The following is a 122,786-nucleotide window of genomic DNA, read 5'->3' on the forward strand; positions in this document are numbered from 1 at the left end:
ACCTGTGAATAACAGAGAAAAAAGATGTTATTACTATGAATATTTTGCCAAAGTATTTTTAAGTGTATAGGTAAACGCTTATATATGATTTAAAATTTAGATTCTGCTTAGGGCTAGGTGATATGACCTTAAATCAATATCATGATTAATTAAACCATTTTACCTTGATTATGATTAATGAATTTTTTTACTCTTAGTTTACTGACAAAGCACTGTTAATATGTAAATATGTAATATTAAATGTAAATATGTAACTATTAAAACTTGAATATTTTGTTCTAATAAAACAGTGCGTATGTTATCTGTGGTTTTAAAATGATTTAAGGAAACTGTTTGAAAAGGACTTTTTGGCAATGTACTTTGTGTCATGATTGAGAAATATAGTCTTACCTCCTTCTCCGCTTCCCTTTCCCCATTCATCCTCCAGATTCTGACTCTGTGTGCAGGTCAGTTTGCCTCAGACTTCAAAAGTTTTGTTCTTGCATGGGCACAGTTCTCACTGCTTTACATGATATTCAGGAGAAACAGCAATTTACGCATCTGAACTGCCTGGGATACAAACGTCATGCGTGTAACTAAACTCTTCAGCCAATAAGGGCAAAGGTGTGTCATCACGGAGGCGGTTCCAGTTTGTGCAGCTGGGTGAGAGGTCGCAATGCATCTAACCGTGATGCATTGCGTCAGGATCAGAATGTGTTGCTTTAAGCCAGCGCTGTAAGCAAGTCGAACGCACCCAATGACCGGACTGAAACTGAAACGCGGACTTAATACAGAGGACTAATGACAACAACCAGAAACAGCTGATCACATGGGGATCCCACACGAGGTTAACGAGGGGGCGTGGCACACGGAAGGCGCGGACGATCAGGGCAGGACGGGTAATGTTGGGATAAGATCTTTATCGTTTTGGAAGCCATTAAGAAAAAAATTCATTTTGTGTTTAAATGCTAAAAAAAAAAAAAAAAAAAAACATATTTAGGTGTAATTTTGGGGGGCCGGAACCAATTAATTGGATTTCCATTATTTCTTATGGGAAAAATTCGATCAGAACTCGAACTTTTTAGGATTCGATCCGGAGTCCGGAACGGATTAAGTTCGAGAACCAAGGTACTACTGTAAATGTCAATTAGACGGTGATCTGCCTGAGACATAAAGACAAAGATATATCAAAGATCAATTTCACCCAGACAGTCGCGATCACTATAAGCGGGGTTTCCACTGTATTCATTACAATAGTCCTAAAAACAAGCACTGGCCGAGTACAGATTAGACGTGTAGATTCAGATGATTTTGACCCCGATGGTGCCCCATAACAATGCGCTTTTAATTATTCACACCTGACAAAATATTTTCTATCGACCACTGTCGACCACTGATAAAATGCACGTAACATGCACAAGAAAAGCCCCTCAGAGAAGCTTTAACCCAGTGTTTCCCAACCTCTTAGATCAGAACTGGTGTTTCCCAACTTAGATCGACTCGCCCACCACTAGTTGAAGCAGTGTTTCCCAATTCGGCCCTTGGCGACCCACAGCCGGTCCACGTTTTTGCTCCGTCCGAGCTCCCTACTAGACGGTCCACGTTTTTGCTCCATCCCAGCTCCCGGTAAGGTTAGGACGGAGCAAAAACGTGGACTGTCTAGTAGGGAGCTCGGACGGAGCAAAAACGTGGACCGGCTGTGGGTCGCCAAGGGCCGAATTGGGAAACACTGCTTCAACTAGTGGTGGGCGAGTCGATCTAAGTATCGATAATATCGATAATAATGTTGGTATTGTTATTGATCAATACCAGTTTACTGAGATCGATACTTTGGCTTCAACTTCTCTCCTGAATGCACTGCGGCTGTCTGGGCTGCGGCAAATTATGCTACTACCTGAGGCCTATAGGACACAGCAACTTTTATTCAATTTTAACCCTTTGTTTAATTGATATGATTTTTCTTCTCTAATTTGGGTTTTTTTTCAATAGCTCCTAGGCCCTAGGAGCCTGCAAGACAAAACCTGGTGCATCTACCTCAGCCCTATAAGACACAGCAACTTTTGTTTGTATCCTTTCAAGCACTGTATATGTATTTTTATTGTGAAATTGTGTCACCCTAATGATGTTCAATGTTAATAAAACCCACTATATAGCATCTCTAAGAAATTTTCGGAAAGGGCCGGTGTGTATGCGGGTTTTCGCTGCAACTTTATATTACTAATTAGAGGACTGACTGGCTGAAGAGTCCTCACACCTGGGTTTGAACAGCTGACCTAAAGGTTACCCCAAAAACCTGCATACACACTGACCCTTTGCGGATAAGATTGGCCACCCCTGAGCCAAGTTTGCAATACCCTTTTTGGCTCTTTTCCCATTAAGCGTATGCACAGCGTTCAGAAGCATGAGCAGTTTTATTTCTTACCACGAGGTGGAGACAGAGGCTCAAACGTGTCGCTTTTATCCAAAGCGGGAAGGGTTATAATGTATAGTATGGCGTTTCCCCACTGAAGTTCAGGACATCTCGTTGGATAAAACGAACTTCTGCAGTTCCTGGTCAGTTTCGTGTGTCGCTTTCCCACCGCACAACAGGAACTGTGACGCTTATGTTAAATAAGCATGTATTGGTTCAAAATTGGACGCTCCATTTCATCTAAATTTTATTTGTACCTCCTGCAACAAATTTATACAACCCACCCCCGTAATTTATGCCCATGCCGCAACATGTTTATCATTCATTATTAAATCTGGCCAGCAGATTGATCTTTCGTTTTACACAGAATAAAAATTCTGTAACGTTATTCCGCTAAGTGCTGGCAAGTTTTACCGCTGACACAGGAGATATTAGACAAAAGTATATCGAGTATCAGTCGAATTTTCCGATGAAAAAAAAGGAAAAGCAATTCAGTGATGCATTCAATGTAATTGAGGTACAAAAATATTTTCAAAAATAAAAAATGGCTTCAGCACTACAATCAGGATGAGTTTCTGCGGGGGGAGACCACCTTAAGCGTGTTGGCTGGGATGCAAACCCACGACCACTGCTTTGTTAGTGCACTGTGATACGTATTGTACCACAGGAGCTATTATATGTAATTTTAAGTGTTTTTTTTTTTTTTTTAGCTATTTCTAGTAGTTTTTAATCTAGCATACTAAAAAGGTCATTCATCCCCAGCACAATAAACCTGCTCCAGTTTGCCTACCAGCCAAACAGTTCCACTGTTGATGTGATCTCTCATGTCCTGCATTACACCCTCACCCATATCCACAGCTGCAAGGAGAACTATGTGAGAATGCTGCTCATCAATTACAGCTGAGCTTTCAACACCACAGTCCCCCACAGACTGGCCACCAAACTCAGAGACCTAGGAACTGGGCTCTGGGCATTTTTCACAGGCTCAGCACATGTCCAGCATGCTCACCCTCAACATCGGAATTCCGAAAGTTTGTGTCCTGAGCCCTCTGCTGTTCTCCCTGCATGTACACACAACGGTGCTTCTATGCACAGCTCCAACTCCATCAATGACATAATATTGCTGCGCCTCATTTCCAGCAACGATGAGCAGGCCTACCTGAACGAAACTAACCACCTAGCATCCTGGTGTGAGGCTTAGAACCTCTCGGTCAATGTTAACAAAACAAAGACGTTAACCATGGACTTCAGAAGGACAAACCAGAGGAGTTACATCTCTCTCAGCCATAGGCAGTGGAGTAGGCAAACAACTGTCAGTACCTCAGAGTCCACATCTCCAAGGACCAGGCACGGTCACACCATGTCCACATACAGGTCTCCAAAGCAAGACAGAGACTCTGCCACCTTCGGCTGCTGAGGAAATTCAAGGTATCCACAGTGAATCTCAAGAATTTCTGTACTGGTGCTATAGAAAGTGTAATTTCACCAAATATTTCATTCTGGTACAGCAACTGCACCACAGCGAGGGGTCTGTGTTGCAAAGCACTGCAGCTCTGCCCTCTCTGCAGCACATCTACACCAGATGATGCAGGACCTGGGCAACCAGAATCAGCAGGAACTGCACTCACCCAGCACTAGGCTGCTGAAATCAGGCAAACACTTCTGCAAACCTGACAGCCGAGACAGAGAGACTGAACAGAAGTTTCAGTCTTTAGACTATCAGGCTTGATGGACAGCTAATATAAATGAAGCTTAGGTCAGCTTCAGAAGGAGTTAATGTCTTGCTCTGCATAGCTTCATGCCACTTTTCAATAATAATGCTAATCCTTATGTCTACTGTTATACTTTTTTTTCAGATCATACAGTGCCTGACAAAAGTCTTGTCACTTAACCAAGTTGTAGGAACAACAAATAATAACTTGACCTGTAGTTAATCAGTTGGAATCAGAAATGGCTTATAAGAAAGGCAAAGCCCTCTAGATTATGCTTATTATACCAAAATAAAGTTTTTTATCATTCATTGAGTTTTGTCATGTAATTAGGACAGAAAGGTCAACTTTTGCCTGGACAAAAGTCTTGTCATATACAAAAATAATGTAGAAATTATACATATACTTTATTTAGAATACACAAACATGCTACAATAACATCAGAACATAAAGTCATGATGCCTTGGAAGAAAGAATTAATAACATGTATGACTTCCATGAGCTTGGAGGACGGCATCCATACGTCTTGGCAATGACTGAAATAACTTGTTGATGAAGTCATCTGGAATGGCAAAGAAAGCAGTCTTGCAGGACTCCCAGAGTTGGTCTAGATTCTTTGGTTTTGTCTTCCAAGCCTCCTCCTTCATCCTACCCCAGACATGCTGAATAATGTTCATGTCTGGTGACTGGGCTGGCCAATCCTGGAGCACCTTGATCCTCGTCAGTTTCAGGAACTTCAATGTGGAGGCTGAAGTATGACAAGGAGCGTCATCCTGCTGCAGAATTTGCCCCCTCTTATGGTTTGGAATGTAATGGGCAGCAAGAATGTCTTGATACTTCAGGCTGTTGATGCTGCCATCCATTCTGCAGATCTCTCAAACACCCCCATACTGGATGTAACCCCAAACCATTTTTCCTCCACCAAACTTGACTGTTTTCTGGGTGAATCTTGGGTCCATGCAGGTTCCAACAGGTCTCCTACAGTATTTGCAGCATTTGGTATGCAGTTCAATGGATGATTCTGGTGACCAGTTCTGATGTCGCTCTACTGCAGTTGAAAAAGGGTTGGCCCTGGACTTTCGAAGCAACAAACGGTCCTCTCAAAGAGTTGTCTTACGTGGTCTGCCTGACCTGGGCTTGTCATGAACATCACCAGTTTCTTCATATCTTTTTTTAATCCTCTCCACTTGATGTTTGGATACATTAATGACGTCTGAAACCTCAGCAGACTTGGTCTGTGGTTGAATCTTTGGCATGTTGTCAGAAGTCAGGTTGCACTTCAAGTGAAGGTCTGGTTTGCTGGGGATCTTTTTATACACACCTGGGATTATGTTAATTACAGTATTTGTCACAGGTGAACCTCAAATCTGTGATTGGTTGAATCATTAAAAGACATGACAAGACTTTTGTCCTTGCAAAAACAGGTGTTATGGACTTTAACAAGCTGTGAACATCAGGACACTTTTTGACTGTTTCATTTTGCACCCAGTTATTAATGTGAAAGTCCTTGGCATTAAATTGATCCATTTATCGTAACAATTGATTGATTATAAATAAAGTTATATGCCTTTTTAAGTTACTATGTCCTTATGTGACAAGACTTTTGTCAATGACTGTACAGTGCCATCTTTGTACATTATAGATTGGAATGAATGCCTTAAATATTGTGTCTGTATATATAGTCTTACTTAATTTCTATTATCCATCTTCCACCCTTCCCCACTTTTAATTAAATTTTAATTAATTTATTATATATTTGCTTTTTTATTTAACTGTAGTTTTGAATGTTGCATGATCTCAGAAGTAACCAGATTTGCTGTGAGTACCCCTGTAATGATCACACAGTTTCGTGAGGGGGACCCCCCCTCCCCCATGGCACTGATGACTAAGTGGTCGTCTGAGTAATAGCAGTGTCATTGTCAGTGTCCCCAATATGTGTGGCTTAAACCGTTGCCTGATACTATAAATATATTTACTAATTACTTTCAGTAATGCAGTAGCTTCTGAGTTATTGTTCGTATTTGATGTTTCTTATTTTAGTAAATGTTCATCAATGTCAAGATCCGTGTCGGGCGAGCGGGGAATCAGGCGAGAGAGCCGTGAATACTAGAAAACGGGGTTTTATTCGGAGCGGACAGGACGAAGGGGAGCACACGGCAAACTCACGTTAATGACAGATCTGGGGAATACTGACTCAGACGCGGACTAAATACACAGAACAGGTTGAACATAACAGGTAGCCTAACAGGTCAATACAATCGGGAATTAACACGAGGTAACGAGGGGGGCGTGGCGCACACGAGGATCGGACGAGCCTGGCGTGACAATCACTCTGTAACCTATATCCTTTGTTAAAATTACACAGCATTATTATATTGCTGCAAGTATGTTGTAATTTTTGCTTCAATATTGTATTATTGTCTTAAAACTCTTTTGTATGGTATGGTCAAATCCAACTTTTGCACAAGTCTAAGGTTAACTTAGACTATTTTTATGAAGGTGGATTAAAACAGAGTGAGATTCAGAGTGTGTAGTTTCAGTGATTTTTTTTGTGAGTTCAGAGCTTCATGACTCCCCTTTGAATAACAACACAATTTGCATAAGTTTAAGTTTCTTTTGTGAAGGTCAAAGTTCATCGTGCAGAAGTAATCTTTGTGAGCTTTCCAGCAAGCACCAGCTGAGCCATTTAGCTGTAATAGTAAAAAGGTTACAGCTCACACAAAAACTCTTAGAATTGTCTTTTTTTGCTACCCGTGGTGTAGAAAATGTGCTTTGCCTCAAAGGGATTAATAGACAAAAAACATTTCTGATCTCAGGAAGGTGTGTGTGATTTACATGCCAAGTTTCAATCCTTTAATTCCTAAAGGATTATTAGGAACACCATACTAATACGGTGTTTGACCCCCTTTCGCCTTCAGAACTGCCTTAATTCTACGTGGCATTGATTCAACAAGGTGCTGAAAGCATTCTTTAGAAATGTTGGCCCATATTGATAGGATAGCATCTCTGTCACGTTTCCGGAAGAAGGAGAACGGGGATCCAGAAAAGCAGGGTGCAACAGGTTTATTAAACACCGGGACGTGCGATCTCCGCAGGAGAGCGGTCCCACCGGGGTTCGGGTAACCGGCCCCTTTGACTGACTGACCGAGCCCAAACAGGAAACACCCGTGAGATTCTCCACTAGTGGAGCCGAGGCGAAGGTACAGGAGCGGCACGCTGAGATCGTTGTCGTGGTTCGAGGTCCAGGGTCGAGGTCCGGAGGAGTCTGTCCGACGTGTAGATACCAGGACACGGAACACGAGGAGGGAGACGATGGACTTGGAGGAAGAGGTAAGTCAGGGACGGGAACGGGTCTGAGGGGGGAAGGCACGGAGGCAAGGATCACACAGCGGGTTGACAGGTGGGACGGGAAGAAGCGGGTAAACGAGAGACAGAAAAAACGCTTAGCAAGGCACGAGATCATCGGCACAATACTTCGCAGGGTACTCCTGCGATCGTAAGGCTTATAAGCCTGGTCTAATCAGCCGGCGAGGTGGTGTCTCCGTCTGGTCCCGCCCCTGAGGGCGTGACAATCTTGCAGTTGATGGAGATTTGTGGGATGCACATCCAGGGCACGAAGCTCCCGTTCCACCACATCCCAAAGATGCTCTATTGGGTTGAGATCTGGTGACTGTGGGGGCCATTGTAGTACAGTGAACTCATTGTCATGTTCAAGAAACCAATTAGAAATGATTCGAGCTTTGTGACATGGTGCATTATCCTGCTGGAAGTAGCCATCAGAGGATGGGTACATGGTGGTCATAAAGGGATGGACATGGTCAGAAACAATGCTCAGGTAGGCCGTGGCATTTAAACGATGCCCAATTGGCACTAAGGGGCCTAAAGTGTGCCAAGAAAACATCCCCCACACCATTACACCACCACCACCAGCCTGCACAGTGGTAACAAGGCATGATGGATCCATGTTCTCATTCTGTTTACGCCAAATTCTGACTCTACCATTTGAATGTCTCAACAGAAATCGAGACTCATCAGACCAGGCAACATTTTTCCAGTCTTCAACTGTCCAATTTTGGTGAGCTCGTGCAAATTGTAGCCTCTTTTTCCTATTTGTAGTGGAGATGAGTGGTACCCGGTGGGGTCTTCTGCTGTTGTAGCCCATCTGCCTCAAGGTTGTGCATGTTGTGGCTTCACAAATGCTTTGCTGCATACCTCGGTTGTAACAAGTGGTTATTTCAGTCAAAGTTGCACTTCTATCAGCTTGAATCAGTTGGCCCATTCTCCTCTGACCTCTAGCATCAACAAGGCATTTTCGCCCACAGGACTGCCGCATACTGGATGTTTTTCCCTTTGCACACCATTCTTTGTAAACCCTAGAAATGGTTGTGCGTGAAAATCCCAGTAACTGAGCAGAGTTAAAATGTCAAGTTAAAATGGAGCAGTCCATAAAACAATGGAGGCCTCTATGGCACAGTAAGGGGCTTTTCATGCAGACCAGCGGCAAGAGGGACCTGAGCTTCCTCAGGAAATAGCAGCAACTTAAGCCTGCATCTCTGGTAGCCATGCACCCCCCAGGGGTGTGTAGACCTTCCAAAGGCCACCACCAGCCCCTGAGTCATTCTGCTGATGTTAAGCTGCAGTTGGTTCTGCTTGTATCACTCAGCAAAGTCCTCCACCAAGCTCCTGCCCTCTTCTTATAAAGCCCACTTTTGGCATGTCATCTGAGAAGCTCTGCAGATGACCTCTCTCTGTCCGACCCCCCCCCCCTCCTTAAGAGGTGAGAGGTGGGTGGGACATGACCATCCCTAAGAAATCTGATTATTGCCTATTTTTCTGCCCAAGGGCGGCCGCCTGCTTCTGATGATTTACTTCTCTCTGTTCATTTTCTTCATTTTTTCCTGTCCTTCCCACTCATGAAACACACATCACAACATGTGCAAAAAGGATGCACAATTTGCTGAATTCATTTTGATGGACCATCCAGATCAAAGGTAAAACAGAAGCTTCTTCTTCTGGGTTATCAACCTCAACGATTTTCAACCGCCTGGACATTCCAGCCCCACTTAAATGCACAGTGCTCTGTGGCTGGCTTGTCTGAACATCTGCGTTTTGTTAGTTCAGTGGTAAGAGGTATCTAAGATGCCCAGGAAGCCTCAGTACCAGTAGAGTGTACCGTCAAGCAGCTTCAAACCTTTGTGTCCCTCACCACTAGCACCATGCATACATACACTGTTCTATAAGATTATAAATGTACATTAGCTTCTTGATGCGCTATTATGTTGTGTAGGCTATATTGTCTGATCCCACCCTTCATGGAATTAATAGTTCATCTTATCTTTCTGCATCTTATAGCCAATTATGTTTTGCTGCAACATATATGTTTATAGCTTGTGCATTATGATGCCAAATTAATAATATAATGTTAGTATAAAAACCGGAGTGAGACCCTCGCAGTTCGTTACTCTAGCATCAGCCGCCACAGACGAGGCGGTCAGACCCTTAAATGGTGACAGCCGCTGAAAACACATATTTAACCAGCTTTTTCTTTTTAATAAACCCGTTATGTCTATAATGCAAAACCATGTTCCTTTATGCAGTCATATTTATGTATTTAAAATAGAAATCAGCACTGTGCCGAAATTTAATAAAGTGATTTAAGAGTGAAGGATACTCTTCCTCTCCGGCGCTTCCCCCGTCTCCGGACCTGAAGACCGGGCAGTGACCGCGCCTCCACCACAAAGGCACAAGCGTCCGTTATGCGAGGGAGACGCGAGAACGGGCTGGAGCAGCGCTCCCAGCCGCAGATCTGCGCACAAGCCCGCGGGGGACAGGAACCGCTCCCGGCGCAGGACGCTATGTGGAAACAGTAAAGCGCGCAGAAGCTGCCGCTGGCCAGGGATCTTATGAAAACTAACAGGTGTGTACCGTTATAATCTGTGCAATGGTGATGGGCGCTATTGAAATGTGTACTATTGTAAAATTCGTACTTGGTGGACTATTTCGCAATATATTGCAGTTTTTCTTCATGTTACTGAACATTGATCGATCATAATCCGGTCTCGTGCTCCAGAAGCCGTCCTAGCTGGCTATCAATTTACTCGCGTCGGGTTGGTGTCTTGACAGTGCTTTTAAATTTTATAATTTAAGTCGACTCGCAATATAACATTAACATTATAATATAATTTTAAGACGGACAACTCAGTTTTTATATCTTTGTCATCTTACAAGTTAAATAACCAGGTTTCGTGCGACTTTATTGTGTTGTTCTTAGTCCAACTGTTTGTCAGGTAAGCCGGCGTCAGGCAAAGGAGTTATTGGAGACTCGGCAGTAATCGATATTTATAGGGGCCGCTAATTCCGTCAAAGCAGTGAAGTTAAAGAGCGTGCTGGGGCTTTTCATCCTCGCTAAGCTGACAGCTGCCCAGGGAGGCGGAGGGTCCCGTCCTAAAATCGACCGTGTGCTCACTAGGACCATGTCGCTGTTTGCGGCTACTGGCGCCTTCTGGAACAAGTCAGATACGCTGAATGGGACCGGAGTCCAACAGGAGGAGGGCCGGAACTACAGCGCCCTGCTGTATGCGCTGCTCATCTTAGTGGTGGTATTTGGGAACTCGCTGGTTTGCCTGGCGGTGCTGAGGGAGAGGGCCCTGCAGACCAGCACCAACTACCTGGTGGTCAGTCTCGCTGTCGCCGACCTGCTGGTGGCCATCCTGGTCATGCCCTGGGTGGTTTACCTGGAGGTGAGGAGGCACAGCAGTCATCTTTTTACTGTGGTGTTACTGTGCCTGAGATTCTGTAAATTAGGCGACTTGCATAGTCAGCTGCTATGAATAAGCTGATACCCATCACTTCCTGTTTATTCATGCCTTCTTGCACGCATGTGTGAAGGTGCTGGGGGGAGACTGGCCTTTCAGCCGGCTCTCCTGCAACATCTTCGTCACCCTGGATGTTATGATGTGCACAGCCAGCATCCTCAACCTGTGTGCTATTAGCATCGACAGGTATGTCTATCCCAGCATGCACTGCTGCTGGGCGTCACACTGTTACCTGTGGAGCGGCTCTGCTTGAAAGCGTCTTTCTGTAGGTACCTGGCAGTGGTGATGCCTGTCCTCTACACCGCCAGCCGCAAGTCCCGCGGCCGAGTGTCAGCCATGATCGCCACCGTTTGGATCCTTGCCTTTGCCGTGTCGTGCCCCCTGCTGTTTGGATTCAACACCACAGGTGAGACATGTGTCCTGAAAGCCCTGGGGGCATGGGCGTAAATTACGGGGGGGGGGATAGGGGGGTTGTAGCCCCCCCAATAAATCAAAACCAGCTAATACAACCCCCCTGATAATCATGCTTCCCCCGTAATGGGTGGAGACCTCAACCCCCCAAATGTTCCAGCCAAAGTTACGCCCTTGCCTGGGGGCCATGTACACACAGAAACAGTATTATGTGACTCTGGGGCGACCCTGTATTGTAGTGGGGTACAGCAGCAGCCACATGGTATAGATGCGCTCAGGGCTGCTGTTGACTGTGCTTGTGTCCGCCAGACAAAGCCAGCACCTGCTCCATCTCAAACCCTGAGTTCGTCGTCTACTCCTCTGTGGTGTCCTTCTACCTGCCCTTTGTGGTCACTCTGCTGGTGTACATGCGCATCTACGTCTTCTTTAAAAGGAGGAGACGGAGGAGAAGAATGACCAGCTGTGGGGCCAGCGTGAGAGTGCAGGTACTTGTACGAGTGACGGAGCAGTGTAGTGATGCTTGGGGGAGCAGTGAGCCTGCACACTGTGAGTGAAGTACTCTGGGCGCTGGGTATCCGGGACAGTGGCCCATGTTTTGGAGATGGCAGCGGAGTACTGAGACAGGCACAGTACAGTGTGTGACACGCAGGGCTGGGAGGGGGGGTCAGTGTAAGTGGAAGGAGAGAGCATGGAGACAGGCAGCGCATGCTAAGCGAGAGCTAACGAGGGCAGTTGACCTTAACACTGTCTCTCTCTACAGGAGGAGTCCGTTACGGAGAGAGAGGCGTCCTCCATTGAGATCAAAGTGGCAAGGAGGACCAGGGTGTGTATGTGTGTGCGCACACTCACTTTTGTGTTTAAAATGTTAAGCTGATCACAAAAACGGACCTTAGATGAAAAACTAGAATCATAAATGTTATTTTCCATTTTCAGACTGTTACTTGCTTATTTCCAGGTAACTCTGTTAAAATGAAACCCTGTATATTGTAAATTTCACTGCATCATGTTCATTGTATTTTGGTCAGTTGTTTTTTTAGAAATAAAGATTGTATAGATCAGATAAACTAGATGCAATTGTGAAGTCACACTGGTGACACTTATTGTCTGCTACTTCCTGTGATCCCTGCTTCCTTTCAGCGGAGGCCACAGGCCCTGTGCGGCCCTCATTTCCCCTCCACTTGCCTGCTACACTGGAAGTTCAAAAGCCCCACCGTGGAGGACAGACGGGCAGCAGAATCGGCAGACTCTTACAATGTGAGCCAGGCATCGTTGCCGCGACTGGACATCGAGCTCCAACAGAGGGAGGCTCAGGAGGAGAGCTTAGCAGCAGAGAGCAAAAAGGAAGCAGCCAAGAGGAGGCAGGGGGTAAAGAATCTACCCAATGGACAGACCCTGGTCTCTCTGCACACTGCCCATAGGGGTGGGAACATGCAGACGCGGGAGAAGAAGGCAACACAGATGCTGGCCATTGTGCTGGGTGAGTATGCTGAGGTCGTGTTAATGTGGCGAGGCGGGGGCTGGAGCAACGCCCATCTTTGCCATTTGACTGATGCTGAGAGACTCTTTGTAATCTAGGCGTCTTCCTCATCTGCTGGCTGCCCTTCTTCGTGACCCACATCCTGAAGACTCACTGCAAGGGCTGCCATGTGCCCAACCAGCTCTACAGTGCTGCCACCTGGCTGGGGTATGTCAACAGTGCTGTCAACCCCATCATCTACACAACGTTCAACGTCGATTTCCGGCGTGCCTTCATCAAGATCCTCTCCTGCTGAGCATAGACCCACCCCTCTCCCCGCTGCTTGCCTGGGACAAACAGCCCAGATAACCTGAAATGGCATGTGACTCGCTCTACTGGCCTGCGGGAACCAAGGACATGGAGAAGGTCCCCAGTGACTGAAGGTTTACCTGTGAAACGGAAGCTGAAATTCTAACCCAATCTGTTAAAGGACATCAGCCCAGAGGAAAAGGGTGATGATAGTACTGGAAGGCCATTAGGGCTCACCCCACAAAGCAGAGGGAGGAGAGCACCCTGCTGCCTGGTGAGAACCTGCATCTTCTGCAGGACAACAGACAAGGACCTTGTCTCATTACCCTCTAGGTCAAGCATGTCAAACTCCAATCCTGGGGGGTCGGAGCCCTGTGTAGCTTAGCTCTTTCCCTGTTCCACCACAAATGATTTCACTTATGAGCTCTGTGGTAATTAGCACAATCAGATGTGTTAAATGAAGGTGAACCAAAAACTGTGCAGGGCTCCGGCTCTCCAGGACTGGAGTTTGACACCCCTGCTCTAGGTGGTTTGTGCCTTTCTCTGTGTGTATTTTTTCTGTTAACTGGGGATCATTAACTCAGCCTTCAAAAAACAGGTAATGGGAAGTAACTATGGGAACAGCCCTAAGGACAGGAAGTGACCACGGGAGGTTCCTTGTGACATCAACTGCCCTGGAATATGAATAGTCATACATAGTAGGACTCACTGATCAAAGACATCACATCTCAAAGGGAGACATCTCTGGCCTTCCAGAGAGACCTGCCGGATGCCTGACTGCCATCACAGGGCTGCTTAACACCATGGGCTGTGGGGGGTTTGGGGTCAGCTAGACTCCCCTCCTTGATGTATTTGGCAATAAAATGTTATATGCATGTTGACCACAGGCACTATGTGATGCCGTCACTGACACAGACCAACATCCATAATGATATCCATGTCCTTCACACTCGTTCCGAAGAGGACATGTGGCTGCTTAAAGATCACGCCTCACACTCTGTCACTGTTGGGCTTTGCTGGCCTCAGCTTGCTCCTCCCTCCTGGTGTCCTCATTGGTCTATGCTCCTCAAATGCCTCTCCAAATTGGCCAATAGGGCAGACGCTCTGTTCCCAATCTCACACACCAATACCTGATGGGTAGTGACCAGGGAGAGGGCTTTTGTCAGCTCAGCAGCCGCTCCTCACAGCTAAAACGGCCCGTGGTCCCACACCCTGGGCACCTTCTACTGGTCAAGCATCAGTACAGCTACAGTAATTTATTTTCTGAAAAGAACAAGTAGCAGCTAGTGCATGGCCAGCGCACACATGTAACGCATAGATATCCCCACACCACCTCAGCATTACCGCTTACAGTTAAATCTGACTGAAGGGCAGAGGTCTCTGTGAACAGAGCGTAATGAATTCTGCTGTTTTCTAAAAAATTTAATTAGACTCCGCTCCAAGTCCAGCCACGGTTTTTATTTGACATGAGCATCTGCAAACTCAGCCTCAGTAAATCTTGCAGCAGGTAATGCTAACTGCTCTGTGCAACTACAGTTTGGATTGCTAAGGCTGCCCTCCACTGGCTACACAGCAAACAGACATGTCTTGGGGAACCCCGGTTACTGTATGACTTACAGCCCTGTCGCTGGATTCATCACTGCCACATCCCTCACTTTGATGCAATACACCACAAAAAACAATTTAAAATTTTTTTGGGCACCCTTAAATCCCTTAAGCTGTGTGCACAGATCACAGAGGTGAGGGATTTGTAGAACTCGCCGCACACATTCTACTGGCCCATGTGCATCAGCTCATGAAAATAATGCCGATTCATGCACAGTGTGCAATTATAAAATGACAGACAGCAGAAAAGGGGTTGAGAGCTTTCGGAGTCATCCCTAGAGTCCTTAATGTCGGCAGTCTGTCGGATATCAGAGGAAGCCATTACGCAAGGAGACACTCCCCAGAAAGACAGACGTCCAGCAGAGCTGCTGAGTACAGATTACACCCCCAAGCTGCTCAATGAGGCACTTTGCAGCAAGACAGACACACAGTAAACGGCTGAGGATGGCAGCAGTGTCCACCCCCTTTGCCCTTTGTCCAACACTTTGCTCAGCATTCTGCCTGGTTTTCAGCTTCCTGTTGACTTACTCTTCCCACACAAGCCTCGCGAAATTAACTCCTAGCATACTGCTGCTGCAGATCCCACTGTCCAGCATGTCTGCACGACCAGAGCCGACAGGAAGAGGAAGCCTGACCCTCATTCCACAGGGGACCACTCCAGCCCAGAAGAGAGCCCATCACCAGCATCACCCCTTATTCAGCCGGGACCGATTCACACCATCACAGGTTCTTTTATTTTTTTTGCTGTAAAAACCATTTACAATCACAATCAGCAGTAAACCAGAAATCAGAGGCAACATTTTATTAGTCATTTAAAAACAAACAGTTCATAAGTCAATAAAAATGCTAAAAGCATGGTCACTGTACACCTGGGGGAGGGACCCACATCCAAAGCCCCGCCCCTGAGAACCCTGCCCCCTCACTACACACTCCTGCTGAGTCCCAGCACCTTGCCTTTCAGGGCCTCAAAGTGACCACTCTCCAGCGCCCTCCGCAGGGCAGAGAAGAAGCCACCATAGTGTGCCAGGTTGTGCAGCATCAGCAGCACACCAGCGAGCAGCTCTTTGGTGACCAGCAGATGGTGCAAGTATGCCCTCTTGTGGTTCTTGCAGCAATAACACTCACACCCTTCCACCAGGGGGCGGAAGTCATCCCGGTACCTGTAAGTCAGACATAAAAATGGATGCAAAGTTGCATGACAACACCCCAAACCGAATGAAACAGAAGTACAGGCACTCACTTCTCATCTTTCAGATTCATCTCAAAGCAGGTCACCTGCTGCAGGTCTGCCGGCTCCTCGGAGTCCTTCATAAGCTTCTCTGCAACTCCATTCTCCTCCTGCTCTGCACAGAGCCACAGATCTCTTCATGCAACACTCAGACCCTAGACCACATCATACCAGTCGGCCTATGCTCAAACTAGCCACATCCACCAGAGTATGACCAAACTGTTAAGGCATATACTTCCTGACCTGCAGGGGGCACCATACCTTTGCTCTCAGGATCACAGTTGACATTGAAGTCAAAGTTGAGGGCACAGCCCCGCTCAGTGACCAAAAAGGGGAAGAAGCCCTCAAAGAGATCGACACCTAACTCCACACATGCCAGCACCTCATCAGGACGGCCAACACCCTGGAGCAGCCTGCAATACACACACACACACACACACACACACAGCACCAAAGTAACCAAGTCAAATGACCAGGAAAGCAGTGTTAATTTTGTTGACAAAAAATATTCATCATAGTTCTCGTCAACGACCATTATTTTTAGACTAAAACGAAACGATAACTAAAATTATTTCACGAGGCCCAAGACTAAGATGAAGTGTATTGACACTTTCGTCAACGAATAAAAATGAAATAAAGACGAAAATGTTTGCCAGAAACGAGATCCAATCAGAACTAATGTATTTTGCATACGGCAGAGGCATTCAACTAAAATTTAAAGAGGTTCAGTTAGAGAAAATTTCTTGAAGCAAAAGTCCAGAAGATCATAATGCCTAACCATTTAATAGTGTGATATATATTTAAGTAGCCTATTAGTTGCATCAACATTGCATGTAATCAATACCTGACTGTCAAATCAAATTAATTCAGTACAATTTAAAACAAAGGATGGAGAGGGAGATCGACAGGCGGATCGGTGCAGCGTCAGCAGTGATGCGTGGTGAAGAAGGAGCTGAGCCAAAAGGCAAAGCTCTCGATTTACCGGTCAATCTACGTTCCTACCCTCATCTATGGTCATGAGCTGTGGGTACTGACCGAAACGTAACGGAACGGAAAACGTACATTTTTTGTTTCACCAGAGTTGATTTATATAACAAATTACATTACTTTATACAGTTGTTAAAAAGCGTAAACTTCAACGAACATGAAATCACCAATAAACTACGTCTGTCTTTGTGTACTGCACAGTCAGACCTTGTACTGCACAGTCAGACCTTAATACCATTCCTTAACATTGGTTTCATTTCATTTTGGTGAACATAATGACTTTTAGAAATCAAAGGGAAACTTTAAACATTTTGCACTTTTAATTTTAGTCGATTAAATCAACTGTAGTTTTAGTTGACTGTAAGTTGACTATGACTAAAACTAAATAAAAATTTGCTGTCAAAATTAGCACTTTAGGAAAGCCAGCAGCACAGTACATATACATGTGACTCTGCTCCTCCCCCTGTGGTAGATCTTTTTACTTTTGGCTTCAGATTACAGTAGTGAGCCCACAGCCACACACACCTGGGCTTATCCTGGGGCAGCTCACTGGTTACTGCGACAATCAGCTGGTGCTGCAGCTCCCGTTCCATGGCCCTCGAGTGGAAGCCATCCAGGACGAAACCGCTGACGGGCCTCTTAGCTGTCTCCCGCGACGAGCGCAGCCGCTCCTCCAGGACGTCGCCTCCCTCGATTACACCAAAGATGTGGGCCTCAGCCAGCTCCTGGGTGAGGGGGACTCACTGCTCAGCGCCATCACGGGGTCACCGGGCCCACACCACAGTAACAGGGGGTGACGGGGTACCTGAGCCTTGTGATGCAGCAGTAGACACTCATCCAGGAAAGCCAGTGTCCGATCCACGGACTTGCGAATCCTCTTTAGCGAAGTTCCAGCCTGCTGGGTGTCTCCGTCCGCCAGGCTCTGGTACCAGTTAGGCCGAACAGCAGCCTGAAGTGCCATGTAGCGCTGGACAGTGAGTTCGATGCGGCCGCCGCTACTCCATATGGACACGGTCTGTGGGTTGTATGTGCGTGTCAGAGGTTGCGGTGTCCAGTCAGATCACAGTGCCCCAAGAACAGAGAACCCTCACCTTGTTGGTGTTGTAGCCAGAGGGGCACAGGGTTGCGGGGTCATGCAGTGAGCAGAAGAGCGCCGTGTTGTGGAGACCTGCAGGAAAGACGCCAGCCACATGGCTCAGCAGCGCCATCAGGCTGCCGGAGGATCCGCACACATCCACGGGGATTTTGTGGCCAGACCGTACTCATCTTTTAATCACTCTATTCTCCATCTCACCTCATAACACACAGGCAGACTGTACTGTAATGAGATCACAGACCGCTCCCCTCAGATCCAGGAGGACAGGGGAGGGAGGGCAAACAGACAGTGAAGTGTGATACCTGCAAATTTAGCTGCACCCTCTTGGAAGGACTCTAGCACCTCCTGATGCTCAGCCCTAGAAAAGCGAGTGAGGGACAGCCAGTTAAAGGCCCAGAGAAGACAGAGACCACACAGCCAGGGCCGTGAAGCCCAGCTGATGGTAAGAGGCATCATCTATATGAAATGTGCATCGCATTTGCATGTGTGTATAATGATGCAGTGATTATGAGAGTGTGTGTGCACATCTTTGTAATTATTAAATTTGGGGGACCGGATTTCCCCACAATATGATAAACCCATAACTTTTCACCAATTATTTTTGAAAATCTGCAAATGCAATCCAAAAAAAAATAAGTCCAACAGACTTGTATTTTGTTTGGTTACTTATGGTTAAGTTTAGGGCTGTATAGGAGTTAAGATAGTCATAGCTGGGATTTTAGGGTTATGCCCATGGAAATGAATGGTGAACCCCCATAAAGATATGAATAAGTGGATTTTGTGTGTGTGTGTGTGTGTGTGTGTGTGTGTGTGTGTGTGTGTGTGTGTGTGTGTGTGTGTGCGTGCGTGCGTGTGTGCGCGCGCCGGTGCTCACACGGAGGCCAGAGGCAACAGGGCGCCGGCGGGCAGTGCCCCTAGTGTCCGAAGCGTATCTTGCGTGAGATGCGGCACAGAGCAACAGCGTGTGTACAGCAGGCACCCCGGCAGCTCTAGGCTGTGCTGCCCTCCCCCGCCCAGCCCGCTAAGGATCCCCAGCCGAGCGCCCCGCACCAGCCGGCGAAGCTCCAGCTTCATGCTACTTTCCTAAAGGGGGAGAAGAGGCACGGTCAGAGCGCGACAGACATCGGCTCGCTCCGCGCAGGAAAGCCCCCCCCCCTTGTTTATCGGCTTGTAATGACGGTAATTATCACTTCCTAAGAGCAAGGCTGTCAACTTTGGTCAGCTGGCTGGAATGAAATTTTGAAGTCTACACACACATGCACACGATGTAGCTAATTTTAAGTTTACAATGGAATAATATCGATATGTCGTAAGACTCTGAAAGCGTGAATGCCTGAGAGCTGGCAACCCTAACCGTGACAGGGACACGGGCAGGTAGTAGATCAGAACGCGTTAACTCTGCCGTAAACGATGCATCAAAAAACCAATAACTCTACCGGATAGCTAACAAAATAAGAAAATGCTACAATAAATAACAATAAAGAGGAGTCAGCTACTCGAAATGAAAAATGTGTTAACTTTTCACATTAACTCACCCAACTTGAACGGCTTCACGTGTAACACCACTCGACTCACGATTATGAGCATGCGCTCTAGCAACCCCCGCTTATTACATCATCAACAATTGTCCAAGCAGTCGTGAATGGGGAAAAAAACTCTGGTTCACGACTGGCAGAAACAAAGACATTTGCCTGGTTGTTAGAGGTCTAATAATAGGATTAATATAACTGAGTGACATTTTGTAGACTTTCGTGCTAATTATGTATTTACAGCTTCAAGTTCAAGACGTTGTGCGAGACGTCATTGCTATGGTTACTCAGTAATTTGTGACTTGTAGTTCTGTTATTGTTTTAAACTAGGGAATTACAGCGGATGGGTCATTATTTGGACTACAATACCCAAGACGCCACATCGAGCAGTAGCAACTGTTAAGACAACGGCTATATTACCGATGGTACTTCGGAGCCGATAGCGCACCGGTTCCTTTTTCGTGAATCTAGCTCTTCTTGGGCTCTGTAGCTTTAAAAATACTGCGTATCGCTACACACAAATTCCAGAAAGCAGAGGCAAAAGAACCTCAAACCACATGGCACATTTCGTGCCGAAGCCGGACCTCTTTCGCTGGAAGAGGATCACCAAGAATGAAATGCATACTAAGGTAAAGAAACATCTTTTAAACGAATTCCAGTAATTTCCTGCTTCCACCAGAAACAAAGTAACTTCGGGCAAATCATCGACCAATACATTACATTTCGGTTTCGTTTACTTCCAAAACTAGGCAAAGGTGAACAGAGATGACATTGAACACTGGAGGCAGGTAAGAACGAACTTTTCAGCTTTTAATTGTTCCCGAGTAAACTGTCAAAGAAAGGGGCATTATATCACATGACCAGCTCGGCATGAGGTCCAGCTACTGGAGGGGCATGTTCACGTGTTCAGATTCCCGTTCGCCTTTAGCTGTCCCTCTGTAAATACACCCCCGCTGGTCGCGATGGTGCCGAGCAGGGTTAGGACTGTCACTGTGGTCCCACAGAAGGTGGAGGCCGCCTCGCAGCTGGCCATGTCCCAGGTGCTCTGCGGCAGGCAGAGAGGAGTGCCCGGCGTGGGTGGGCGTGGCCAGGCCATAGCTCTGCGTAACCAGGAGCAGCTCCGTGATCACGATGACGCCTTCAGAGAAGGTAGGCTTGTGCATGTATGCGCCTGTGTTATTTAAACACAGGTCAGGTGGCACCCTCACGAGCCCCACCCCCTGTAGCCCAGACCCTGCTGAGTGACTGGATGAACAGCAAACTGCGGCTGGAGCTGGAGCTGGGAGAGGATGAGAGAGAGACCAACAGCCCACTTATATCACCTTCTGAGCAGCCGGGATTTCTGCAACACACCAATTTTGATGGTTAAGTAGTAGAGCAATTGCACATTTTGAGTTCATGCATATATATACACACACACACACACACACACACACAAAGCTGCAGCATTTGCCTCTCACGCCTCCTCCTGTTTTGTTTAGACTTGCACTCACACCTGGAACAGGAAGCAGACAGCACCACAGCGCACACACTCCTGTGGGAGCTCATGCAGAGGACAGCAGTGGACTGTGGGATACTAGAAGAATCTAGACTGGATACAGAGAGAGAGAAGAGGAAGCAGATGGACCCATGCGTCACCATGGAAATCCATCATCAGCAGGTTCAAGAGAGACAGACATGGCTGGATGCTGAATGTGAGCGGAGGTACAGAGAGGAGGCATTGAGGAGGGAAGGGAGGAGAGAGACAGGGAGGAAGGAAGGGAGTAGAGAGGCACACCAGCAGGACTTGAGGAGGCAGGAGGCTCTTCTGGAACAGGAGGTGGTGCATTTGTGCAAAGAAATGGAGGAGAAGAGGAATTTGGAGCAGCGGATGAGGTACAGTACCCAGAAATCCCTTCTCTGGCTGGTCCAGTCAAAGTTCTGGTTCTGGTTCTATTCCATACATGGAGGTCCTATGACTGTGCTGTGCTCCTGCAGGGAGCAGGAGAGGATGAGCAGGAACAGGTCGAACCATGTCTCCTCCCCGTCTGACCCGGGCCTCTCCCAGCACTCCCAGAATTCTCAATCTAGTATGCAACAGGACAGCCAGTGGCTGCACAGGATGCAGGTGGCAGAGGCCAAAGCCCAGCTGCAGGGGCTGCGGGTGCGTGTTTGGTCACGTGTGCATGATCAACATCGGGAGCCCTGCCGGTGCCCATTTATTGCCCCCTCTCTCTGTGTCAGTGTCTGCAGAGCCACTTCTCAGCCTGGTACTGGGCGGTGCTGCAGCAGCACCTGTGCATGGGCAAGGCGGTGGCCCTCTCTGATTGGAATAGGCAACTGAGAGTATGGCGTGCCTGGCTTCTGTGGGTGTGGAAGCAGCAGGCACGGCGAAAGGCTGAGGCAGCAGAGGAACAGCTCCGCGCTGACAACAGGTAGGACGTCTGGCGGCAGCATCAAAGTGGGGCCTATAGCACCAACAGCAGTATCTGGCAAGGCCCTACCACATTGTCTGCATGTAATACTTCAGGTGCTGCCAGTTGGCACTGGAGAGTAACCGACGGCGGCTGCTGAGGTGGAGCCTGGCGGAGTGGCAGGCCTGGTGCTGTGCTCAGCAGCAGCAGAGGGATGTGCAACTGGGGCGGGAGGAGACGCGGCGCAAGATGGCTGCCTTGGTCAGTGCGGCAGCGGCAGGAAAGCTGGGAGGGGGGCAGCTTTTGGCTCCTCCCTCAAGACCTGGAGGGATGCACTCCATGAGGCAGGTGAGTGGGAGGACCACCTGTCTCACCTTTAGCATTATCATCGCCAGAGGGGGTAAGGGCTCTCTGTTGCTCCCTAAAGGCAGGGGACGCTGGTGTGCTACCCACACAGCACAGTGCCCCCTGTTGGCTGGACAGGGATGCGCTGGGCAATGGGCTAATTGGCCAGCAACAACAGCAGGGCATTAAGCAGTCTGTCCTGAAGGAGGAGCGTCAGAAGCAGAGAATGCTGGGATTGAAGCGGGAAGCCAAACAGGAGCAGTACACCGAAGGGCCCAGGTAACTATGACCGTGCTTTCAAACCAGATCAGTGAAGACAATTTGTGATTCTTTGCTAACCAGGGCAGTAATTTTACATGCAGTGAGCAGAGGTTCCTGAGGCAAACCAGGATCTCCCGACCAGTACCCAGAATCTCCCAGGTTCCCTCTACCCATCCCCACCCTGTGGTCAGAGGTCAGTTACTGTGTCCCTCACCTGTTGGGAACAGAGTAAATATTACACCTCACAGGGGCAGGGGTCTGACACACTGTGTCACCTCATAGCTATGGAAGAGCGCGCCAAGCTGCGGGCAGAGCGACAGAGGGAGGTGCAAGAGATGAGGAAGAGGAGGGAGGAGGAACAGCTGGTGAGTGAAGCACTGTCCTCCTCAGTGGGGTGAAGGCTGCACCTCTTCAAACTGTCTGACCCCTCTGTCTGCTCCCAGAAGCAGCTGAAAGCAGCAGAGGAGGCACGACAGAGGGAAGAGGAGCAGGAGAAGCAGGCTGCGGTGGAAAGGAAGAGGGAGCAGAGGAGGCAGGAGAAGGAGGTGCATGTAGTGCAGCAGGGGGGGCACCGGGGCCTTGCTGAGTGAGCCTCCGATACACGTCCATCTGTATGAATGATCAGGAGAAGCTTGAGTTTGTCCATCTGTCACCTCGTTGACCTTCTCAATTCCCCAACCCAAGGGTAGTTCCTCTCACTGACCCCCCCCCCCCAACCAGAAAGAGGAACATCATCTCTGATAACAGTAATGTGTATGCCACTCACATATGCCCCCTAGAGGCAGCTGGAGTACCAGCGCAGGGCAGAGAGAAGCCGCCAGCTGAATGCCAAGGCGCTGCAGTACCGCTGCCGTGCCCTGCTGCTGTTCCACGGTCTAGCGCCATGGCGACGTCTGCTGGAGCTCAGGTGCTGCCAGGAGCAGGTGAGTCCAGGCACCAAGACTCGCCCCCCCCCCCCTTATCCCCCATCTCCCATCTGAAGGCTCTCCCTCCCCCCTCCCAGCTGGCCATAGAGCACCATGGCTGCTCGGTCCAGAGGTCATTCCTGTTCTTCTGGGCTCGACTCATGAGTGAATGCCGGGCTGAGAGGGAGGCGTGTGCCGACCACCTCCACAAGCACCTCCTGCTGCGGAGGGGCCTTGGAGGCTGGCTGAAGGTGAGCAGGCGCGCAGATGCACGAAGTCGCATGCAGGCGCGCACAGTCACACAGCCTCCGGCAGACACGCTCAAACACGTGCGCAGTCACACACACTCTGACCCTGCCGTCCTGACTCCCGCTTCGTCCCAGCTGAAGAACCTGGCCTTGGCCCAGACGCTGCGAGCTGATGAGTTCTTCCGTCTTGGGACCCTGAGGAAGATGCTGGTGGCGCTGCTGGTTCACATGACCCGAGAAAAGCTTGTGGCCCGCAAGCAGGAATGGCGAGCCTCAGAGTACAGTGACAGGTGAGCCCGAGGTCACGTATGTGTGGGGGTGTCATGGGATGTGGATATGGTGTGGGGGTGTCGCGTGATGTGGATACGGCATGGGAGTGTCGTGTGATGTGGATACGGCGTGGGGGTGTCGTGTGATGTGGATATGACTGTCTCCCTCCTGCAGGCGGGTTGTGCGGCGCTGCCTCCGGGCCTGGCAGACCCTCCCCGGGCTGCTGTGCAAGGAGCGGGAGAGAGAGCAGAGACGATGCTGGCTGCGCAGCCGGGTGGCTAAGATTCTGCCCGACTTCAGGGCCTTGCCCGCAGTGACTTCCTGGGACCTGGAAGCCCCAAGCCACTCTGACATTTGACCCAAAGCAGCTGGCAGCTCGATTAAAGACACAGCTGTTCTCAAAGCACACTGCTGATTTATTAGACTGGCAGGATACAAAGCAGAAGGGACCGCCTCCCCCCACCCTGAATACAGACAGAGCCCCTCTCTCCAGAATACAGACAGGGCCCTGAGAGAGGAGGTGACTGTAGGATATCCATGTCAGGGCCAGGCTGCAGAACCTTCTCTCTCATATAAAGGCACCACGGTGTGTCTCATGGCAGCATGGAACGATTCACATGAGCTGCGTGGACCTTCCCGATGAGCTGCATCTCCACAGACTTTCAGAAAAGGCACTAACTCTGGGAGGAACGTCAGAAAGTGTGTGTGAGCACACATGCGGGCCAGGCCCGCAGAGAAACCACAGGATTACGCACCAGCACCATTTCAATGTAGTGATCAGCAGCTGGCCTGCGTGTGGCTCATGGATCATGTGACCAGAACTGGGGAAGAGGGTGGGGGGGGGGGGTTGATGGGGATGCACACTGTGCTATGATGCCAAGACCAAAATGCCAATAAAACCGGCTCTCAAAATGACTCGTATGGCTCCTCTATTCCACACAACATACTGAAGCAAGCAGTATCAGGATGCAATGCTGTGCTGCCATCTGGTGGTGGGAAGTGGTACAACATTTAGTCCAGAGCAGTTCACACCAGCGGTAACAGGCAGGGGGCTCTATACCATGTCAGGGAGCCCTGGGAACATGGGCTCCAACGACAGGTGCATGGTGAGGAACTCGAGCCAGTTGGTGCAGAAGCCACGCGTATGCAGCCCTGTGTCGACAACAAGACCCCAGAGGCGTGTGCGGCCCGTCTTCTCTCTCAGGGCGAGGCGCGCCTCCCGTTCCGTTACGTTGAAACTGATGTTGATGAGTTGCAACATCAGTAGGTGAAACAGCCCCCCTGTCACCACACTGCTGTACCAGGCACAAGTGAAGCACAGCGCTGTGCTGTGGACAAACAGAGAACTGCAATTACTTAAGCTGAGCAGGAGATGCCTTGATAATTGTGAGGTCGCAGGGAACAGGAGTTCAGTGAGGTATAATGGGTGTGTCTGCAGTGGTGGAACAACTGTACACTAGGCCCTGGGGCAAAAATGGGCCACTGCCCCCCCCTTCCAAAAATACACTAAGGGCCTGCTCACACCCTTACAATAGTTGCAGATGATGAAATTCAAGTAGCCTCCAAATACCATCATGCACTGCAGTAGTTAGCAAATTCCGCAAACATGCTTTTTTTGTTAAATACATGCCTTGACAACATAGTTTGACTACAAAACATTACAAACTTTTTCATTTCAAAATTGTGTTTAGTACTAAATATTTTTTGTGTGTTGACTCCTACCATAATGAGATTGTATTCATAAAAATCAGAGATATGAAAGCAGCATGTCACAACTCTGTATAACATGCATGACATTAACAACTCAATTCTCATAAATGTTTTGTGTGTGTGAGATTTGCAGTCAGAGGGGAGACTTTGATGACATGGGGGTGGTGGGCCCTGGGACAACCCTGTCTACCAGTCTGCCCCTATATGTCTGTGCTGGTTTATATTAGTACCAAAGGTCCCCAAAATGTGGTAAAACCTGTTACTTTTTATCTTGTGGGGACATTTTTCAGGTCCCCACAATATAAACCTCTATTATGTAGTTGCAGTCAAAAAACTAAAATAGCCAAAAGTGTTGTAATTTGTTTGGTTAGTTATGGTTAAGGTTAGGGCTGAACAAGGGTCAGGGTTATCATAGTAAGGATTATTATGACAGAAATTATTTCAATAATAGAATGATTACAATAATAGGAATATATGTGTATGCCGGTATCTGTGCCTCTGAGTGAGTGTGTGTCTATCTTTGGGTGTTTCTCAATACCAAGAATGCTCATACTTGTGGTCTTTGCAAGAGCAGCTTTGCTAATTTACCTCCTAAGAATGCATTTGGGATGTAATGAATCTTGAGATTGTTCTCATTTGGTACGGATGCAATCAATGTATCCTTAATATCTGGAGATGCAAAAGCAACATTCAGGATTTCTACAGGCCTCTGTATTTTTGTTCTTAGTATTGGATCTGGTCTTCGGCAATGGACATAAAACGGTTATGCAAGAACACAAGTATGGTTAAGTACGAATATTGAGAAAAACCATCTGTGTGCAACTCTCTCTCTCTGTCTGTGATCACCATGTCCCTACCTGTATTGGGCATACACGCCGGGGCAGTAGAAAAGGGCATAAAGCAGGTTCTGACGTGGACAGATGCTACGCAGCACCAGGCTGATCCCGTACACCGACGTCAAAAGGAAGAGGAGGAGCGTCAGCAGGAAATTGCGATGATTGGCCTGACCCACACAGCTGTTGATCCTGATTGGCAGATCGATCAGACAGTGAGTCATGGGCTGTCAGCTCAGCTTATGGTCCGCCTGCTTCGTTATGGCAGGATGTGACAGGGACAGACTGATTCACACTCTGCCATCACAGACATTGTGACATCTCATCTCTTTGTTACGTAAGGCCTAATTACCCCACGTGAGTGTGGCCATCCCACATATCAGTAAGGACATAGAGGAAACCTCCCAGAATTCTGAGTGGCGAAACTCACCAGACGCAGTGGTGGTCCATGCGATAAACGCAGGCGCTGCAGATTCGGCAGTGCCCTGACCGTGGGGGGCGCATTATCCTGCAAGTGGGGCACCAGTTCTTCTTCAAGCCATTAGCTTGTGTCGCTGGCCCCGTACCCTGCCCCGGGGGAGCTGCCCGGCTGGCTATCGCCACCACCTGGCAAGAGCCGTTGGACTGGCTCTGCTCGTCCTGCTCAGACAGCCTTCCATAGTAAGTCACGGTGCTGTGAGCATCGGAGGGGCAGGCCTTCACAAATCCGGGGTCGCGCTTAGTGCGGGCCAAGGAGATTAGAGTGAGGACCATGCCTGTTGTCACGGTGACTAGCTGGGCGCCTCCCACATCACCCCGTGGAAGGACCTCGGTGAGGAAGAGGTAGTACATATAGGCCAGGGAGAAGAGTGCCAGGCTGAGGAAGAAGAGAGTGCGGCCTTTACGCCGGTGCGTGACGTAGTAGTACCAGAGCACCAGGACCGGCAGGATTGTCAATACCGCCATGCCCACCAGGAAATGCAGCGCTGCCAGCCGCAAGAGCACAGGGAGCAGCACCAGGGGTGGCACCACCGACAGCTCCACCCGCTTGGCCCCCCGCAGCCAGGGCACACGCAGTCGGTCTGTCACCACAGCGATCACCCGGGACAGTGAGTCAGCCTTCTGAGGCTGCCGCTTCAGCCACCTGCATGTAGGCAAGGGAAGGAGTGCCAGTTAAAGCTTGCAACCATGTGGAATTTGGCCTCATTGAGTGTCCCCTGCTGCCTGTTACCTGTCACAAGCCTGGTCCAGGTCCTCGCAGTCACAGCAGCAGGCCGCCATGTGCTGCCGGTCTCCCTGGCGGTCCACATACTCACAGCAGCACAGGGGGTCGTCTGGCTCCGGTGGCCTGACCTTCCCTCTCATGGTCCCACTTCAGCCAATGACACTGCAGCATGGGCGGGGCTAACACACCTACAAGAGGGATCAGCCAATCACAAACAGGAGTAGCAGCACCAGGCAGACAGGAGCCCTGTGAGAGAAAGGAAGTGGGAGTGAGTGGCGACAGCTGCTGGGGAGACCAGGAGATGGCATACTGGCACACCTTCACTGCTCCCTCCTGACAAGCCACACTGGCCTGCGACAGAACCAGTGTAGATCACAAAGTCTCACATGAGAATGCAGCTACCTGGACTCTTGGTTTGCAAAGAAGCAGTATGGGACCAGCACAGGATCCATACAGAACTAGCATGGGACTTGTACAAGACTAGCGCAAGACCAGCCTGGGACAGGAACGTCTCAGGGGCTTACAAATTAGGCCACGGCTGTTCTGATTCGGTTATCCGCAACAATCCTTCTTCACCAGAACCATGTCCTCGTGTAAGAAACAAGGTCAGACTGGTCCCAGGAGAACCACTAACTAGGACAATTCATTTTGTTGCCCATGAACTTGACAGCAGTGGAAACCAGAGATGGCAACTGTAAGCGGGAAAGCTTGCAGTCTCTAAATGTGGCGAGTGGCTCCTCACAGGCTGGAAGCCAGAAGATATTCGCTCAAAAAAAAACAGTTTGAGAGATATAAAGAGATGCTTAGCAACAGCTAACCCTTCATCCATACTTCACGAATCACATAACACATCCGCCGTCTCCAGTTTCGGTCGGCTTAACGCCCCATTCAGGCTGGCAGTCCTGGAAATCAGCGCTTTGCTGTATCCTGTTACAAAGTGTGTATCCTACGAGCCAATTTCAATTTGAAAGAAAGCCAAACGGAATAAAAAGCAGCTATGCTTCTATATCAAGACACAGACTGATGTTAAGCTTATGAGCTGAATATGGATCGATAGACCTCCTACTTAACACACATTACCTGAAAGCGAAGTGATCAAGTTACGGCGCCTGCTTAGTGTTTGCGAGAGCAAAGGCAGGTTAAGTGACGCCGCCTCGGGGTAAGCCGGTCAGGCGTGGCGCTCATCCTGATTGACTGGGGCTGTTTCAACAACATGTGTGCATGTATGGCCATGCTGGTGTGTGACAGTCCCGAAATGTGCATCTATGTCTGTGGCGGTGTGTGACGATCCCTCAGCAAAACTTAAGCCGAAGTGCGGATAGGCAGCATGGCTGGGCGCGCACAAATTCGAGGGAAATGAAAGCGAAACCGCATCCACCAACGCGGGACTAACCGGCTGACCTTTATTAAAGCAGCTCTCACACACGTCCCGGCACCGCTACGCCACACATGGCGGTCCGGCAGCACGCACTGAGCCGAGGCACTGCACGGAGTCTCTGGTCGGCTCCGGGACCCACCTTGAGCGTAGCGGCAGCGTACTTGTTGCACATTAATGGGAAATCAGCGAGGCGGGCTCCGGACGTGTCCGAAGTGTGGGCGAACTTTCGTCTGACAGCAGAAGTCACCTTTCAGCCCACCGGCAAGGGGCAGGCGGGGGCGCGATGACTTGAACTCGCAGATTGCGCCCGCGGTCCGTGGCGAAGCGGAATCGGAGCCGAGGTCGGAGTCAAAGTGGGATCTGGAGGCGGAACGGGGTGTGGGTGTTCTCCGCCAGGCGACGATACGCCTGCATGCAATGTATACTAAGTGCGAGTGAAGCAGCTTCCTCCCGCAGACTCCTGACGTCAGTGGCCGCTAACCCTTTACTGTCCACGTGTGAAGATCTCACAGCTCTCCGGGGAGGAGATGTCCCAGTGGAAGTGAAGGGTTGAAATGGCAATGAGCTCCGGGGGCACTGTGGACAACAGTGCTTTTATTTACTTCTTTCAGTGTCACTGGTTTTATTTATGTACTTTTAATGAGTTCCTGTTTATAGGGCAGCTGTAAATAGCATTGTAATCACTATTTTGATATTCAACAGCAATAACAAGCAGGGCAGTACACTAATGGCCATATCTGCATATTTATGCAGCGGCCATGGGCCAGAGCTGATAGGATACTAGAGCAGACAAAGAAGCGCTTAATATGGGATCATATTACGCATTACACACCCTCCTGGGAACAGGATGAGTGAGAGCCCCAGCTTCCAGCCAGAAGCACCTTAACCCTGAGCCGCTCAAAAAGCCTGGAATGGAGGGTGTCATCACATGACTGGCAGAAAGACCCCACCATCACACAATTAGACACACAGATGTGAAAACCTTTATTAGAAAGCAATGTGCGGGTGTCACAGTGGGTCAACAGCACGGGTCACATTTAACCATGGAACTGAAATAAACACACATGCTCCCAGTGCAGACAAACACAGAAACAAGCCAGTTAAACAGGAACACCAGAGATGGAGGCGGTGGCGTGAGGCTCGTTAAAAATTTAGGAACGGAGGATCAACCTTCATCTTAAAAAGTACACAAATAAAATCACATGCACACTTCAGAGAGCGTGAGAAATGGGACAGGAGCACAGGATCACAGCCTCCGCTTGACCTGGACTAAATTATTCTATGCTCACCAAAACAAAAATACCATATGTAAAAGCTAACTGAAAACATACTATCCGTTAATCAAAATTTAAAATGATCACAGTCAAAGCCCAGCGCTGGCGTCGGCTTCTGGTTCCACCAGCAGAACCAGCTTACAAGAAACACACCTTCAGCTGAAGGTTATAGTACAGAACACATGGGACATTTATGATTTGTCATAGTACGCTTCAATTGAGGATGACATGGAAGACCAGCAGACCCATATTATGCACTGCTCCAGGGGCAGCGCTGCACCCTGAATGTGGGGCTCCAATAGAGGCAGGGCTTCAGTTTGGAGGAGGAACTTTAGTCTGGGGGGCCGGTCTCATTCTGTACCTTGAAGCTCTGCTGCAGAAGCACCAAAGAGCTGCGCAGCTGTAAGGATAGAGTGTTAGGGTTAGACTGGCACACAGTCAAATCACATGACCTGTTGCCTTTCACAAGGCCCTAGCGAAAAGTAATCAGGCTAACGCACCTGTTCAAGCAGGTCGATGGAGTCCTGCAGCACAGACCTCAGCAAGTGGGTCTCCTCCATATCCCTGAGAGGAGGATACCGACGGGGCTCTGTGTCTGGGGTTAGACTGGAAGACAGAGAGGTGAGGGTGAGCACAGGGCCCATGGGGGAAGCACAGAGAGGTGGCCGGGATGCCAAGGCTCACCTGGACTCCACCCTCTCCCTGAGGCGCTGCTTGGTGCTCAGGTACATGCGCTGGGCCACGTCTTCCATGGCCCACAACTTCAGGAAGAGGCTGAGATTCAGTACAGTCAGGATGAGCAGTCTGGATGAGGAAAGGGGATCCATTAGGGTCATGCACGGGGGTCACACACCCACGACTCGCTAACCACACTCACATGAAGCTCATAGCCACCACAATCATGCCGATGTTCCATCGTTGTGGGCCCTTCCTGTCCAGGGAACCTGTGGGGAGGACATTGTTGACAGCTGTGTCATCTGTGCATGTGCATATGACCAGAACCACAGGCAACCGTACACGCCTCTGCACCTGAGAGTCGGTCCCGGTGGAGATCTGCCTCCACACCAAACTGCTTGCTGGCTTTAAAATGTTCTGGGACTGAGCGGCTGTAGGTCCTCCTACGGCGCCGCACGCCAGCTGCCTTACTGTCCCCACCCACCGGCGCAGACTCTGCCTCCTCCTCCAGCAGCTCCGCCTCTGCAAGGATCACACACTATTATGGCCATAAGCTGGGAGAACGGGGGGCACCCTGCTGGCCTTGCCATAGGGGTCCCCATGGCCCGCTGAAGGAGTTCCCCATGACGGCACTAAAGGAGCTACCGCGGCTCTGCTAAAGGAGGGCAGACACAGTTCACATTCTGCTCCAGTTTTTAGATGAATCTAGAACACTGCAATTCCAAATCTGGCCAAATAAACAAATTTCCCAGAATACAAAATGCTAAACACAGTAAATTTGATTTATTTTTATGAAGGATGTGAATTATGCTCTCTGCCTGAGGTTCAAGTCCAGATTTTTCCAAAAACAGAGGAAAACATAAGTGCTGTAGAGGGTGCTCAGAGCCCATCGGCATAGCTGTGCTGGACATGAACACGCTTAGACGAGGCTCAGTACAGCCTGCCCACTTAGAGGCCCATTAGCAGCATCAGCAGTTGTCTAACGAGATCATGCACTCTGCTCCTGGGCCAGGAAGTGATGACATGGCAGCAGGGAAACAGGGCTAAGTAGGATACCAAAAACACCATGGCAGAATGCACTTATGGAAGATATCATACAAGGGCATCTGGTAAATCTCATCGTATACTGAAACTGACACAAAAAGCATTAAAGAAATAAGGATGAAGTTAACATATCCAGTTTAACCTAATCAACACAGATAACTAGCACTATATTCCAAAGGTCAAGACCCATTGAGTCTATTTCCAGCTACCTGGGTAGGGACTTCGGTTTAACCACAACTACCTGCAGCCAGGTCATGCTGAGCTTCCATTTAACCAGAACTGACTACAGCCGGGTCACACCAAGCTTCCGTCTGACCATGACTACCTATGGCTGGGTCACACCAAGTGTCTGTATAACCACAACTACCTTTGGCCAGGTTATGCCAAGCTTCCATTTGACCACGACTACATATGGTCAGGTCACACCACAATCTTCTGTTCGAGTTTGACTACTCCCTAGGTCATCAAGCAAGTGCTCCACTGCCCTCTTTGGGTTGTTCATTGACAATTTTCTCCTTGACTTGAAACCATCAGCTATAAAAATGTCATATTGTTTAGGTTTCCCCCTCCTTGTTCCTCCAGGGGATTGAGATGCTGGTTTCAAGAAACCAGAAGAATAACATCCCATGTTTTAGTTTATCATCAGACAACAAAGACAAGAGCATGCACCGAGATGTCGAAAATAGTCCGCCAGGCCACTCCAGGAGTTCTTGGCAATGAAGGATTTGACCAAACCCCAGGGCTGTCTCTTGTACTTCACGTCTGTGTAGACCCTGAACACAAAGAGGCACATTGAGCACCATGGCAGAATCAGATGGGCGCTTGACCCTGAGAAACAGTACAGGAGGAAGGACGGCCAGGTCAGGAGGGCAGGCAGCTCACCTGAGGTGACATTCATGTTTGGAGTTGTGAGAGATGCAAAAACGGTTGTGTGTGTAGAAATAATCATGGTATGGAACATCATGGGTATAGACCTCAGCTTCCACTAGGTAGTGCTGTCCAACTTGTGCGTCCCTGTAGAGGGTCTGGGGAGGCGTGTGGCAGATATCGATCAACGAATAAATTGAACGAACGATCTCTCTCCCTCCCTCCCTCCCTCTCTCTCCCCCATCCCTGTATACCTGGGTCTCCGTGGCTGTGGTGGACTTCCCTATCAGTGGATTATTGATGGTGACAGTGTAGTTTAGTGTTCTTTTCATGTTACCAGAGGCATCCTTCTGCCAAGGTGTGAAGGTGATACCTGGAGACAGATGAAGGAGATGATGCTATTTACATTGTTTATGGGACGACTGGATGACATTGTGATCATTTCCAGGTGTTCCTGCTCAACTGAAAGGGCACAGACAGGAATTACCTGTCACCTTTCTGGCTTCCATGAACCTCCGGATGAAAGGAGAATCTGTAAAGAGCAGCTCAAACATCTTTTCTGCACTCAAGTGGAAGAGGCGGTTTATATACACTTTACCCTGGACAGGGGCTGGACATGCAGACTCATCTGCAGAGACATTAAAGAGAAGGGGTTATTAAACAAGCCAGGGGGATGATTGGAGGGGGAAGACACTCGCGGGTTGGCATGATTGCTCACCATCTTCCACACTTTCTGAACTGCTGCCCTCTGTGACATGGTCCTCATTATCATTAAGGTCCAGGGTTGTCTCAGGGCATTTGGACACCCTTTCTGAGCCAGATCGATTCAGAGGAGAATGAGAATGTTTAGACCCCCTTTCAGGGGTAGTTTGGTCCAGAGGGGACTCCAGGTGCTTAGACGTCCTTTCCGGGGTGGTTCGGTCCAAAGGGGACTCCAAGCGTTTGGACCCCCTTTCAGCGGCAGTCCGGTCCAGAGGCACCTCCAAGCGTTTGGATGCCCTTTCTGGGGCAGTCCGGTCCAGAGGCACCTCCAAGCGTTTGGACGCCCTTTCTGGGGCAGTCCGATCCAGAGGCACCTCCAAGCGTTTGGACGCCCTTTCTGGGGTAGTCCGGTCCAAAGGCACATCCACACGTTTGGATGCCCTTTCCTGAGCACCCCGATCCAGAGGCAACTCAGAACGCTTGGACCCCCTTTCCAGTACACTCCGGTCCAACGGTTTATCTGAAGTCCGGTGGCGGGATGCAGGAGAACGCGAGCCCTCCTTTAAAAACACATGGTAACATCAGTGTCAAACAGTCCAATTATATACCCTCAAATCCACCCACCCCCAACTCTTTATGAGACTGACTGAATGATTGGTTGGCCCACCACACTGAGCCTCTGATGCCACTCAAGCCCTTACTGTGTTCACGGAGCCCCCCCCAGACAGAGATGATGACTGTGGCTCCTCTCCAGCTGGGGAACTTCTACCCACTGATGGCAAACTGGTTGGCAGGATACGGAGGGAGGTGGGTCTCTCGCGTCTCCCAGCATGCTCCTCTCCAGCTGCCCGTGCTGCCATGCTGAGAGAATGAAATGCCATTGAAGTTCCAGTAACAAACTGCCGATTGCCCATTTGCCTGGACAAAAGTGCTGCATCCAGAAAATCTAATCCTGTGATATTTCAGAAACCCTCTACCACCACTGTAGATAGTGATTACAAAGTTGGTCTGATTACTAATTACTAATTGTATAGGGTCATTCCACCTCAACCCAACAAACATTTGGTATCGTCCATGCTCAACCATCTGAGAATTGAACCATTTTGTGGCATTGTTTGACCCTGGGCTAATATGAATAATCCAGCATTTCTTTAGCCTACCTCATATAGTTTAGGAGTTACACTGACTTGAAATTCAATGAGATTTTTCCTTCGTTTGCAAAAATGCTTGGTTGCCCATTTTCAGATGCCTGTATATTTGCAACGGTAACACCTAGGCACCTGACAAAAATATTCTAGGTTCCCTTTACAACATATTAAAAAATCGGCATGGTGTTTTGTGTTCCAAGGGTTTTATTGACAATTTGAAGCTAAACAGAAAACACCATTCGATTAAATGGAACCAAGAACTTTCATATGAAAGTGACAATATTTTTACAACCCCCTGAGATTCTGGGCCTCTTGACAGATTAGAGTAATAATGTTTATCTTAAGTTGGGTACATGGGTACAAGTTGGGTAAATGAATACATATTTGGAATCAGGCCAAGACCTTTATATCAACATTTGTTTTCAGGTGCCTAGGTGTTACTGTTGCAAAGATACAGGCATCCAAAAAAGGGTGACCAAGCATTTTTTGCAAACAAAGGAAAAATCTCATTGAATTTCAAGCCAGTGTAACTCCTAAACTATATGAGGTAGGCTAAAGAAGTTTTGGATTATTTATATTGGCTCAGGGTCAAACAAAATGCTGCAAAATTGTTCAAATCTCAGATGGTCAAGCTTAGATCATTTGTGGAGTTGAGCCAGAATTACCCTATTTTCTCATCACCTCATGAATTACAACATTCCACACTACAGAAGAGGAAGACCAAGTATTACCTGGGCTCAATCACTTAAACATTGTGAAGAAACACATTCAGAAATGTTTTCCTCAACATCCATGTTCACCCTGTAAAGGTCCCATAAGCAGCATAAAGAAAAGGAGTATGTTCACCTGGTAGTCTCAGATACCAGAACGTTCTCCATGTCCTCGCGGCTCAGGCCCACGTCGCCTCCATAGTGCAGCAGGACCATGTGCCAGAGCTCAGGCTTGGTCAGGGGCTGAGGCCAGTGAGGAAAACACATACGAATGATTAACCAGATAATCCATTCTCTCTTAACACACACAAACGTAATCTTTAACAAGTATCTGCTTTAACCCAGAAATTCCAGCTCTCCTCCCTTCCTAAACACTTCAACTAATTATTATGCTGACAACTTTAACTTTAGAATTGTTAAATCTTCAAGCAACAAGTTAGGACTACAAGTAAGTGTTAAGTCACCCAAAAGTTGCTCATAAACTCCCGAGGGTGGGCGCTGTAGGTGTGTTACCGTCAGGAAAAACACCGAAACTCAGTACCCGAGCGTCCGTTTCCCCCAACCACTCCCATCTAAACATTCACTATAAATGGTTTAAGGAGTTTATTTAGCTTTCAAAATGATTAATTGTAGCAAGCGGCGAAACGGCCGTAATGGTTAAGCTGTGATCATGAAAACGGCGGACAGTTTGGGGGAAACAATTGCTGGTAGCAAAACGTACCGCGGATCCAGTGAAAATTTCTCCCAAAAGCGGAAGGTCAAACTTCACTGCGCTGCGCAAACGTTGGGTATGCAGCGGGTGGTCAGAGATGGGGCAGGTGCAGCACCGCGGCCGGTGGATCCCTGACGCGGTGTTTCAGGAAGACCGTGTTCACAACTTCAGAAACAAAGTAACCGGTGACGAAAACAGCAACACCCGCCCTACCGTCTTCACCAAGCAGGTGTCATAACAAAACCTCTGTGCACAGCACAGGCTGATGCTCCCTCCAATCCGTATCGGAACGGCGCTTCCGCAGTGGCAGCACTCCCCACCAGGACGTCGTCCACCTGCAGCCGTGAACGCGATAAACCTGTGCGCCTCAAGGGGGCTGGCACAAAGGTGCACCTTCGCTCCACCTACTGACACCCACACGCAGGCGCTGGGCGGGACAGCCCATACAAACCTGCCGGACACCGCAGGCTGATCGAGACGCGCCCTAGAGGAACCGCCGGTGCACGAAATATACAAGTACAAAGGGTGACGCGGCAGTGCATATGTGCCCGTAAATACTCCCGGCTGTATTAATGGTATTTATAGGGTTGTTTACCACGGCGTAGTCCCCCGACCATCAACCCCTGGAGCATTGGTCCGCAGGGCGGACGTAGCCATAAACGCCGCACTGAGCCAGTTGAACTGCGACCACAGTTATATTATGCAGTTCAACCGTGAGACCAGGGCGGCTCTTCGCCTATCTACAGCTTTCTAATAACCTACTGAGAAAATCATTTGCATTTTGCGTTATCTCACGTAAATCAGGCATCGAGTCCAAAGTATGTCAGGTTGTGGCACTTTGACTCTGGCTTGTGACAATGCAGAATTTTGTCCTGTTGTATTGGTGGGCTGCGATATCTCCCTGAAGGTGTGAGCACGTGCACAGAGGTGAGCAGCATCATGAAATATATGCAGCACATTAAGGACAGCCAGCCGTTTCCAACATAGGGAACACCCAAGAATTTATTCTGGTATCTGGTTGCCAGACGTGTACCCTTTGACATCTGAGAGACTGAGACCGCACAGGCGTGATTCCTTCCTCTCCTTACCATGATGAGCAGAGAGGGGTTGATTAGTATGGTCTATGAAGAGACTAAAAATACAAAAATACTGATTTCGGATTGGTTCCTGGCATAGATGGCATGTGTTGTGATTGTTCGATCACCTTGTCCAGAAGCATGTTCTGCCACATTCTGAAGATGCTTTGGAAGCTCTTCTCCCTCGATGAGAAGGATGTAAAAAATAACTATGGGGAGGACAAGAAACACATTGTCATGAAACCGCTGTCCACCTGATGGGGGTGGGCTATGTGGGTGTGGTTACATGGCCTCCAATCCACCATGCTTTATACTTTTTGTGTGTGTGCGTGTGGCTCAGCAGGTTAGGTTAGTTGCTGTGTCTGTCATTGTAAGTTGGCCGGTTCAGATCCCAGGGCTGACAGAGCCCTTGAGTAACTTCCAGTTGCCCCAGGGACTGTCTGATGCTGCTTCTTCAAAAATGCACATTGCCTTGGATAAAAAACAAGTGCTAAATGGATGCAGTGTAGGTGGGTGCATTTGTGTGTGTGCCCTGCTGCTACCTTCTCGGCCTCAGTGCAGATCTGAATGGCATTAGGGATGAAGATGGCCGTCTTCTCCCGGGACACGGCAGTGATGATTTTCAAGGGCACCTTCAGCTATGATGGAGAAAGCAAGAGGTCAGCAGAGGGACGGTGAGGCCCCTGATTCCAAGGCTGTCACTCCTCTCCATTCTTCTCCTCACCGTTGTGCCCCGAAAGACATTGGTATGAAAGCACAGCCAGCCCTCTGAGAGGTAGAGCCGCCCTTGCAGCAAGATGTCTCTCTGGAGAGCGCAGGCGCAGTCTGCATGGCACCCAGGTGGGGAGGGAGGGGCTGTGAGTGGAGTAATGCATGCAGTGCTTCAAGTGCCGCTAAACTGTTACTCTCTCTCTCACCCATTATGAGCATCTCAGACTCTGGCAGGACTTTGAAGAGCTTCCTGAACTCCTCGCTCCGCTGTGTGTAGCAGGTGGGTGGGGCTTGTGGGGAGATCAAGCACTGTACAGAGGCCACAGGTGGGTAAACAGCGTGAAATACTTTACAATAAAATACTGAAGTTAAATGTGTTTTGGGGTGGCGGTCATTGATAATGTGACATGAATTTTCTGCAGGTTTGAAAACCAGCAGTGCTCGGACCTCGAGGACCGTGATTTGAATAACCCTGATATAGATGTTCCTGTGAAAAGTGTCACGGAGCGCCTGAATTTGGTTGTAATTCCATGATACTTCCACTAGATGGAGGCAGTCCATAGAGCAGGAATCAATGTAATTTGTATTAATTGCATTGAATTAATGTTGGATTGGATTAATAAGAGTTTAATGGGATCTGCTGTGTTCTTTGGGAGATGCAGGTCATGACACTATAACTTTGAGTGTATTGCAGGTTCCAACCTCAGCTTCCTCTGTGGTGCCTTTGTCGTCACCCTGGCAATCATCGTCACTAACGGCATCAAACCACATCCCCTACCGGGCTGGCTGGGTCGTCAGCCCAGGAGATGTTCTGATGAGATCTGGACCGGTGTTGGACCTTCTCAGGATGGAGGAGATGGGTGGGTGGCAGCCCTGTCCCCAGCCTTAGAGGGACTTAATTACTGATAAGTGAGGCTGCTGATCATCGTCCATAATATTGGTAAAGCAGGAATAAACATTGCAGCAAATAGCACTGTAGAAAACAGGTTAAGATGCATACAGCAGATTCATACGTGGAAGTTATGTAGATATATACAGCACCGAATCAAGTAAACTGTAAATGTTAAAGGTGATATTGTACATGCATAAAATGTCACGGACTACTACATTTTCATAACACGCAATGAATTATTTTGCAGACTGATAAGACACTAAAATATGTAGATCCAAAACACGCAGTGAGACTATACTGTATGTTGTCGATCCATATCAAACAGTGAACTATAGTGTAAATACAGAAGACGAGTAAAAATATTCATATTCCATAAAAGTGCAGCCCGCGACCTACCTGAGCCGGTGAATCCCCGAGAATCAGGTATGCGGTGCGGATCAGCTCACTCTGTGTTAGAAAGCGCTTCAAACGGCTCGCAAACCGGGTTTCGCTTACCGTGCCTGTGTCGGGAGGCGCATGTGTGGGAACCGGTTTATCCTGCCCGGGACCCCGGGGGACCATGCCCTCCGGCCGTCTTTCACCAGGGCGGAAATAAACCTCCGTGTGGAGGTTATAAAGACGAGGAGGAGTCCTTCAAGATCTGCTAAAAGTTCGGGTTTTACCTCACCCACCATTTGGACTTTAAATTCCAATGAGTCAGTTACTTGCACATTGATGTGGTTTAACGGGCGTAAACAGAACGATGAAAAGACTTCAGTTTAATTATACTTCTCAGTAGATTCCGCGCTGTAGGCAGCCGCGCTTCGCCCAGAAATGTAACTGCAGGCATCAGCTGGCTACGGTTAGAACATCCAGCAAAAGCCCTGTGTGCCATAAATGATTTATCCCTGACATAAATGTGCATTTTTACGGTTAGTAGGCCTATTGATACCTTGGATGGAGCATGATCGTTTTAACGCAAATTTAACCTGTAAGAGTGATAACGTTTCCGTATTTGTATAGTAGTCTTTGTCGAGATACGTGTGGTAGAACAGCCTTTGACCTGAAAACACTAAGTAAACGTAACCGGTTATCCGCTTGAAATCCCAGTTTCTGACGCAGAAAGTCCCAGTTTAAGCTTTAATAGTAATGCCTTTAGTGTATGTTAAATATATGTTAAATTATGTAGGCTACTGTAGTATTATGCCACAACAGTCAGTATTGGTTTGGAAACTTAAATAGTGAAAGTGAGTGATTACTAATCACTACAGTAATTTATTGTCAGACTTTACCCAGATGTTAAACTCTTTTTGCAGTTAGGGCTCTCTTTGACACAGAGACATCCAGAACCCTATACTTTGTACTCCAAGCACTTGCCATTCTGGTCCAACAGGAGGCACTATGCAGAATCAGCTCCCACTCCCATTGCTACAGCACAAACACTAACCTCTACTTTTACTAGCAGACTGCAGCATTTGGCCATGGGTTCATGGCCGCCCCACTGAGATACATCCTCGACACTGGCTACATCACATCCAGTGGCTGCATGGTGCTAAAGGCAAGCCTGAGCTGCCCGTTTAGGGCCCCACTGACAGAATGCTGCCATACTGGATTGAAACCAGTTTCAGGCAGGCATTCATGCTATTTCTATGCATATAAGGCAAGAACCTGAATGAAGTTGCTTTTCAGACTGTGAAGGACAAAGAAGGAAAAATCAGAGAGGAATGTGTCACACCTCTGGGCAGGACGAACCTGTGGCATCACACAGACACACACATATAGTCACACACAAATACACACAGACATACAGACACAAACACACACACACATATATAGTGTCATACATACAGTGTCACACCAAAACGCAGACACACACAAACGCACACACATACAATCACACACGGACACAGACATAGACACAGAAACACAAATACAAACACATACAGACACAAACACACACACAGAAACATAATCACAGACTTACAGATACACACTGACTCATAGACACAGACTAGCGCTGCTTCTCAAGGAGAATGCAAAGACCGTACTTGTGGTCTTGGCAAGACCGGTCTTGCAAACTTGCTTTCTAAGACCAAACTTGGGGTCCAGTGAAACATGGGATTGGTCTTGTTTGGCGAGGATGCAACCGATGTATCCTTGATATTTGTGGTGGAGCAAGACCAACATCCGGGGATTTTTACTGTCCTCTGTACTTCTATTCTTAGTATTGAACTGGCCTTCGGCAATGGAAGATGACGTAAAATGTAAAACACAAGTACAGTGAAGTACACATATTGAGATTCACCTGAGCTATCTATATCTTCGTGAGGACTCGATTCATTTCTATGGGCATAACCTTAACCCCTACCCAGCCTTAATCTTAACCGTAAGTAACCGAACAAAATGCAAAACTTTTGGCATTTTTAGTATTTTTGAGTTCAGTCATATTTTTATAAAACCTAGTGGGGACTGAAAATGTCTCCACAAGGTCAAAATAAGTTTATCAATGTGGGGACGTTTGGTCCTCACAGCGTAATGTACGTGATATCTCTGTCTGTGATATCTTTGCTCAGCACCATGTCGGAATGAGAATCTGCCATCAGACAGTCGTTTATTTTATTGTTCGGGACTTAACACATGTACCACAAAAAGAGTAAACTATGGACTAAGCATGTGCTTCACACACAGCAAAAACACAGGACGGTACGATCAAGAATACAACTATGAGGAAACAAGTAGATTGCTGGCAGGGGGCAGGCCGCATATGAGGCCTGTAATAAATAAACCACTCTATGGGCAACAGCAAAAATATCCAGGAAGGGGGTCCAAGTGGGGAGCCACACGTATGCACCCACACATACACGACACTGGAGAGGCTGAGGGTTTCCGACTCCACACGCATATGAGCAGCAACAAATGACAGATTCACTGGAACCAAAAACACACACGCTCATGGAATGTGGCTGTGTGTCCAGACCGCTGCAGGGCCACCGGGTGCTGGGGTCAGGGGCTGAGCCCACTCAGTCCTCCAGGCTGCGGAAGGCGTTCTGCATGTCTTCTAGGAGCTGGCCATAGTCCTGCTTGATTTTGGCCTCGCCGTCCTTCACTGGGTCCTACAGAGAGGCATGGGCGTCAGGACTCTCCTGCAGAGTGATGCCCCCCCCTGCACATGTGGCCCAGGGCCTCACCTTGAACTTCATGGAGCTGATCCTGTAGAGAATCTCACTCATGTGCTCACGGATCATGGCCCAGGTGATCTTACTGTCGCTCTGGGCTGTGCTCTCCACGGCATGCCGCGCCATGTCATAGAAAGCGATCATGTTGGACAGCATGCCCACTGTCTTGTAGAAGGGGCAGAACCTGCCAGAAGGGGCCACATTCAGTTCCTCAGTTTGGCACTGTTAGGTCAGCCCGCTCGGTTTGGCACCGTTAGGTTAGGTCCCAACTTGAGCCGCTCACCTATCGTACGGCGTATAGCCGTTCTGCTGCAGGAAGTCATCCTTGATCAGCTTGGCCACCTCCAGCGTGATCTTGTCTGTTTCTGCGAGGGAGGCCTGTTACCATGGAAGCGGGAACAGACAGGAAGGTGGGAACAGGTGCCATTAGAACGTCCTGCAAACCAGACCACCTTTAGCCCCACTGCCCCGCTCAAGTGACAGCCTGCCCCCACCTTGCCCACGAGCTGCACAATCTCAGCCAGGTCCTCCTCCTCCTGGAGGATCTCCTTGGCCTTGGTGCGCAACGGCACAAACTCAGCGAAGTGCTTGTCATAGTATTCATCCAGCGCTCGCGTGTACTTGCTGTAACTGATGAGCCAATTCACTGACGGGAAGTGCTTCCTCTGGGCCAGCTTCTTATCCAGACCCCAGAAGACCTACAGGGGGTGGCGGTGTGTGAAAATAGCGAGCAGGGCCTCAACCCCCCTCCACCCTAACCCTTCTATCTCTGTCTGTGTAGGATTACCTGCACGATTCCCAGGGTAGCAGATGTCACAGGATCTGAAAAATCACCACCAGGGGGCGACACACTGGGAGGGGGCGAGACAGGGAGGCCTGGGTTACAGCAGGGCAGGGTTTGCCTCACACAAGCACCAAGAGTGCCACCTGCTGGGCAGAGTGTGTACTTACGCCCCCACGATGCTGACGCTGCCCTCTCGCTCAGGATTGCCCAGGCATTTCACCCGTCCTGCTCGCTCGTAGAAGGAGGCCAGCCGCGCCCCCAGGTAGGCGGGGTATCCACTGTCTGCAGAAAGTCAGTGGGCACAAATAATCTCTATTAATGATCCAAGATTCTGCTGGAATGCCATGGTGCTCCAATAGGGGGGCACACTCACCAGCAGGCATCTCTGCCAGACGACCCGAGATCTCCCTAAGGGCCTCAGCCCATCGTGAGGTGGAGTCAGCCATCATGCTGACGTTGTAACCCATGTCTCTGAAATATTCTGAGAGTGTGATTCCTGTGGATGGAGAACAGGGGGTGTGACATCACTGCAGGACATAGCTCACTGCTGACACTCAGAGGTAAGATGGTGTAACTGCATGTATAGAGAAAGACTGAACAAATCCAGTGCCCCCCCTCCGCGATTTCACTTTATATGATTTCAGTTACCCACAGTCAACCATGGTCCTGAAATATAAAATGGAAAATTCCAAAAAATTCATAAGCTTTAAACTGCGCACTGTTCTGAGGATCTGAAATCTCGTGCTATCCTGCCTGGGACATTGATCATTCCTTTGCTTCCTATGCTTCCCCGGCATAACTTCGCCGTATACCTGCCCATTGGTCACTTAGCAGCCATCTTGGTTCTATTGACTGTCAAGGTATCGCAGTGCAGTATATTGTTACAATTGTTCCATTTTGTTAGTAGTTATTGTTGTTAATCTACTATTGTGCCTAGTTTATATATTTTAAAAAATTATCATAAGTACATGTGCAGGAAAAGACATAGTAAAATTGAGTTTGGTACTATTTGTTGCTTCAGGCATCCACCGGGAGTCTGAACATTTTATATTCAATAAAAATGTACTTCATTGATCCCAAGGGGAAATTCAGTGGCATCACTGCTTCCTTGACAGGGAATTGAACCCAGGCCAGACTGATGAGGGAGCTGAACCCACCTCCTCCCAACCTGCCCCCGCCATAACATGCCAGGAAGTGACTCATCTATGTAATGATCCAAATCTGGTGCTATCTGCATCACATCACAATTTTTCTAGTCTATAAATATGTATTCCTATATTACAGTATTCTGTTATGAGGATATTTAGGTACATTTGTGTAAAGCTGTTTGCAGTATGTGTACTGTCTTTGCACTTCGCCTGCTTGACACTACAAGTATGTTCGTCTGTGCACTGTTACTACTGCTGTTAGCACCAGAATTTCCCTCAGTGTCAGTAAAGTCAATCCCACACAGCATATTAAAAGACATCTGATCGGCTAACAACACACTAATTCTGGATGAGTATTAATAATAATAATTTAATAATTGATACTTTATTGATCCCCGTGGGGAAATTGTCTTTTTTACGCCTCTCTCAACTTGCTCTTTGTAGAGTAAGCCGTTCATGAAGGGCAGCCACCTGTTGGGGCGCCCAGAGAGCTGGGGGTTAAGGGCCTTGCTCAAGGACCCACTGACGTGCTGAGGTTGGGTTTGAACCGGCGACCTTCTGATTACAGGCACACAGGCTTAGCCCACTAAGCCACAGACTGCGAATAACGTAGTACCTGTGTAGATGGAGGCCTCTCGGGCGGCCACAGGCATGTTGGAGGTGTTCGCCACCAGTGCCGTTCTCTTCATGATGCTCTCCACCTTCCCGTCCACCTCCATGGTCAACTGTGGGGGTCGGGGCCATCATCAGTGAGCATCAGCCATGGCATTTCTATGGTCCAATCAACTTCGCTCATCGCAGACCACCCCCCCCCCCACTGACCTCAGGGAAATCCCTGAGGACCTCTGACATCTCATTGCCACGCTCCCCGCAGCCCACGTAGATGATGACGTCACTGTTGGAGTACTTGGACAGGGACTGAGAGATCACAGTCTTGCCGCAGCCGAAGGCACCAGGGATCGCGGTGGTGCCACCCTGAACACACCTGAGACCCGCACACACAGCAGATTGGCACATGTGATGTCAGCGGGACACACAGCATGGCCCAGAGAGCAGCGAGGACACTCACGGGAAGAGGGCATCCAGCACGCGCTGGCCTGTCAGCAGGGGGTGGTTGGCGGGTAGCTTCTCGGTGACCGGCCGCACCTGCCGCACTGGCCACACCTGCACCATGCTGAACTTCTCTTTGACGCCCTCGAACTCCAGCTCCAGCACCACGTCCTGCAGGGGCGGGAACATACACGCAACGTGGTGTAATGAGCAGACAGCACCCTCAGCAACAGGCAGGCAGGCAGAGGAGGGGGGGGGGGGGACACTCACAGAGACGTCGTAGTTGCCTGGGGGGGCTAGATAGGTGACGGTGCCACGGTTGCGGGGAGGCAGCATGATTTTGTGCTTGATGAGCGAGTTCTCAAACACAGAGCCATAGATGTCGCCCCCGGTGATGTGGCTGCCCACCTGAGCATTAGATAGAGTGGGAGAGATCACAGCAATGCCGGCATACCCCTATACACACCTCCCACTGCAAAGCCCAACCCCAAACCCATACCTGACCCAATGGGGGTCATGGGGGAAAATCAGCAGCAGCTCCTGAAATGCCTTTACAACATGGATCAAAAGACATAATACAGACAAAGAACTCAATGAAGGAATGAAGAACAGACTGACAAACACAAACAGACAGTGATACAGAGAGACACAGACAGACAGGCACAGACATAGGCAGAGTGACAGATACACACATAGATACAGACAGATGGAAACACAGTCACAGACAGAGACACAGGCAGACGCAGACAAAGAGACACAGGCAGACAAAGAGACACAGGCAGACAAAGAGACACAGGCAGACAAAGAGACACAGGCAGACAAAGAGACACAGGCAGACAAAGAGACACAGGCAGACAAAGAGACACAGGCAGACAGGTCGCTTACCCGCAGGTTTTTGCTGGGGCTGAATTCCCACTTAATGTCTCGGTTCAGAGCCCCAATGTTCACGCCACGGGGGATGTAGATGCTCTTGGTCAGGTCATTAATGTCCTTCAGCGGGCGCTGGATGCCATCAAAGATGGAGCCCATGATTCCAGGCCCCAGTTCCACAGAGAGGGGCTTCCCTGTGCGGAGAACAGGGTCCCCCACCGACACACCAGCTGGGTGGGGCTCAGGAAAAGGAGATATGGGGCATGGAAGGCACTGGGAGGGCTCGGGTCAGGGTTATGTAACGCAAAGGATACAGGTCTCCTCGTACACCTGGATAGTGGCCATGTCTCCCTCCAACCGGATGATCTCCCCAACCAGTTCGCTGTGGCCCACACGTACCAGCTCGTACATGGCAGCCCCTGCCATGCTGGACGCTGTCACCACTGGGGGGGGGGGGGGACGACGACACAGAGGGACACGGGTGAGGCAGGTGACGCAGCATGAAGATGGAGTGGGGCAGCACGGGAATAAGTACCAACCTGGTCCGGACACACCATGCACGTAGCCAAACTGGCCCTCGCGCTCCTCATCGCGGATCTTGGGCAGCTTAGACAGGTCCATCTTGTGTCTGGGTGGGGTGGAGAGACATAACAGGCATGAAGGGGGAAGCAAGTAAGGAGGCCACCTGCAAGAGGCAGGTTTGGGGCACCCTCAAGGCCAATTAACACTTCATTGTCCCGCATGCGATTTCAGTCGCTCACAGGCTGAGGTTATGTGAATTTGCCCTGGATGGTAAGTAGCCTACAATTTTTTTTTGTCTAGCAGTGATAATAATAATAAAATAATAATAATTACACTGGTATACAATGATTTTGGTGCCAACGATGTCTGAACGGTTTTATATTAAGTTTATGTTGCTAATTAAGAATATGACTTTGGTTTTGCCAGATTGGCTCTTTAGATATTTAATAGCTAATTAACGCAGCACGTTTGAAAAGCATTCAGAATTGCAAGAATCTTTTTATTTTAGTAAGTAAACAGTCTAACATCATACAAAAAAGAAATTTAAAATATCTAACAGTGACAAGAAAAAGTTATGTATGATTTGATTAATACAATATTAATTAGTTATTAATTGTTATTATTATCAAAAAAACACAGTTTATGCGATTTCCATTTGAGTGTGTCATCAGGAGAATCACGTTGGAGACTCCAACAGTAGTCTGCCATCATGTGTATGTCCCATCTGCCTTGATATCTCTCCTCTATCACCTTCATACCCTGGTGGAACCTTTCGCCTTGTTCCTCACTAAAGTCTCCAAGGTTATCTGGAAATCTGTTTAAATGGCTATGGAGATTTATCATTAACGAATATATGAAGATATACGAAGCATATCTTGCACCAATTCTTCATAACTGTCTGCTCTGTGATTACCCAAGTAGTTCTGCGCAACATGTACTCTCCACAGATGTAGCAGAATACATCAGGATTGTTGATGCAGGCTCTTCTTGATGAAATCATAATTTTTACATGTATTTATATACTTATTAAGACAGAACTTTTGGGGTATAAACTAAGACTGGGTTGACAAACTTATACTGTAGATGACTTCTTTCCTTTGCAAATTCACAGTTGAATTCTGGCTTCAAAAAGTCACTTTTATAGCATTGCAGGCCTACAAATTGAAATACAAAATAATTATATGGGATATTTCATTAAAGAGTCAAAAGACAGACCAAAAGCTATTGCATTTGTTATCACAGACAAGTCGCACTGGGGGAATGCATTATTTTCATGGATGTCCATTATCTCAAAAAAAAAAAAAACTAGAACCAATTCAGTAAAAGTAATGGGATTTTTAAATTCAGCATCATCAATTCAAAAAACCGTGGCACCTGAATTTTTTTTTTCTTTTTGTAGACCTGTGTAATCAATACTTTATTGATCCCCGTGGAGAAATTGTCTTTACAGAGTAAGCTGTCCGCGAAGGGCAGCCACCTGTTGGGGAGCCCAGGGAGCTGGGGGCTAAGGGCCTTGCCCTTAGTTTGAACCAGTGACCTTCTGGGCTCTCAACTAATACTGTCGCAAGGATTTCAAAATACCCCAGTATGCCATGTTATCTTAATACCACCAAATCCTAGACTAACGACTTTAACACTGTTCATAAAAGTTTACCCATTTCCCTTCACTGCTTGTATTTGTGCAGCACAGACCGCAACCATCCGCATCCACAGCCAAATGTAGTATGAACACAAGCTGCCACGTGCATCCCGAAGAAGTGAAGCATGAATTAAATATCGGATTTCTTGCAGATTTGGGTGCTGACAGAGGAACGCTGAGCCCTACCCACAGTGATGCGGTCCAGGCTGCGGGCTGCAGCCAGGATTCACACAGCTCAGAACTTCCTTGTCTCACAGGAGACCCAGGTCTCCGCTTCCCTAAACTGCCCGTTCCACCAGCCTTTCCCCTTCGGAGTGGGGTGACAGCGTGACTGATTAGTCAACAGGAGAGAAGCAAAGGTGCGCCATCCCAAAGCAGCGCTGAGGAACACGCCGAGAAGCAGAGTGACTCAGGGAGCTGGATTCCTGCAGCATGGTTCAGCAGGGAAGTAAAGAAATGTGACATTTGGATAAGCATAAATTCAAAATGTCCAACATTGTGAAATCTCTTTAAACGTTTAATGCAATGTCTCAATTAATTTAGAATTAGGTGATCAGTGGTCATTGTTGACACAGCACAGCACACAACAACGAAATGTGTCCTCTGCATTTAACCCATATGTGACATTCTGACATAGCAGTTGGCAGCTAATTCAGCACCCAGGGAGCAGGGCTTGGGGTCAGAACCTTGCTCAGGGTACCTCACTGGTGCCTTGCTGGTTGGATTTGAACCAGAAATCTTTCAATTACAAGTGCGCTTCCCTAACCATTAAAGGTAGCCGATTACGAGAAAGATCTCGGTATGTATGTTGATGCTTCCATGTCCCACTCTCGCCAATGTGGGGAAGCAATAAAAAAGGCGAACAGAATGTTGGGTTATATCTCTAGATGTGTGGAGTTTAAGTCAAGGGAGGTGATGTTACACTTATATAATTCCTTGGTAAGACCCCACCTAGAATACTGTGTGCAGGTTTGGTCACCATACCTCAAGAAGGACATTGCTGCCTTAGAAAAGGTGCAACGAAGAGCTACGAGAATGATTCCTGGTCTTAGAGGAATGTCTTACGAGGAGAGGTTAACGGAACTGAATCTGTTCAGCCTTGAGCAAAGGAGACTAAGGGGGGATATGATTCAGGTCTATAAGATTCTAACGGGTCTGGATGCTGTTCAGCCAAATGACTATTTCAATATTAGTCTAAATACTAGAACTCGTGGCCATAAGTGGAAATTAGCGGGAGAACATTTTAAAACAAATTTGAGGAAGCACTTCTTTACACAGCGTGTAGTCAGAGTATGGAATAGTCTTCCTGCTATTGTAGTGGAAGCTAAAACCATGGGTTCCTTTAAATCAGAGCTAGATAAGATTTTAACAACTCTGAGCTATTAGCTAAGTTCTCCCCAAACGAGCTTGATGGGCCGAATGGCCTCCTCTCGTTTGTAAATTTCTTATGTTCTTATGCCACCACCACCCCATTTAAACAAAATATTCATGAGGACAGCTGCAATGGACACAGGGTCTATATAAAGCAGGGACAAAAAAAACACAGCTCAAGTTAATTCAGTAAGAATCACATCAAGAATATGGCACAAAAGGTGAAGCTTTGTGACAGTTCACATATTACAGTCCACAGTGCCACTCCGTAAATGAACTAGCCATTTCCTCTCAGGGGACACTTCTGTATAGTGACAGAGTGTCAGGCAAGATTGCGATGAGCTGTCATCATGGGAGTAATGGCTCAATGCCACCACACTTCCTCAAAAAACATTATCAAGCTCCGATCTTAACTGTGAATCATGGAGAAGCCATGTGACACTGGTCATGTGACAGTAGGTGCAGCATTTACCTCTTTCCCATTCGTTAACATGCCCAGGCAGTCTGAGCAGGGGACACACATATGGGGATGTAGTGGGTGTTCGTGGGGCCAAACGTGACGCTGTACTAAGGGGCAGTGATAACACAGCGCTGCTGATTAGCGGTCAGGATCAAGTACTCCATCATATTAGGAGTATTAATAATGACACCAAGGCACCAATGCATAAAGGTGTGTGCAATATTAAGTAGAATGACAATCCCAGATAATTTAACCCGTCACCCAAGAAACTCCTTCCGTGACACAAGCGTCTGCGCCTCCGCTTCACGTGACCGTCACGCGCGCTTCCCCCGTATTGTCAGTAACAACGTGACCATTCGGGTCCTATATTTTGGCATCGTCACACATACTCCTCCATGATGATAACACAAACAGACCGCGATGTTGCGTAAAAAACATAAAGACACGGCAGCATGACCGTGCAAAGTCAAAGTAATGCCCAATTGCAGGGCCATATCAAAGCCATTTCCTGACTCTACTACATAACACGCAGACCTATCCATATATCAATGTATTGAATATTTAAAATGACTCACAGAGTAAAGCTAATTAATGTAAGGCATTGTGGTATTTGCAATATTTTATTTACTGAAATCAAAAATACTACGGTAAATCCAAAATAATGAGTGGCAGCTGGTTTAAATGTAGAAACCGATGCTTAAATGAGATCCCATGGCCGTCCGTGTCATTCAGCCAGAGACGCGGGCGAATGCGGCTAAAATACTCGCCAGTTTTAACTCTTACCTGATTATACACAATTTACAAATACACAATTTAATCAGGAACACTGACACAGCACCATCATGAACGGACAGATTACCTTTGAAGCGAAGGAGTTCTATCAGCTTTTGCCTTCGTCGGCTGGAGAAGCGCTGCGATGCGGCTGCGACGAGAAAGAAGCAGTCAGCTGATCTCTTCCAGCGCAGGGTTTACCGGGACGGAAAGAGGCGGAAACCCACGGAAGGCGGCGCCATTTCGGCTCCTCCGAATTCCTCAAGAAGAGCTGATTATTCACTCCCCCACCTTACCGTCCTGATAATTATCATGTAAGTCATGTAAATGTAAGTAGACGAATATGAAGTCCATTTAAAGTTATGGAATATTATTTAGTATTATGTAACGTAGAATACAAGTATTATGATATTATTAAAAAGTATGCCAAATATCCATTATGTAATCATTACAATGTAAACATTATAATGTAATCAACACCATGTAATCAACTGAGTATGTATTTGCACCTTGTATTAGTCTGAGTTTTTTGTTAGCTACTTTGTTAGTTCTGAATTTATGAATATCCACTTTTATTAGCGTATATTTTATCACTATGTTAAAGGACACATATATTATCAACCCTCTAATTCACAGGTGTCAGATATCAGTCCTGGGGGGCCGGAGCCCTGCACATTTTTGGGTTTCCCCTCGTTTAACACACCTGATTCAACTTCTTGTGCTAATTACCCCATAGCTGTTGAGCTGAATCATTTGTGGTGGAACAGGGAAAGAACTAAGCTATACAGGGCTGCGGCCCTCCAGGACTGCAGTTTGATACCCCTGCTCTAATTGGTCAATGTGCAACAAGCTGAAGCTGCCATGGTTTACTGCTGAAGGAAGGGATTCGCCTGAGTTCACCAGAAGTTCACAGCTGAGCATTTTTTAAAAACCAAGTGGAGATGGTCGCGCCACCAACATTATGTTCAGCCAAGGGACCAAATAGTAAAAGAAATGATGGACAAACTTATCACCTATAGGGATGTGGATTAAGGGAAAAAACAATGATTGTGAATGGTTGAAGAAATGATGATGCTCAAGTGACGAGATATTGTTAAATAAGAACTTGTCTGGCCTTGGTTGTAACTTCATTGTTTCAATAAAGACTGAATTTGGATCTACACCAGCGGCTTCTGACTTCTGATTTGGCGGAGAAGGAAAAACCACAACAAACTGTGGTACCTTAAATTCGACATTACCCCGATAAGCCAGTAACCCTGCTTCGTAGTACAGGCCAATGAAAAGGTGGCTTCTCATTTCGGCAGGTCCTCTGTTATCCATAAAGGACAAACTCTGTAACTGAACTTTAAATATCTCTTTGTTCTCCTTCTCACTAGAGGCGTAGGGACAGGATCGACAAGGCAGGCAACTGCCTGGGGCCCCCGAGCTGGAATACTAGATTGCAACGACAAATCTGCTTTATATGTGTATTGTTTTAACAGTAAAGTAATAAATTAATCGTGTTTAATAAATTCTTTTTGGTGACATTATTAATCTAGACTTGGTCATAAATTTTACCATGCCGGGTGGGGTGCGTTAAAGTGCCCCTTGGAGTTTTTTTTTTTTGCCTAGCGCCCCAGTGCCCCTGGAATCGCCGCGCTGATTCTAACATACAAGTACGATTACTCCGAAGTCTAAGAGCTGAAGGCGGACACGGGGGATAAGTTGGCTGTTTCTGCCGGCCGACTCTCATCGCAGAGCCCAAATGGCCGCACATCTTCATCTTTACTTTCATGATTACGAAACACGTATGCTGGAGGACAGGGGTTCGTGTCGTTGTTGCCCGTTGTTTAATTAAACGACTTCGTTCCAAAAATCAGTGTGTAATGGTTTGCCCCGCCCCGCAAAAAGTAATTCGCATTACTGTAGAGATGTAACATTTTAAAAATCACCCCCTTTTCATCGTGCTTCCAAGCAGTATGATCATGTTGTAATGGAACAATGACTACATATCAAAACTATCACAGACACATTACGCATTCATGAGCCGAGTAAGCGGTCTTGGTGTGCGATTTATTCTCTTTTTTAAGACGATCCTTCAATGAGACGGACCTCGTAAGGTCACGTGACGCCGTGACGTACGCACACAAATGTTGCGTACAAAATTATTAATTTTATTTTTATATATATTTTAATATGTACGTCATAATGCATAGCAAATACGCGCACTGTTTATACGCGGCAATCGTGAAAGTAGACGCCCGTTCCGAAGCGCACGACCCGACCGGCCGGTGTCAAAGGTCACGGCCCCGTGAGTGGAGAATTAAATGTTTATTTTCCGCGCGGTCGCCCGTTTTTTTCCCGCCCCGCTCATTGTCGCGTCGCTCCGACTTCTCGCCTGTCCTTGGGTTTTGTTCTACACACGTTTTCGGGTTACCGCTGCGTCGGCGCCGGCTCGGGGTCAGAGTTGACGGGGCGGCCCGGGCCGCGGAGGCAGTGCGGCGGCCCGTCCATGTGGAGCTGCAGCGGGAGGCGCCCGGAGCCCGGACTCACTCTGCACTTGAGCGCTCGCACCGACCGCTTCGCACCGCAGCATAGGGAGCCGCGACTCGCCCCGCTTCGACATGAAAGGGTGAGTAATGCGGCCGCGGTGGCGCTCGGCGGAAGGACGATTCTTTAATTCCCGTTTTTCCGGGCGGGTGGGGGAGGCGGCGGAGGACTCCGTGCGGCGGCGCTGGAGGACGGAATCTGCTGAAGGCAGCAGCCTCTTGCGTATGCTCCGCGGTGCGGCGCTCCGTTCGGCCCTGTGGCTCTACGCCGTGCTGGATGGCGGGGTCCTGGCGGCCGGCCCTTCGCCCACCGGCCGCCTAACATGTCCGGCTCGCTCCCCTTTGTGTGCCGACGCTTCTACGGGGGTCCCGCAGGCCGGTTGGTCGCGATAGCGAATACGCGTGGCCGGGTCGCCATGTGCCGCTCGAGCACCGTAACGTCGCTCTGTCTGGGGGGACACTGCCGGGGGAAAAGTGCGTGTGCGGCCGCTGAGTGTTCCCAGAACCGAGAGTCCGGCCCAGGAGAACACGTGGAGTAAGAGGGCGCCATCGCACAGCGGCTTGGCTGCTGAAAAAACAATTAACCTGGTAACCTTAAAATCCTAAATTTCTAAAGGCGGTAAACTGCGAAAGGAGGTTATTTCCGCAGAGCGGTAAACTGTTCCAGCGCTGGATGACCTGTGATTTTCAGCTGTCCATTTTGGGGGAAGGGGGGCGTTTACTGTAGTCATTTGCCCTAAAAATAATCTCTCTGCTCCCGCGCCGTGGCCCCGCCGTCCGTGCGCTAAGGACAGCTGTCATTTCGCACCATCTGCAGCTCCACGAATGCTGCGTCCAAAACGGGTTTGCTGCTGGTAACGTGATATACAGGTCAGTGTGATAATCCAGCATGTCCTACTCTGACAACCGCCCCCCCCCCCCCAACGTGGTGCCGGTCGGTCCTCAAGCTGCCTTCTTTCATGCTGGTTGAGCGGTACAGTTCTGTTCCAGCAGCCGGATCGAGCTGGGCGACGTGACGCCTCACAACATCAAGCAGCTCAAGCGGCTCAACCAGGTCATCTTCCCTGTCAGCTACAACGACAAGTTCTACAAGGATGTGCTGGAGGTGGGCGAGCTTGCCAAGCTCGGTGAGTCCCATCCATCCCCTGGCCCCCCTCTGGGCAAAATGCATCGTCCCATTCCGCCAAGATGTCCTGGTTGACCTCTGACATCTGTGTAACAGCCTACTTCAATGACATTGCGGTGGGAGCAGTGTGTTGTCGTGTGGACCATTCTCAGAACCAGAAGCGGCTCTACATCATGACCCTGGGCTGTCTCGCCCCCTACCGCCGCCTGGGTATAGGTAGGTGTTCGGGGGGAGGACGGATGACTTCAGGGTTACCGTTCTCCCTTTGAAGTCGTGGGATTGGATGGGGTCGTGCTTCAGGTATTACTGTCCTCCTTGTGAAGCTGTGTGATTGGATTGGGTCATGCTTACTGCCAGTGCCTGAGGAGCATTGCTTTTCTGCAGGAACGAAGATGCTGAACCATGTACTGAACATCTGCGAGAAGGATGGCACCTTCGACAATATCTATCTGTAAGAAGCTTCTGGAGGCTTGGACCTCAAAGCTGCTCTGCAGATGTTACCTGACATTACCCCCAGTGGGATGTACATTTTTTAAAACAAAGTCACCGTCAACAGATTGGTATCTGATTGGCTGATAGAGGAACTGCAGGCACATCTGTGGATTGCAATGTGTTAATTATGGGGCCTGAGCAGAGCTTCAGAGTTTGGGGCTGCCGTCAGCTCAGTGGTGGACTCTGCTTTCTTAATCTTCTTAACCATACAGTAACAAAGTCAGAATGTTGATAGTTTGAGCCCTTGAAGCTCTACACCCTAACTCTAGTGTCAGATTGTTCCCTGTACATTAAAATAATCTGAGAGCTTGATAAATTTACGAAAAGCTTCTAACACCTTTGGGATGTCCCTTCCATGTCCAGTCCCCTCAGTAACAAGGCTGACCTAGTCTTACACTCTCTCCACAGTCACGTCCAGATCAGCAACGAGTCAGCGATTGACTTCTACCGGAAGTTTGGCTTTGAGATTATCGAGACGAAAAAGAACTACTACAAGAGAATAGAGCCTGCTGATGCTCATGTCCTGCAGAAGAACCTGACTGGCCAGCCAATGCCCTCTGGAGGGGACCTGCAGAAGGCTAACTGAGGTGTGGCGTGGCGCCACGCTCCATGCCGCCGACACGGCACTGCTGCGCCCACCCCAAAAGGAACAGTGACCGGTGCCCATCGGGCCGGACGCGACAGCTTGGATGATCAATTACCACTTTCCAATGGACATGCAACAGAAAAAATACTCAGAAAAATGGTTACATTCTATTTTGCAGAAAAGGAGTCCTTATAAATGTTGGGGTTACATTTAATTTCTTTTTTTTTCATGTAGAGATTTGAGAATCCAGAAGTGCTCCAGAGGGAAGGATTAAAGGCTGCTTCTCCTCTCATGCGGTGAAGGTTTTCCAGTTTCGGTTTTTGCGAAGCGCATTTCTTTAGTTATCAAAGGGGGTCACGTTGCAGTTAGGGAATCAAAACGAAGGCCCTTGCTTCTGTCTTGTGACCTCAGAGCCGTACTTGGCATGCCGAGCCCCCCATTCCCCCCTCCCCCGCCCATGGCAATCAAGGGACAGTCAGACCCAGTCCTTGTCCTTATCACACGGGTTTCTGCTCCGGTGCAGTGTCTGGCTGCTGGCCGCTTTTGTGGACTGCGCCTCTTGTGTGCAGATGGGGATGTTGCTGGTGGAGGGTTTGTGTTCAGTTGAGCAGAGTATCCGTGTCCCTATGGCTGGGCGCCCTGCACTTTTACTTTCTGAATGTTTTTCTTGATTTGTTATTTAATTGCCCCTGAAATTTGGACCTTGAGTTGTTTTTGAGGGTTTTCCTGGGTGTAATTTTAGTTCTGACAGGGTTAGGTTTTTAGAAATGTGAAGTGTAGCAGGACACCAGCGCCCTCTGCTGCCCTGTGACGTGTGCAGATGAGACTGGGACCGTCACTGACCGGTGACCCACATCTGCAGTCGCTGATTGGATAGCTGCACAAACGCCTGGCAATGCTCATGTTGATGGACCCGTGCAGGCTCTGAAGATTCATGGTACGCTTGATTAACATTGGTCGGCTGAGTCCCAGTCAAAAATTGGCCACAATTTAAGGTCAGTGAAATAGGCAGATTTGGTTTGATTCTGCAGTTCTGGGCGTGCTTGGCCCATTATGGCAAGTTGCACAGTCAGCCCCGGTTCTCAGCGCCCATTCAACTGTAGGTGTGTGAACCCCATTGCATCTGATTGGAGAACCAGTTTGGCTCAAGCCAAGCCCAAGAGAACCCACACCGTTAGCACATCTGAACTGGGTTCTCACCCTTCCTGCTGTAAGGAAAGCATGGGATACATTATCTTTCTTTTCTTTGAAGAATTTTATCTTTTTCTGGAGCTCTATATTAAGACTTTTTAACCTCTAAATAAAAGAGTACTATTTGCATTACATCACATGATCTTGTGTTTTTTTTCTTTTGGGTAATGGGTTGTATATGAAGATGCTCACTGAGTGATTGGCAGTAGTGTTTTAGTGTCTAGAAGGTGACAGGCCTGGAACTCTGCTGCTGATCTTTGCGCTCATCCATGTTTCAGCCACGTACACAGTATACGGTCAATACTGGTCTGCATGCTACTCTGACTGCAACTCCCAACTGCATACAGTGACCACAGCTTAGAAGCTGCTGGATCCTGTGATTTAAATAGTCTTGGAATTTCTGTTAAGTGTGTGCTCTCTGGAGTGTCTGCACACATCTACTATGAGCCTTGCAGAGTTTTAATGTGTTCAGTAGGCTTGTCCTTCATTACACAGCTTCAACAAGGCTGTCCTGCAGTGCTATGTAAGGGCTGATTTACAGGTGTTGCACAGTTTGTACAGCCAATGAATGCTTCAGAAGAGAACAGCTTTCAGGCACAGAGCCTGACTTGACATTAATTTAAATTTGATACGTTTTAATATATAAAATAACCTTGCACAGTTCGGTTGGTATGACGGCATGTTTCCATTTAATATATATTCTGTCCATACTTAGTTCCCTTAAATGGTTTTGTTAGACTGGCTCTGCCCTAGCGATTTACTTTAGTATGTTCCCCTTTAAAAATAACATGGATGTTATTTCTAAAACACTTCCTCTAAATCTCAACCCATCCTTCTTATCCCATCCTTCTCGTTGAAAGGTCTGCCCCACACTGCGTACATTGGTGGATGACTGTGGCAATACAGGAAAAGCTGTTACTCTATTGGTGAACTAGGACGTCGATCATATACGTCATGTTTAAATATTCGTAGTTCGTGCGAGGCCACAGTTTGCTGTTTCATTGGATGTTAACGACTGTTCCCCGATCAGGATTGGTCATTTCCCTGTTGTCCCGCCTTCTTTTTCTCATCGCAGGAATCGGTGTAGGTTGAGCAGAGTGTTGATTTCCAAGGAAAACCAAAGTTTTGACAGGGACGTGGTCGTGAAAATGGGGAGTCTGCAGGTTAGTAGCCCCTTTGCACCCTGTTACTCGGCTGTGCGCGCAGTTCCGCCCTGTGCTTCGTCTCCATGCACGGTCTGTTCGGCCAGTCCCTTCTTTTGTGTATTTGTTCGCCGACCTGGGAGCCGCTGCGGCGGAGGGTTAGGGTTAGGGATGCAGCGCATCTGGGAGGCGGACATTTCGCGGCTGTGGTCATCGGGTTGACGGGGGGCTGCTGCCCTGCCATCTCCGCGGGGCCGTCTGTGTCTCCAGGCACCCCGCACTGTAACATATATGAGCATAAATGACCGCGTCGTTCTCCACGGCAGTCGCTTTAATACCTGCATGAAAGGGTCCCGGACTCTAAGGCTGCAGAGAGCAAGCGGTTGCCTGGCTTGCTGTCAGTCACAGGGTGTGTGATCAGAGCCGTTACCACGCAGTGCCTCAGCGGTCAGGATCTGCCTCTGTATGTTTATGGTCAAGATCAGGAAAATTGGCCATTGTGTGTGGTCATGGTCATAGTTGAGCGAGTTAAGCTCTGGTCAGCTAAATCTAATCTATGTGGTGTGCATGTCAAATTAGCATTGCTTTAAAACGCTTAACTTATTGGGTGCTGTATTAACATGTGAGCTGGAGGAGGCAGTATTCAGACACCTGGGCAGGGCAGTGTGAGGTCAAGCTCAGATTGGCAGGACTAGGGAGGGTCTCAAGCTGATAAAAAAGAATTTACACAGCTTCATATTTAATGCTGACACTGACCATAGCCACACAGAGCCTGAGGCAGATGGAGATATGAGATATGAAGATGTAATCAGCGATTTCTCCTGTCCCCATGTCCCCCTGTCCCCTGCTGTGTTTACGTAGCTGTGTTTAGGTCCAGATCTTGTGGGATCTATCCAATCCTCATTCTGAGTGGGCGTAGTGGCCATGACGTAAGCATTTTCATCCCCTCTGGAGTGACCTGTGGATGAACGGTGAGTCTGGGCATGGAGGACAGCTGTCTGTATCATGTGTATGATTGGGGGGATGAAATGGGGTCAGCGCACAGAGGTCTGACACGTGCCGGGCTCCCCAATCTCTCCTTTGGCTCCATATTCCCCCACGACACAAGTAAAGGCTTCATGCTTCACAGAATGTGAATGCTTTCTCTGGTAGCCTTGTGAGTCCCTTTAAATGATGTGTGTCATGCAGACGGACAGTGTGTATCAGGATGCCAGAGATGACAGAGAATGCGAGCCGTCCTCACAAGCCCCAGAGGTGAGTGGTTTCTCTCCTGTAACCAAGGGCTGAATAGCTGTGTCAGCACCGGTGTAGCGAAGATGGGACCCAGCTTCTCTAAAACATTCTGCCTAGTTTGTGCTCTAGTGGAGTGAACTGGGAGGACAGTGCTGATGTAACGACCCATGTGTTAGTGAAGGAGCTATGCTGTCATAACAGTGCTGAGAAGACATGTTGTGTTTCTCTGCTTACAGGAAGAAAAACAAGGAAACACACAATGCTGGTAAGTATCACACTAAACGGTGTTAGTTATGAGAAGAGGGAGGACCCTGGGAGTATGTGAGCCGGTGGGCAAGGAGCCCTGGGGGTGTGTGAGCCGATGGGGGAGGAGCCCTGCGGGTGTGTGAGCCGATGGGGGAGAAGCCCTGGAGGTGTGAGAGATGGCAGGGGAGGAACTGTGGGGATTTTGTTGTATAGGGGTGGCTGATGATGTATTTCCTCTTTGGCCTGCAGTGGAGAGACATCGGAAGAAAAAGATCAACGCTGGAATTAACCGCATTGGCGAGCTCCTCCCCTGCTCCCAAGCCCTGAAACAGGCAAGGCAGTGCCTCCATCTCGCAGTCAGTGGAGGTTTAATGGTTAGGGAAGGGCTCACGTAATTGAAAAATTGATTTGAATCCCTGACCAGCAAGGCACCATTGAGGTACCCTGAGCAAGGTACTGCCCCCAAGCACTGCTCCCCAGGCGCTGAATTAGCTGCCTCCTGCTATGTCACAACGTTACATATGGGTTAAATGCAGAGAACACATTTCGTTGTTGTGCACTGTGTGCTGTGGTGTGTCAACAATGACCACTGATCACTAAATTTGAAATTAATTCTAAAATTCTCTTCTAATTCCGGTACCCAAGGGTGAGCCCACTATGGGGCTGGTACCCAGTCTGATTCCCTTGTGTCTGCCCCTGACCCGAACGCTGGTACCCAAAGGTACCTTAATGCAGGGCTGGTACCCAGGGTGACTTGTATATGTCTGAATTCTGCTGCAGAGTAAGAACATGATTCTGGACCAGGCCTATCGCTACATCACAGAACTGAAGCAGCAGAACGACACACTTCTACTCAATGGTGGAGACAAGGTGCAAGGTATGTCCACATCTCAGTGCGTCTGGGTCTTCTGGAAAGCTCTCCATGTCGGAAGGCAGCGCGGATATGTCACCCGGGGCCCCCTAGCCCACGCCTGGGCTGCTTTTTTAGTCTGTAGGCTTCATAAAATCTGCATGATTTCTGAAGCGGCTCTTCTGTTGGTGGTTTAATCCCGTGTGGTAGACACAGTCGTAGTGTTGTGCTGTGAATGCTAAGTTCACATTACATGATATTAGCTTCAATTTTCCGGCTCGCAGACAGTTTTTGGAGCCAACAAAAGTCCCCATCGTGGGAACAGTACTTGATTGCTGTTTCTGAACTGTTCGAATATGCAACCCAACAGAGTCACCGATGCATCGTTGATATATGTCAGATATCTAGCAGGATAAATTTCAGAACCTGCTGGTGACTGCAAATCCTGTGGCATGCAAAGTGTTCTAGCCTGGCTGTGACTAGCAGTGAATGCAGTGATGAGCTACAGCCAATCAGAGCGCAAGACATGGGTGAGGGGAAACCTGGGAGAGGTCTTTAAAAAGTTGTAAAAAGTTCAGTTTGTTTATTAACTGTTCTTAGTCTTCTAGGAAGAGGTATTCAGTAAATGTTTACGGTTACGGTTACTGTTATTTGTGGTTTGAGATATACGTCCAATCAAAAGTGTTTGCACACACTAAGATTCTCTACATTTGCATGTTACTTAGACTCAATTGACTCGATATTCTTTGCTAATAAATAAATTTACAGTATCTTCATCATTTGAGTGCCGTTATAAGAAAATGTCATATCTTTGATTCATCAGAGTAACCTCCTCTAGCAGTTAACTGCAGAGCAAATCCAAGGCATTCTTTCTCCATGGACATTAAATCCTATTCTCTAAGCTCCTTCCAACGCTCCTGGATCATTGTCCACAGGTGTGATGCACTAGTTGGCTGCTTCGCCTTTACCTTTCTGTCCAGGGGTGTGTTTCTCTAACAACGACGGAAGTTAGCATTAACGATGCATCGTACTATGTAGTTCATACTAACCAACATCCGAAGTACGACTGTTTCCCAAAACCGCGATACCACAGTAGTTCCAACCACGTTAGTTAGTTGGGACTTCCGTAGTTCGAACTACAATGGTTCCAGCGCTGATTGATCAGACTCGCTGCGAGTCGTGCGCAACACGAACTACTTTCACAGCTGGTCATGTACAAATACACGGTCGTGTAATAGCATATAAATATATAATAATCTCACACATACACTCACTTAAAGGATTATTAGGAACACCTCAGAGTATTTCACAATCTGCTCAGTTACTGGGATTTTCACGCACAACCATTTCTAGGGTTTACAAAGAATGGTGTGCAAAGGGAAACACATCCAGTATGCGGCAGTCCTGTGGGCGAAAATGCCTTGTTGATGCTAGAGGTCAGAGGAGAATGGGCCGACTGATTCAAGCTGATAGAAGAGCAACTTTGACTGAAATAACCACTCGTTACAACCGAGGTATGCAGCAAAGCATTTGTGAACCCACAACACGCACAACCTTGAGGCGGATGGGCTACAACAGCAGAAGACCCCACCGAGTACCACTCATCTCCACTACAAATAGGAAAAAGAGGCTACAATTTGCACGAGCTCACCAAAATTGGACAGTTGAAGACTGGAAAAATGTTGCCTGGTCTGATGAGTCTCAATTTCTGTTGAGACATTCAAATGGTAGAGTCAGAATTTGGTGTAAACAGAATGAGAACATGGATCCATCATGCCTTGTTATCAGTGTGCAGGCTGGTGTGGGGGATGTTTTCTTGGCACACTTTAGGCCCCTTAGTGCCAATTGGGCATCGTTTAAATGCCACAGCCTACCTGAGCATTGTTTCTGACCATGTCCATCCCTTTATGACCACCATGTACCCATCCTCTGATGGCTACTTCCAGCAGGATAATGCACCATGTCACAAAGCTCGAATCATTTCTAATTGGTTTCTTGAACATGACAATGAGTTCACTGTACTACAATGGCCCCCACAGTCACCAGATCTCAACCCAATAGAGCATCTTTGGGATGTGGTGGAACGGGAGCTTCGTGCCCTGGATGTGCATCCCACAAATCTCCATCAACTGCAAGATGCTATCCTATCAATATGGGCCAACATTTCTAAAGAATGCTTTCAGCACCTTGTTGAATCAATGCCACGTAGAATTAAGGCAGTTCTGAAGGCGAAAGGGGGTCAAACACCGGATTAGTATGGTGTTCCTAATAATCATTTAGGCGAGTGTATATATATATAATATATATGTCATAAATTTATTGTGTCAGTCACATAACACCAATAATATGAAAAATAGCAATCACGCCAAAATAATGTGACGCTTCTTGGAGTGGTAAACAGATAAACAGAAGAACTTATAGCTATAACACTGCATTTTGTGAAAGACGCTCCATCTGTAATTACGTTGATTGCAGTTCATTGTGTTTCAGTCACACTACGAACACTTCGAATTACACAACTTAACGACAGTGTTTGCGAATGGTCATTTGAATGATGGTTTCGGGAAACACCTGCATCATTTAACGATGCATCGTACTACGCAAGTCCGCAGTATCGTTACCTCCGTAGTTCGAACTATGGTTTCCGGAAACACCTGCGTCGTACTTCCATAGTTCGAACCACGAAAGTTGCTAACATAGTTAGCAACTATGGTTTTGGAAAACGCACCCCAGTTCATCCCAAACTAGCTCCATTGGGCTCAGGTCAGGTGACTGTGGTGGCAAGGCCATGAGGTTCCTTTCTTTTTCTTTCCTTTTCCAAATAGCCGTGACACACTTTGAAGGCATGTTTGTTATTGTCCTGTTGCATGAATAATGTCTGACCGCTGAGTCTGTTGCCTGATGGAATGGCATGTCGCTGCAGGATGCTATGGTAGCCTTTGTGATTCAAAATCCCAGTCACTCTACGCAGATTTCAAGCTTTAGATCCAGCAAAGCATCCCCAAATCATCACACTGCCTCCTCCATGCTTAGCAGTGGTACGTTATGCACTGTGGCAGCATTCTCTTCTCAACACACATCACACCTCCTAGAAGAACTGCAGATTTCAAACTTCAATTTCTCAGTCCATAGCACTTCATACCAGTCTTCTACACACCAACTTCTGTGTTCTTTGGCCCATATAAATAAACACTTTCCTCTTGTTAGGAACCCTCAAAAGTGGCTTTTTGGCTGAAACTCTTTAGTCTCACCTCCCTCAGTTTTCTGCGGACAGTTGAAGTTATGTGTTGGTGCCATGAGATTCATTCAGCTGCGCTTTGATTTGTGGTGCACTTAACCTTTTGTTACATGATCTGGTGACTCCTATGATCTTGTCTTGTGCATTAGAAGTGGATCGAGGCCTACCAGTCCTCTACCAGTCCTCTTCCTGTTCAGATTAGGTCCAGCTTGTTGGTGCCTCTTGATGGCATAAGCAGCTGTGCAGAAAAGATTTTTCATTTTCCCGGCAATCACTCTGTAACCATAGACTTCTCCTCCGACAATTACTTATCCTTTTTCTGTTGTTAGCTGACATCTGCCACCCATAATCAATGTTTCAGACACAAACAATATCTTGCTACTGACCTACAAAAAGCCACCTAATATAATATGGATCACCAGACAAGTGCTAGATATTTAATGAGCTATTGAAGCAGTTGATGAGACAGTTGACTAATGCATTTAAAGTTAATGGACAACCTAGAATTTGACGGATGCCATCACCACACAGCCAGTTAGTAGGATGACAGGCATGTACTGTTACATTCTCTTTCCATGTTATAAAGAAAACTTGTTTTATTTGACTTATATTTTCATTTGTAGTTGTTCACTTACCTTATGGGGACCAATTTCCTGGTCCCCATATGGGAAAACTCTATTTTATAAAAATCCGTGACTGTAGTGAAAACTAAAAATGCAAAGACTCTTGTATTTTGTTTGGTTTACTTATGGTTATGGTTTGGGCTGGGTAGGGGTTATGGTTGTCATAGTTAGCATTAGCATTTTTCCCATAGAAATGAAAGAGCGGTCCCCAAAAAGATATGATTACACGACTGTGTGCGTGTGTGCGTGTGTGCGTGCGTGTGTGCGTGCGTGCGTGCGTGTGTGTGTGTGTGTGTGTGTGTGTGAATATATATATATCATACTAAAGATGTGTGACCCCCTGTTGCTGATCAGTCATGTAGTGTATAAACTATGACAGTACAATGATCTGACGACTCAGATAGTGTGAACTTGGCATTAACCGCAGGTTTTGGTTACTCTGCATCTTTCTGAGACGGGAGCCACATTTACGCAGCACCAGGGGCGGATTAACTTCTTTGGGATCCTCTGGGTCCCTAGGCTGTAGCCTGGTATAGGCTATGTATTAATTAGCCCTGCACAACAAGGTATCTGCCCCATGCTTTAAGCCTGTCCGTCCATCTGTCTTTCCACTGCAGCAGAGGAGATCCGGAGGCTTCGGCGCCAGCTGGACGAGCTCCGCAAGGAAAGCGCCCACTACATGGAGCTGCTGAAGGCCAATGGCATCAACTTTCTGGATGACCCCACAGTACACTGGAAAGGCAGGCTGGGCCGCACCCGGCTCTCCAAGGTCACCCCAGCGCACTTGGTCCCCGAGGGCATAATTGTCTACTCCAATGGGAACGTACTTTGCCCCGCAGGGGAGGATCCGGCTGCCTCCAGCCAGAACGCAGGGAAACGGTCTGGTGACATCATAGCCAACCAGCCTGCATGCAGTGTGGCACCTGCATCCAGGACCAAATTCTGCTTACAGGACCCCCCGGCCTCTCCTGCGGCCCAGCTCGTGCCTGTTCCAGGTCTCATGGCTGTGGAGCAACACGCAAGTGACCCTCACGTCATCTCCAAGCTGCCCGGTGCAGTGTCTTACATCGCCGTCCCGGCAGTCTGCCCCCTGTCGGCAACTAGCTTGGCCACACCCCTGCCCTCAATCTCCACGGCAACGCATGGCCCTGCATCCCAGGTCACTCTCCCTCTGGGGCCTCTCGCAGTCCCCACCCTGCCCTCAGCTCTTGGTTCCACACCACAGTCTCAGGAGTCAGCCCTGAGGACTCTGGCCTTGGACTCTTCTGCTGGAGTTGCCCCGGAACAGGGCCCCCGATCACTCAGCACGGTTACCCTCCCCCAGAGTGTTGGGGACAGCCATGCGCTCAGGATTGGCAGCACCGGAAGCACGCAAACAACGTGGACAACGCTGCAGCTGGGCCCAAATAGTGTGCAGCCTTTCTGTCACGCCATAGGCAGCACTGCCTCTCCCACACAAACATGCAACAGTACCGCACATAGCCTGCAGGGGGCACTCATGTGTCCTACTGGCTCTGTTACCTCCATTCAGCCTGTGCTGGCACAAGCCCAGGTCCAGAGTCCCCCTCCTGTACTGGGCCCCCCTCAGGTCACAGTCCAGACCTCCATGCAGGTCCCGCTACCGCCCCCTGTTCACGTCCCGCTGCAGAGCACTGCACAGGCCCCACTCCAGGCCACACCCACAGTTCTGCCCCTGATGCAGACCATGCAGGTGTTGCAGATGCGGAGCAGCATAGCGCCTCCCACTCCCCAAACCTCCAGTAACACCAAAGTGGTCATCCTCCAGCCAGCCAATCCACCTGCACCACAGGCAGTGATCAGGGAAGGCTTAGCCAATCAATCATCTTGCCAGCACATTGTCATCATTCAGGCAAATAATCAGAACTCCCTACAGCAGAACCCCAGTGTGAATGGGGCCCCGGTCGCAGTTCCTCTAACACAGCAGATTGTTACGTCCAGCTGTCCGGCTTCCACTACTAATGTGCACACGGTCGGCGGAAAGCATCTGGTGCACATTCTGCCACGACCACTAGCTCCACCCACTTCTAGCCCAGCACCACCCATGCAGGCACCCCAGACCATAACAGTGAATGGGCAGGTCTTCGCTCTGCAGGCAGTGAAGCCACCGGCCGGGTCATCTGTGAAGACTGCCCTGCAGATTGTCCAGCCTACAACCAGCGAGGACCCAAACACCAACCTCACACTGCACACCCTGGGGGCACTCGCCGATCTCAACCAGAGTATTTCAAATGTGTCCAATCAGAGCCTACAACTCAATGTGACCCCGCCCTCCTATCCTCTGGCCCCGATTCCTTTTCCCGTCACCACAGCAGCAGTAAATTGTAGTCCTGCTTTAGCCACCTCTACCACTTCGGTTATCAGTCCAGTTGGGGGCCCTGTGAAGGTATTACTGAGGAAACCCGGGCCAACCCTAGCAGCGAAACCTAAGTCAAGACGCCCTGCCTCTAAGAAGGGTGTTTCAACCAAGAAAATGGCACCCAGACAGAGGGATGATTCTCTCCCTCATCCTGGAATGGGAGCAGGTCAGATTCTGCCTGCAATTGAAAAGCAAATCCAGTCGACAGAGCCTTCAACATCAACCGACATGCCAGAAAGGTGCTCCTCTGCCAGGTCTACAGAACCTGCCCTTCAGCAGTCTGAGGAACTTAATGCACAGTGTGTCACGTCCACAGTGGGTGGAACCTCTGGCTCTGGTGCCAGTTCCAGTGCTAGTAGATCCATAGTTTCCACTTCAGGTTCTCCGGAGTGTATCTTTGCCGTTAGCCATATGACTTTGACACTGAATGGACCTACAGTTACTAGTGAGAGTCCTGCTCAGAGCAAATCCATATCATCTACTGCAGGTTCTTCAGAATGTAGTAAATCTGTGGTCATCTTCACCATTAGTGGACCCACGGTGTCTCCAGTGAGTGAACCTGTAGTGTCCGGTGCGACTTTGACGGAATTCCCACCTGCTGTGAGCTGTGTCAGTTCCTCGATCAGTAGACCCATAGATTCTCCTGTGAGTTCCACAGTGAGTAAACTTCTAGTTACCAATGACGCTTCCACTATTGGTAACCACAAAGTGCCCAGTTCTAGCTTTACAGTTACTGGGTTGAGTTTGTTGACGGGCACATCGGTCAGTCATCCTTTAGACCTTCAGGATTCCCTGGCTAACGAACGCCCAGCACTTACTGCCTCTTCTTTGGCTACCCTTACAAGACCGTGTTCAGTATTCACTTCCTCACCTGCTCCAAACGTTCTTCCTCCACTCACTGAGTGCGCAAAGTCCACTCCTCCTCAGACTGTGATTTCCCCATTAGAACCCACAATGTTGTCTTTGGCATCGCCCCAGGGTAATACTGTTCCTACTGAGCCAAGCATGAAGACTGCTGGAAGAGATAGTGACCCCAGTGGACACAGGTTATCTGATGAGGGAACAGATAAAGGGGTTCCAGGAGGAGGAGATGAGCTGTCCAGGAAGGCTTCGGCTCCACCACAACATGTGTGTGAAATGGAGCAGGACACTCTTGGGCAGCCTCTGCTATCCAGCCGACAGACGGAGTCCCCTGTGTTAGCTGGGCCTGGTGGTGCTCGTGGGTTCTCTGTGGCGTCCATGCTTCCCCCTTGCCATGGAGTGAGTGCACCTGGAGTCTCCTTTGCCACCTTCACCTTTACCTCGGAACAAGCAGAGATCTTGGCTATGGCTGCCAGAGCTATCTTTGAACAAGACAGTCCCGGGAGGAGATCTGGAAGCTGTGGGATGGAGAGTCCCACACCTGGCCTTGCATCAGGTCTCTCCTCAGGTCCCACGTCAGACTGGGACCTTACAAAAGCTCAGCAGACCTCCCACTCCAAGGAGAGGTCAACAGGATCCCAGCCCAAGCTGCCAAAAGCAAGCGAAATTACAGCAGCTAGGCCTCTTTCTGAGGTCTCTGTTGAGTCTCTAGAAGCACCGGCTAGGGAGCTTCTGGCTGCTTCCTACCCACAGTCTTCCCAGGCCCATTCCCAGTCCTCCCACTCTCCCAGTGCCGGTAGCCTCAGTGTTAATAACTTGATAAGGCCTACTAGTTCCTGTCAGCCCTATCCCTGTTCACCAAGCTTGCCGCAGCAGGTATCAGCGCCATCACCTGTGGTCCCCTCTATGACCCAGCCCCCTGTTCTCCTCCCACCCTGCTCTGCCTCGGGACAATTATCTGAGTTGACTCCCTCGAAGACAGCCCTCATGAGGGCAGCGGGTGCCGAACGCCGCATGAAGGACTTGCCCAAACGCACCGCCCAGGATGACATGATGGTATCAGGCAGCAAGAGGCCAAAGCCCTGCTCTGCCAATGCCGTGACCCGAATAGACATGAAGGCTGTGTCTTCAGATCATGTGCAGGTGATGCCTGGGCACCCTCCTGCTAGCTTAGGAAGCTCATCTGCTCCCGGCAACCGAGCTCACTCCACAGATGGGATCAGCCCATTGTTCCCCGGGAATAGCTTCATGAACACGGTCCTAAGGCAAACCGATAGCCACTGCAGCTCCCAGGTGCTCCAGCAGGAGCATCTGCAGCCAAGTCGCAGTCAACATGGCAATACTGGCCACCACCAAACAGGAAACCCTTACCTGAAGCAACAGGAGCAGCAGCAGCTTCAAGGCCAAAGGCAACATCTGTACCAGCTGCAGCACCACTTGATCCAACCTGACCCCACACAGCTTCATAGCCTCCACCAGAGGGTACTGCAGCAAGATCAACACATACAAAAAAAGCGGGGAATGGTCCGAGGAGGTCAACAAGCACCAATCATTAGCCTTACACAGAAGCAGCATCATGTGGAGAAGAATGGAGTGCAGCATCAGCAACAACAGCAGCAACCACAGCAGCAACCACAGCAACAGCACCATCAACAACAACAGCAGCAACCACAGCAACAGCACCATCAGCAACAGCAGCAGCAACCACAGCAACAGCACCATCAGCAACAGCAGCAGCAACCACAGCAACAACACCATCAGCAACAGCAGCAGCAACCGCAGCAGCACCATCAGCAACAGCAGCAGCAACCGCAGCAGCAGCACCATCAGCAACAGCAGCAGCAACCGCAGCAGCAGCACCATCAGCAACAGCAGCAGCAACCGCAGCAGCAGCACCATCAGCAACAACAGCAACCTCAGCAGCAGCACCATCAGCAACAACAGCAGCAACCGCAGCAGCAGCACCATCAGCAATCACAGCATCATCAGCAGCAACAGCAACAACAGCATCATCAGCAACAGCAACCACAGCAACAGCATCATCAGCAGCAACCACAGCAACAGCATCATCAGCAACAACAGCAGCAACCACAACAACAGCATCATCAACAGCAACCACAGCAACAACATCATCAGCAACAGCAGCAGCTACCACAGCAACAACCGCATCATCAACAACAGCAACCACAGCCACAGGCTTCCCACTCGATGCACCAACACATCCAACAACATCTCCAGCAGCAGCAGCACTTTGGTAGCCGCCATCAAGAGAAGAGCCTCCTACACCCTCAGCAACAGTCACGGCAGGACCAGCAGGTCACTCAGAGCCACAGTGTCATGCAAAGGCTGATCAGCTCCAGGTCTCTGGAACAACAGTTGACCCCACAAGCTGGCAGCACTGTGTCACGTTCCTCTGATATGACTTGTGCCCCGTCGCGGCAGGAGCGCCATCGCATCTCCAGCTACTCTGCAGAGGCTCTCATTGGGAAGTCTTCGTCCAGTGGTGAGCAGCGCCTGGGGCTTCCCCTGCAGGCCCCTCGCTCTGCCCAGGACCAGCCGGACATGCGCCCCTACCTGGATGTGTCACGAGGGAAAGGGACCCACAACCCACAGGGACGGCTTCCTCCAGAGCACCCGGGGCCTGGGGACCTGCAGCGTGTATCTGAATGTGCCCCCTTCAAAGCTCTGAGCGGGGGACAGCACACGCTGGCCGGCTTTGAAGCACAGGCTTCTAAGCCTGGCCCAACGGCACACCGATCTGTGCAAACGCAAGGCTTCAGGATGGGATCCAGCGTAGCGGGGGACCGGCAGCCTCGGGGGCCATACCCTGGCCAGCAGGGGGTGCCTGTGGGCACCGGGGTCCAGCGAGACCACGACAGCTGCCAGCAGAGCTTCATGCAGAGCCTCCTGGTGCCACAGGTAGAGCAGGTGGGCCACCAGAGGGCTCCACAGTGCTGCCCCCCTGTCAGCATGGACTATGGCTGTGTGTCGGGCACCCCAGGGGGGGACCTGCAGGCTAAGGCTGGCAGCCCCAGCGTGCCCCCCGTACAGAAGCCACCTGCCATGCGGCTCAGTGACACCAGCAAGGGGCACATTAATGCACAAATCGGAGGCAACATGCACAGTGGAGGGGTCAGGGCGGGCCTGCACCCCCCCACATCCCACAGCAGCGTCGAATCCAGTCTCCCCGCTGCCCCCCCCACAGTGGCCCGGCCACTGAATGCAGTCAGCCAGCGTTCCCGCCACCTGGGCCCAGACACCCAGAGTGGGAAGCTGCGACCCACAGAGCGGTCTCGACCCAGCACTCTGCGGCCCGGGAACCCGTTTGAGAGCGAGGGGCACCTGGCCCTGCCCACAGGGGGCGGCGTCCTGTTGGGCCGGCAGCAGCCAGGGGGTGACGCACGCAGGGGCAGTATTGTGCGCTTCATGGCTGACAGCGTGCAGGTGGGGAGCGATGGCTTGGTGTCCGACCAGCACCTAACCCAGAATTTCGGCTTCTCCTTCATCCCAGACAATGCCCCCGGCATCAATACAAACCCCACCTTCATGCCTCCGGTGAGCCAGTCCAGCACGGCCCGTACCCCGTCCATCCTGCCGGTGGAGCCACAAGCCCCACTTTCCTCCTTCTACCCCTCGTACTCCCCCGCGGCACACCCCAGCCTGCCCAGTGACATCCAGCTGCAATACTTCCCCAACCAAATGTTCAGCAGCCCCAACACAGAGAAGGCCCCTGGGCCGCCGCTCAACAACCGTTTCGGCTCCATCCTGTCACCACCCCGGCCAGTGGGCTTCGCACAGGCCAGCTTCCCCCTCCTCACCGACATGCCCCCCATGCCCATCACCAACTCCTCGGCCATCACCCCGCATCTGTCCAATTTCAACCTAACCTCTCTATTTCCTGAAATCGCTACAGCGATGCCAGCCGATGGCTCCACCATGCCCATGTCCCCGCTGCTGTCTCTCAGCAACACATCATCCTCGGACTCCGGGAAACAGCCCAACCGCCCCGCCCACAATATCAGCCACATCCTTGGGCATGATGGGACCTCTGCCATCTGATTAGATTGGTCCCGTGGGTGGCACAGTGTTAAAAATCCACCCATGTTCTGTTCAGGGTGCTTTTCTTAATTTTACATTTTTTTATTTTTAACAATCCTCATTCCTGTGGACACTGCTGTTACCTGGCGTATCTGACAACCACCAGAGACTTGGAAAGACCTTCAAAAATGACATTGCATGACAGTGACACTGGCCATAGTGATCTATCATTTTCTTTATTATTATTCTTTTATTTGTTTTTTTAGATTTCACAGAGTGGTGGGGTGGTTGGGCTCACTTTATACAAATGTTTACAGTTCTATCTCCTCAGAGAGGAGGCCTGTGACATTTTTCAGCAGCTGTAGCACAAACCGTGACTGTTTCTCACTAAATAACCAAACTGATATCAGGGTTGATTTTATAGCAATTTGGAGCTGTGTGTAAAATGTAAAATTTCTTATTTATAATAACTGTTAGTACATCATGTAGATACTTGTAAATATATAAAGTTGATTATTAAAGATTTTCTAATTTAAAAGGGACAATGCTTGTTTTTCAGGTGAATTTGTTACCTGCAGCAACATGAATGTGTTTCTCATATCGGCCTGTTTGATTTCGAAGGGTTCAGCATGGGTGCCTTCCTTATTCTGTGCCATTTTTGTCAGCGGGACAGATTTAAGATTAAGTTTTTGCAATGCGATCAAAATTAGTGAACATCAGGGGTCGTAAGAAAAAAGGCGTGGCTTGAAAATATCAAATTTAATTTAGCAAATTAGTTAACCCCTCCTGTGAACTTACGGCAATCCATGGCCTGTAGGAATACTGGCCAGGGACAGGGGTTACGAACACCTACTGTCCATCACTGACATCTTCGGTGTGTTGTTCTTCACATGTCCACACGGGGGCAGCATTGCATTGGGCCAGTATATTTATTTTTAATAAATGTCTCCACGCTCATTGTATGCATCCAGGGTCACCATGATCCTTTAGTGTATAAGTGTCTATGTTGCACTGCAAAACACGGTTTTGAAAGCGCTGTGTTCCTTTGCTCACCTGTTTCAGCATTTGACCTGGAGGGGCTTCCAGCCAGTAGTGCAGCGTTTCCAGAACTTGGGACTCTTTATTGCCAGTATGTGAACATACAGGAATTGGTTGTGGTTCAGTGCAAACAATGAAAGACAACTGTCCAGTGCAAACATAACAGAGTGTGACAGGGTGTTAAATAAAGTACATCTAAATAAACATACAGTGCACACAGGCAACACGGTACACTTGATAGTGATAGTGGCATACGTGTGTAATGTGAAAAGATGGCAAGTGTGCAGCATAATAAGCAGTGAAGAAGAAGTGCAAATGTGTTTGGTACATTGGTTGTAAGGAGTAGTTATTTGAGTTACTGTTGCCTTTCTGTCAGCTTGAACCAGTCTAGCCATTCTTCTGTGACCTCTGCCATCAACATGGCATCCCATTCAAATCCACTATTGAACCCTGAACCCTCTGATGGGGAAATCAGCACCTTACCCACGGTGCCACTATGCTATGATGAGGCTCAATTTTGACCTCCTTTCTCATATACTTTTATTGTTTTAGTTTTTGTTGATTGGAAAAGTTGTCTTATTAGGTTCTTGCTTTGTGAGAAATACTGCTCCAATACTGCTTACACCTGTGCTTTCATTGGATGCTCAGCCCTTATGCATAAACAAACCGTTCTTTGAATATTTGATTCATGTGCTGTGTAATCAGGCATGCAGTAATACCCAAATACCCCCACTCTGTCCTTCACTCCCAAGAGTGTAAACCAGCAGTATGGAGGCTGGATGCTTCAAGCTGTAGTTTCACATTTTTGACTTTCTAACCAAAAACAAACTGCTCCTAGTGTGTGAGCCCCTGCTGGACCCCCACCATCCACTCTGTCCCCTGCCTTGGGCCCTGTGCTTCCTAGGATAGGAGGAAGCTTCAGATTCACTCTGCACTGAATCAGCAGCCACAGAAGAGAACCATTGATGGTTCAATTAAAATCTTGTTACTGTTTTTAACTGTTGTTACTTTGTTTTAGGTGACTTATCTGTGGACCTTCTGGAACAGGTGGGACCTGTTCAAGCTGGATGGGTTTCATCTGAACCAGAGGGGATCCAGTGTATTGGGGAGGTGATTGTGTAGAGTACTTGAGAAGTGTTTAAACTAGGGACTGGGGGGCAGGGAGGTTAGTTAAGTATATAGGTGGGGGGAGATGGAAAGCCCTAAATAATAATGAAAGTGGACACAGTAAAAGGCCTACCCTTTGCTGTCTGTACTTAAACACTAGGAACATTAGAAACAAAATTCATGATTTAGAAGCTTTTATTTCATCAGACTCTTACAATATTATAGGAATAACAGAAACATGGTTGAGTGACAATAATGGAGAAGAGTATAATATGGATGGTTACACATTATTCCGTAGAGACCGGATAGGCAAGAAGGGAGATGGTGTTGCAGTATACGTAAAAGAACATTTGCAGGCAAGGGAGCTCACTGATAAAAAAATATAAGTACAGAAGCTGTATGGATAAAACTAGAGGCTAAAAACTCAAATGGCCTAATTGTTGGTGTTTGTGATAGAGCATCTAATGTAGCTGCAGAGGAAAGCTATATGATGATATCAGGATTATGAGTAATAAACATTATGTGGTGGTTATGGATGATTTTAATTTTATGTGGGATACAGTGGGACACAGTCTCTAGCTCTACTTGAACTTGAGATTGAGATTGGAATTGGTACAGGATTGTTTTTTTACTCAGTTTGTTAAATCCCCTTCCAGAGGAAAATCCATTCTCAATCTTGTTTTCTCTAATAACTAGGATAGGATTGGAAAATTAGAGGTTTTAGAACCACTGGACAGTAGTGATCATAACATTCATGATTAAATTTGAGGTTAATTTTAACGTCCGAAGAGCAAAGTCCAAAACAAAAATATACAATGTTAGGAAGGCTAACTTTAATGGTATGAGACTGAAACTAGAAACCGTAAACTGGATGGAGTTAAATAAAAAAACTGTTGAAGAGGCATGGGAATTTTTTAAAAGCACATTGTTGCAAAATGCAAGAGGATTTCATACCTGTTTCCAGCAAAATTAAATCTAGGAAACTGCAACCAAGAACATAAGAAATTTACAAATGAGAGGAGGCCATTCGGCCCATCAAGCTCATTTGGGGAGAACTTAACTGATAGCTCAGAGTTGTTAAAATCTTATCTAGCTCTGCATTAAAGGAACCAAGGGTATTTGCTTGCGCTACACTAGCAGGAAGACTATTCCATACACTACACGCTGTGTAAAGAAATGCTTTCTCAAATTCATTTTAAAATGTTCTCCCGCTAATTTCCATGTATGGCCACAAGTTCTAGTATTTAAACTAATTTTGAAGTAGCCATTTGGCTGAACAGCATCCAGACCTGTTAGAATCTTATATACCTGGATCATGTCCCCCCTTATTCTCCTTTGCTCAAGGCTAAACAGATTCAGCTCAGCTAACCTCTCCTCATAAGACATTCCTCTAAGACCAGGAATAATTCTCGTAGCCCTACGTTGCACCCTTTCCAACGCACCAATGTCCTTCTTAAGGTATGGTCACCAAACCTGCACACAATATTCTAGGTGAGGTCTCACCAAGGAATTGTATAATCGTAGCCTCACCTCTCTTGACTTAAACTCCACACACCTAGAGATGTAACCCAACATCCTATTAGCCTTAAAGGTAGTTTACTATGGAAATTAAGAATAAAGTCAGGAGGAAAAGGGCTCTGTTCCACAAGTGGAATATAACTAATGATGTCAGAATAAAGCAGGAGTATCTAAGTCTACAGGTTAAGTTAAAAAAATAACATTAGACTCACTAAGAGGAATGTAGAAAGGAAGATTGCATTGGAGGCTAAGGATGACATTAAAAGTTTCTTCCAATATTGTAATGACAAAATAGCTCTAAAAGGTGAAATCACTAATTTTCAGGATAGTAAGGGCCTAATAATTAAAAATGAAATCGATATAGTAAATGAATTTAATGATTGTTTTGCACGGGTGTTCACTGTAGAGGACATGAGTAACATACTGACTCTTATTACTAATCCAGCGTCGTCTATGACTAATATATATATATAACTGAAGCTGATGTGGTACAAAGCCTAGCTAAGCTCAAAATAAATAAATCATAGGGCCCTGATGGCATCTTACCTATAGTTTTAAAAGAGATGAAGGATATTATTTGCCGACCAATACTATTTCAGAAATCCTTATCTGCTGGTGCGGTACCTTCTTATTGGAAGCATGCTAATATAAGGCCCATATTCAAAAAAGGGGATAGAAGTAATCCAGCAATCTATAGGCCAATTAGTTTAATTAAAATTAGTTTAACTTGCATAATTGGAAACGTAATAGAAGCTATAATCCAGATGGAAATGGTAGATTCAAATAACATTCTGAGGGATAGGCATGAATTTAGGAGAGGTAGATCCTGTTTAATCAACTTGCGTTCTTTGAGGAAACTACAAGAGAAATTGACCACAAAAAGGCCTACAATGTGATACTTAGATTTTCAGAAGGCTTTTGATGTTTCCCCCCACAAACTGCTCTTGCTTAAGCTCAAAGCTGCAGGGATTTTAGGAACTGTAGCATCTTGGATCAAAAACTGGTTAACTGACAGGAAGCAGCGAGTAGTTATTAAAGGCACAATGTCACAGTGGGCCTGCGTTCATAGTGGGGTAACGCAGGGTTCAATTTTAAGACCACTATTGTTCCTAATTTACATTAATGATACTGACACCAATACATGCAGTAAACTGGTTAAATTTGCAGACAACACCAAGGTGGGGGGTGCAGTAGACACTGAAATAGCAGCACAGAGAATACAGTTGGGATCTTGAATTAATTAGTGGCTGGGCTGATGTAGACAAATGTAAGGTAATCCATGCAAGGAACAGAAATATAAAGTATAGATATTTTATGGGTTCAACCAAAATGAAGGTGATAGACCTCGGTGTATGTTGGGGAAGCAATTAAAAAGGCAAATAGTATGTTGGGTTACATCTCTAGGTGTGTGTAGTTTAAGTCAAGGGAGGTGATGCCAGATTTTTCGAGATCTGGTCTTGGCCTGAAGACCTCTCAAACTGGTCTCGGTCTTGAGCCCATTTTGTCTTGGTCATAAGTCTCGAAATATTACAAAACATATTATCAATCAATATGAAAATACACTTCTTTCCCCTCACTAACCAGCTGTCCCGGCAGTATAACGTTACTGGACAGCTTCAAGGGGCACTGCGGCTACTGGGAAGAGATATTGGGATATTGATCCTTTAAAAATGAACATGAAAGACACAAGAAAGATCGCGATCGTCTGTCTGTTTGTTCATAGGTCTCTCACATTCAATTGGATTACAACTGGATCACCTTGAGTTACAGTTTCCATATGGATGTATGTGCTGTTCTGCACGTACTTGTCCATGTGAGTTTGTCTTGAGTGGATACGTCTTCGTCTGGGGAGCACTCCCAATTAGGGCCAGCAAGATATGGGATCACCAAATTTTTGAGAGGTCCAAATTTTTTAAGAGCTAAAAATTAAAATTGAACTAAATAGTTATAATTAAAAAAATAAAATAAAAAATCAGCAGTTGAAAATGTCTGTGGGCCAAGTGCATTTTTATTCAATACGAATGTGTTATTAGTGTCTGCTGAGTGCGTGTGAGAGCTAGAGTATTCAGTATTAGCATGATAGAGGATGCGTGACTCATGAACTGCACGCACGCACTTCATGAAAAGCAGGTCTGATTCACATTGCGTGTGTGTGACCCTGCAGCATTGTGAAGGAGGGTGCGCAGGCTGCATATCGTTTGGTAAGACAAAACAGTGATCATTATCTGTAAAAAATGTTACAAAACTGCGACCTTCTAAAGCGTTTGGATTAAAGATATTAGTATGAAACATATAAATAAGCATAGGCTATGCTACTCTGACCATGGCAAAGGTTGGGTTTCTTACATATTACGCCTAAGCAAGGCCCTTAACCCCCAGCTCCCTGGGCGCTGCTATGGATGGCTGCCCTTCGCGGACAGCTTGCTTACAAAGAGCAAGTTGTGGGAGGCGTAAAGACAATTTCCCCATGGGGATTAATAAAGTGATTATTATTAATGGGCTAGATTAGGCTAACTAACATTTTGCACAGTCATTAATAAAAAAATAATAATAAACAGCTTATGAAGTAATATCAGTAATAATGTCCATAGAAACCAAAGCCAAAACAAGTGTATTTGATGTTGTCTTGTAATGATGTGTTAAAATCAAGAATTTCTCTTTCATTTTTATCTTTATGTATGGCTGCAAATAACCTTAGATTACATGCTTCTTACCCATAATATTTTACTGCTCTGTAATGTTCTTATGATATAGACCTAAATTCATTCAGTAAGGCACATTCATATAAGAGCTCCACACAACATGCTGTAACCTAAACTATTAATTAATTTATATGAATTGTCATTTAACATTGCCTATCCCCCCAGAAAACAAGCCTCCTGTATATAATATGTGATTGATTAGACCCCCCAACCTCCTCACCCCCGAGACCCGGACCTCACTATTTTTCCAGCCTTGGCTACGGCCCTGCTCACAGTCAGCTGCCGCTGCATCAGAAACTGGTACAGTCCGTTTGGAGAACTGGTCATGAAGTTTTTCTTTCACTCATCCATCATCAACTGCCCCTGTAATACTGGACTGTTTTGGACATTGTTGGTATTGTTTATTGTTTGGATTGCTGTCAGGGAGCTGGGGGAGGGTTCTGTGTACATGATTTTGTAATATTGTTTGTTTTTTTATACATCTGCATTATTGTTTGGAATGTGTGAACATTAAAGTTTTTCAGTAATAGTTTCGTATCGAATTACCGTGTGTCCCTGAAAATAAGACCTACTCCGAAAATAAGCCCAAGCATGATTTTTCAGGATGCTTGTAATATAAGCCCTACTCCAAAAATAAGGCCTAGTTACTATCCCATGGATTGTACGTCCACTAGAATGAGATGTAATTATATGTAAACAGGAAACAGGAAATAATATTTTGACCCCCAGACAAGATAAGTGCAAAAAGAAAATAAGGTCCACTGGTTCTAAAGGAAATTGAATTGCGGGATATTCAGGATGGAATTTGGAGCTTGGAGATTTACGATGATGTTCCATAAGAAGATGACATGAGGCCTATATTTGAATAAATGTATGCACAGTAGATTTTTGTTCATGAGTAAATGTACCATTAGATTATTTACAGGGAAAGGTACGGTTAGAAGATGACATGATGCCTGTATTTCAATAAATGTGGATTTTTTTTTCACGAATAATGGTAAATGTACCATAGTTTGTTGCACATGGGAAAATAAGACATCCCCTGAAAATAAGCCATAACGCGTTTTTTAGAGCAAAAATTAATATAAGTCCCTGTTTTATTTTCAAGGAAACATGGTATATAAATGAAAATATAGCCCTCAAAAAATCTAAATTTTCAAGTCTTGGTCTTGTTTTGGTTTTGATTAAAAGTCTTGATCTTGTCTTGGTCTTGGTTGGATGAGTCTTGACCTTGTCTAGATGGTCTTGAACACATCACTGGGTGATTCTATAATTATACAATTCCTTGGAAAGACCCCACCTAGAATATTGTGTGCAGGTTTGGTCAAATTACCTTAAAAAGGACATTGCTGCCTTGGAAAAGGTTTAACATCTTACAGGAATATCTTACGAGGAGAGGTTAGCTAAGCTGAATCTGTTCAGCCTTGAGCAAAGGAGATTAAGGGGGGACATGATCCAGGTATATAAGATTCTAACAGGTCTGGATGCTGTTCAGCCAAATGGTTACTTTAATATTAGTTTAAATACTAGAACTCGTGGCCATAAGTGGAAATTAGCGGGAGAACATTTTAAAATGAATTTCAGAAAGCACTTCTTTACACAGCGTGTAGTGTATGGAATAGTCTTCCTGTTAGTGTAACGCAAGCAAATACCCTGGGTTCCTTTAAATCAGAACTAGATAAGATTTTAACAACTCCGCTATTAGTTAAGTTCTCCCCAAACAAGCTTGATGGGCCGAATGGCCTCCTCTCATTTGTAAATTTCTTATGTTCTTATGTCTCTGTGCTTTTCTTACATCTCACTGCATTGCAGGACATGACTTTGTAATAGAAATGGACTCAAGTTCTCTTAGTAGTGCAGGAGCTAGGCTCTGAGCGATTGGTCTTAGTCTTGAGGGATCTACAGTGCTTCAAAGTGCACATCATTCCCGCAGGGGCTTTGCCTTATGGGCAAAAATGGTATTCTGGGCGCGGTTCAGTTATTCACGCTGGCTTTTCCTAAATCCTACACCAGATCACCAACACACAAACATAGGGCCGTGTAGTTGTGTTGTGTCCTACAGCTTGACATAATTCACAGAAACAAAGAAATGAAGCAAAGTATTACAGTGTAAATGGCTGCTCAAATGTTCCCAATTTGTTGGGAATTTTAGAAAATTCTAGATAATTCTCCACTGTGGTTGTGGTATGTGCCTTTTCCACAGATTCATTAAGTGGAAACAGATTAGTTATCGATATTTAGTTTGGCTGAGTGGTTGAGGCACAGTGGCAGTCGGGGGGGCGTACGGGCTTTGAAAGCTGCTTTGTTAGGCAGTGTGTGGGTTTTTTGTCTGTGTGTCTCCCCATCCATTCTCAGGGTATTCAGTGTACCAGAGTCCCCTAGTGGGGTTTGAACCTTCAGCCCTGGGTTTAGCTACCTCACATTGTTACCTGCCACATGTGATGTATGAACTAAATCAAACCCAAAGGGATTCCAGATTCTCCTCAGAATCAGCCATGAAAAAAGACAATAACATACAGAGCTATTACACCAAATACTTTAATCTAAGTTTATTGAAAATTTAACTAATAAATACACAATGTAATCAACTAAGACAGCATATACACTTTTTAAAAATGACATATACTAATAAAATCAGCTAAAATGATTGACCTACATGAGATATTGTGAAAGGTTCAGTGCCTGGAAATGGAGTCACGTGGCTTCCGAGCCACACAGAGGGGCCGTGGCTCTGCTCTGAGCCATAGGGGGGGCCGTGGAGAACTCCCCCACAAGACACCAGCATTGTTGATGCTACCACACCCGGCAGGACTCCGCGCCTCGGTTCATGGCTGACATGTCCGGGCAGCTGAAGGCCTGGCGAAACTCTTCATAGTTGCTCATGGAGCCGACAACCCTACAAAGAGGGAGGTGGCATAGGGTGAGGTGGTATAGGGTGAGGTGACACAGGGTGAGGTGGAACAGGGTGAGGTGGAACAGGGTGAGGCTGTGAGGATGGCAGGGCAGACTGCTCACCTGTACTTGGGGGGGCTGTGGGCACCACTCTGGATCTGGTCCCGGGCAGCCTCTGGCCGGTAAGAGTTACAGCGCACCTGCAGTGGCACACAGGGCACCAGCCTTTAGAGGGCGCTCTAGCCTGAGGAGAATTCCCATCCCCCACCCCTGGGGGGCGTCCCGCCTTACGTGAGCGTAGCTCAGGAAGAAGAGCTGATTGTTGGTGAGGCCGACGCCTGGCAGCAGGGGCTCCTCCCTCCCGGAGCGGTGGGTGTCAACCCAGCGGCGGTACGCCTGTGGCAGCGTGGGGTGAGCAAGCTGCTGAGATGCTGGGCGTGGGGCAGAGCAGTGGAGGCAGAGCGGTAGGGGCAGGGTGAGGGGGCAGAGCGGTAGGGGCAGAGCGGTAGGGGCAGGGTGGGGGGGCGGGGTGGAAGGGCAGGGGTGAGGATGCCAGGAGTGAAGGGGATGTTACCCGGAAGGCCTGGCGGATCCCGCCGTTGTCAGCAATGTTCTCAGCCAGCGTTCTCTTCCCTCTAACCTGGGGATAAAAATGACAGCGACAAGAAAGGAGTTGCTCATTAGACGCCAGGATAATTGCAGATAAGAAAAGAGCAGGTCATTGGCTTACGTTGAGTCCCGCCTCTTTCCAGTAGTAACCATTGTATTGGTCAATCATGCACTGGGTCTTCTCATTGAAGCGGGAGATGGAAGTGTTGCTCCACCACTGGTCAAGATTGCCGTTCTTGTCGTACTTTCGCCCTGTGTGCAGAAAGGTGTGTTATCATTTCCTGCCAGAATGACTGTGATTCCACCCTCAGCCACTTCCGTCACCCTGCCAGCCACTCACCGTTGTTGTCGAAGCCGTGGGTGAGCTCATGACCAACGATGACACCGATGGCACCGTAGCTGAGGGAGCTGCTTGGGGTCAGAGACACAGTGAGAAACACACACCTCCACATCCCCTACCCCCACCCAGGTGGGTGCTCTTACCGTGGGTAACTGAGTCCCCAGAAGAAGGGCTTTTGAAGCTCCCCAGCTGGGAACCCTGCAGAACACAAACAGTACAACGGCTTAGGGGAAGCCGGAACCCCAACCTCAGCTTTCATCATTAAGATCATCAGTAGGGTGTCTCTGAGCGTAAGGTCGTACGGATCTGATTGGTGGAGGAGCTGTAGAAGGCGTTGACCGTTGTGGGATTGGTGAACCACCTGCCAATGAATGAGAACAGAGATAACTGTCCCTGAAAATGGAACAGTGGCCTCATCAGACCTGTGACCTTGGGGGTCAGAGGTCGTAGCCCAGGAGGTGGACTCACTCTGTGCGAGGAACAGTCTTCCTGAGCCAGCCGATGTCCGACTGCGAGATGAAGTGCAATGTTTGCATCACGTTGCCAAAGTAATTGGTCTCTGAGAAGGACAGCTGGAGAAACACGGCGATCATGACTTCAGTAAGAATGAAAATAACTATCGAGCAGAACGAACCTTCATCTTGTGGCAAAGCAAGCCTGTTGCTCTTTTCGGGCCCATAAAGAAGCCAGCGGAGTTTGGGAGGACCTTCCTTTTAGTGGGACTACAACCCACACACACACACACACACACACACACACACATACCATCTGCACACAGTGACCCTCACCACCTTGATGTCTTCGTTGATGTAGGTGTCATTCAGTATGAACTCTGGGTAGCCCACCTTGGCCAGGACCGCATGGGCCTGCAGGCAGAGACCCGTTAACACTGACCCAAACGGCACCATACCCAGACCCATTGCAGAGGCTGACCCAGTACCTTCTCCGTGGCTTTCCTCTTGGTATCCTCATCCATCCAGGTGTTTTCCTTCTCCAGCATGTCCACGAAGGCCCATCGGATTCCCTCGACCAGCTCCTCCATCTGCAGGTAACACCAGTCCTGTCACTGGGGGGGAGGGGCGGCGGTTGTGGACACCCCCATCAAACACACACCTCATCACCTACCTAATCTCACATCCCATGTGATTCCAGCCCCAAACTCATTTTCACATCTTGCTGTTTAGTATCCTCAATTAGAGGTGATGGGTCACATGACCCAGCAATTGCCTGGAATTGGGCAAGGGACCTCACCATGAGTTTTTTGTCCTCCTGGAAGTGCCATTCAACAAACAAGCGGCCAACCGCGTAGATGAGAGTGTTCTCCACATAGTTGACACACTTGTCCCAGCGCGGGGTCAGTGACGTGGTTCCTGTGGTAACCTGCATACAGAGACGTGTCTCATGTCAGTACTCTGTCATTAGATGGTAACCATCAGCTGTTCGTTATGATAGGCCGTCCAGCTGGGGGTGCTGTGCAACTGACCCGTGCAAAGTCCAAGTATCGGTAGAGAAAGCGCCGGCTCAGCGTGGTCATCCTGGCCAGGACAGCTCTCCACACCACGTAGTTGGCCATAGTCCTGGGGGAAAGAGAGCAGAAGATGGCGGATCAGCTGCCCCGGTGACTGTTTGACGCAGTGTAGTATCCCTGAAAGGGCCTCAAGGGCAACCAGCTGGCGGAGCCGGCCCCAAATCAGTGGACATGTTTGTAGGGATAATCTCAGGCTATTTAGTCAGCTAGGAAGCAGATGGTGGCAGCGAAGAGCAGGGGGCTCCCAGTTTTACCGTTTCTCAGTCACATTAAGCAGCTTGAACAGGTCCTTGAAGTACTGAGGGGCACGGACGACCATGGGCTCTGACAACGAGAGGGACTTCAGCTCCGGGTACAGCTTGGTATCGATGCAGGCCCTGACGAAGCCAAGCCAATTAAACTGGGGGGGGGGGGGGGTTGGAAAGGCATCAGACTATGATTGGAGGGGAGAGAGAGATGGGGAGAGGGGAGGTTGGACAGACGATTGTGTGTAGGGGGGCTGACCTCAGGCACAGTCTTCTGAAGGCGTGACAGGCTGTACTTGTTATACATGTTCTCACTGGTGCGGTTCTCAAAGGGGATCATGATCTGCAGCAGCGGGTGGAGAAGCTGGTGGAGCTTAAGGCAGCAAAGCACACCTACCCCACCTCCACCCTCCTAAAGCACACCTACCCCACCTCCACCCTCCTAAACCACACCTACCTAACCTCCACTCTCCTAAAGCACACCTACCCCACCTCCACCCTCCTAAACCACACCTACCCCACCTCCACCCTCCTAAACCACACCTACCCCACCTCCACCTCCCTAAAGCACACCTACCCCACCTCCACCCTCCTAAACCACACCTACCCCACCTCCACCCCTTAAAGAACACCTACCCCACCTCCACCTCCCTAAAGCATACCTACCCCACCTCCACCCCTTTCAGGCATACCTACCTCACCTCCACTACTTAAACACACCTACCCCACACCCACCCCACAAAGCATGCCTACCCCACCTATACCCCTCTAAAGAATGCTTACCCCAGTCCCACCCTGCAAAGCACACCTACCTCACCTCCAGCCCCCAAAGCACACCTACTTCACCTTTATCCCCCAAAGCTCGCCTACCCCACCTCCACTGCCCAAAAGCACACCTGCCCCACCTCCATCACTATAAAGCATACCTATTCCACCTCAACCCCTAGAATGCACGCCTACCTGACCTCCACCCCTAAACACACCTACCCGACCTTCACCCACAAAGCACACCTACCCCACCTCTACCCACTAAAGCATATTAGGACACTTTAAAATCACCACAGATAAGCTGCTATTTTCTCAGGATACATACATCATTACTACTTAGAGCCACTTGATATTATTTTGCACTATCCTATTGTATTATTGTAAAGTAACATTCTTATTGTATATATTGTATTTCTTTTTCTTAGATATATATATTCCTATTTCTTATATTGTATGTATATCTCTGTCTCTCTTACTGCACTGAGCATGTGTATGACAAAAGAATTTCCCTCGGGATAAATAAAGTTCTTCTTAATCTTAATCTTAATCTTATTCCTACCCCACCTCCACCCCCAAAGCATATTCACCCCACCTCCACCTCACTAAAGCACACCTACCTCACCTCCAGCCCCCAAAGTACGCCTACCCCACTTCCACTCCTATAAAGTACAATTACACTATCTGCACCTCCTTAAGCACACCTACTCCACCTCCACTCATAGCCCATTTCCATTCCCCACTATTTTCTAACCTGGACCCTTTATTTAATGTCTGCCCTGTGATTCCACCCTCAGCCACTTCCCTCACCTCTGCCAGCTTCCCCTCGAAGGCCAACACCTCCTCCATCTGCGTCTGAGCTATCTGCTGATTGGCTCCCAGCATGACAGCAACTTCCACCATCAGCTTGAGCAGAGCTTCTCTGTACTGTATGAGAGGGAAGCTATAATGAATCCCCACAGAGTGCACAGGGACCCGTTACTAAACCCACACAGAGAGCAGAGAATCAGGACACTCAGGTACACCCTACCCTCCATAAGTTGTGTTCAGAATCTGGCACCCTCTTAAGGACACTACACTAGTGGCCGAAATTGTGGAAACATTTTAAAGATTGCAGAACTTCCACTTTCCAGTTAGTCCAATTACTTTAATTTCATTATATTTAATTGTCCAATGTATGATATTTGAAAAACATTCTTAGATTTTTTATAAACATTCATGCCAATAATCCTATAGTGATTTTTAAAGCATAATGCCAAAAATGCTAGGTGTTTCCACAATTCTGGCTACTAGTGTATACTCTTTAAGTCAGTATTCAGTATCTGGCAACCGCTCAGGTACACCATACTCTCTGTCATTTGGTGTTCGGCATCTGGCGACCACTCAGGTACATCACACTCTCTGTAGGTGGGGGTTCAGTATCTGGCAACCTGAGTGGCTGATGAATGAAGACTCACCATCTGTGCCTCAGTTGTGTTGGTTATGTAGTCCTCCCTGGAGGACAGCGACAGTGATGCTTGGTCCAGCTAGAGGAAGACAGACACACAGAGGGAGAGTCACACAGAGGCAGCGTTGGGGCCCCTAAGTGGTGACATTGTGCTGGACCCCCCCACCCCCACAAACACACACACACACACATTCATACACAGCCACACCCACCTTGATGATGTAGCGGCTGGAGTTCTTGTCATCAGGGGCGACGTACATGCGCACCAGCACGGACTTGCTGTGGTACGTGCGGATGTGAGCCAGCGTCTCCAGCAGGCTGAAGCGAGGCTCCTCCCACTGCCAGGCAGTGCCGAGCTCATCGCTGAGGACGGGCCAGCGCAGCTCACGGTGCCGCAGCGCTTTCAGCAGGGGCTTGGCATCCTCCAGCTCAATCGCGGCTGCACCGGGGACACCACTGTCAGTGTCTCTGCGCCCGTGATCGCAGCAAGCTCTGTGTGTGCGAGTGACTTACTCTCGTTCATGCAGGAGCGGTACAGCATCTTGGCCTTCTTCACAGCCTCAACATCCTGTGGCGCTGTTGGCAGCTCCAGCAACTCTGGACATGACCAGGATCGTCTCAGCTCAGAGCCCAGGGACATCATACCACACCACACTGCCCTGGCCTAGCCTGATCCCACACAGCATAGCACAGGGGTCCGTCTTGGCCCACCTTTCAGCTTCAGGTCCACTTGATGCCTCAGCCAGGGGTAGATCCCATAGGTAGAGGAATCTTCCGGAATAGGGTTGTCCCTCAGCCACCCCCCGCAGGCGTACTGGTAGAAGTCCTCACATGGTGCCGCGGACTGGTCCATCTTATTGAGGATCGACCCGGCTGCAGACGAGGAAGACGACGGAGGAGGAGCAGTGTGATGGACAGGTGGGTGTGAGGATGGAGGGAGGGTAGAGCGAGCAAGGTGGAGACAGAGGGACTGACAAGCTGAGTGATGGATGGATGGATAGTTAGAAGAATGGTGTGCAAAGCAGTCTCCTCCCCCAAACTCCAGAGATCTGAGCACATACCAGCCTCGATGCATTCCTGAGTAATGCAGAACTCGCCCCCCCCCAGCTTCCGGGACACTAGAATGAGAAGACACGAAGCGAGTGGACCAGGCAGCTGGCGACCAGGGGAATGCACATGCATGGACAGGGCAAGGGTACACAGTATATGTACACACTAATATGCGTGAATAATTACTCAGGGCCATGGAAACATGGTGCAGATAAACTGTAATAGGTATATATATATATATATATATATACACACACACAGATAATATATTTATACACAGATTATATATATACCCAGTGTCTTTGTGTCTGTGTGTGTATATAAATTACACAATAATTACATGCCACGGCACCACAAAAATGCCAGCTTCCTGAACCACCAACAAAAGGCACAATAAGCAGCCCCCATCCAGTCTATTGGGGTCCCAACTCACGACCTCTGACCCCACACGGAGAAGGGAGGGAACTCGGCACACTGCCGATCTGGCCGTGCATCTCCCAACCGTAGCTCTCTCTAAATGCACACCACAGAGCTGAGACCAGTGCACTGAGAGCGTGTAGCCTGCCGCGGTCCATAGCCCAGAGAGGCGCGTAGCCCAGAGCGGCGCATAGCCCCCGGCTATCGCAGTGGGCGGGAGCTTCCTCTTGCGGGCCTGTAATTACGGTATCTGTGCCTCTGTGTGTCATTTGATATCTCCCTAAAATAACTTGTGTGCATGCAGCAGTCACCCCTTCCAGCCCCCTAGCCCCCCAAATGCCCCCGCACTGAGCATTTAGCCCCCCCCCCTTGAGATACTCACCCAAGATGAGAGCCAGCAGGAGCACCAAAGACAGCCCTATGGACGCCCCCAGCGCCCCCTTCAACAATCGGCCAGACCTGCCTGCCTTGGGGCTGCTGCTGCCCAGCCGTTCTGCCTCCATGCTGTCCTGGGGGGCACACAGAGATACAGGGGGGTAACTCTTGTTTCCCCCCAACCCACCCCCCTGCCTCAACTCCTAACTCTCTTTCCCAAATCCCCACCGCGGTTCCTCTCTTCTGCCTGCTCTGTACATCCACTCCTCTCCCTCTTTCTCAAACTCTGTCCAGTCTGGAAGGTTCTTCTCTTACCCTCTGGTCCCACCTCCCCAGGAATGCCGTGTGTCGTTAGGCTCCGTTAGGGTCCGCGTACGGTGCTGGCACTTTGTCACACTTTGGGTCAGGAGTTCAGGTTTCCTGCAGAAACAAGATCCTAGGATTCTGCCACCAGCCTTGGAGGACTTCTGGGTCCCGGTTTCACTGGCAGCTTCCCCACACGGGGCTCCAAAAGGCAGAGAGAGAGAGAGAGGGAGGGAGAAAGTGAGAGGCAGAGAGAGATGGAAAACAGAGGAAGATAAGACAAGCCAGTGGAGCAGAGACAGGATGAGCAGCAGCGTCCACAGCCAGGCGAACAAAAGGCCAAACAAAGTAAGGAGTGATTAAGCGCGACTCTTTTCCACGGGTGGCCGTTTGCTGCCTAGCTCTCTCTCTCTCCCTTGCTCCCTCCTTCTCCCTTGTTTTTTCTCTCTCCAGCACCTGCCCTCTGTACCGATGATGACCACGTTTGGTGCCACGTGCCACACCCTGCATGTCGGGACTGCTTGGCCGGGCTTTTAAATTTTAGAAACTGTTTTAAGGGTAAATGTCTGCTAAAAAGCTGTAATCTACATAGTCCGGTTATGTAAACAGGGAAAAATGCATGTGTGTTCCGGCCTTTAGCTCCGTGCCATGCTCAGATGGATAAGAGAGGCCAAGACAGAGTGTTAACACATTAAGAGTGTGTGTATGAGGATGTGTGAGCTTTCAGCCGGACCTGGAGGCTTACGTGTTGTGACAGACCCTTGGAGCTCAAGCTGACAACAGCTTTTTATTAAAGTGCTTTTCATATCTGTGAGAAACACAGCGAAGAGCAATCACAAAATCCGGAAATATCAAAACATTCACCTTCAAGTCCTTATGGGCGTTGTGGGGTTCTAAGTCTCGCCGTCTGAGTTTTGGACACACAGTGGGGCAGCACGGAGCTGTACGTCTCACTGTCTGAGCTTAGAGCTCTGTGATCTCAATTTCCTTATCACCAAAATATCTGAAATTCATGCTCAAGTATGATCCAGTGGTGCCCTGGTATTAGCTACTCCAGTGCACACTGTTAACTTCAGTAATTTGTCTCTCATCTCCCTCCCTCATCTAAGCAGAGTAATATCGGATCTAAAACCCTCCACATACACCCTGGACCCAGTGCCACCCCATCTTCTTGAAGAGACTTTTGGCTGCATTGATCCTTTTATTTTGGACATTATAAATAGTTCACTCATTTCTGGATGAGTACCAGTGTTTTTTAAACATGCAGTTGAAGCTGCTAATAAAAAAACTTGGTCTCGATTCCAATGACCCAAGCAATTACAGGCCAAAATCAAAGCTTCCATAGTGGACATGGTTGTTTTCCAGCAACTTCAGCCATTATTTTAACTGAAAATAATATGTATTGGATATATTTCAATCTGGTTTCTGGTTAAAAGACAGCACTGAGGCAGCACTTATTAAAGTATACTGCTTTCTGTGGACTCTAAGGACTATGCAGTATTGATGTTGTTGGATGTCAGTGCCACATTCGACACTGCAAATCACTGCATTGTTTTAGAGCACCTTAGAGGAGAACCTCCCATGCCATGTTCGATCTTCCCCTGCTATTGAACGTTTTAAGTCGAGGCTAAAAAAATCATTTATTTGCTGTTTTATTGGCAGTTTAGACATGTGCTGTGTGTTTTATTACAGTCTTTGTAATTGTGATGTCTTTCTTATGTTTTACATTTTGCTAAATTTTATATATTTTTTAATGTATATTTACATTTTTCCCCTGCTTTTTATGCATATTTTTTATTGTTGTAAAGCACTTTGGCAAACCACTGGTTGATTTTAAAAGTGCCATATAAAAAAATTACTTAACTATGGATACTCAGTGGGGCGGCTCGGGGCTCTACGTCTCACCATCTGACCTTTGGAAAGCAGTGGGGCAGCTTGGGGCTCTACGTCTCACCATCTGAGCTTTGGACATGCAGTGGGACAACGTTGGGCTCTATGTTTCGGCTTATGAGCTGTGGACATGAAAAATGGTGCTCAATGTCTTGCTGTCTGACCTTTGGATGGATGCACAGTGAAATTTTTCAAGATCAAGCTGCTTTCAATAGCTGAACTTTCGTTTATTTTTATAGGCAATATTTTCCGACGATTGCACATGATTGCCTCCTTTGAAACTGGCGGGGACATCTGGGTTTTTTTTTCCCTGAGTGTTTTGTTTTTCCTGTTTATTGACTGGAAATAACCGAAGAAGCCAGTCTGTAAACATCCCCGGCACTAAATCAAACATCCCCCCCCCATGATGCTGCTGTACATGAAGGATTCTGACAGTCCCAGTTCATTCTCCACACCGGTTCATCGGGTGTAGCAGCCCTTCTGAGCGGCCCTCTCCACCCCTCCCCCTCCCCCACCCACACCCACACAGCTCTACCCTTCTCTCTCAGGCAACACCCTCAGGCTGCTGTAGGCTGTGCCAGCTGGCCGGTGACCACAGCACCACACACACTGGGTGACAGTGTGACAGAGCTCAGGCTACTGCCTGGAACCGAAAGCCCCCACCTGCATTCCCTCCACTTATGTCTGCGCCACCAGGCATGGGCACGGGCACCAATCTCCGCAGGGCACCAATCTCAGCGTGCCTCTGTTTTGGGATCTGCAGATGACTGAAAGCCATACCAGCCAATCAGAGAGGAACGCGGGAAGAGGAAAGCAGGCGTGGGCAGTACCCCCAGAGGGGAGGCCCTGCGACTCTATTCCTGGAGCCCAGTCTGGGTGGACTAGGCAGACGCTTCCTGACACTCCCAGAGAGGGAGGTGAGCGCACTGTCATTATAGCAGTGTGACGGGCAGCTATGGGGAACAAAGACGAGTGCAAAGAGCGCCTGTCAGCCAGCGGAAGAGCACGGCAAGAACATAGGGACACACAACAACATACACACACTGTATTCATATTTGGTACCCACAATGTACTATATATACTCACCTAAAGGATTATTAGGAACACCTGTTCAATTTCTCATTAATGCAATTATCTAATCAACCAATCACATGGCAGTTGCTTCAATGCATTTAGGGGTGTGGTCCTGGTCAAGACAATCTCCTGAACTCCAAACTGAATGTCAGAATGGGAAAGAAAGGTGATTTAAGCAATTTTGAGCGTGGCATGGTTGTTGGTGCCAGACGGGCCGGTCTGAGTATTTCACAATCTGCTCAGTTACTGGGATTTTCACGCACAATCATTTCTAGGGTTTACAAAGAATGGTGTGCAAAGGGAAAAACATCCAGTATGCGGCAGTCCTGTGGGCAAAAATGCCTTGTTGATGCTAGAGGTCAGAGGAGAATGGGTTGACTGATTCAAGCTGATAGAAGAGCAACTTTGACTGAAATAACCACTCGTTACAACCGAGGTATGCAGCAAAGCATTTGTGAAGCCACAACACGCACAACCTTGAGGCGGATGGGCTACAACAGCAGAAGACCCCACTGGGTACCACTCATCTCCACTACAAATAGGAAAAAGAGGCTACAATTTGCACAAGCTCACCAAAATTGGACAGTTGAAGACTGGAAAAATGTTGCCTGGTCTAATGAGTCTCGATTTCTGTTGAGACATTCAAATGGTAGAGTCAGAATTTGGCATAAACAGAATGAGAACATGGATCCATCATGCCTTGTTATCAGTGTGCAGGCTGGTGGTGGTGGTGTAATGGTGTGGGGGATGTTTTCTTGGCACACTTTAGGCCCCTTAGTGCCAATTGGGCATCGTTTAAATGCCACAGCCTACCTGAGCATTGTTTCTGACCATGTCCATCCCTTTATGACCACCATGTACCCATCCTCTGATGGCTACTTCCAGCAGGATAATGCACCATGTCACAAAGCTCGAATCATTTCAAATTGGTTTCTTGAACATGAAAATGAATTCACTGTACTACAATGGCCCCCACAGTCACCAGATCTCAACCCAATAGAGCATCTTTGGGATGTGGTGGAACGGGAACTTCGTGCCCTGGATGTGCATCCCACAAATCTCCATCAACTGCAAGATGCTATCCTATCAATATGGGCCAACATTTCTAAAGAATGCTTTCAGCACCTTGTTGAATCAATGCCACGTAGAATTAAGGCAATTCTGAAGGCGAAAGGGGGTCAAACACCGTATTAGTATGGTGTTCCTAATAATCCTTTAGGTGAGTGTACATGACCACACACACACACACACAGCTGGAAAAAAACACTGTGCTGCAGGATAGACCCGTCCCCCCTTGCCGAAGTTCTTTCATGGACACTCGAAGACACCAGAAGTTTGTATCACACTCTCTTTATTGAACTATTTATTCACCCAGCAGTGCAGATCAGACCCAAGATGCCCACAGTCTCCCAGCATCCTTCACTTTGGTGGAAGCACAGCCTCAAAGACAAAACACAGTCATTTAACAACGGACAGACGGCCTTCCCTCCACACTGAGCGCACAGGCAATGATAGTGCAGCCACAGTCCGGGCAGACAGCGGCATTACACACTCGGCGTCTCAGGTGTTAACATGCCGGGCTCACGGGACTTGTTAAGGTGGGTGATGGGTGGTGCCACATGGGGGGCAGTGCAAATAAAGACAGGATCCATGGCCTCAAACACACACATCCACTTAAAACGATAGGGACGTGACACTGGTGGGAGCAGGCGGCAGAGAAAAGCAGGCTGACATAGAACAGGCCAGGAGGTGGCGCCGGTGAGCAGAGCCAGCAAACGAGCCCTCAGGTGGTTTTCCAGGGCTGCTAGGAGATTCACGTTATCTAAAGTGCCATTCATTCTCTGCGTAATGTGATTGAGAGCTCCTGGGAGAGCTGCTCCTGCAGCCCAAGGGGCTCCGTGTCTCTGGTTTTCATCACACCGCCAGGGGTCCCAGCAGCTGGTGGCAGGACGTGCCCCCCCACTACCATCTGCCCACCCCCACCCCGTGATACAGGTCTAAATGTCACATGTGTGAAGAGGTGCAGCCCTACTGACACGGTCACTGCAGCACATGTGTTCACGTACACAGCTACCATTCTGTGCAGATACTGCCAGGGCCTTCTGCATTGGGGGAGGGGGGGGGGGTCATGGATGGAGGAGCAGGTGGGTGCTGAGCAGCTGGGGTCTGACAGAAGGTCTGTCGGTGCTGTAGGATGTGGCAGGCTTGGGAGACATACTGACCTCTCAAATACCCGTCCAAGGACATAAACCCTACTCAGCTCAGGCCATCCAGCTGTGGGGCCTCCCCACCCCTGAGCACGGCCACAGCAGAAAACACAAGAAGCAGAGGAGATGCGCCCATTTGGGGGTCAGAGCGTGAAGGGAAGAGGAGGAGAGGAGACAGACAAACAGCAAGGCTCAGCTTGGGGTGGAAGGACTCTGTGTACTTCTGTGCAGCATCACAAACAGCCTCTCAACAGGAAGGCAAGGCCGCCATTTTCCCTTTGAAACATGCTTACAACACGCCTACGGCAAGGGATCAGTGCAGTCCGTTTACAGATCAAACCTAAATCAGAGTCGCCGTCTTGCCGGGACAACAGAAGCAAAAAACAACACTAAAAAAATAACCCACTACACCCGCTCAGATGATTAAAAAGAGAAAAAAAAAAGAAAATTAAATATAGGGAGGGGGCGTCAGGTGTCTGCGGCCTGCTCTGCCTCGCGGGGCGGAGTGGTGGCTGAGAGGATGGCCTCAAAGCCAGCTGCTTGACCCCGAGACAGACGGACAGGCAGAGACAGACAGATGCGCCCCCATCCAGCAAAACCACGCACCAGAAACAAAAGAGGCCTTGTGCTCCATGCAGTGGGCGGAGACACCTGATTTCAGCCAATCAGAGTGTGAAAACAGGCACCCGCAGAGCAGCCCAGCCCAGCTGGAACACAAGGTACATTCTGCAGTACCGCAACAGTAAAAACCTCTTAAAAACCCAAACCGCCCTCTCGTTCACTCACACACACACACACATACATACACACATACATACACACACACACACAAACACACATACAAAGGAAGAAAAACAGCACGAGTGGCCAGAGTGCAACCAGGCAGAAGAAGCAGGCACAGCCCCTAAACCACACCTCCACCACGCCCCGGCCACACCAATAGGGTGGGTGGATGGGGTCTACTTCTTCCACACAGTGTAGAACACCCATCTGAAGGGTTAGGGTTAAGAAAAGCCAGGGCTTGTACATGGGCACAGTTATGGTACAGTTACGGGTACGGTTACAGGTATTGGTACAGTTACAGGTACCAGTATATTTATAAGCAGCGGTAAAGGTTTGGGTTATGCATATGAGTGGGGTAGTTACAGGTAGGCAGTGGTACGAGTATGGATTTGGGTAAGAATAGGAGTACGAGTACAGTTACTGCTATGGGTAGTTATGGGTGCAGTTGAAGGTATTGCACAGAGCTCTGTTTTTGTCTGTTTCTCGGACGTCATCCAGGGTAAAGTGGATATTCGGAGTTTCTGAGACAGCTCTGAACCCGCCCCAACAGAGCCAGATGCAGGCTGTCATTACTCACACACCCCCACCCCCACCCCCCAGAATGGCCTGTTCAGGGGGGTAATTACAAGTAATTACAGTGACGTGTCTGCGAAGGATACAGCTCCATGTAGGAGGGGACGCACACCACCTCTTTGGAGAAGCTCACAGGGCAGGACAGCCGTCCCAGCAGCCCCTCGTACTCCTGCAGGGAGTCTGTCAGGTTTGCGCAGTTCCCCTGCAAGGGCAATACTCCGGGTCAGAACCACACACTCGGGGGTCAAGATCGCATACTAAGGGGTCTCTCTCACCTGTGTGAAGTATTTCCCATCAGGCCGCAGCACTTTGATTGACAGGTCGAGGATCAGACGCAGGAACTCCCACGTTGAATCTGTCACACAGAAGAGACGCTCGAGGAAAGACCATGAAGAGAACAAAAAACAACAGACAGCACAGAGTAGTAAAGCAATTCATGCATATATACTGTATGTCAGTATACAGGAAGGTTGCAGTGTGAATAAGTGAGGAAACACTGCCCCCTAGTGGCTAGCCCTGGCTTTACCTTCCTCCGGCGCTGTGGAAATGGGCACCGCTGTCAGGTCGTTAATTACGTAATCAAACATCTTTCCTTCTTCTGCGAATTTCTTCAGGACAGGAACACAGTCCTCCACCAGCACCTGGAGAGGGAAGCGGTCAGACAGCAGGTCCCTCCACCACTGCCTAACTGTAAGCATGACCATACACCAGTACCTGGTAAAAGTCTCCCTGGAGGCTGTCCAGCACATCTCCGCACGTTTTCCTCATGTGTTTCCGGCAGCCATCGATCACCAGCTGGTCGATGTGAAACTCAGTCAAGGAAAACAGCCCTGGGGGTGGTGACATGGGGAAGGAGAGCTGCGCGACCAAAGGATATCTCCACCATGGTGACCATCTTGGGCTTGAGCTTGACAGCCTCATGCAGGATCCCTCCATCGCCTCCTCCGAGCACCAACACCTCCTTCCCAGCATACTGCTCTCGGCCCCCACCCATGATGGCCTGCGTGTATGCCAAGTCACTGTCGGCCATGTCTGTGGGGGTCACCAGAGAGCACTCTGTGAAAATGTGTGGTGTAGTACCACTAACTGACCACAGAGGGCACTGCAGCAAAGACTCCCACTCAAGCTGTCGGTGGCCATGATCACCCCACCCTACATGCTACCTGACCTCGGGCACACCAGCAAATGTGTAAGTATAGGTGTGACGCTGGCATGTGCCCAACCCCGAGCTCCCACTGGTGGGTTTTGTGCTATGCTCAGAGAAATGCTTTTACTGTCACATTGATTTGTTTGCACACGTTTGTGCACATTCCGTGGAAAGAAGTAACTCACTGACGTCGCCGTTGAGGATGAGGATGTTCCCAAACTGGCTTGAATGCAGGATCTTGATGTTCTGGTAGTCGGAATCCTGTTCATAGACGACCTCGTCAATGTCGTACTCCACGAGGCGCCCGTCTGCTGTGGGCCAGTAGCGGTCCACGTCTGCGCCTCGCCGTAGCGCCGGCAGTCTGGGGTCATGGTGGGGAGACCAAGCACGTCAGTATGGATACAGTGCTACAGCCGCACAGAGCAGATGCTACAGCCTAAGCACACCAACAGCAGCTACAGACACACAGGTTTTTAACCAGAAACCTATACATCGCATGGCATGAAACACAACCCTAATTGGTCTGAATGGAATGCTCTGTGAAGTATGCCTCATGCTGATTGGTGGAGCTTTGAGCGCATGGATGCTCTTCGTACCCCCCCCCTTACCTCTTCATCCTACTGATGGTGCCATGCAGAAGGGTCTTCAGCTTAGCCTCCAGCGAGTCAAGCAGCTGAGACGGGAGATGGGGGAACATGTGAGATTGGAGAGAAAAGCAGGGGGAACAGTCCACCTCCTCCCTTCTTGCCGCTCCTTCTGAACACGTGAGATCGGAGAGGAGAGGGAGACAGCTCGCCTCTTCTTCAATGACCCAAAATTTCCCAACACACCGTAACCAAATCCCTCACATCCTAACCGTAGCACCATGTCTTGTCTCCCTTCCGGCACATTCCTCCCACGCCTCCCTCACAGACAACCCCCTGAAAGCCACACCTACATGATCCACGTGTGCAAGATCGTCTCCTTCACTGCATTGCAGGTCAATGGTCACCAGCCCTTGGGAAAGGACGCGGAGGATGAGGAATCTGAGGGCACAGAGGAAAGCAGCATCAGCCTACCAGTGTACCGTGTGGTCGCCTGATCCCGTCGCTCACCCTCCCCTGGCTCCTCCCCCATCCCAGATGTCACATGATACTGTGGAAGTGAACCTGACTCGTACAGACACAGCCGGCCTGGCTACCTGCCAGTCTCAGCCGGAACAGCCACAGACAGCCAATAAAATTACAAGGAATGTGGAAGCATCCACATGACTCAAGGCAAACAGTGGCAATCTGGATGTGTCGTGTTTGTGTAGCTGTGGCAACAAATGCTGAGGTGCCCTGAGTCCAGGCATGGCGAGTATGATGAAAGGGACGAGGGTGAGGATGAAAGGGACGAGGGTGAGGATGATGGGGAAGAGGGTCGCTTACCTGCCATTCTTTCCGATGAAGGTCGCCAGGTATCCATGGCCTTCTGTGTTATGAACTGTCTCTGTCATCTCCTGCTCTTGGAAAATGGTCTGAAGTCCACGCACAATGGAGGGAGAGTCGGCTGAAGGGGGGGTGGGGGGGGGGTTCACAGGAGATCATCAGAATGCACCTGTGACAGCAAGGTAGCTCAAACACATATGGGAAGGTCAAATCATTGACGTGGGCCAGGATATGAGCTGCCATCTGACACCATTTCACACACAGGAGGAGCAGCCAAGGAAAATCAGCCAGGAGTATACCCACCACATCCCCCATCGCTTTCCCACCACACCCCCATTGCACTTCCATCCCTTTTAAATCTGCTTTACTTCCCCCAGGATTTAAACCTCATCCTATCACCTGACGGTCACACTGCGGCTTCAAAAATCAAACACCAGCAAGAGTGAAGCACAAGACCGTGAATAAACTTAATAACATGAAGGCTACGTATGCCAAAACACCACTCCATCACAGCTTAAAAGATTTGCTTAATTGTGTCACTTAATAGCTGGAAGGTCATTTAACACAAAACATCAGTTAATAAATTCAGTTAATAAAATTACTTAATAATGTTGATTAATAACGGGAAGGTCATTTAACCCGAAACTTTACTTCATCACATAGCTTAATATATTTGCTTAATAACATCACTTATTAACGGGAAGGTAATTTAACCTGAAACTTCACTTCATCACATAGCTTAATATATTTTCTTAATAACATGACTTAATAACGGAAAGGTCATTTAACGTGAAACTTGTCTTCGGTTAATAAAGTCAATTAATACTGTCACTTCATAGCAGAAAGGTCAATTAACCCTCATAACGTAACTCCTGCTCACCCGAAGGTGTATGACAGAGCTACACTAAGACGCACAGACACACGCAGCAGTGTGTCCACCTTGTCAGTGACACACACACTCACAGGAGGTTTATTTTCCCCCACGTTGCTGAGATAGAAATGTTCACATTCTGGCTGTCAGCAAACCACAAAACATCATGTTTTATTCTTTCAGATAAGCTGTAGCCCCACAATGAGCTTCACTTTGGCACCTTGATGGTGGTGAGCCCAGAGGAGTAGCTCTGAAGGGCGCCATGGCCACAGCCGAGATCCGCATCTTTACGCGTAACACAACATCATTCAGAAATGGTTTGGTTCCCGATTACAGGGTGTCGATTGGTCAAGATCACCAAAACGATAAGTACGGAAGTTTACGGCATCAAACGGCGGTGGAAAATTCCAGAAACGGTCTACAGAGGCCACGGGATTTTTATGCATTTCATTCACCAGTGAGATAAATAATGAAATGTATCATTTGATATCATGTAAATTAATTGATTCAAAAACTTTAAATGACTACGACAATATACAATTATGATTAAGTTCGTTTTCATTGCTGGAGTCATAAAATAAAACCACCCATAGCGATAATGCACTATCCACACGAACAGGAGTTTAGTAATTATTCATCACCATGAGATACGGGCGTAGGGTTAGGGACTTATGTCATGCGTCTTTTGAATAGGCGTCTTTGTGGACGAAGACCAATTCACTTTTCAACGTGTGCTTTCCCGGACAGTGAGCGTGTAGCTCAGATTTATGTCTGGCGAAAAGCTGGCGTATCCATGCGCATCCGACCGCGCATGTGCAAGATAATCGATTAGTAAGTGGCAATAGTTGTTTCTTTCAAAGATCAGCCGTCAATGACGAAAGAGTAGGGGAAGAATGATTGTTGTTGTAGTTGTGGTGTGCAGCTGTATGGGGAGGGTCGGAGGTAACTTCACATCTGATTTCTCATACAGTCATGACATTATAGGCTATCGAGGTTTTCGGTATTTTAAAAAGCAGCACTGATCCGACATTTCGAAATCTTGGCAATAAAATTCGCCGATTGAGGGGAGGGGGGGCCCGGCTGATTTTGTCGTCAAAATTTCAGAATACCGAGGTATGCCTTAGCCTTCAGTAATAACTTAAAAACTGTTCACATAAATTTGCCAGTTTCACTACACTGGTTGTTTTCGTGTGTGTTGCAATACATCTGCCCTCTGCGGGTCTGGTGGAATATCACTGCTCTATGCATGCACCGACCATCCAGATTTGCAGCCAAATGTAGTATGAAAACAAAACTATCGTGCCGACGACTGTTGCGGTAATAGAAGTAGCGGAAAAGTGAAGGATGAACTAGGCTTAAGGAAATGCAAGCCCCAAGTCATGTTTACAAGCACGCGAAACACACAGCATACGCGAATGGACACAGTTTTGAAATTAAATCAGGTGCGTTGCTGTCCCTGACAGACAGCAAGCTCCCTCAGTGACACACACAGCGATTAATGATCCCTGCGGACCAGCTATACATCACTCGGCACAAACAGCCGCAGGTCCCAGCGGTGCGAGCCCGGTGGCTGCCGGGAAGGAGATCAGATCAGCTCCCACCCCCCAGCCACTGCGGCATTGCTTTCATATGAGGTTTACACACGGCTGCAGAGATGGGGCAACACTGCGGTCGCTGCAATCGGACGAACGTTAAACAGGCACTTGGGCAGCGGAAGGGGGGTGCGTCAGTCCGCTTCCCCCGCGAGGCTGCAGTGGCACAAAGTGAAAGCGACCCCGCACTGCAGACGCTTTAGACATGCTTTATGTGCGACACACACCCGCACGCAGACGAGGACCGGGGATTAGAGCACGCCACTCCGCGGGGAAAGGCCGTCTGCGCACCCCGAGTGACCCATCCGGGGAGGAAGGGACCCGGTACTGTAGTAGCTCGCTGTCCCTTTACTTTTGCCCGGCGCGGTGAGGTGCCCAGTTACACCGGTTAATGGAGCCCCGGCGTGGGCATGATACAGCAGCCCGGCTGCCTGTAGCCAACGCAATGTTTCCCGGCTGGACAGAGATACAGGAAGGTCACGACGGAAAGAGACAGCAGAATCGCGGCTACCTATCGAGGCGAGACGGCCGGTGGTCAGACAGGCCTGCCACCACTCCGGACGCCGGCCGTGCGCAAAGACACAAAGGATCCGCCGCCGTGGAGATTTGGGGAGGCGAGCCGCTTACCTGGCGCAGAGAGACGCACGTCCAGGGTGTAGTGTCGCAGGGCCATGATGAGCGCAACCTTTCGCCATGCCTGGCGCGAACCACCGTCTGAAACTGCGAGCCTGCGGGTGACACTGCAGCGACACCGGAGGTGCGATCGCGGATTCAGGGCGGGCGGGGCCAGGGGCGGGGCCAGCACGGCGCGCCCCCGCGGCAATGGGCTCTGCGGCGCGCAGGCCGCTGCTGAACCTATTTCAAGTTTCTGTTATTCCCTCTTTTGTATGAAATGTACACGCCGACAGACATGTTTCGACGCGTTTTTATTTAACAGATTACACAAATTGCTGGTAAACAAACTGACAGGGAAGGGCAATGAAAGCTGCCTTTGTGAAAGCTTCCTGTTTTTGCCTAAACCGAACTGAAAGACCGCTCCAGGTCTCACAAACACTGACACGCACAATGACAGCCTGTAGCCCCCCAGTTCAGGCATCTCTGTCTGATGATGATGGCTTTCCTCTTCCTTTCCGCAGTAAGAAAAGGGAACTTGTGCTATTACCACATTACGAAACGTTTAACCATTTAAACCAACAGGTATCAATAACATACAAAAATTTCAGTAAAAAAAGGGACATTTATAAAGACAGTAACTTTGTGGGATGCTCCAGGAGGGTACAGCCCATCCTGGTGGCCCCCAGCTGTGGCTTAGTCCAGGTTAGGACCCCGTTTGTCTGCAGTGCCTGATGCAGCCCCAGAGAAGGCTGTAGGACACGGAGGCCCACTAGAGGGCCATCTGAGGCAGGAAGGAAGAGTCTGAGCAGTTCAGTTAATGTAATGCAAAGTAAAGTGATGAGGGAAATGGATGGAAACAGGTGAAATTCCAGAAAGCAGACAGAAGAGTCCACTTTCCGGTCCCTGCTAGTGGGGGGAGGAGGCTGTGAGCAGCTGTGTACGTCTGTAAAATGGCCTCACTCAAGGGCCACATGTCAGACCCCATAAAAACACTGTACAGCCAGTCACCATTAAACAGCCCGAACCACAGGTGGGTCTGATCCAGGAGATCCAGTATGAGCCACAACAGGGGGGCATGTCAGGAGTGGGCAGCCCCCACAAAAGCCGGGCATTGTGGGAAATGCCATCCCCCTCTGGCAGCGAGGTGAGGCCTAGCGCGCCGTCACCATCCACAGGCCCAGGGCGACGTTGGCGGCCAGCAGGGCACTGCCCCCCAGCAGGATGCAGAAGGCCAGCAGTTCACGGCTGCTTCTCTCCACCAGCACGGAGCTCAGTGCTGCCTCCAGGAATGCTGTCAGCATCCACTGGCCATCCAGTGCGAAGCATGGCACCGCATTCACCACGGCCAGCGCCCCCGACAAGGACACCACGTATCTGCAGGTGCGGTGTGTCAAGGTTCTGTGGGTCGGGTTTGAGGAGACCCAGAGGAAGCTACCCCCCCACATACACATGCATGCATATATACAGAGAAACACACACACAGCTCATCGCCCACATGCACAGAGTGCATATACAGAGTGCCCCACCACCCCAAACACACCAAAGCTGTGCACCATCCAGAAGTGATTTGAGAATGGCCCTGAAACTGCAGATCCAATTTGTGAATTTGAACTGGGATTGAAACAATTACAATTCATATTTGAATTTAAGTAGAATTAATATGGATTACACATAAACGTCAGCATACACAGCATTCATTGCTATAAAAATGTCATGTTATTCAAATGAAAGAATGCAACATTTATTATTCAATACAATAAATAATTTAACTGCCACGGTGGATCTTCTCATAGTGAAAGTTTAGCGTCCAACTAAAGAAATGCCACAAACACTTTTTTTAGATTGAAAGTCAAACTATTCCTTCACCTGACACCAAAGCTTCACGTGATGTCACTCCACACCCAAGTTAACCATGCCTAACAGAGGGTGTCAGCCCTTTGGCCTACTGGAAAGGAAACCAAAGTAGCATTCCTGAGGTAGCACAACCTGCCTGCCAATATCTTGCAATACCAGCTTTCTTTGTATCCACTGAGAGAATCTTCTGTGAAGCAGTAAAAAAAATTCAGGCAAGAATGCTGCAATCTAAATCACAAGGCCTTTGATGGTCTTTTGCTGACTGAATGTAACAATACTGAACAATGAGTTGTGTATTGGAATAAAACACAACTGAATTTGCCATGATGTTTTGCTTTGTGCTACAGCAATACAGTTGGACTGGAAGACAAAACGTATTGTTTTACAATTGAAGGGAGTAACAAGTTGATTTTTTTCTAATAATGAAATAAATATGTATGTGTGCTACTCCTATGTAAAACACTGACCTGTTACTTGGTGCCTCCATGAGACAAGGACCTAAACAGTGTAAAAAAAAAAAAAGTGTTCTCTAAGCCTCGAAAAAGGCAAATAGGGGGAGGGGTAGTGTTTTTACTTTATTGGCACCATCTGCCTTCAAAAAAAAAAAACTACACTACTCTCACTATTTTAATTCAGTAATTTCATAAAGTGCTTTTCTGAGCTTTCAAATGTGTTATAGTCAAGAAGCTGTAATAGTATAAAAGAAAGCATCATTTTTTTGGCTACTTGCATGTTGAAAAGGTGCTATATTTCAAAGGGAATTAAAAAAATAAAGTACATTTATGATCTCTGGAAAGTATGTGTAATTCACGTGCCAAGTTTAATCAAAATCGAAAATGGTGATGCAAAAACTTTTTTGTAAATTCATTGAATTAAAATAGAATGACCCAACCAATACACAAAAAGCTCAATATGCAAAAACACTTAACCTGCAGGTGGAAAGACTGAGAGGGCCAACATAAACCAGATGTAAATTATAATTATAAGGTAATACATTTTTTTCTCTTATAGTTACACAAATAAAAACTTCACTTACTCATACCATACATATGCAAGCTACTATGTAGAAAGTTTGCTCAGCGATTCCTGAGCCCCCCCCCCCCCCCCAGCATGTAGAAAGGATACTTGCAAAACATCTCGATGACACTAGGCAGGTCCAGGTGGAGGAATCCAAACCGGGGGGCAAAATTGGACAGACTGACTGGGTGGGGGGACAAAGAATGGAGGGTGAGAAATGCCCATGTAAAGGGGTGGAGGCGTCCGACGAGAGCCTACCTGCATACTGCAGGTGTGGTGTGTAGCCCACGAACAGCATGTCTGACTGAGGTGGGTGCCGGACCCGCACCAGCCGAGTCTGGTTCTCCAGGGACGGCACAACACAGAGACTTGGCCCCAAGTCTGCCTGGCAATCGACATCACTCTGGCAGGTGCGGGACACCGCAACAGTCTTACGGGCCGGCAGGCAGGCGTACTGCAACGGAGCAGGGAGAGCCGTCAGTGCATGGGCATCTGCACCCCGAGTGGACAGGAAGGGCCATGAGTGCATGGGCGTCTGCACCCCGAGTGGACAGGGAGGGCCATGAGTGCATGGGCGTCTGCACCCCGAGTGCGCAGGGAGAGCCATGAGTGCATGGGTCGTCTGCACCCCGAGTGCGCAGGGAGAGCCATGAGTGCATGGGTCGTCTGCACCCCGAGTGCGCAGGGAGAGCCATGAGTGCATGGGCGTCTGCACCCCGAGTGCGCAGGGAGAGCCATGAGTGTGTCTTTGCCCCAAGTGTGCGGGGAGACCCATAAGAATGACGTCAGCTGCAAGCGGGAGCTGGCATGGCCTGTGCAAGCATCGTCAGGGAAGCTGTGCTTAATCAGGCTGTATCTGTGACCTTTACTCAACAAACATGCTCAAGTTAACTGATCAAAAGTCTGATGGGAATCTGTGACATTTTCCATGACATCACCTTTTGTTTACTAAACAATAAAACCTCTCCAACCTCGCAGAGCTGTGCGACTGAGCAGCTAACACTGCAAGGCGGTAAAACATTGTATTGGTCACACAGTGCTCCCCAGGCTGATCACACCCATGCCTGTAGGGAGAGCTGCCCAGCGCCACCATGCACCACCCTGCAGCCCTGTACTGACAGGGCTGACTATGAGACAGGAAGAGGGGACAGAAAGTGGCAGGAGGCGGACCAGCAGCACGGCTGGGACTGTCACTGCACCCACCATTTTGCTCTGTAGGTGGCTGCTGTAGGAGAAGCAGAGGTCTGTGAGCGTGCTGTTACTGCAGCACTCCATGGTGCCATCCAAGCGGCGGTATGCTGGGGGGAGGGCACAGGGGAGAGAAAGGCAGTGAGAGCTCAGCTGTGTCTCGGCTTCTTACTAAATTAGGACCAAAATTTAATTACTTCTGGTTCCCACTTGCCCCCCAATTTCTCACCCTCCAAACCCCCCTTTACCCCAGTCCCCCCTCAATTTCTCCCCAACTCTGCTTCCCCCACAACCCCTTTTAGCCTGATGCTTCCTCCCATTCCCCCTGGCTTTGCTTCTGGACTGCTACCTCGGCCAGTGGCCCAGCTTGGGTGCAGACTCGCCATCTGGACGCAGTAGCCGGTTTGAGCCATGGCGGAGATGCGGTGGATACAGGAGTGCCAGTGCTCTACACTGGACACGGGACAGTCCTCCAGGTTGGTCACCAGGTCACCCACGAAGAGGCCTCGTGGGCCACTGGCTGGGGACCCCTAGGGGGCGAAGGTGTCACAAAAGGCTTCCAATATGCCCGTGTGTCGCTTACAAAGCTCTGCTCTGAGACTGACCTCCAGGACATCAGTGACTAGTGCCCCCGCCCCACTTGAATAGAAGGGGAACAGGAAGAGAGGCAGCAGCAGCAGGAAGCCCAGCGCCCCCACACACAGGATGAAGTTGTGCCACACGCCTGCAGGAGGGAGGTAACGCACAGCATGTCAACACAAACGCACAAGAACAGACCTTCTCAGATTCAGGGACAAAACCCGGGCTCTGTCATGTGACATGGGCATCATGCCATGCTGTAGAGCAGGGGTGGCCAATCTTATCCGCAAAGAGCCGCTGTGTATGCGGGTTTTCGCTGAAACTCCCTAATTAGATTACTAATTAGAGGACTGATTGGCTGAAGAGTCCTCACACCTGGGTTTGAACAGCTGACCTAAAGGTTATCCCAAAAACCTGCATACACACCGGCCCTTTCCGGATAAGATTGGCCACCCCTGCTCTAGAGGGTATGCACATACGTCACAGAGGGCGCAGGTCACTGCGCTCACACCCACTGAGTGGCAATAAGACTGAGAGGCAGCGTCAGCATTAAGCTTGAATGTTGACAAAACGCATCTAAAATAGGAAAGAACTGTTGTGCAACTAATTGATAAAATCAGTCTAACAAGAAATTGGGGCAACCTTTTTACAGACTGCCGAAAACTAAAGAAAAGAGAAAAATTAAGTTTTTGTCAGCATTCATTAAAAAACATTCATCATGATGAGCCTTGTGTTCCATAAACAAAGTGTGGGATGGTTAAATAGTGTTAGCTAGTCAATACAAATCCCGATTTCATTTTAAGGGGCTACGCCACAAAGCAGGATTAGACAGTTAGCCGGAAACTTTAAAAGTTTCTACAAAACAGGTTGTCAGAAAGCCCCACTGCATGGTCTACAGGGGCTGTGAGGGTCAAAACACAAAGACATTTCTGAAAACGCAATAGCAGATCAGAAAACACAACAACATCAACTAAAAGAGAAAAAAAGTACTATGGGTACTTATGGATAATCTCATAGCCTCCCCACTGATTGGACGCTGGGTATCTCTATTAGAAAAAGAACTGAAATTTTAATCTAATGGTAGTTAGGCACAGAAAAAATGAATGGTCAGTGCTGGGAAAAGTACAAAATTTTCACTTTGTACGGACCCAAATCCCACACAAAAGGTCGATCGATGGGCCAGATATATAAATAAATCATAAACATGTCGCAGGCTGGTACTCTTATGAGTGGTGAATGAGCCTGCAAAATCGCTACGGAAAATAAGTGCAACATCTTCTCCATTATTTCAGAAGTAACTCTAGTACTGCTTTGAATATTGATAAAATTGAAATAACTGCTGGAGTTCCAAAAGTGAAATGATGTGCAGAATGTGTTTATAACATTTAAAAAATGTGAAACAATATTCTACTCTGTAACTACAACAGGTTGATTGCAATAAATGTACAAAGGGAGACCCACCCCCGATCAGCAAAATCTACCGAGGAGGATCTCCCCCCTCCTGCTGGCAAAAAGGGGCTCGCGGGTCTCTGGCACTATTGTTTTGGGGGTCGTGGGCTGAAATGTTTGGGAACCCATGTGCGCCCCCAACCGATATATCATGCATCAGTACACATTGTTTGTTCCATCTTCATATAAACAATATGTATTGAAAAACAATAAGAAGAGGGATATTGCTCAGGTATTTGTATTTCATTACTTTACATTTCTGAGATGTTTTCTCGTTATTGTGGTGAAAAGCTATTCTAAACTTTTGCAGGGCCTGTGACAGGGTATTGCCTTTCAAATTATACATTAACGAATTTTGGCATATGCAAGCTAAAAAGTAATTCTACAATAGTAGAACATGGCGTTGTGTCTTCCCAAATATCGTCCTTTGTTGACCCTCAGGGCCACCGTAATGGTCTACTGGTCCTTTGGTAAGTTGTACCCTGTCAAGTTCAACTGCCTTTAATTTAAGCAGATAATCATTTATTTTGCAGTTTCAACAACTAAAAGTTGCCAAGTTGCTGCATGTTTTGCCATTTAATAAGTCTGAGGGGGCATGTTCCAGCAGGAAAGTGACGTCAATGCATACCCTCCATTTACACAGCTGGCTGTTCTGAACCTCTATTGTCACCTGGTGACAGTCACAAAAATTACACCTAAAAAAATCATAGAATGAAACGATGTAACCAGTTGTGCTGCAGACCTGGCGCCTCCCTCTGGTGGAAGACCCACCTGCACAGAATATTCGCAGCTGCTGGACGGGAGTGATGAGGTGCAGGTGTGTAGTGAAGAGGTCGACAAAGGCGCCAGGGTAAACCACGAACACAAACATGCCGAAGCCATTCAGGCGCACCTGCTCCCTGCGGACACATAGGGTTAGAACGGCCCTTTCCAGGAGGGAGAGTAATGCTACTCTAATCCTGTATTCAATGAGTGGCATTTACCTTTAACTGTCTCAGTGCTGCCACCTAGTGTGTGCCTGTTATGTGGATCAGGTTTTCAGCACTTGGGCAAGACCCTTAACCCCCAACCCAACCCTTTCCACTGACCTCCTCTATCTAGAGCAAGATGGGATAAGAAAATCTACCCAGTTATCCTATAGAGATGAATGAAGTGTCAATGTTCTATCTGTATTAAAACTATTGTGTCTCACCTCAATGCTGCCACCCCATGGCCAAACTCATGAATGACTCCGCTCACCAAGATGGCAACAAAGAAATAGGTCAGCTGACTGACAGGCAGATTCACGCCTGGCACCTGGTGATGTCACCATGGAAATGGAGAAAACCAGTCACTTGGCAGCAATCTCACATTCCTCTCCATCATTTATCTGCTTCATTTGTAGTGACCCCATACTCCTCAGCCAATCACAGGTGACCCTGCAGGCCAGCGATCTCTCCCGAATCAATCACACATTATCCGGGAGCACACCGGCCAATAACAGTACTGTATTACATTTTACGTCTATTATGCTCCTCTGAGTAGAGTGACAATGCTACCAAGATCAATTAGACAAATTAAGCAGGAACATTGCACTGAAAAATGACACAATACCACAAATGGAATAAAGCAGCGAGTGTATTTAGGATATAAGGCTTTTCTTTGGACTGTGGTGTCAGCTTGATGTTATATTCAGGCCAGAAGAAGATCAAACTTAGACTGACCAGCAGGTGTCACTCTCCCAGTGAGAAGCCAAGGCGGGTTGGACCTTACCACCACCTGCAGGGCCTGCTGCCCACCGCCCGCCGGACTGTCAGAAAGCATCTGGGCCAGAGTCTGCAGCAGCGTCCTGGTGAGCAGCACAACCGAGCCAAACATGGCGAGCACACCAAAGACCATGCCAGCGCTGAACCTGCAGTCAGGCATACAGGTGGAAAAAAGCTCATGCACGCTAAGTTAATATATTCCTATGTTTGTAGGGCTCTCCAATCATTTGACTACGATAACCCTAACCTTAACCATACTAAGGCATACCAGAGGTGCAGGAAGCGCGGGTTCAGGCGGGCACACTTAGCGAACAGGCGGTTGAAGAGCCCCGTCTGCCATCGGATGTGGAAAGGGGACAGGACCAGGCCGCTGGAGGATAGCCAAGCTTCATAGCGGTTCTTCACGGCGCTGGAGGACTGTGGAGTGGGAAGAGGTTCCCGTCACGAGCTAAAACTCACGCGGGGAGTTCTTCCAATCACGTCCTAAACCGCTTTGATACGCAGTGGTAAGATGGGATGATGTGATTCGTGACGCAGCAATGTGACAAATGGACTTGAACCCCCTGCAACTATCTCGGACATGAAAAGCGCGTTTAACATGTAAGCAGTAAGTGCAGGGACTCGCGGCGGACCGGCTCACCTTCAGCACCGTGTCCGCTAAGTACACGACGCACCAGCCGCCCACCACACACACCACAACAGGGATGGGGATCATGCCGGCGCTTTCCTCCGCTACTGAGAAAAAGAGACACTGTACATTCCCACTCCTCGGAGACCGCCAACCTCTGGTTCACAAGTCCGGGAGCAGCACAGACATACACCATACATCATCTCAGCGCGCAGACGTTTACATACGTCATATCGGCGCGCCGCATCGTCACGACTCAGACGCAGACTTTACGTATATTGTTTATTTTATTTGAACAACGATAAACACAACAAACAATATAAGCAAAAGTACATATTTTCTGTTAAGAAAGTAAATACGTTATAAGAAAAGATTAAATAGTTAAAAAAACATTTTTTACATTTCGTATTAACATGCTAGTAGGTCTTCACATGAATTTAAACCATTACTCCAAACCAGAGCATGTGAGCGGAGCGGAGCGGTGAGAATTTCCGCTCCTCGCTCACGAGGCTGTTGGCTCCGCCCGCTCCTCCGCTCCTCCGCTCCAATTCGCACTAAGCCGCTCCTCGCTCCACTAAAATGTCCTCCCGCTCCAGTCAAATCGCTCCACGCTCGCTCCAGTTTAAAAGAGGAACAAATGATCTGCATGCCTAACAAATGTCACCTTAAACCGAAGCCTTATGTCATAAAGAAATATGAGCAACGGCAACATTGCCAGTCAGAACAAAAAATATTTATTTTTAAGCAACCTATCGGCAACAACGGACAGGTTTGGAAATGGCATTCCACACAAAAATAGGCTTAAAAATAAAGGAATCAGTGGGTTTAATAGCCTAAAGAATATACAGACACGTTTTAAATTCCTCAATTTTTTTCTGTTGATGCAGCACGTCTCTAAAATAAAATTTTACGTTACGTGAAATTAAAAAAAAATCTTATTAGACCTACTTTGAATGACAAAACGAATTTATTTGATTACCAATGTTTACTTTATAGGCTTTTATACTTTAATTTACTTTATAGACTTGATATGCTACAATCATATAAAACTTGCACGCGTTTTGCTCTGGCTTCCGCTTGTTCGCGTAGCACACTCATGTTGAGAAAAGTGATTCCAAAGTGAATCTTTACTCACTGAAACAGTTTCACCACATTGTTGTTCTTGCTGTACATTCTTGTCATCTATACGTTTGATAAGAATAGTACACTTGTATGATTTATCAGTTTCCTTTGTGAAATACTTTGCGAATTCCATTTCGGCTAATTTGTGAAACAGTCTTGATAATTGTAGAGATGAATTCTGGGTAGATTTGGGCACGCCTCAGAATTGTAGTGTGAGCGGTATTGGAGCGAAATTGGAGCGAGACAAAGCGACCGCTCCAGCCTTAATTAGAAAACCCGCTCCGCGCTCTCACCAAATTCCGCCCGCTCCGCTCACATGCTCTGCTCCAAACCATTTTACTTTATGTATATAAGCACATAATACAATAATTTAGTTAATTACAAATAATAATTTTAATTTGGTTAAAAATTACATCTACTTCTTTAACATCATAATTGGTATGTGTTTTAATATGGGTTTGCACATCAAACCAGACGGATTTTGCTGTAGGACATAACAAAAATAAATGATGAATAGTTTCAGGGCTGCTGTCGCAAAATTCACAATGCATCGATTTGGCACAGAAGAACGGGCTTCACTCCTAGTTCTGCAGTTGTCAGAGTGCTGGACCACAATATCGTAATCGACCTAGTAAACAAAAAGAGGTCGCACTTCGCTTCAACGCGGATTTAATGGAAGCCTGCACACAAATACATTTTGATTCGTAAGAATCCCAGGCCCACATATCCATAATTGAGGTTTTACTAGTAAAAATGTAATTAAAAGAACTAAGTTATGACGAGTACACCTTATACTAATAAACGACCATTTAGCTTGCCATAAATATGCCGACTAAGCTTTATACTATTAAAAGATTATATTTGGCTTGACATAGCATGTAGCTGACTATGACTAAGTTTACATGCAATAACCCGATTAAGATGTTTACATGTGTTTTTAATGACACGATTACTGCGTGTACATAACTGCGGTCAAGCTATCCGCGCTTCGCCGAAACACGGTCAAATCATCCGCGCTTAAAATGTGATGGCGATCGCTTGGAGTCTGTTATTTACCTAAACCGTAATGTACGGCTGATACCGTAATGTCATGTCTATGCATGCACCTCACATTTTAAGCGCGGACGATTTGACCGTGTTTCGGCGAAGCGCGGATAGCTTGACCGCAGTTCCACACTGTAATCAGGTCATTAAAACACATGTAAGCATTTTAATCGGGTTATCGCATGTAAACGTAGTCATAGTTAGGTAAAACAAATAAATAAAACGAAAAAAAAAAACATCTCACTACACGTGAGATATAACAATTATTACTATTTATCCTCTCCACCAATTTCCCCGTGAGGTCGTTTCTCAAAAGTGTAGTTGCTAACGTAGTTGGAACCATGCAACTGAATACAACTAAGTTACTAACAGGAGCTGGTGTGATTGTAGCTGTGATTCTGGGATTCAATGCAAGATCACGACCGAAGCTTTCGCGTTGTTTTGAACCAGGAAGGAGTACTTTTGGTCTATATTCAAAATTTGTAATTAACAGAGCCCAATTTTTAACGCATGATAAATCGATATAAACAATTAAAATATTGCGTCATCCAATATCTCGTTTTGAAAATATCGTTTTAGCAAAATTTCACACACATAAAAGCAAATATTGCAATAGAACATGTATGTTTATCACTTTTATAAACCAACTAAAACAAAACCATACTATATATTCTGCTTTAATAATTCTATAGCCATAAATGTAATATTCAACAAATGTAATATTTGTAATGAAAGAATTTAATTTATTGCTTTTGTAACTTAACTCCCTGCATAATTCTTCATTGTTCCTTTTTATTGATCTTTTTATGTTATAACTTTGTGTGCTGATCCACTGTACTGTATCACCCAGAGGCTACAGATGCAAGGCAGAGAACAACCCAGGATGGGGCAGTCCAAAACCGATTGTGATAAATGATTATTGACCACTCTAATTTTTTGTCTTCTTACAAGCTTCTGTATAACTGAATGTTCTCCAAATGGCCCCATTCTTACCCCTAAAAATTTAATCTCACTTACAGCTGCTGCAGGCAGAGGAAGGTTAAACTGGGGCACGGAGGGACTTTTATGTGAAACTGTAAGCACAGACTGTGAGGGCCCACTGCTACCAGCATCAGCATCACTTCCATGGCCCTAGGCTTGTCTGCTTTGGCCAGGGGCCCTGGCTGACCCTGGAGCAGTAAAGATAGAAAGGTGCGGCTGGACGGGGGGACCTAGCTGTACCTGGAAAAGCTGACACATTTCCTGCTTGAAGGATCATCAGGGGTGGGGCCAGATGGTGGGTGGGGTGGATTTGCATACTATATTAGTGGCCCATGGCTTGCCGTTGGACCAGTTGGACCAGTGCTGCCACAGAGCCCTGAAACGACAAGGTCACTAATGCCACACGGCCCCGGCAGAAAGCCCCGGCACCAGCAGTGACCACCCTTCACTGGGATCGAGAGCCATCAGGGTAAGTCTGCACTGGGATCAGATCAGTGTTGCCATCTGCTGGTGAATAGTTAAAAGGGCCAGTCAGGCATTCAGAACCACTGTGCTGTGTTCAATGTGTGTGTGTGTGTGTGGGGGGGGGGGGGGTGGGTGCAGTCCCGCACGTTCAGTCCACTAGGCATCAGTTTGATCACCACCCTCACGCTCAGATGCCCCACTTGGTGGATCAGTGTCTGCCAGGATGGGATGTCGTGTCAAGCGAAGATCCAATCAGACAGAGGAGCTGTGGAGGCTTGGTCCCTCGGCTCCCACCAGTAGCCGCTCAACTGGGTCACATTTTTAATAACAAGTGCTGGTAAGGGAGAGAAGACCCGGCAAAGAGTAGGCAGGGTGTGGCACGCCCCGGCGGCGTCGAGCCATAGAAACAGGTAAGAGTAAGCTATGGGTGTCAGAGTGTGCAGGCCTTTGCCTGTCTGAGAGCACCATCTCCATCTCACTCTGTGAGCATCATCCTGGTCTGTGAGAACAATCATCTCACTTCTATGAGTGTCATCCTGGTTTGAAGGCACCATCTCCATCTCGCTCTGTGAGCGTCGTCCTGGTCTGAGTGCGCTATCTTCATCTTGGTCTGTGAGCATCAGCATGGCCTGTGAGAATGATCTTCATCTCGCTCTATAAGTGTCAACCTGTCCTGGTTTGTGAGCATCTCCACAGTCTGTAAGCATTGACCTGGTCTGTGAGCACCATCTCTGTCTTGCTCTGTGAGTATTGTCCTGTCCTGGTCTGTGAGCGTTGTTTTGGTCTGTGAGTTCTTTTCCAAGAGCACATCTCATTCTGTGAACACCACCTACTCTCAGTAGTGAGAGCTGTGGGGTCAGTGTGACCATTCTGATGGTTCTGTGTTTGATGGGCAGCTGGACTCACTGACAGAGCTGCAGATGGAAGCATAAGCTGGGATGAGACACTGACTGGCTGGTAAAGCTGCTGCTCAGGGGTGTCTGTGTGTGTATGTCTGTGTATGTCTGTGTGTGTCTGTCTGTGTGTGTGTGTACAATTAAAAACTAAAACAGCCAGATTTATTTTATTTTGTTTGGATACTTATGGTTAAGGTTATGGCTGGGTAGGGGTTAAGGTTATCTTAGTTAGACTTAGGGTTATGCCCATACAAATGAATGGAGAGTCCCCATAATGGCAGGAATATATGAAGTTTGTGTTTTAGAGGATGTATATTAGTGGGTGTTTGTGAGTGTGTGTCTGTGGTTTTGTAAGTATTACAAGTGCCAAAAGACTTGTTTTTGATTGATTACTTAAGGTTACGGTTAGGGCTGGGTAGTGGTCAAGGTTGTTATTGTTAGGATTAGGGTTATACCCATAGAAATGGACAGACAGTCCCCACAAAGATATGAATATATGTATGTGTGTGTCTGTGGTCATGTATGTATAATATTGTAGGAACCTAATGTCCCCACGATGTAATAAAAACCTGTTGTTATGACCTTGTGGGGAAATTTTTTGTCCCCACAAGGGGAAACTCAATTTTATAAAAATCTGTGACTGCAATTAAAAAACAAAAAAAGTCCTCTAGATATATAGAAACCTAGTCTGTGTATGTTAGTGTATGTGGTGTTGGTGTGTGTCTGTGTCTATTAGTGTCTGTTAGCGTGTGTCGGTGTCTGTAGTGTGTGTGCATGGAGAAGTCACAGTCTCTGGGCTATTTATAAGGAGAACAAATGCCAGCTATGGGAGAAATCCCTGTGACAGAGCCACCCCCCTTCCCCCGCAGTAGCAGGGCCCACAGCTCAGTGGGACAGCACTAACATTGACACAAGCCCGGTGTGCTACCACTTCCGCCGCTCCACTTGTCCACATCACCGCAGCAACTCCGTCACGTCGTGTCAGGGCTGGCAGAGGTAGGTGGGCAGCAGGGCTGTCGTATTTGTGTTTGCATGGCAGAGAGCACCTGCTTACAGAGCAGCCTCAGAGAGACTGGGGACCCTCCACGCTGCCCTACATTTCTGCTTGTTTGATACTCTGCAGTTTCAGAAACGTACTACGTGCAGCACAAATCTGGTGAGACTTCAGTGATGTGCCACTTTTTCTAGGCTACAACTTCTGGAAACATCTAAACTGCAGCTGAAATGTTCCCTGTTTCTATCAGCCATTGGAATCTTATCCCAGAATAGTGGGATAAGTCTCTGTGTGTTTATGTGGATTTTTTTACAAAAAGACAAACATTTCAGTGTGTGATTTTAAATTTGTGGATTAGTGGTTAGAGCACTAGGCCTGAGAGCTGTAATGTCATAGAAGGCCATCCACAGGACGGTCTCTCTGGGGTCGGTATGGCTGTGCTACAGGACGGTCTCTCCCAGGTCAGAATGACTGTGCTACAGGAAGGTCTCTCCCAGGTCGGTATGGCTGTGCTACAGGAAGGTTTCTCCCAGGTCGGTATGGCTGTGGTACAGGAAGGTCTCTCCCGGGCGAGTTTAGCTGTGCTACAGGATGGTCTCCCTCTCTGTTGTAGAGTTTGCTAAAGTCATGCTTATTGTTGATATGTAAACAGTACCACAGTAACTGTTACTAAGGAGTGCGTACTTTCCATCCCTGTAGTCACTCTCAGAAGCACTCTCTCTGTCTTCCAGTGCCTGTTTATCTCTTTGCACTCTCCTGTCTATAAATATCCCCTGTGTTCTCGAACTGCCTCTGTCTTGCTGCCCTTTCGGAGTCCAGGAACAGAAAGGCAGCAGACAGCCACTGGCGCAATGCTGGACCAAATTTACATTGTGGTGTGAGATGCAAACTGGTAGTGGGATCAGTCAGACCTGGGAACACTAAGTTATTTGTTAAGTGTTTGGCTGCTATTGTGGAATGCCACACCCACCCTATAACCACCAACCCCAGCCACAGGGTTATTCTGACATGTAACTCTCTATACAAATGACTTGTTTACTCTTGCCGGAACAGGAAAAAAGACGCACATGTAAATGGTTTGTGTAAGGTGTTGGAAACAATGTCTAAGATATCATCTGTAAAGGCTAAGCACACCCAATTCGTTTAAACTGCTTAGATATTAAAGTTATAATCTCTGCTTATTTGGATACCTCAACTTCATACACAGCACCTATACACCCGTCACCTGTACATTCATGTAAAGTACCTGCAAAATCTGTTACCTGTACACCTGTTACCTGTACATTCACATACAGCACCTGAACACGTGTTACCTGGATGTTCACATACAGCACCTGTACATCTGTTACCTGTACACCTGGTGCCTGTATGTAACATACAGAATCTGTACACCGGTTACCTGCATGTTCACATGCAGCACCAGTACACCTGTTACCTGTACATTCACATACAGGCCCTGTACACTTCTTACCTGTACCTTCACATTCAGCACCTATACACCTGTTACCTGTATTTTTACATACAGCTCCTGTACACCTGTCACTTGTATGTTTACATACAGCTCCTATACACCTGTTACCTGTACATTCACATACAGCATCTGTACCCCTGTTATCTGTACACCTGGTGCCTGTACCTAACATACAGCACCTGTACACCTGTTACCTGTATACCTGCTCATAAATGATTCAGTATTATCGAATGCTATAACTGTCCTGCTGCTTGGGGTCACTAAGCAACTGAAAGACTATCTTCGATTCCTGAAAGTCATCCAACCCCCCATAGACACAAAGAGGCTGGCTGCTTTCTCACCTCTCTCTGTGTCTGTGCCTGCAGGATAAAGTATCTCGCATACAAGATGTCCAAGCAGCCGTCGTCCAACGTGAAGGCTCTTCAGGTAGGGTAGAGATGCTCAGTAACTTTGTGTTTCAGCGGGTTTGTGAGCTCATGTGGCGTTTGGGGCTGTGTGAGAGAGACTCTGGCTGTCTGTGGCTGTCTGTGAGCATGTATGTCACTGCCAGGTGCCTTCAGACTCATGTTTCAGGCCTTACGCTCTCTGGCTTTGCATCGCGCTTGGTTCAGAGTATCACGCAGGTGCTCATGGCTCATGGAACAAATGTTAAAGGTCTATTAGTAAAACATTCCTGAAATTTTGTTAAGGCACTCTGCAAACAGAAATAGCCCCTGGTCAATGTGTTGATGTGTAGTGGCTTCAAGTAACTTACTATGCAAGGCGTGAGAAAAACAGAAGCCAAAAATACTGAGTGACTAACAGGCTGGTGGAAATGACCTGATACCTGACACGACTGTCACAGAGAAGGGATACAAACACACACACACACACACACACACAGATGTTTGCAATTTTATCCTTGTGTGTTTAGTTTTTTGGTTGCATTCACAGACCTGAAAAATTGTCCCCACCACATCAAAATAACAGGTTTTTATTACATTGTAAGGGACATTTGCTCCCTCACAATATAATAAAAACATAATCTACACCAGGGGTCTCCAACTCCGGTCCTGGGGAGCTACAGTCCAGTAGGTTTTCTATCATACCCAACTGCTGATGAGCCACACCTGTTCTCAGGTAAATACCAGGAACAGGTGTTTTTCATCAGAAGCCAAGTGGGACAGAAAACCAACTGGATAGTAGCTCTCCAGGACCGGAGTTGGAGACCCCTGATCTACACACACACACAGACACAGAGACACACACACACGTTTGTATTCATATCTTTGTGGGGACTGTCCATTCATTTCAATGGGCATAACCCTAATCCCAACAATGACAACCTTAACCGCTACCCAGCCCTTAACCATAATACAACATTTTTGACATTTTTAGTTTTTAATTGCAGTTTGGGGACAGAAATAATGCTCCCCACATTTGGTCCCCACAATGTAATATATACATAACCCACACACACACACACACACACACAATACACACATTAGTACAGCCTCCTCCACACTGCATGCCCTGTGACCACACAAGCACACACAGATTTCTATCTCTGGGGGATGGTAACACATTTACATGCCCAGGCAGAAGCTGGATGCTCTGCGGTCAGCAGCTTTGGAGAGATATTCCTAGTCAACAGGCAAGCGTGTTACCGTCCATTTTACGGGAAGGAATCTACTTATAATTCCCCAGAAAGCAATTGATCAAGACAAGCCAATGCTGAGCATTTCTGTGACAAGGTCTCTTCAGGTGGGGGGGGGGGGCGGGGGGTGGGTGACCTGTTCCTTGCTATAGGACTGACCGCCTCAAACACCCATGACCTCCACAGAGTGATTGGGTAATTCATAGCAGGACCCCGCTCCCTCTGCACCTTGCGGAACTGTCCACATGGTGGCACTGGTGAGCAGAGTGATGGAGATGCTAGACTTCTGTTAGGGATGGGCACCCGGCTGGGGTGGCAGTGGAGACGGGGCCTCATCACATGGGCGTGTTTCTCCACAGGCTAATCTCAACATCCCCATGGGAGCGCTGCGACCTGGAGCAGGACACCCAATCAAGAGGAGAGAGGAGTCTGAAGACCTGGAGGAGGTGAGGACTCACACAGGTGCCCGCACACACATCTGTGTCCATAACTCCCCGAGGCAGGATCAAACCATGCCCCCACCCCACTACCCTACCCCTGCCACACCCCCAGGTGACACCTGTGGCCAGTGAGGAGAAGAAGCATCTTCCTGGAGCTTTCAAGCTGCCTGGACCAGCAGTGAACCTGTCTGAGATCCAGAATGTCAAGAGCGAGTTGAGATGGGTGACTAAGGAGTAGGCGGTGGGTACAGTGTGTCAGTGCTTCCTACACACAGTAACATACACTGACTGATACACAGCCACACACACTGACCAATATAGTCACACATACACACTAATACACACTCATACCAATACACATTAACATGTAAGTTCACACTGATGCAAGTTCACACATGTGCCAAGATACACATTTATAAATACAACCTCTTACATACTCACAGCATGGTTCTTTGCAAATGTGTCATGCTACGGTTTGGTCACACGATGTCAGTGTAGCTCTGCAACAACAACCAGCAGCACTGCTACTTTAAGCCATCTGCATTCTGGTGAGGTCAACAAGATCCTATTTATAAAGTCTCAACACAGGGGGTATCTGCTGACAGGACCGTCACTGTGACCCTGTCTGGTCCCCCAAGGACAAAAACAAGTGGATATAGACCCAAACAGACAGGGAGAATAAGAGGTCTACACCCAAATACAGGGAGAGTAGAGGGTATAAACTCAAACAGATAGGGAGTATAGGTGGTCTACACCTAAACACAGGGAGAGTAGAGGGTATAGACCCAGATAGGGATTATAGGGGGTCTACACCCAAACACAGGAAGAGACCCAAACAGATAGGGAGTATAAGAACATAAGAACATAAGAAATATACAAACGAGAGGAGGCCATTCGGCCCATCGAGCTCGCTTGGGGAGAACTTAACTAATAGCTCAGAGTTGTTAAAATCTTATCTAGCTCTGATTTAAAGGAACCCAAGGATTCAGCTTGCACTACGTTATCAGGAAGACTATTCCATACTCTGACTACACGCTGTGTAAAGAAGTGCTTCCTTAAATCCAGTTTGAAATGTTCTCCCGCTAATTTCCACCTATGGCCACGAGTTCTTGTATTTGAACTAATGCTGAAGTAACTATTCGGTTGAACAGCATCCAAACCTGTTAGAATCTTATAGACCTGGATCATGTCCCCCCTCAGTCTCCTTTGCTTGAGGCTGAACAGATTTAGCTCAAATAACCTTTCCTCGTATGACATTCCTCTAAGACCAGGAATCATTCTTGTGGCCCTACGCTGCACCTTTTCTAAGGCCGCTATGTCCTTTTTAAGATATGGTGACCAAACCTGTACACAATATTCTAGGTGAGGTCTCACCAAGGAATTGTATAATCTTAGCATTACCTCCCTTGACTTAAACTCCACACACCTGGAGATATACCCCAACATCCTATTGGCCTTTTTTATTGCTTCCCCGCACTGGCGAGAATGAGACATGGAATCATCAACATACACACCAAGGTCTTTCTCATAATCAGCTACCTTTATTTCAGTAGGTCCCATAAAATACCTGTACTTTATATTTCTGCTCCCTACATGGAGTACCTTACATTTGTCTATGTTAAATTTCATCTGCCAGGTGTCAGCCCAGTCACTAATTAAATTAAGATCCCGCTGTAGCTGCTGAGCCGCTAGTTCAGTATCTGCTACACCACCCACCTTGGTGTCATCTGCAAATTTCACCAGTTTACTGTATATATTGGTGTCTATATCATTTATGTAAATAAGGAACAAAAGTGGTCCTAAAATTGAACCCTGCGGTACCCCACTATGAACGCAGGCCCACTGTGACATCGAGCCTCTTATAACTACTCGCTGCTTCCTATCCGTTAACCAGTTATCAATCCAAGTCGCTACAGTTCCTAAAATACCTGTCGCTTTGAGTTTAAGTGAGAGCCTCTTGTGGGGAACAACAACAAAAGCCTTTTGGAAATCTAAATAGATGACATCATAGGCCTTCTTATCATCAACTTCCTGAGTAGCTTCCTCAAAAAACTCCAACAGATTTGTTAAACAGGATCTACCTCTCCTAAATCCATGCTGGCTATCCCTCAAAATGTTATTTGAGTCCAAGTAATCTACCATTTTCTCTTTGATTATAGCCTCCATAACTTTACCAGTTATACAAGTTAGACTGATTGGCCTATAGTTTGACAAATTACTTCTATCCCCTTTTTTGAAAATGGGCGTTATGTTGGCATGCTTCCAATCAGAAGGTACCACACCTTCAGATAAGGATTTTTGAAACAGTAATGTTAAGGGTTGGCAAATAATATCCCTCATCTCTTTTAACACTATAGGTAAGATGCCATCAGGGCCCTGTGGTATAGGGGGTCTACACCCAAACACGGGGAGAGTAGAGGGTATAGACCCAAACAGATAGGGAGTGTAGGGGGTCTAAACCAAAACACAAGGAGAGTAAGGGGGTATAGACCCAAACAGATATTGAGTATAGGGGTCTACACCCAAACACAAGGAGAGTAGAGGGTATAGACCCAAACACAACAAGCTGTAATGTGTGATCTCATCTTTTCCACCGACAGAAGGAAGAGGCCAGTAAACCAGCCATCAAACCCACAGATTCACCCAGAAATGTTTGTGCTTGTAGGAAACTCAGCAGCATCAATGTCAAACTAGGAAACATATATCTAAATGAGGGACTGACAGGTCACAGCTTCACCTTCCCCCACAGAGACTGAAAGACAGGCCCAGCCACATGCCTTAGGGGCCAGCTGGGACGGCGACCCGGCGTTGGGGCACTTAGAGGTGGCGCCCCCTGGCTCCCTGCACTCCTCTCACCTTGGCGTGCACTGAGCTCTCTCTCGTCATTGTGTTGTTTCTCTCTGGGGGTGGCGGGGGGGTCGGCCAGTAGCGGGCCAGTTCCAGAAGTATCTGCAATAGACTGCAATGTTGACCACTTTCAATGTGGGATCCCAGCAAGGAGGGGCCAGTGTGGGCCCTGGCTGCCCCACTTTCTGTCACTAGCTCTTCTCTCTGCCCCACCTCCTGTCCCTAGCTCTCCTCTCCATCCCACTTCCTCTCGCTTGCGCTCCTCAATATCACTGGCTCTTCTCCTCCTATTTCTGCTTTTCCTGCCCTGGTGTACCTGGATCCGCAGGAGTGAGTATGATTTGTCAGAAGCACGTGGGACGTCGTTGCACTGCCTTATGGGTCATATCCCTGCACAGGAAGTGTAGAGTGAGCAGTGGCCGTGGTGTCAGGCTGAGCCTGTCCTCTCCAGCTGCATTCGGTACTCAGAGTCACACCGTCTCTGCTGTTCCTGCTCCGTGCTCCAGTACAGTTGGCTCCTGCTCACCTGCCGCCCCCGATCTCCCAGCATCCCCTGCCCCTCAACTGCTGCCCCGCCCACATGATCAGAGGCCTGTAGTTCTATTTGTTTCTTTTGACTGTATGAATAAAGCACAGTGAACACATTGCTCTCGTCTCATTTATGTCTTATTTACGTGTTTAAAACACTCCCTGTTTGTGCCTGTGTCCCTGCACACCTTCTGGAGTGCAGTACAGACCTCATAACATGCCTGACTGCCTGTCCTGCCACCAACCCCTGGACAACAACACCAAAGTCCAGCTCGGGGGTTCTGCTGGAGGTTTTGGGCCCACTGAATGTATATGATATCAGGCCCCCTAACAGGCACGTGCAGAGGGGGGACGGAGGGTGCTTGAGCACCTGCCACTTTCCTCCAGGATGCCTCAAGTGCCCTTTTCTTGGGTTTTTTTTGTTGTTGTTGTTGTTTTTTTTTTTTTTTAATGTGTATGTGCGTATGGAGCCCTGTCTTTGCCCCTCAACAATAAAATGTAACTATTAATCTCAATTTTGCTAAATAAAAGGATCTGGCTTGCAGCAGTCACATGACTGCCATTAACCAATGCTCGCCCTTGAGGGCAGAGCGCGCTCGTTACGAGCCGGGTACGAGCTCGCAAAGTGCACACGCATTTTCTGCAGGCTGGGTGGTGCGGAGCTGGAGGAGAAGCAGGCAAATTAATTGGAAGGTGCAGACTGCAACAAAACAGTAAATAGGGTGTACAGCGTACACTATAGTCTATAGCAACAAATGAATTGAAATAAATGAGCGTGCTGTTTGTGCAAAAGCGCGACAAACATTACCTGTCCTTTTATGAACTGCACAAGTAGTGGTGGTCATTAACTACTAGCTAACTGGGTAAGGGTGTTACAAGGGGGTCTGTAGCTCTGTCCACCGTTTTAGGGAACATGTTTTGTTTTAAAGTAAGTTACAGGACTTTTCCCTTCTTTTCTGGAGGGCTTTTATTTCACTAAAAACGATCTAATATGGATATCCACATAATTCTTGTTATTCAGCCTGTTCTATCTTTTTAAACTTTGAGCACCCGCCCCTTTAAACGTCTCTGCACGGCCCTGCCCCCTAACCCAGACCGGTCTAGTTATGTTATATATTTTTATGGTCTCTATCGCTTGGAGTCCCTAGGAATCACCCTACCCTTCCCCCTTTATAGCACCCCTTCTTCAGCTACCATAAATAACCACAGGACTTGGGCCCAAATCCTCCACAGGATTTCCAGCTTCCTCACCAAATTCCTGCGATGATGAAGAGCAGGCAGACAGGCAGGACCTGCTCTGGGGGGCCGGGGAATCGGGCTTGAAGCTGGGGCTGCTGGGAGACGCGAACAGCAGTCACACTCACCCTCCTGATTCAGTGAGGCAGACAGGAAGCCAGAGCTCAGCTCCTGCTGGGGGGCTTCATTACCCCCCCACCCCGAAGCGAACCCCACATTCATATGCCTCTTTATCACCTGTAAAGCTGTAAAACACACTCAGGGCAGCTGGGTAACCTGTTAACTTGGGCCGATTATAGCACAAAAAAATACAATAAACTAGTATCGACAAACATCTGTGTTGTGCTTGGTGAGATTCTCCCTCTCTCTCTCATACACACACATATATATACACACACAGAGACCTGCTGCCCCAGGATTACAGTGTTGACCCCCTCGGCTGCTGTTATTATGACAGTAAACACAGCAGCACTGAATTCCATAGCTAATGTGCGACTGTGCTGAAAATAGACGCCTGGTTCAGTACAGACACACAGTTGTCCAAGGAAAGCCTGCCATTTCTGCCCCAGGTGGCTGGAATGAAGCAGTGAACACGGCCCCTGTTGAGTGGACTTTCCACTACTACAAGCTGCTTTTTAATTTCCCGCATGATTCCTGGGAAACTGAAAATCAGACACCCGAAACATCCTTCCCCATTAGGGCTGAGCTGGACCTCGCCGCAGCCTGGGTGACTCTCTTGTCATATGATCTCGCTCCTTTAGTTTGTCTAGGAGATCTGATGAAACAACCGAAGTGTATCTCTGCTACATAAAGCCAGGTCCATCATTTACAAGAGGAAGTTGATAAGCACTAAGAATAGCCCCCCCACCCCCTGGTCAGATTCATTGCGTGTGGCCTGCAGATAACAGCCCCGCTCAGGTCAAATGTACCCTGATCCCCTAAAGCTGTGGAAGGCAGACTGCACCAGCATCTGCCA

At 48.1% G+C, this 122,786-nt stretch overlaps 12 protein-coding genes and 2 long non-coding RNA genes across 34 annotated transcripts; 7 read left to right on the plus strand and 7 right to left on the minus strand.

Moving 5' to 3' along the window:
- Positions 1-1,699: 1,699 nt before the first annotated feature.
- On the plus strand, positions 1,700-6,622 carry LOC140588864 (uncharacterized). Its single transcript, XR_011990082.1, has 2 exons — positions 1,700-3,817; positions 3,898-6,622. It is a non-coding gene; the product is annotated as an uncharacterized lncRNA (long non-coding RNA).
- Positions 6,623-9,946: 3,324 nt separating this feature from the next.
- On the plus strand, positions 9,947-13,436 carry drd3 (dopamine receptor D3). The gene is made up of 8 exons (XM_023845153.2): positions 9,947-10,015; positions 10,568-10,838; positions 10,987-11,099; positions 11,183-11,319; positions 11,634-11,809; positions 12,085-12,147; positions 12,462-12,801; positions 12,900-13,436. The coding sequence occupies exons 1-8, from the start codon at positions 10,002-10,004 to the stop codon at positions 13,094-13,096; spliced, it is 1,311 nt and encodes a 436-aa protein (XP_023700921.2). The 5' UTR covers positions 9,947-10,001; the 3' UTR covers positions 13,097-13,436.
- A 1,969-nt stretch (positions 13,437-15,405) lies between these two features.
- Positions 15,406-19,635, minus strand: qtrt2 (queuine tRNA-ribosyltransferase accessory subunit 2). Of its 6 annotated transcripts, none has more exons than XM_023845174.2 (9): positions 19,541-19,635; positions 18,880-19,088; positions 18,308-18,363; positions 18,001-18,077; positions 17,715-17,924; positions 17,435-17,631; positions 16,184-16,335; positions 15,935-16,037; positions 15,406-15,854 (listed from the first exon to the last, which is right to left on the minus strand). In XM_023845174.2, the coding sequence occupies exons 2-9, from the start codon at positions 19,077-19,079 to the stop codon at positions 15,617-15,619; spliced, it is 1,233 nt and encodes a 410-aa protein (XP_023700942.1). In that variant the 5' UTR covers positions 19,080-19,088; positions 19,541-19,635; the 3' UTR covers positions 15,406-15,616. The 6 variants fall into 6 exon arrangements, with proteins under 6 accessions (XP_023700942.1, XP_072567502.1, XP_023700941.1 ...); XM_072711401.1 differs by having other exon boundaries at positions 15,970-16,032; positions 17,435-17,634; XM_023845173.2 differs by having other exon boundaries at positions 17,435-17,634.
- Positions 19,636-19,916: 281 nt separating this feature from the next.
- On the plus strand, positions 19,917-24,314 carry ccdc191 (coiled-coil domain containing 191). 6 transcript variants are annotated; one of them, XM_023845167.2, is made up of 16 exons: positions 19,928-20,163; positions 20,284-20,322; positions 20,539-20,683; positions 20,761-20,898; positions 21,016-21,409; positions 21,512-21,677; positions 21,758-21,948; positions 22,044-22,275; positions 22,355-22,551; positions 22,635-22,726; positions 22,816-22,898; positions 22,977-23,078; positions 23,313-23,456; positions 23,537-23,689; positions 23,822-23,976; positions 24,131-24,314. In XM_023845167.2, the coding sequence occupies exons 1-16, from the start codon at positions 20,092-20,094 to the stop codon at positions 24,312-24,314; spliced, it is 2,487 nt and encodes an 828-aa protein (XP_023700935.2). In that variant the 5' UTR covers positions 19,928-20,091. The 6 variants fall into 6 exon arrangements, 4 of the variants coding, with proteins under 4 accessions (XP_072567476.1, XP_072567475.1, XP_072567477.1 ...); XM_072711375.1 differs by having other exon boundaries at positions 19,923-20,163; positions 21,016-21,677; positions 22,980-23,078; XM_072711374.1 differs by having other exon boundaries at positions 19,925-20,163; positions 21,016-21,677.
- Positions 24,315-24,351: 37 nt separating this feature from the next.
- Positions 24,352-29,662, minus strand: zdhhc23b (zDHHC palmitoyltransferase 23b). 3 transcript variants are annotated; one of them, XM_023845172.2, is made up of 5 exons: positions 29,221-29,662; positions 27,710-27,891; positions 26,930-27,622; positions 26,524-26,604; positions 24,352-25,284 (listed from the first exon to the last, which is right to left on the minus strand). In XM_023845172.2, the coding sequence occupies exons 2-5, from the start codon at positions 27,841-27,843 to the stop codon at positions 25,011-25,013; spliced, it is 1,182 nt and encodes a 393-aa protein (XP_023700940.1). In that variant the 5' UTR covers positions 27,844-27,891; positions 29,221-29,662; the 3' UTR covers positions 24,352-25,010. The 3 variants fall into 3 exon arrangements, with proteins under 3 accessions (XP_023700940.1, XP_023700938.1, XP_023700939.1); XM_023845170.2 differs by having other exon boundaries at positions 26,524-26,691; XM_023845171.2 differs by having other exon boundaries at positions 26,524-26,691; positions 27,710-27,949.
- Positions 29,663-30,041: 379 nt separating this feature from the next.
- Positions 30,042-39,410, minus strand: gramd1c (GRAM domain containing 1c). 4 transcript variants are annotated; one of them, XM_072711380.1, is made up of 18 exons: positions 39,289-39,400; positions 38,703-38,838; positions 38,207-38,309; positions 38,014-38,114; positions 37,832-37,927; positions 37,418-37,498; positions 35,638-35,744; positions 34,345-34,504; positions 33,660-34,203; positions 33,429-33,569; positions 33,196-33,314; positions 32,957-33,099; positions 32,744-32,847; positions 31,385-31,552; positions 31,233-31,299; positions 31,040-31,159; positions 30,856-30,961; positions 30,042-30,755 (listed from the first exon to the last, which is right to left on the minus strand). In XM_072711380.1, the coding sequence occupies exons 2-18, from the start codon at positions 38,769-38,771 to the stop codon at positions 30,687-30,689; spliced, it is 2,298 nt and encodes a 765-aa protein (XP_072567481.1). In that variant the 5' UTR covers positions 38,772-38,838; positions 39,289-39,400; the 3' UTR covers positions 30,042-30,686. The 4 variants fall into 4 exon arrangements, with proteins under 4 accessions (XP_072567481.1, XP_072567480.1, XP_072567479.1 ...); XM_072711379.1 differs by having other exon boundaries at positions 38,703-38,894; XM_072711378.1 differs by having other exon boundaries at positions 38,207-38,973; positions 39,289-39,407.
- A 2,060-nt stretch (positions 39,411-41,470) lies between these two features.
- Positions 41,471-50,891, minus strand: atp6v1ab (ATPase H+ transporting V1 subunit Ab). Its single transcript, XM_023845212.2, has 15 exons — positions 50,751-50,891; positions 46,439-46,527; positions 46,214-46,342; positions 45,915-46,129; positions 45,300-45,437; positions 45,049-45,200; positions 44,802-44,964; positions 44,596-44,704; positions 43,205-43,327; positions 42,999-43,113; positions 42,835-42,898; positions 42,542-42,745; positions 42,331-42,425; positions 42,060-42,231; positions 41,471-41,984 (listed from the first exon to the last, which is right to left on the minus strand). The coding sequence occupies exons 2-15, from the start codon at positions 46,518-46,520 to the stop codon at positions 41,892-41,894; spliced, it is 1,854 nt and encodes a 617-aa protein (XP_023700980.1). The 5' UTR covers positions 46,521-46,527; positions 50,751-50,891; the 3' UTR covers positions 41,471-41,891.
- Positions 50,892-52,984: 2,093 nt separating this feature from the next.
- naa50 (N-alpha-acetyltransferase 50, NatE catalytic subunit) lies at positions 52,985-56,717 on the plus strand. 2 transcript variants are annotated; one of them, XM_023845214.2, is made up of 5 exons: positions 52,985-53,273; positions 54,184-54,317; positions 54,413-54,532; positions 54,701-54,767; positions 55,217-56,717. In XM_023845214.2, exons 1-5 carry the CDS (start codon positions 53,266-53,268, stop codon positions 55,392-55,394), a joined length of 507 nt encoding a protein of 168 aa, XP_023700982.1. In that variant the 5' UTR covers positions 52,985-53,265; the 3' UTR covers positions 55,395-56,717. The 2 variants fall into 2 exon arrangements, with proteins under 2 accessions (XP_023700982.1, XP_023700981.1); XM_023845213.2 differs by having other exon boundaries at positions 52,987-53,273; positions 54,181-54,317.
- A 920-nt stretch (positions 56,718-57,637) lies between these two features.
- Positions 57,638-71,738, plus strand: LOC111861001 (basic helix-loop-helix domain-containing protein USF3). The gene is made up of 7 exons (XM_072711367.1): positions 57,638-57,748; positions 58,589-58,698; positions 58,916-58,981; positions 59,197-59,225; positions 59,456-59,538; positions 59,987-60,083; positions 64,535-71,738. The coding sequence occupies exons 3-7, from the start codon at positions 58,935-58,937 to the stop codon at positions 71,212-71,214; spliced, it is 6,936 nt and encodes a 2,311-aa protein (XP_072567468.1). The 5' UTR covers positions 57,638-57,748; positions 58,589-58,698; positions 58,916-58,934; the 3' UTR covers positions 71,215-71,738.
- Positions 71,739-80,080: 8,342 nt separating this feature from the next.
- Positions 80,081-87,729, minus strand: phex (phosphate regulating endopeptidase homolog, X-linked). 4 transcript variants are annotated; one of them, XM_072711381.1, is made up of 23 exons: positions 87,542-87,729; positions 87,234-87,360; positions 86,446-86,502; positions 86,096-86,257; positions 85,898-85,981; positions 85,597-85,823; positions 85,395-85,463; positions 84,748-84,864; positions 83,432-83,515; positions 83,182-83,327; positions 82,883-82,976; positions 82,651-82,779; positions 82,340-82,441; positions 82,188-82,265; positions 81,868-81,971; positions 81,702-81,760; positions 81,543-81,597; positions 81,400-81,467; positions 81,181-81,311; positions 81,025-81,090; positions 80,742-80,846; positions 80,574-80,650; positions 80,081-80,454 (listed from the first exon to the last, which is right to left on the minus strand). In XM_072711381.1, exons 2-23 carry the CDS (start codon positions 87,352-87,354, stop codon positions 80,352-80,354), a joined length of 2,238 nt encoding a protein of 745 aa, XP_072567482.1. In that variant the 5' UTR covers positions 87,355-87,360; positions 87,542-87,729; the 3' UTR covers positions 80,081-80,351. The 4 variants fall into 4 exon arrangements, with proteins under 4 accessions (XP_072567482.1, XP_072567483.1, XP_072567484.1 ...); XM_072711382.1 differs by having other exon boundaries at positions 87,455-87,543; XM_072711383.1 differs by lacking the exon at positions 87,542-87,729 and having other exon boundaries at positions 82,191-82,265; positions 87,234-87,500.
- Positions 87,730-87,763: 34 nt separating this feature from the next.
- On the plus strand, positions 87,764-89,541 carry LOC140588862 (uncharacterized). The gene is made up of 2 exons (XR_011990080.1): positions 87,764-87,877; positions 87,983-89,541. It is a non-coding gene; the product is annotated as an uncharacterized lncRNA (long non-coding RNA).
- Positions 89,542-91,827: 2,286 nt separating this feature from the next.
- On the minus strand, positions 91,828-99,860 carry sms (spermine synthase). The gene is made up of 11 exons (XM_072711405.1): positions 99,703-99,860; positions 96,613-96,733; positions 96,141-96,228; positions 95,812-95,876; positions 95,389-95,564; positions 94,940-95,088; positions 94,771-94,866; positions 94,583-94,697; positions 94,332-94,411; positions 94,143-94,258; positions 91,828-93,690 (listed from the first exon to the last, which is right to left on the minus strand). The coding sequence occupies exons 1-11, from the start codon at positions 99,746-99,748 to the stop codon at positions 93,660-93,662; spliced, it is 1,083 nt and encodes a 360-aa protein (XP_072567506.1). The 5' UTR covers positions 99,749-99,860; the 3' UTR covers positions 91,828-93,659.
- A 124-nt stretch (positions 99,861-99,984) lies between these two features.
- mbtps2 (membrane-bound transcription factor peptidase, site 2) lies at positions 99,985-108,405 on the minus strand. The gene is made up of 11 exons (XM_023845176.2): positions 108,163-108,405; positions 107,791-107,939; positions 107,530-107,668; positions 106,970-107,073; positions 106,549-106,676; positions 104,355-104,473; positions 104,099-104,279; positions 103,765-103,859; positions 102,820-103,015; positions 102,670-102,745; positions 99,985-101,064 (listed from the first exon to the last, which is right to left on the minus strand). The coding sequence occupies exons 1-11, from the start codon at positions 108,235-108,237 to the stop codon at positions 100,842-100,844; spliced, it is 1,485 nt and encodes a 494-aa protein (XP_023700944.1). The 5' UTR covers positions 108,238-108,405; the 3' UTR covers positions 99,985-100,841.
- A 5,091-nt stretch (positions 108,406-113,496) lies between these two features.
- smpx (small muscle protein X-linked) lies at positions 113,497-120,690 on the plus strand. 2 transcript variants are annotated; one of them, XM_023845156.2, is made up of 5 exons: positions 113,497-113,654; positions 115,489-115,549; positions 117,119-117,205; positions 117,312-117,440; positions 119,800-120,690. In XM_023845156.2, the coding sequence occupies exons 2-4, from the start codon at positions 115,511-115,513 to the stop codon at positions 117,435-117,437; spliced, it is 252 nt and encodes an 83-aa protein (XP_023700924.1). In that variant the 5' UTR covers positions 113,497-113,654; positions 115,489-115,510; the 3' UTR covers positions 117,438-117,440; positions 119,800-120,690. The 2 variants fall into 2 exon arrangements, with proteins under 2 accessions (XP_023700924.1, XP_023700925.1); XM_023845157.2 differs by lacking the exon at positions 113,497-113,654 and adding an exon at positions 113,697-113,814.
- The last annotated feature ends 2,096 nt before the right edge of the window (positions 120,691-122,786 follow it).

The sequence above is a fragment of the Paramormyrops kingsleyae genome, chromosome 4 (assembly GCF_048594095.1).
Source record: "Paramormyrops kingsleyae isolate MSU_618 chromosome 4, PKINGS_0.4, whole genome shotgun sequence".
Classification (NCBI taxonomy): domain Eukaryota; kingdom Metazoa; phylum Chordata; class Actinopteri; order Osteoglossiformes; family Mormyridae; genus Paramormyrops; species Paramormyrops kingsleyae.

Coding starts and splice junctions, on each gene's coding strand:
- naa50 (XM_023845213.2), top strand. Junction 54,318..54,412: donor GGGCGAGCTTGCCAAGCTCG/GTGAGTCCCATC, acceptor TCTGTGTAACAG/CCTACTTCAATGACATTGCG. Junction 54,768..55,216: donor ACCTTCGACAATATCTATCT/GTAAGAAGCTTC, acceptor CTCTCTCCACAG/TCACGTCCAGATCAGCAACG.
- gramd1c (XM_023845163.2), bottom strand. CDS start 38,561: ATGGACTGCCTCCATCTAGTGGAAGTATCATGGAATTACAACCAAATT. Junction 37,499..37,831: donor TCTGCACTGAGGCCGAGAAG/GTAGCAGCAGGG, acceptor TCCTCCCCATAG/TTATTTTTTACATCCTTCTC. Junction 30,962..31,039: donor AGGGAGAGGGTGGAGTCCAG/GTGAGCCTTGGC, acceptor TCTGTCTTCCAG/TCTAACCCCAGACACAGAGC.
- drd3 (XM_023845153.2), top strand. Junction 11,100..11,182: donor TGTGCTATTAGCATCGACAG/GTATGTCTATCC, acceptor GTCTTTCTGTAG/GTACCTGGCAGTGGTGATGC. Junction 12,148..12,461: donor AAGTGGCAAGGAGGACCAGG/GTGTGTATGTGT, acceptor GCTTCCTTTCAG/CGGAGGCCACAGGCCCTGTG.
- phex (XM_072711381.1), bottom strand. CDS start 87,354: ATGGAGGCAGAACGGCTGGGCAGCAGCAGCCCCAAGGCAGGCAGGTCT. Junction 83,516..84,747: donor TCGAGGGGAAGCTGGCAGAG/GTGAGGGAAGTG, acceptor CCGCTGCTGCAG/ATCATGATCCCCTTTGAGAA. Junction 80,651..80,741: donor TCTTCCTGAGCTACGCTCAC/GTAAGGCGGGAC, acceptor GTGCCACTGCAG/GTGCGCTGTAACTCTTACCG.
- ccdc191 (XM_072711374.1), top strand. CDS start 20,092: ATGGCACATTTCGTGCCGAAGCCGGACCTCTTTCGCTGGAAGAGGATC. Junction 20,164..20,283: donor AGAATGAAATGCATACTAAG/GTAAAGAAACAT, acceptor TTCCAAAACTAG/GCAAAGGTGAACAGAGATGA. Junction 22,727..22,815: donor TCCCCACCCTGTGGTCAGAG/GTCAGTTACTGT, acceptor GTCACCTCATAG/CTATGGAAGAGCGCGCCAAG.
- smpx (XM_023845156.2), top strand. CDS start 115,511: ATGTCCAAGCAGCCGTCGTCCAACGTGAAGGCTCTTCAG. Junction 115,550..117,118: donor CCAACGTGAAGGCTCTTCAG/GTAGGGTAGAGA, acceptor GTTTCTCCACAG/GCTAATCTCAACATCCCCAT. Junction 117,206..117,311: donor AGTCTGAAGACCTGGAGGAG/GTGAGGACTCAC, acceptor CCACACCCCCAG/GTGACACCTGTGGCCAGTGA.
- mbtps2 (XM_023845176.2), bottom strand. CDS start 108,237: ATGATCCCCATCCCTGTTGTGGTGTGTGTGGTGGGCGGCTGGTGCGTC. Junction 106,677..106,969: donor CATGGGGTGGCAGCATTGAG/GTGAGACACAAT, acceptor ATGTGTCCGCAG/GGAGCAGGTGCGCCTGAATG. Junction 104,280..104,354: donor TAGTCACTGATGTCCTGGAG/GTCAGTCTCAGA, acceptor TTCGCCCCCTAG/GGGTCCCCAGCCAGTGGCCC.
- sms (XM_072711405.1), bottom strand. CDS start 99,748: ATGGCCCTGCGACACTACACCCTGGACGTGCGTCTCTCTGCGCCAG. Junction 96,734..99,702: donor CGTGCGTCTCTCTGCGCCAG/GTAAGCGGCTCG, acceptor CCCCCCCTTCAG/CCGACTCTCCCTCCATTGTG. Junction 94,867..94,939: donor AGCCCAAGATGGTCACCATG/GTGGAGATATCC, acceptor TCCTTGACTGAG/TTTCACATCGACCAGCTGGT.
- LOC111861001 (XM_072711367.1), top strand. CDS start 58,935: ATGCCAGAGATGACAGAGAATGCGAGCCGTCCTCACAAGCCCCAGAG. Junction 58,982..59,196: donor CGTCCTCACAAGCCCCAGAG/GTGAGTGGTTTC, acceptor CTCTGCTTACAG/GAAGAAAAACAAGGAAACAC. Junction 60,084..64,534: donor TGGTGGAGACAAGGTGCAAG/GTATGTCCACAT, acceptor TTTCCACTGCAG/CAGAGGAGATCCGGAGGCTT.
- atp6v1ab (XM_023845212.2), bottom strand. CDS start 46,520: ATGGACCTGTCTAAGCTGCCCAAGATCCGCGATGAGGAGCGCGAGGGC. Junction 46,130..46,213: donor CCAGGTGTACGAGGAGACCT/GTATCCTTTGCG, acceptor AGCCCCACCCAG/CTGGTGTGTCGGTGGGGGAC. Junction 45,438..45,914: donor GCCCCAGCAAAAACCTGCGG/GTAAGCGACCTG, acceptor TCTAATGCTCAG/GTGGGCAGCCACATCACCGG.
- qtrt2 (XM_023845173.2), bottom strand. CDS start 19,079: ATGAAGCTGGAGCTTCGCCGGCTGGTGCGGGGCGCTCGGCTGGGGATC. Junction 18,364..18,879: donor CTGTTGCCTCTGGCCTCCGT/GTGAGCACCGGC, acceptor TCGCTTTTCTAG/GGCTGAGCATCAGGAGGTGC. Junction 16,336..17,434: donor CTGCCCCAGGATAAGCCCAG/GTGTGTGTGGCT, acceptor TGTGTATTGCAG/GCTGCTCCAGGGTGTTGGCC.
- zdhhc23b (XM_023845170.2), bottom strand. CDS start 27,843: ATGAGAGGGAAGGTCAGGCCACCGGAGCCAGACGACCCCCTGTGCTGC. Junction 27,623..27,709: donor CTGGACCAGGCTTGTGACAG/GTAACAGGCAGC, acceptor GCCTACATGCAG/GTGGCTGAAGCGGCAGCCTC. Junction 26,692..26,929: donor ATGGACCACCACTGCGTCTG/GTGAGTTTCGCC, acceptor TCTGCCAATCAG/GATCAACAGCTGTGTGGGTC.